The sequence below is a fragment of the Equus przewalskii genome, chromosome 8 (assembly GCF_037783145.1).
Source record: "Equus przewalskii isolate Varuska chromosome 8, EquPr2, whole genome shotgun sequence".
Taxonomy (NCBI): Eukaryota; Metazoa; Chordata; class Mammalia; order Perissodactyla; family Equidae; genus Equus; species Equus przewalskii.
In genome coordinates, this window is record NC_091838.1 from 45,285,812 (window position 1) to 45,407,769 (window position 121,958).

Here is a 121,958-nt window from a genome sequence, read left to right on the forward strand (position 1 = left end):
AAATTATATATGTAATGCTCATGTCGCAGCACCTGGCACGTGGTTTAAGGTCGATGAATAGTTATTAAATTACCTCGCGGTACCTAAGCCCTCGGTTTGTCCTGATGCCAACAGGTGCTCTGTCGATTCAGCTGAGGGAAGGAAGTGTCTGGGATTCTGTTAAAGATAACTGCTTAAACCTAGAGGTTTTCTTTTCTTTCTTTCGAGGCCTACTTTAACTTCTAGACTGCTGTCACCCAGCTTCCATGGCCTCACGCCCTCTGCACAGAAGGAGCTGCCCCAAAGCCTTGGAAGAATGCCTTTGATCCTCTCACGGCTTTTTTGTGTCTGGAAAGAGAAAAGATTACCTGAGTGGGGTAAGGACGGCCACTCTCCACCCCACCCAGGCATACATGCTCGATAGCTGTGCTCTAACTTTCCTTCTCTGCAGGCCTATGCATAAGCGTCAGGCAAATTAGACATAGGCTTAACCCTCAAAATATTTAGTGTGTTAAGGTGAAAGTTCTGCTGAATTCACAGAAAAAAAAAGATTACTCTAAAAGAAGTTTCCCTGACACAATAGTTTTCTGTGAAGGCAGAGAACAGTAGATACTGGAAAGTATGGATAATTTGGGACTTTGGGATACATAAAGGAAGCTGATAGGGACCCCAGGATTCAGGTACCAGGTGCAGCATTTGGCGGGGCACTCGGGGACTCGACACCTAGAGTGGGAGCCACGAAGCAGGAGAGGCGCCAGGCCCATTTCTTTACTCATTCTGCTCTTTCTGCCATCTGTGCACATCTCTCTTCCCTTCTGTCTCCTGTTTCCTACCCATGTAATAATTTGTGGGACCCAGCGCAAAATGAAAATGTGGAATCCTCTGTTCAAAAATTAAACATTTTCAAGATGGCAAAAGCAGAACCTTAAACCAAGCACAGAGCCCCTCTGCGTCCAGTGGGACCCTTTGCCACTGCACAGGTCATGCAGCCATGCAGCCAGTTTGTCCCTCCCTTCCTCTACTGGTGCCTCCTCCATCTGCCTCTATCTTTGAGATGACACTTACCCTAACCCTGCCCCATACAGACATTAGGACTATAGACTCCTATGTTGTTGAAGCCGCAAAGAACCCCAGAGCCCAGCCCCTTTGTTTTACACACCAGGAAACTAGGGAGCTGGTTAAGGGATGACCACAAGGATATACTGACTGAACCTTGTTTTTCTGACCACCAGCCCAGGGCTCTCCCCACTGAATTACCTGGCTGCCCACTTCCCACTTACAGCAAGTTTTCTAATTAAGCTCATTTGGGGGGTTCCTGTTGTCTCTTACTCCACCTGACTACAGGAGGAAGTAAGGGAAAAGAAAGACAGAAGAGGGAGAGCAGAGGTAAGAACAGGCTGAAATAATCAGCAAATTACAATATTGAAACTATTTCCCCTTAAGGTAGAGTCAAGAGTTGTATAGCCTAGGGGACACAACCTCATAAAAATGGAGAGGAAAAAGATGGAAAGAAAAGAGCAAATTTCAGTTCTTGCAAAATTTTGGTTGGTCGACCAGTATTTTCCAGGCACTGTTGTAGGTGTTAATAATACAACAGTCAATAGGGCAAAGTTCATGATCCTAGGGCCCCATGAGGAGATCAGATCAGTAAAATATAACCAAAAAGATGTCAGTTAAAAAAGCGGGCTACTAAACTGTGTACACCTATTACACTAATTTTGTTTGTAAAACTATTAAAATAAAATTTACCTAAAAAATGGTTTTGCTTCTAATGAAATTACAGTTCATTTTATTCTTCCTGTATTTAATGTAATTTTCCTTCTTTATTATGTTTATAATATGCATTACATCTATAATAAGACAAAAAATTTAATGCTTATACCTTTTGACAATGTATAGAATTTCTATGACTCTATCTCCTAAGGAAGTGATCTTAAATATGAACAAATTTGATCATTACAGTATTATTTGTAATAGTGAAAAATTGAGAACATTTTGCTCAAGATCCTTCCCAGGATTGTTCTGGAATTATCTCAAAATGTTGCCTCTACAGTTTAGAGACAGTGCCACTAGGTGGCAATAGGGAGTCTCTGATGTGGAAGTCCAACTTCAGCTTAGCTCGCCAGACTTCAGAGCTCAGCGCTGCTGGAATGTTCATTGAGAATCACAAATTGAATTCACAATGTCATCACAAAAAAATTAACTTAGAATTCCCACTTTTAGAAATGAATTATAAAAATGGAGTATAAATTATTAAAAAATGATAGAATAAATGAACAAAGATGCATGTATATGATAGCAAACACTGTGAGGGCCTGGCCCTGTGGCCAAGGGGTTAAAGTTCCGTGTGCTTCACTTCAGCGGCCCGGGTTCCTGGGTTTGGATCCAAGGCGCAGACCTGCTCCATTCACCAGCCATGCTGTGGAAGTGTTCCACATATAAAAAACAGAGGAAGATTGGCACAGATGTTGGCTGGGGGTAGATCTTCCTCAAGCGAAAAAAAGTGACACAACCTAAATGTCCATCAGTGGAGGATTGAGTACATGCGCTATGACATCTTATTAATGATGAAGGTGTATACTGACACGGAAGGATGTCCATTATTTGTTATATTTATATATATGTAAACATATATGTTATTTTTAAGTGAAAAGAAAGCAGATCACAGAACACTGCTATGGAAGATGATTTGTTATAATGGTAAAAATCACAAGATCTAAGGTCACATGGTCTGGGGTCAAGTCCCAACCGTTAGCTGTGTGACATTGAGCAAGTTTCTTAACCTCTCTGGGCCTCACTTTAAAATGGGAATGATATTCCTACCTCACTCAGTTGTTGTGAAGAATAAACGGAGTATGATAGGGAAAACCCTGAGGACAGTACCTGGCATACACTAAGCTCTCAGCAGGTGTTAGCTACCATTATTAAGTACAGTGTGATCCCACTGCTTTTTTAAATATCCAGTATAACTATATGTGGACACATGCATTTTCCAGAAGGATGCACATCAAAACGTTGCAACGGCTATAATATCTGGATAGTGAGATTGCAAGTGTTATTTTAATTAAAGCTCTTAATAGTTTTGGGGGAAAATTCTGATATGGCTCTATCTGCTCAAACACACAGAGATCTGTAACGATGACCTTCCATACCAATTTCTAAGAAAAACTAAAAGACTTTGTTTTTTCGATTTAATAACAAAAAATCATTGTCTTAAAATAAAGTCTACAATGTATCTCTCTGATAATTTTCCTTTTGTTTTTCTTTTCTTTAAAATTTGATTCCACCTCCCATCTCACCAGAGCTTGTCTGCAACGTTTCTGTACCCTCCCCTAATTCTGCTTGGCGGAATTACCCTCCCGCTCTGCCCAGGACCGCTCTGAAGGCCGCCCACGCTGCTCCCTGCTCTGGGCCTGCTGCCTGGGCTCCCTTCCAGCCCTCCGGGGGGCTGCAAGGGTTCCTCGGTCTCCTCCCACTTCCTCTCTTCCTACCGCAGGCCCCAACCGCTCCTTGTTTCAGAAAAAAGGGATTCCCCTGATCAGGTTCCCTCCAGTCACACCATTTCTCCCCTTTTTACCACCATTTCCCTTTTTGTTCCTTTTAAGTAAAAGGAACAGCTCCTTCTCTTCCCCTGCCCTCTGTACTTCTCTAACCCCCTTCCTTTTCTCTGTCAGTTGGCTGTGTCCACGTCCCTGTGTTGAAACACCCCTCAGCCGTTTCCCCTGAGGTTTCTCTTTACCACCTTGCCAGTTCCTTCAGAAACCTAGATCAGAATGTCAAAATCCTGATGTACACCAGAACATCTTGTTTAGAGAATTAACAGCAAAGTAAACTGCTTTCCTAACTGCAATTCATGGTATTAGCTTTAACTGCACCCATTCGATTGGTAACGTAAACTCGATCCTGCTTACTGAGTTATCTCAGTTAGCTGTTTCACCTCTGCCCTCCATCTCTATACGAAGGACGAGTCAATGGCTTCAGACAGGAGCCTCCACATCTGAACCTCTGCAAGGAGAAGTCAGCTAATTCTCACAGAGAGAAGTCAAAACTGCAGTTGGCTCCCTCTGCTGATTCAAAAGGGCCCAGGCTTCGCTGACACTGAGGACATGACGTGGCAGATGCCGATTCCAGCACACAGCAAGTTTTTGCATTGGTTTAGTGATTAAAGCGATTGGAAGCAACTACTACCACTTTTTTTTAAGTAAAGCCAGAAGCAGCTACTAAATTTAATTAATATAAATATATATTGCAGGTAAGATAATGGTACAATTTTGTAAGGATAAAACCCAGTAAATGAAAATTACTTCTGGTTTTATTCTAAATCAGCCTTAGAAATTTAAATTGGCTTAAAAAGTTTTAAAATTAGCTTTATAGTCTTTTATGTTTAAATCAAAGACCTCTCTTTAATTGAAAACAAAGCTTGCTTTGAGGAGGTGTTCAATTCATTAAACATTAGCTCAGAACCGATGACCGGCATAGTGTGGGGAGCAAGGTCGGGGAGGGGTGCACTACAAAAGCGGAGGACAGTTTCCTCTTTCAAGGAGTTCATAATCTACTTAGCAAAACATACACATAAAATAACTCATGGAAAATTTTGAAAGCAACATAATAAACAAGGATAACAATGTTTGGAGATTATTTGTTTTTCAAAACTTTTAAACTTGAGTTGCCAGATAAAACATAAGACCCCCCCCAGTTAACTATTAATTTCAAAAACAACAAATAATTTTTAGTATAAGCATGTCCCGTGCCGAAAAGAAGAGGAAAGAAGTATTCATTATTTATCTGAAATTCAAGTTAACTGGGCATCCTGTATTATTATTTTCTAAATCTAGCGACCCTAAATTTGAGGCATGTGGGGTATAGAAAGGATCCTAATAGAGTAGAGTTGGTCAGATAAGCTTCCTGGGGAATGTGAGTTTTAAGCCAACTCTTGACGAAAGCAGTGGGTAGAACCAGAAGACATTCCAAACGTGGGGAGCGTGTGTGCACGGCGCTGAAATCGAGATGAGCAAGTAATTCCTGGTTAGGACGGCAACCAGATCAGCTCAGCCAGAGGAAGAGTTTCAAGACAGACAAGAGATCTGAAAACTGCTGGTGTGAGTGGTCACTCTTAACTGGGTTTCTTTCTACGGAGTTTGTTTAAAGACCAATATTCCTACTTCCCAATAAATGAGACTATTTTTTTTTCACTATTTCCTCTATATAAGCCAAGACCACAGATTTCAATGGTTTGTATACATAAGATTTAAATTGTAGGGGTGCTTATCTCTATAGGTTATTTACATGGGCATTACAGTTTGAGTTTTGCTGTTATATATCTTAAAGATCAAAAATGTGTTTGACACCTGGATAAGGAGAACAGATTAGTAGTTACCAGAGGGGAAGGAGGTGGGGGAAGGGCGAAAGAGGTAAAGGGGCACATATGTATGGTGATGGATAAAAACTTGACTATTGGTGGTAAACATGATGCAGTCTTTACAGAAACTGATACATAATAATGTACACCTGAAATTTACATGTTATAAGCCAATATGACCTCAATAAGTAAAAATGAAAAAAAAAGAATACAAAAGAGAGAATGAATCATAACAAATTAGGTAGTAAAATCAGCAATAAAATATCTAGTCACTTCAGAAAAAAATGTGTTTGAAATATATATATTATAATCAGTTGAAATAGATATATATTCCACCCTCAGCCAGTGGCTTGAAATACTATTTCCAGAAAAGAAATAAGGGCTCCTTAGAAAGGACTGATTCAAGGGGCAGGAGAAATAAAAGATGAGCTTGCAACATCTTGTCCTACCAGACAACAGAGAAGCTGTTAAAGACTAGACTCATGTCAAAAGGGCTCAGGGGCCAACTTGAAGGGGCTCCCACTGTGCAAAGATGGAACCATTGAGCATCGATACAAATAAGAACAGGAAAGGATTTAATAATCAAACTTATTTACTTAATGTGTTTGTGAAGGTAGTAAAGCAAAATAAAGCTATTGGTCACTGTTGGAGGATGCCAGTGAGCCAGCTTATTATTTTGAAAACTGATAAAGGGAGACAATCAAGCATTTATCCTTCCTTTCCCATATAAACTATACCACTATGTAACCAAATAGTATTCCAGCTAAGAAATGAAGAATGGATGACAAAATTAGAGTATCACCATTCTGCAGCCCCAGCAAATTAACGGATCTAGGCATTAACCATCAATAGCTGCTGGCATCACGCAAAGAGACAACTAGACATCAGGTACCTCCAGAGGGAGGGACTATGTGACCTCTGAAGTGGTCCTGCTGAAAACTCCAACCTGAATCTGACACAGCCTTGAGATCTAACTACCAGTTCACAAGAACCAGAGGAGACAAAGGAGCACACTACACACAGGTGAGCAGTTAGCAAAAACCCAGACAACCAGTGTCTTCAACAATTAAATTGCAAGAGGGAAAAACAAAGAAAGGGTGAGGAAAATTATGGATTAAAATAGTCTTAATAGACATATCAACAATCACACTGTGTGGACCTTAACTGGATCCAGATTCAAACAAGTAAACTGATTTTTTTAAATTGTGATCTTTATGAGAAAATTAGAAATTTGAACAGTGGCTTGATAGTTGATGAGATTAAAGAATTTTTATTAATTTTAACATGTGATAATGGAATTGGGGTTATTTTAAAACATGAGGATTTTTTTTTTTGTCTTTTAAAAACATATGCTAAAATATTTATGGGTAAAAAGATATGAAATCTGAGATCTGCTTCAAATGAATACTACTGAGGAAAGAAGTGGGAAATAAGTTGAAATCAGATTGGCCACAAAGTCATAATCATTGAAATTGGGAAATGAGAACATGTGTTACCAAACCAGGTTCATTTTTGCCCGCCGTCCTGAAAGCCAGACAACAAGACGACGAGATTGCTGTAGAGAGAGAGTTTACTCAAAAGGCAGCCACGAGAGGAAGCAAGAGCATGAACCTCAAATTCGCTTCCCTGAAAATAGGGACTCAGGGATATTTATGGGATGTGGGGGCAAGGTGGTCTGAAGTGTGGAGAGAGGTGATTGGAGGTGAGGAGAGGTGAGGGAATTGATGATCTGCCCAAGGGTAGTCAGACTCCATGGCTCTTCATAGGATGGGTCCTATGTTCAACATCCTACGTTGTGAACATAGGATGTTCACAAAATGGTGGCAATTAACATGATCTGAGGGTGGAGTTTTTAGCCTCTTGACATCAAAAGGTCACCTATCGGACATCTCCACAGGCCCAGTTGATGAGTTGGTGGTCTTAACTGGCCTGAAGTGGACAAGGAGTTCTAATTCCTGAAAAACATCTCACACACCCATTACCATGGTGACCCAGGCTCCCGGGAGATGTTATCTATAGGAGCCTAGTGGGAGTCAGATAGCATATTGCCTAAGCAGTCACAGTTAACAATGGGTGGGTAAACAGCTAAAAGCTAGAATCAGTAAGTGCAAAAAGGAAAAGAACTTTAATTCCTAGCTACTTAATCATCAATGGCTAACTCTCTGCCCATTTCACATGGAGGTTCGTTGTACTTTTCTCTCTCCTTTTATACATTTGAAATTTTCCTTAATAACAGGTTTTCTAAAAATCAGTCTTGCCCACAAATAAACAGCCACAATTTATAGAACACTTAACATGAATTATTTCATTTGATCCTGGCAACAACTTTGTGAGGCAAGTACTATTACCATCATCTCCATTTTAGAAATAAGGAAACTGAGGCTTAGAGAGGTTAATTAACATATCGAAGCTCCCACAGCCAGAACAAAGACTCAAATTCACCACACTAACCACCATCCTATACATGGGTTTTCTGGAGACTGCATAATGGTGCTGAGTCCTGTGTCTAGGTTTGTATGAAATGAGAACAGAAGCTGTCCTTGGGGACAATTGGCATCTGGATTTCAGTCATTCAAAAAATCTTAAATCTCCAAAATACATAACAAAAGTAATTGGGAAAACAATAGTGTGTCCAAGTCATGCCAAGGAAAATGTATCTCTACTTATACTCCTAACAAAAAGACAATTTAAGCCAACACATTATCCCCAAAAAAGTATGACTGAATCTTTCAAGGAATGAAAAAGCAAGTGTAATACTTGTAGACAGGCAAAAAGACATACAGTCCTTAAGGGAATATGAATTTGAATAGAAAAATTTGAACAATGGAGAACAGTCTGCTTCTTAGATCCCCTGATGTATGAAGTTTGGTCCATTTCCAATAGCAATCAGAAGATGCTGGCAGTGGCCCAGCTGGCCCGCCTGTAAGACCATCTGGAAGAAAGGGAAGTGTCAACCACACACTGGTCAGGCTGACAGCAGCAGTGGATGGTTCGTTCATTTTTACAGTACCTGTGGAATTACTAGGTAAGGTTAAAGAGGAGTGACATCAACTCCATATCACCCTTGACTTCAAAGGAATTTAAGTGTCTCATCGAAATATTAAAGGGGACTTTTCAGCAACAGAATGAATCATGCTTAGAATGACTTACTACCAAGTTTTTTAAAAATTGGTCTGGAGTGCATCTCTGGTCTAATTTAAGGCCAATATTATCTTTCCCCCTGAACGTAGTTCAGGAAAGCTGTCTTTATCATTCTGCTTGTATCTAACAACCCAGACATTAAGTCTCTGACTTGAATATATAGCTTTGAGGTTGAAAACTGTTGTCTCCCCTAAACATTCTGTTTTGGGAGGAAATTGTTTTTTATACAGCAAGGGACAAGCCTAATTCTTTACCCTTTTCTAAGAAACAAAGATACAATATTCACAAAGATTCTTCAAACACCAGAGATAAAATACTCGATCATAAAAAAGGTGGTTTTTAAATCTTACTAGATTCATGAAAATGTGGGTACAGAATAGATTTTCAGTAGTGCTTTCCCCATTTTGAAAGAAATACAACGAGAGTTGTTTTATCACAAGTTTACTGAATTTCAAGCCTGTCACAAAGCAACAAGAGGTAAAAAGTTAAAAGAGTAGAGAAAATTCAGAATTAATCACTGTTTAATGCAAATACTCTTTGCAAAATAAAAATTTTACCACAAATCTATCAACGTGATACACCAGATTAACAAAATGAAGAATAAAAATCACATGATCATCTCAATAGATGCAGAGAAAGCATTTGACAAGATACAGCATCCATTTATGATAAAAATCTAAATAAATTGGGTATAGAAGGAAAATACCTCAACATAATAAAGGTTATATATGACAAACCCACAGCAAATATCATTCTCAATGGAGAAAAACTGAAAGCTATCCCTCTAAGAACAGGAACCAGACAAGGATGCCCACTGTCACCACTCTTATTTAACATAGTATTGGAAGTCCTAGCCAGAGCAATCAGGCAAGAAAAAGAAATCAAAGGGATCCACATTGGAAAAGAAGAAGTGAAACTGTCACAATTGGCAGATGACATGATTTTATATCTAGAAAACCCTAAAGAGTCCACTAAAAAACTTTTAGAAATAATAAAGGGATACAGTCAAGTTACGGGATACAAAATCAATGTACAAAAATCCATTGCGTTTCTATATGCTAACAACAAAGTAGCAGAAGGAGAAATTAAGAATACAGTCCCATTTATAACTGCAACAGAAAGAATAAAATACCTAGGAATAAACTTAACGAAAGAGGTGAAAGATCTTTACACCGAAAACTATAAAACATTGTTGAAAGAAATCGAAGACGACACAAAGAAATGGAAAGATATTCCGTGCTCTTGGATTGGAAGAATTAACATTATTAAAATGTCCATACTTCCTAAAGCAATCTATAGATTCAACGCAATCCCTATCAAAGTTCCAACAACATTTTTTACAGAAATAGAACAAAGAATCCTAAAATTTATATGGAACAACAAAAGACCCCGAATAGCCAAAGGATTCCTGAGAAAAAAGAACAAAGCTGGAGGTATCACACTCCCCGATTTCAAATTATACCACAAAGCCATAGTAACCAAGACAGCATGGTACTGGCACAAAAACAGACACACAGATCAATGGAACAAAATTGAGAGCCCAGAAGTAAACTCACACGTTTATGGACAGCTAATATTTGACAAGGGAGCCAAGAGCATACGATGGAGAAAGGAGAGTCTCTTCAATAAATGGTGTTGGGAAAACTGGACAGTCACATGCAAAAGAATGAAAGTAGACCATTCCCTTACACCATGCATAAAAATCAACTCAAAATGGATTAAAGACTTGAATATAAGACCCGAAACCATGAGACTTCTAGAAGAAAACATAGCCAGTACGGTCTATGACATTGGTCTGAGCAGCATATTTTCAAGTCCCATGTCTGACCGGGCAAGGGAAACAAAAGAAAAAATGAACAAATGGGACTACATCAAACTAAAAAGTTCCTGCACAGCAAAGGAAACCATCAACAAAATGAAAAGACAACCTAACAATTGGGAGAAGATGTTTGCAAACCATATATCAGATAAGGGGTTAATATCCAAAATATACAAAGAACTCATACAGCTCAACAACAAAAGAACCAACAATCCAATTAGAAAATGGGCAAAAGATCTGAACAGAGATTTCTCCAAAGAAGAAATACAGATGGCCAACAGGCATATGAAAAGATGCTCAACATCATTAGCTATCAGGGAAATGCAAATCAAAACTACAATGAGGTATCACCTCACTCTGGTCAGAATGGCTGTAATTAAGAAGACAGGAAACAAAAAATGTTGCAGAGGATGTGGAGAGAAGGGAACACTTGTACACTGCTGGTGGGAGTGCAAACTGGTGCAGCCACTATGGAAAGCAGTTTGGAGTATCCTCAGAAAATTAAGGATAGATCTACCATATGATCCAGCTATTTCACTGCTGGGTATTTATCCAAAGAACTTGAAAACACAAAGGCATAAAGATACTTGCACCCCTGTGTTCATTGCAGCGTTATACACAATAGCCAAGACTTGGAATCAACCTAGGTGCCCATCAAGGGACGAATGGATAAAGAAGATGTGGTATTTATACACGATGGACTACTACTCAGCCATAAGAAATGACGAAATCCAGCCATTTGTGACAACATGGATGGACCTTGAGGGTATTATGCTGAGTGAAATAAGTCAGAGGGAGAAAGTCAAATACCATATGATCTCACTCATAAGTAGAAGATAAAAACGACAAAAAAACCACATAGCATTGGAGAGTGGACTGGTGGTTACCATTGGGGAAGGGGGAAGGGGGGAGCGGGGAGGGCAAAAGGGGTGATTAGGGTCACATATGAGGGGATGCACTATAATTAGTGTTCGGGTGGTGAACATGACGTAATGTATCCAGAATTTGAAATATGATGTACATCCGAAAAAAAAAATTTAAATTAAAAAAATAAATAAAAAAAATAAAAATCTTAGGGGGAAAAAACTCCTAAATGTTCCCTAATAATACCCAAATGGATTAAAAAAGAGAGAACAATGAAAATTGAGAAGATATGTAGTAATATAAATGTAGATAAATTAGGAAATCTAAAATTCTTGTAGTAGATTTTCTATTTTATCAGTTTTTCCCTTGGAAGAGAATGTGTCAATATTTTGTATGCAGTCAGAGGAGTAATCGATAATGAATTTCTAAAAGAAAATAACTATAATTGCAAACCAAGTCCACCAGTCACTCCATCGGGTTACTGATAATGTAGGTGCTGTCATCTCATTTTCATTCTTTAAAACACTTATCACTCACTTACACAAGTCTCTTCCCTACTGTAGGTCAACGTAATGTAGATTATATATTTATTCATTCATTTAACAAATATAGCAGTAAACTTAACAAACTACCATGTTATATGCCAAGCACTATGCTAGGTGTTAAGAAGACAACTATGAATAGCACAGATGGTCCCCGCCTACATGAAGCTTTGGGAGAGACAAATAACTAAACAGACAACTGGAGCATAATAAGATATTAGGAACTAATGTAATTACAATTATGATAACTCTTAGAAGGGAAAGTGTAGGGTGCTATGAAAGAATATAAAAGTGGGACCTAAATTTGAATATTTATTTTACCAAAAAACTCACTGAGATATTTAGTGTTGATAGAATATCTATGCTGTCTCCCAAATTTTCCAACCTACCCTGTCATTAGGCAGGGTCATGTCATTGGTTCTAGGCAATGGGCTGGGAGGAGAAATGTGTCACTTGGAAGAGGAAGCATTTAAGATGCTACGTTGCAGGTCTTTCCTCCCCTGCCACGAAGGTCATGGAGGCCATGTGTTGAGACGAAGGTTCACAAGATGGCAGCATCCTGGATTGGTAGGTCACAACAAGGAGGACAGGTAATTGGAAAAATTACCAACTTTCCCAAACTTCCTGTGAGCAAGAGATTAAGTTTGTGGTGCTAAGGCACTGAGGTTTAGAGGTTCATTTGTTACCACAACATGGCCTAATCTTCCTCAACCATATGCTCGCAGAAATCATGCTCATTCTCATGACATCTCTCCATTTACCAAAGGAGAAATGAAGATACGGAACAGAGAGTAAGTTGCCTGAAATTAGTCAACAATGAAACAGGATATCTTGCCTTCTGGGTGAGAGCTGTATTGAAAAGACAAGCATTTTTCAAAAACAGGTTGAGACACAGTAATCCAAAATCAATTTATTGGGGCACAACCAGGAATTTTTAAAAAATAAAATGGAACAGACTAGCCCCAGGTAGAAAATATCAGAGTGCATTCCATTATTAAGTATTGTTTTAGGAAACTTTTCTTTCAAATACACATACACACATGTACATTGCATTATGCAGACCCACACATGTGTACACATGCATTAGGGAGTCGCCACGTAAATGCATTTCTTACTGTGTGTTATAGACAAAAAGTTTGAAAAATGCTGCATTATACCACACAATGAGTTGTTCAATGAGAGTCATTTAGATAAAGCAATATAAGAATATTAATGAAGTGGATGCATTGTTTTAATATCATTCATCAGAAGCTTTGTTATTAGAGAAAAATAAAAAGAAGCATTATGGATTCATTCTAAGATGCCAAAAAAAGAAATTGTAAAAACTGCCATTCTACGTTAATTAAAATAATATGAAATGTAAGAGAAAATGTAAGGGAACCCTAGGCAGCAGGAAGATGAAGGCTAGGATTTAGATTCACTCATGCACCCATCCATTCATTCAGAAAATATTTATTGAGCACCCACCACCTGCCAGGCACTGGGCTAGACCCTGAGAAAACAGAGATGAGCTAGATATGGATAAGTTAGAAGTGTTCTCTGCCTTCATGGAATTAATACTCTAAGCAGGGAAGACAGACAGTTGGTTTTAAAAATACACATTTTGTTCTTGAGCCATGATTGCAGTGGGTGCTAAGGAAGGCAAGGCCCTGAATGCAGCAATGTGCTGCTAAATGCTTAACAACCCATACTCTGAGACAGAACTTTTTGTGTATATATAGGTACATACGTTTGCTATAAATTTTACTGACATAAAGGATACGTAGCACACACCTTACAAATAATAATAAAATATACAATATTCTTTATTTTAAATACCGTGTAGGCAATTGATTCTCACGGAATGCTTTTGCTGATATTTTGGTGAACTCTTGTATCTGTAGCCAAGGTATGGTTGCAATGGAGGAAAGCCTGTAGTTCCAATATGGGTGTTGGTGGGTATTTTCATTTAAAAGAGATGAGAGTGAAACAATGAAGTTGTATGTCAGAATTTGACTCACTTATCAATGATGTGAATGCATTCTTTGCTGAATAATAGTTCTTGAATACTAGAAAAATATTTCCTTAATTTTTTGTGCTATTCACAATGTAACCATTATGGACATGACATATTTTTAAGTTTAACCTGCATTATTGTCACTTTCTTAAGTCTAACTAATCAACAAAACAATAAATAAGGCCCTGACTTGTAGCCTGATTTACACCATTTCACAGTGTAAATTTCCATGGGAGCACCATGGCCAATTTCAAGCTACCAACATGACATCATAGGACAGGGAGAACACCGAGGTAGAAAGAGATGTGCAGTGGTAGCACACCATTATACTATAATTTTCCAACATATGGACATAATAGACATAAATAACCTCAAGAGCACAAGTAACAATATAATGTAATAAAATAATTAGGGAGTGAGGAGCTTTGAATATATATTATCTTTGTTTTAATATAATTTATTTAGTTTTAAGTGAATATAATTTAGGTTTTTTTTTTAGGAAGATTAGCCCTGAGCTAACATCTGCCAATCCTCCTCTTTTTGCTGAGGAAGACTGGCCCTGAGCTAACATCCGTGCCCATCTTCCTCTACTTTATATGTGGGACGCCTACCACAGCATGGCTTTTGCTAAGCGGCGCCATGTCCCCACCCAGGATCCAAACCGGCGAACCCCAGGCCACCAAGAAGCGGAACATGCTAATTTAACCACTGCGCCACCGGGCTGGCCACAGCATAATTTAGTTTTTAATAATGGCTGAATTTAACAATCATCTCACAAAATTCTTGAAATTTTCACAATTGGCTCTTGTGAACATACCATTGCCTGAACTCCACAAGGATTGCAGAAAGCGCAAACTGAAGGTGGAGGAGGCTCTCGAGGGAGAAATCCTGCTCTTCTCTGTCCTTGGACAAGGAGGGCCTGGTATTGTGGAAGAACTTGGTGACAGTGGGACACAAGCCCAATGACTCTGAGTGTAGCTCCCAGGAATTAGTCTCCATCACTGCCAATAACTGGATGAGCCTCTCCCTTGCTTTTCCTCCAGAATAGAGAAAAGGATGTCTGTGTAGATGAATAGCAAAGTATTTCCAAAATCCTTCCCTCCCAGCCTCTTCTCATCGTCTTTTTATTTTCTCTAAAATACTTAAGTTGTTTTTTAATATGGCATAGATTGCAAAGACTACCCTTTTCTTACCTCCAAAATCTCTCTACCAGTTTGCTGAAATCCCTTTAGCAACAGAAAAATCCTTTTATTCTAAAGTTGAAGCTAAACAACTAAAAATGCGCCAAAGTAACACAGTGATGGAAACAGTACACAGTAGAGACAGGCACATAGTGGGTCAATAAACATTAAGTGACATATCAGATCCTTTCCTAGTTGACAATCTGAAGACACATGATGGCTACTGAAAGGGGGAAGAAAGTCAACTGCAGAGAGCCAAAGTTGGGCGTCTTTACCAACTTACTGGACAAATAGATGTTAACGGGGGTACTATTGGTCTCTACGGCTGTGCACATTTACATTGTGGCTTGAGACAACACAAGAGCAGTGTCTGCATATGCATAACCTAAGCTTTTAATTTTTAACAGAGTCCATCATAATAAAGGAGACTCCTCCTCAGAAGATCCAGGAAGCACTAAAAGGGTTACTCACAGTAGCTGTGACAGATAAATTCCAACCTCACTAAAAATTTATGTGCATAGCTTTTTATTACTTTTTCCCACATTAGATTATTATTATTTGTGTATATGTTTGTTTAACCAAGAGAAGGGATTCTATTCTATTTATGTTTCTATATGTGACACATAGAAGTACCGGCATAGAGAAGGGACTCGAAAAGAGGATCTTAGAATGACTGGGAAAATGTACATTACATCCTTTTTGTTTGAGATCCTCAGACCTTCACTCCAGCTTCACTGCCTTTTCTCTGTAGCCCCAAGGATCATTCTTCTAGGCCCCTGTTTATAGGAGTCAATCTTGCCTGGCTAATGACTCAGGATAAATGTTCAAGCTGTCTCCATGCCCTGACTTACTCAGTACTTTAGTATCTGCTATCCACCAGGTTCACTGTTTCCAGATCCATCGCTTTTCTAAAACAGCCAGCTTTTAGGTCAGAGAAGTGGGGGAGAGATCTGATTTGTACCATTGGCCAGTTTCTGTAGTGCTGATTTCAAGCTACCACTGTGACTTCACTGAACACAGATTTGAGAAGAGATATATGTAAGAGGCTCTCACAATCAACTTCAGCTCATCACTGATTTACATCTCATCAAAAGGCTATGGTCACCAGTATGACCTTGGTGTTAGAGCTGGATACTAGTCCCAACTCTACCACTGAGTGACTTTGGATAACTTACCTAACCTCTCTAAGCTTCCGTTTCTTTGTCTGCAAACTGGAGATAATAACAGTAGCTACTTGATAGCTCTTGAGTGTTAAAAATGAGATAATGAATATAAAGTGCTCACCACAGTGACTAGTACATAGTAAGTGCTTAAGAAATATTAGCTACTACAATCATCATCATCATCTTATTAATCCCCTATCCTCCAAAGGTCAGCATCAGTGCTTCCATAGAGCATCAGGACACTACCTTTCCCATCTGCACAGCCTTCCAGTTGTCACAGGCAACCCCACCTTGTCTGGCTTATTGTATAAATATTTCCCTAAGCATTAGCAAATCCTGCTGCATTTTTGTTATTCAACTTCAAACTAGTAGGAGATAGGTCTGCAATATTTTGAATGGAACTGCTTAACTTCTGTAACAGAGAAATGGAATGTGCATTTGTTGAGTACCTCCTTTGACACCTAAGGCACTGTGCTGGGATTTTGTTACCTCATTTAATCCTCACAACAACCAGGAGATATTAAATCTTAGTTTCATTTCCATGGATGAGAAGATTTAGGCTCAAAGAGATTAAGTAACTTGCCTGAGGTCACACAGCTAGTGACACAGAGCCAGGATTCTTCCAGCTAATTCTGAAGCCGCTCTTTGCACTGTACCATGGTATTAACCTCTTCAAAAATACTCCAGCGGTGAGATGACAGTCTAAAGTACCACGAGAAGGCACTAACTGCCACAACTAGCTAGTAGCAAATGTGTTAGACAATTAAGAATAAATTTAATCTGCATGTAACAGAAACTCAATTACAGTGTCTTAAAGAAGGATTCTTTTTCTCGTGCAACAAGAAGTCCAAAAGGAGGTAGACTAAGCCTCACGCATTTACTGGAGGGAATCATCAAGGCCTCAGCCTCCTTTAGCTTCCTGTCCATCAGTCTTTAGCATGTGGCTTTCTTCTTCATGGTCATAAGAGGGCTACCTTTCTCCAGGTATTACATGTACATTCCAGACAGAAAGAAGTAAAAAGACACATTTCTTGTAAGTGTGCTCCTTTTTTATAAGGGAAAAAATCACTTTCCCAGAACCCCCACCCTGTGGACTTTTGCTTACATCTCATTGGTCAGAACTAGCTCACAAGGTCACCCCTAGTTGCAAAGGATCCAGGGAATTATGTCTTTTTACCTGAACATGGTAACATTCTAACTTTCTAACAACCCTGACTGAATATCAGAAGGGCAAGCAGACGGCCTGATCTCCAGTAGTACTCAGAGCAGCCTGCCATTTTTCAGGGTTGAAAGGAGAAAGGAGAAGCAGCACAGAAACTTGGAATGGAAAGACACCTTTGAGATCATTGGTCTAGTCCAATTTCCTGCCTAACGAAGGAGGCACTTCTACAACTTCTCTAACAAATGGTTATCCAGCTTCTACTGAATACAGACAATGTAGCAGTGTCTGGATGCTTGACTATTACATGCAAGAGAGAAGGACTTAAGGCCCTAGCAATAAACTCACTGCAGAATCACAGTTAAGAGCCATAAAAGAAAAATGTAAAAACAATATACAGTCTAAATAAACAGCAAAGGGGAATATTACAATCTAGATGAGAGAGTGCAGAGTTCAGTGAGTTCTAAGCATGCAGTAAAAACATTTCCATCTTCCTAAACCATAAGATAAAAAGTTGAAAAAAATTAACTAAGTATGAAACCTAACATATGCCTAGGGGACACATGACAAAAGGTGGAGACTTGCCCCCACTGCCACAGCAGACAAATCAACTATGAAAGGCGGCTCAGCACTGTCACTTGTAGAGTGACCCCGGGTAGAGTTACCCTGGTAAGTAGCACCCAGGTCATGGCCTGATTATTTAACTCATTATTATCCAACTCAGTGGTTCTCAAAATGTGATCTGGGGGTGACTGAACCGTTCCTTTCAGAGGGATTTATGAGGTCAAAACTATTTTTATAATAATACTATTGAATTTTTGGCCTTTTTCTCTCTCATTCCCTCACTAGTGTACAGAGGAGTTTTCCAGAGGTTACACGACCTGTGATATCACCACTGTGTGAATGCAGAAGCAGATATGAGAGTCCAACTCTCTTTAATTAAGGCAGACATTTAAAAGATTTACAAAAATGTAAAACAATGCCACTTTTCTCACTAATTTTTTTAAGAATTTTTTATGCCTTAGAAAAAATAGGTTTCTTGTCCCATAAAAATGTATTGTTTATGTTAACATGTAATGGGTTTAGTATTGTTATTTTTAAATGAATCAAAAAATTTTCTTTAATTTCTCAGATTTAATTTCTGTTAATAGTGAATATCAATAGTTATAACGTATAAATAAAAGCCCTTTGGGGTTCTCAATAATTTTTAAGGATATAAAAGGGTGATGACACAAAAAAGTTTGAGAAACGCTGATCTAATTTATGATCCAATGGGGGTGTTTTGAGAACCAGTAACTTTAGCCCAATGGAGATGGTATATCTGCTCATTGGATAAGTGACTCTATAATACCAAGAAGGCATTGAAATAAGAATAATGATTGTGAAGTAACCAAACTCATTACTAATTCTTTTGTGTTAAGTTTAGGAATAAGTTTTATAAACATCAAGAAAATCTCTGGGCCGGCTCTGTGGCCGAGTGGTTAAGTTCGCGTGCTCCGCTGCGGCGGCCCAGGGTTTGGATCCTGGGCGCGGACATGGCACCACTCGTCAAGCCACATTGAGGCGGCGTCCCACATCCCACAACTAGAAGGACCTGCAACTAAGATATACAACTGTGTACGGGGGGGGTTGTGGAGATAAAGCAGAAAAAAAAAAAAAAAGATTGGCAACAGTTGTTAGCCCAGGTGCCAATCAAAAAAAAAAAAAAAACCTCAGTATGTTTGTAATTTAAGGTGTTTGAAATGTTTAAGAGAATCTGCCATATTATAGAAACTGATATATTAGCCCTATGATTTATTGAAATTTTCCGTGTGTCTTTTTCTACCTATTTTAGAATGCATAACAGAGTTTGATTACATTTATAAAGAGTATTTAAACACTTCAGATATACTACATTGAGAAATCTGTATTGTCTTAGTCTGTTCAGGCTGCTATAACAAAAACACCACAGACTGGGTAGCTTACAAACAGAAATCTAGTTCTTACAGTCCTGGAGGCTGGGAAGTCCAAGACCAAGGTGCCAGCAGACTTGGTGTGTGGTGAGAGTCTACTTCTTGGTTCACAGATGGCCACCTTTTTGCTGTGTCCTCACATAGGGGGAGGGGCAAGGAGACTCCTGGGCCTCTTTTATAATGGCATTAATCCTATTCGTGAGGGCTCTGCCTTCATGACCTAATCACCTCCAAAAAGCCCTACATCCTAATACCATCACCTTGGGGGTTAGGATGTCAACGGATGAATTGTAGGGGGATACAAATATTCAGTCCAATGATATTAATTTAAATGTATTCAGGAGCTGGCCCCGGGGCTTAATGGTTAAGTTCGTGGGCTCCGCTGCAGGCAGCCCAGTGTTTCATTGGTTCGAATCCTGGGCACAGACATGGCACTGCTCATCAAACCACGCTGAGGCAGCATCCCACATGCCACAACTAGAAGGACCCACAACAAAGAATATACAACTATGTACCGGGGGACTTTGGGGAGAAAAAGGAAAAAAATAAAATCTTTAAAAAATTAAATAAATAAATAAATAAAATGTATTTAGATTTACAAGAATTGCTTAAATGCTTAGAAAGATTTTGCTTTTTTCAAACCTAACAAGCAAAATGCGCTGCATTTGTATTATTTGAGATCTTCAGATATACAGTAGTTTATCAATTCCAAGATGCACATTTTTTTTTTCTCATTATAACAAATCTGCAACCTGAGTATGTCTTACAATCGATGTGATAAGATAGCATTGGTAGTGTTTTCCTTTCTTGGTATTACATAAAATAATGGTGCATCTTACAACTGATGGCATCTTAGATTTGATGCTATGGTATTAAACTTGTAAATAGTAGTTTAAAATGTTTAAGAAAACTCAATAAACTAGTTTTATTTGGGGGAATTTAATCTGTTGAATTTGTAAATTAATGGAACATTGATTTAAAAGGAAAGTGAAAGCAATTTTTCTTAATTTTAACAAAAATTCACAAGATTTATTAATATTAATAATAAGTTGGACTTAGAGATTTAAGAAAAACAAATTTTTCCAATTTATAATTATTATCAATTGGTAATTAATTAAATACAAGTAAATGTGACCAGACCTTTCACACATGATGCCACCCTCAGATATAAACTGAAAGGACATCACAGAATAGCATGCAGAATGGGGGAAATAGTCTCCACTGAGAGTTCTTCTCTATATCTAATGGGTTAAAAATATATCATTGTCTAAATATGCCTGAAGTATTTTAGTAGCAAGCAATTTACCTTTCTCAGTGCTGAACTTTGAAGTTAATCAAAGGTTAATTGTGATAGGCTTTACACAAATTCATGAACTTTTTTCCCATAACAAAAATGCTATGTACAAGAAGTCCATCTACACTGGATAATTTGTCGAGGTGGTTTCAGAGAGATTATCTAAGAGAAGTGTCCTTGTGAGCACTGTTAAGACAGAGGAAATTCATCTCACTAGAGGAAATGCTCTGACTGTAACGGTATTACCTATAAAAGCAAAAAGTGTGTGAGTGAGAACACCTTGTGTGTAAACCCCTCACCTGCCCATGGTTAATGATATCACTTGCCATTCAAGTGGTCAAGCTTGATTCCTTCTCTGTTCCCATGTCCAACCAGGAACCAGACTTTGGTTCTTCCTTTGACATGGTATGAACCTTCCTCATGGTATGAGCCTTTGGTCCTTCCTTTCACACGGAATGACATATGACGGTGGTGGTGAGAATGGATGGGCTCATACCTACTCCCCCATTCTCACTGCCACCATCATACAGTCCAGCCTTTATTCTTTCCCATGAATGCTTTCTAAATATGGAAATGTTTAGAAGATCAACTTTAAGGGTGAGAGGATCTCACTCTTGATTACTGCAGGATTTAATTTAAATAAAAGGCTAGTTTTGCTTTTCTAAGGTAATGCCTTTTGTCTTCAGCAGTTGCTGAAGAACCAATACAGTATGTGTGTGTGGAAATACTAATGAGAATTCTGCAGTTCTTTTTCGGTGCCTAATCTCTCGTCTCCTGCTGAGCACTAGTTCCTCCAGTGTCTATCAGATGTCCCTCCTAAGGCCATCAGATGAGACCCTGGGGCTGCCCTTGCAGTTTTTCTTAGAATGACCAGCTCAGCCTCTAAAGCAAGGGTCAGAACCTCCCAAGAGGGCCTTCACAGCCAATCAGCTGTTTCTTCTGGCTCTAGTTCAGTCCCAATCTGTACTCTATTTAAAGGACTGAAAGTTAGAGCTGAGCCAAAGAAATAGCTAGGAGGTGACAGCAGCTAAGCCCTCAAGGCTTTAAATAGAGTAAAGACACAGCATAAGGAGTAGCTTCCCTGGAGTGTTCCTACTCAGTAAAGGGATCTTTCATAAAAGTCACTCTCTGTGTATTACTCATGATTGCACTGGAATCAAAGGCCTGGTTGCAGTCAAGTTAAGAAAAAGGTGGGGCAGCAGTGCCTACATTGGCCAGGAGACAGATTTCTGTCATCCTAATGTACAGGAAAATACCATTTGTTATGCCAGAAAAAAATATGTCTTACAGGGGGTCAGCCCAGTGTCACAGCAGTTAAGTTCACACGTTCCGCTTCATCGGCCCAGGGTTCGCTGGTTCGGACCCCAGGTGCGGACCTACACACTGCTTATCAAGCCATGCTGTGGCAGGTATCCCACATATAAAGGAGAGGAAGATGGGCACGGATGTTAGCTCAGGGCAAGTTTTCCTCAGCAAAAAGAGGATTGGCAGCAGATGTTAGCTCTGGGCTAATGTTCCCCCCCCACCCAAAAAAAAGTCTTACAAAACAAATGAGAGGACTGTGTCTATTGATCAATTATTATTTCATCTTACTCTATGAATTCTTGAACTTCAGATAAATGATTCTTCACCAGAGGAGACTTCAGTTCCTAAAGAGTTGTCCAAAGGTGGGGCCACACAGGCCCCTAAATGTGTGAAATTAGAAGGTGGAAAATAGGGGTTAACTGACAAGTTCACCCGCATCTAAAGACACTCAGATGTAAACATATTTAAAAACTCTGAACTGGTCTTACAAAACCAAAACACAGCTGCAGCCGAATCTGGCATACATGTGCTGGCTTGCCTTGCTGGCTCTCTGGTTAAGCAAAAAGATTATAAAAATCATCAAAGGCTTGGAAATGCTACTTTTTTTTTTTTAACTATGTGGCTTAATTTTAGATAGCATGAATTGACTCTCTGCTATGAAAGATGATACACTCTTGTTATTTCTCCTACATGTACTTTTCCCCCATTCCATTTTTCATTGCTTATATTACATTTACTTTGCCAGGCTATAAAACATCACATTGTGTTCTGTAATTGTGATACTTCTAGTAACTTAGTCCTTGTTCTTTTTTAAAATGGATCCAGTGCTCATTTCCGGTTCTTTTACCACTCCTAAATTCTTGATCTTCATTCATTTCTTTGGCTGGATTTCAATGTCAAATGGATATTTTTCAAGAAGAGCTCTCAGGTTTTATATCTCTTACACACTAGATTCTAAATACTACTTCCCTGTATTTTTTCATGTTTCAGAAAGCCTGCTTGCTGACTTTATAAACAAGCAATTATTTGGTTGGGTCACAATATCTTCTTCTCAGAAGTTTGTAAATATTGCTCCATTGCATTCTGGTTTTGAATACCGCTGAGAAGTCTAAGGCAAGCCTAATTTTCCTCCTTACAGATGACTTACTTTTTCTTCCTGAACAGCTAAACATTTCTTTTCTTATCCTTGAAAGTCAATAACTTAACCAAAGTATGTCTCAATGCTTACTGTGCTGTATCAACTTTTTCTAGCATGCAATGAGCCCTTATAGCAAAGGATTCAGTTTTGTTAATTTTAGGGAAAGCTTTTTTAATCATCTATCTACTTTGCCTATTCCATTTGTTATCTATATTGGATGGTCTCTGTCTTCCATATTGATTGCCTTTTACATATTTTAATCTTTGTCCCTTTTCTCTGCATTCACCGATTATTGCAAGCATTTCCTCCACATCACTAATTTTATTTCCAACCATTGTCTATCATGTTCCTTGCTCTTCCTAAATTATTTATTAGATCTATAATGGTGCTTGTTGGGGTCTTAATTAGTTTCCTTAGCTCTGAAATTTCCCTGTTCATTTCATTCTGTTGTTTTATTATCACATTTTTGGGCCTTAGTTTTATAGAATAATAGTATCACAAAGTTATTCTATACCTTAAAGGACTCTGAGGAAATCTTGTTTGAAGAAGGTATATTTAGTTATTTTAAAACCCATTTTCCCTCTTAAAATATGTTTTTTTGTACTTTCTTCTTTCTTTTCCTTCTCCTTCTCCTTCTTGTTCTAATGCATTTGCTTACTTGTCATGCCATTTCTTTTCATTTTTCATTAGATAGCTCTGCCCTGACTTCCTATTTGCTGTAATATAACGTTTCTATTTTATTTAGGACCAGTCTGCCTGACCCATTTGGAGCTAATTTACAGCGTTGGAGTTGCTTTCAATCCACTTATCTTTAGCCTGAGGGCATGGTGGGAGGGACGTGAGGGGAGACCCACACTAGGTCGGGAGGAGCCTCTGATTTCTCCTTTAAAGTTGAGTTAAACAACATGCAAGGAGTGCTGACCCCACCCAGTTGTGGCTGTATTCCTCTCATTCACCCTACTCCCCATAGGGACCTGGAAGATGGGAAGACATGGAGGCCTTCCTGCCTCTGTCAAGGCCCCATAGGGGTAAGAAGGGTCAGCTACACTTGAGGCATTTTCCTTTACTTTTCCCAGGGTTACCTACCTACTCCCTCAGACTGCTTCTGTCCAAACTGGAAGACTGTTAAAAATCACCAGATTTCTCGATACTGTTCCTGTGGAGTGGGTGTGAAGAAAAGAGTTACACCAAAACTTCTGTCACTTTTTGAAGTTTATGATGTAAAATCGTTCTCCTTTATTCAGATGCTGTTCATGAATTGTTGTCTTTTTTTCCCTGCTACTTCTGTTCATTTCATTAGATTTGGAGGAAGATTACTTAATCTGGCTTTATTTTGCAATTTGTATTCAGAGGTCTCTTTATCCTTCCTATTTTCAAATCTTATAAACTTATAATAATGTATGAATAGGGAGCTGGCCCTGTAGCTGAGTAGTTAACTTCGTGTGCTCTGCTTGGGTGGCTGAGGGTTTCACTGGTTCGGATCCTGGGCGTGGACATGGCATCACTCATCAGGCCATGCTGAGGTGGCATCCCACATGCCACAACTAGAAGGACCCATAACTAAAAATACACAACTATGTACCGGGGGGCTTTGGGGAGAAAAAGGAAAAATAAAATCTTTAAAAAATAAAATAACGTATGAAGAGAAAACATCTAGAGAAATATTGCAGTTACATAATTTGTTAAAAAGTAAAAATTATTGATCAGACTGTTTATTGCTCTTGGTTAAACACTCCTCAAAACTGCTGCTGTGTGACAGTGAAGAGGCACAGACTTCAACCCCAAAACTCTGCAGACCTGTGTTCAAAATCTCAATTCCACCACTCACTAGTGGTAGGGTACTGAACACGTTATCTAATGCCTGGAAGGTCTCAGTTCCTTCATCTGTAAAAAGGGGATGATAATAATATCTACCTCATCAATTGTGGGGATTAAATAAAATAATGTACATTAAGTGCTTATCAGAGTGCCTGGCACTGAACCCACTCACTTTCTAAGTTCTATGTGTGGCTTCCCCTTTCCATGATGCAGACCACGCAATAGGAATTTTTAGAATTACAAGGAACCAACCAGTTAATCAGATAAACAGGCCAGTTAGAAATGGTTATGAGCTAAGGAAGACTAGAGTTACAACATCCCACTCACTGGCCCTCCCAGAAAATGTAAGAGACTGTGGCTTTCAGAAACAAGGTCTTCATCTTTGTCGGTGTCGCAATCTAATGTACACGACAGGATAGATGCGGAGAGGGCTGATGGCCACTCTGAGTTTATTATAACCAGCGTTTCAATATATACATAGCTTACATCTGTTAAACATACTCAGGTGTTCTGGATGAAGTAATTATCGAATGCCAAGAATTCTTAGTGATTTCTCAAGGAGCCCTCCCTCGGCCTCTGTTTTGATATTATCATGTTATTGCTGTGCTGGTATATTTTTATCTCGGAGCAGGCAAGGTCTCCTAGGTAATGGCCCCTCCTGCTCCCGATATCAATATCGTGTCTCCATCTGTGCCCCTAGGCGACCGCACCTGTCTTAGGTTGCCCCGCCCTGGAGGTCTTACCCGTCATTGGCTGACCGGCCTTCTCACCTCTGGGTCACAGTTTGTTGGCAAGCCTTTTCCAGTGATTATTAACCCTTCCTGCATCAGGGGCCGCTACAACCTTTATTGCTTAACCTAAAGGAATGCCTTCAGTGGTAGAAAACTCATGTCATTGGAGCCAGAAGGAAGCTATGGCATCTCATATTTGTTAGAGGTCCCTCAGGGCTATAGCAGACTACTAAACGAAATATAACATGGCTGGGTGAGACTCAGAGGACTCCTCAAAGAAGCCCAAGCACATGGCTACTTAGTCCTGGTATTAAACATCTCAAGCCATAGTGGCTCTGGTGTTGAAGGAGATGGCCACCCTGGTCAGTCTCTCACCCCTTGTTGAGGTTCTAATGTTCTAAAATGGCTCAGAGCAGAGAAGTATCAGGTGACTCTTCTCCATACTGAACTGGGACCCCTGAACTCTCCAATCATCTTTTTCTCCAGTCCCACTTAGACCCAGGCTGGGGCAGTGACATTCCACGCTTCCTGGCACATCACTTGCTCTCAAGCTGCATTTTTTTCCCCTTCCCAGGAAGACTGATAGAGCTGCAGCAGAGCACTGGCCAGGAGACTGGAGAATGTTGCTTCCCTCCAGAGCAGCTCTGGTTAAGGTGCACTTACCTGATGATGCCTGAGAACAGACTCTTCCCTGTGCACAAAATCAAAGCACTTTCTAAGGTTCAACAGAGAAGCTCCATCTACTGAAATGCACTACACTATACTCTTAACTGAAAGCTAGGCCACTCAAAGCATCTAGCTTTCTCAGTAACACTGATTCTATCAATTTTCATAACAAAGGACAAGCCAGAAATTTCCATACAGATAGGTTGTTCGTTGTTTTCATACAAAGTGTGTTACTCTAAATAAATTCAAAGGCCAAATCTTTGAAACTCAAACAATCAAGTTATAAGGAGAGCTTCCCTTGCTGAGACCTATAACATATATAAAATAGTTAATTATACTTCATCTTTTAGACTCGGTTTTTGACAACGTATTTTCAACATTTTGCTAATGATGCATTATTTTGCTTTTTTTTTCCTTCACAGTGAATCCACAGTCAACCAGCTTAGACCGATGAGTATCCATTTCAGACTGAAGAGTCACAACTTTTGGCATGCCATATCCATGTTCTCATATTCCCTCAAGTAATAAAACCCTGAGTTTTAGCTGGGTGTATTTCCAGGGGAAGTGTGGCCATATAACTAAGTTCTGGCCAATAGAATGTGAGCAGAAGTGGCATATGCAATTTCTGGGTTGTGCCCCTTAAAGTGGAAAGTGTGCCTTTTATTCTACTCCTTCTTCACCCATCTTGGTGCCTGGAACTTGGACTTGGTGACAAGCCATGTAGAACCAAGCAGATGAGGTTAATATTCTAGGGACACCGGTGGAACTATAGGATGGAAGGAGCCAACATATCAAAATTATGTGAGAAATGAATCAGACTGCTAAATGAGAAATAAAATTCTATGTTGTTTAAAGCCCTGTACGTCTTTGTTAAAGCAGCTTAATCTGTATCCTAATTGAAACACCTCACAATTTTAATTTCAATTGTATTGCATTTAGAATTTATGCTTTTCTTACTAATTGCTATTTCATTTTCATTAGTTGTTACAGAGTATGTAAGTCAAGGAGCAATCAAACATTCCAAGAAATATACACATTTCTGTATAAAGAGGAATGATAAATTTGCTAAAATTGATGGCCATTAACATCACGCAATAGTTCAAAATGATCATTTTATTGGCTAATTATAAAAATCCAAATCCAGTGAACAAACCCTGTTCTCAAGGTTATGTACAATGCCGTCTACTCATAAAGAACATTAATGTAATCTGTTAGGGGAAGTGCACCTGAACATTGAACTTGGTTCTTTTTGGAGCAGCTAGGGCAAAAGCTAGAAGCATTCCAATAATTCATGATAAGCAAACAATTTCCAGTTGCTAAATCCTCTTAGCAGATGTAAATGAATTATTCTAAATCTATATTTAACAACATTTGACCCTCAGTTTTAAAGTTGGCTAAGAATAGTTTGTTCAGAAGAGATAATGGACACATTTAAAACTTTCTGATATGTACTTGGATTGTTCTAACTATGAACAATTTTAGAAAGTAGATTGCTATTAGATGCAAATTTCCACACATAAATAAGTCAGCTAGAGAACTAAGTGAGAAAGCAAGTTTTGAGTCATTTCTCTTAGAATTCTAAAGACAAGGAAGCAGTCAGGAAAGGAGAAATAATTTTAAATAAAGAGCCCTAGTGCCTAGAAGTTTTACTTCACTGTCATGTTCAATATGACCATAATTTCTTTTCTACTGTGGCTACCACATATAAAAGACAGTGAAGATAGAAGTAGCATTAGAAGAGGAGAAGAAATGTGTGTTTCTAGTCTGTCTAACTTTCTTTGGGCTACCAAGATTGAGCGAGAGTGGTAAGTCAGAAAACAGAAGCCCTAAATGTTGCTGAAAGAAAAAGAAATCACACGGCCTTCAGAGAACCTTTAGGGAGCATCTGGGAGAGGCTATGAGGACTTTCAGTTTCACAAACCATGAATAAGTCCTAAGAGTCATCTCATTTCAAAATGAAGATTTGTAGCAATAAATTAACTTCTCTCAACTTAGCTATTTTCACTAATGGAATAGTGATGCCCATGTCACATGAACCAATCACAGAACGTCAGTCATCTATCCCAGATCTTATCCTGTGTTAATGGACTGAATTTTTTCCCCTCCAAAATTTGCATGTTGAAGCCCTAACCCGCAATGTGACTGCATTTGGAGATACAGCCTTTAAGGAGGTAATTTAGGTTAAATGAGGTCATAAGGCTGGGCCCTAATCCAATAGGACTGGTATCCTTACAAGAAGAGGAAGAGCCACCACAGATCTCCCTCTCTCCATGTACACACAGACAAAAGGCCATGTGAAGACACAGTGAGAAAGTAGCCATCTACAAGCCAAGGAGAGGGGCCTCAGGAGAAATCAACCCTGTCAGTACCTTGATCTTAGACTTCCAGTCACCAAAGCTGTGAGAAAATAAACTTTTGTTGTTTAAACCACCAGTCTGTGGTATTCTGTAATGGCAGCCCAAGCTAACTAAGACATCCTGTTACTCTTGTCCCCGCCCGACAGGCACAATGCTCTAGCAGCAGCCCTTAGCTGCAGTCAAGTAAACGTCTCCAAAGACACATCGCTTCTTTTCTATTCCAAACTTTTGCTCATGTTACTCCTCATTATCACTATATCTGACTGTTTTGATAAAGAGCACCATTATTTCTTAAAGTATAACAGTAGGCAAAGTTAGTTAATCTCTCTCTCTCAGATCTTCCTGCCTATGATTGAAGCCTATTTGGAAGAGGAGGCTACAACTAAAGCACTAATGGGGGTTTTCTTACTCTGATTGCAGACAGAGCACACACATGGAACTAAACAATCTCTTCCAACAGGAATCATAAAGTAATTGCTTGCTAAATTTGCATTTGTCCAGCACTTTCACATACATAGATTTCATTTGATGCTCACAGGAGAAGACTAGGAAGCTGATAATTTTCTTGACCAAAACTAGATATAACTATGAAATATTATTTTAAAGTAATTAGTATTCAATATTATAATTTATTGGTTTTATTTTTCCAAGAAAATAAAGTCTTAACATATTTATCTGAAAAAGATTCTATCTACCAAAAATGTCCTTTTTTGGTAAAGGGGATAGATTTGTACTGAAGCAATCAAAGCTCTCACATATATTCACAAAATGGCTCATCAAGATTAAGGATCCCAGCATAGACAAAAGAGATTTCTCCAAATAGAAACCATACTTGATACTTGCAATTCACTTGCATCATATTCTAAGCAAAAAAAAAAACCAAAAAAAAAAGCCCATTGAGTTCAAGTAATTCATCAAATTTAGGATATAAGAGATGTAGCAAGGCCAAATTGGAGTAATAAATTTACTAACTACTAAAGTTGATTTTTTTTAGAATACACTATCAGTTCTTTTGTCAACTTTTGAGTATTTCAGGTTACTCATTTACATGAGCACTTTGGTCTTTCCCAGCAAGGACACCTGTTTCTTTCCTTTCTGCTCAGCTACCAAAACAGCTACTCGTTTTTACAGACACTAGGTCTCAAATGAGGTTTGAGGTCTTATTTTTTTTCTCTCTTCCAGTAGATGCCACTTGTCACCTTCTAAAGAAGTTTTCTTTTTAGTAATAAAGGTTTCACAAGTTTAGAAATACATCTTAAAATTTAACTGGAACCTTAGAAGCCATTGGTCATATTAATAAATCACATGGATTGGCATATCTTAAAATTTAGTGGTGGCATTATTCAGCAAAATGGGCCTCAATGAAACACAACACTTAAATAAATATTATAACTCCTAGGAAGCATTTCCCAGGGAGGCATTTTAAATTTAAGTTATACTGATTAATTATCAAAAAAAGATTATCCTCTTGGGAGAAATTTTTCTATGGGTCAATAATAAGCTTCTTTTCTATTTTTCAAAGATGAATAAAAACTTACTTTAGAGAGAAGGAAGAAAATATTTCAGAAGACAGAAGTTGGCCTCTGAACAAATTCCTTCTGTGACCGTGCTCACGTGTGAAACCCACGCAAAATAGTTGCCACTGCTTCAGCTTTACCTGGTACAGACAATGGGTGATTTTGTATGATTCAGAGTTTAAATCTCACTTGCATCATTACTCACCGTTCAGACTTAAAATGTCACCAAGACTCAATGGCTTCTCTGGGCATATAGGCACAGTCGTACTATTCCTTTTCTGTGGTATTTGAAGTTGTTTATATGATGTGCTGCATAATCACCCCATGGGTAAAATTTCAATGAAGGAAAAAAAACCAACCTTATTTTATTCTGATTAAAAGGATAATATAGGGGCCGGCCTGGTGGTGCAGCGATTAAGTGCGCACGTTCCGTTTCGGCGGCCCGGGGTTTGCTGGTTCGGATCCCATGCTGTGGTCGGCATCCCACATATAAAGTAGAGGAAGGTGGGCACAGATGTTAGCTCAGGGCCAATCTTCCTCAGCAAAAAGAGGAGGATTGGTAGCAGATGTTAGCTGAGGGCTAATCTTCCTCAAAAAAAAAGGATAATATATTTTCATATAAAATATTCAAACAACTCATAAAAATGTATAGAAAAAAGTAAAAAACACCCCAAAGTCCTAGTTTTTATATGTGGCTACTATAAACTATTGTTATGATTTTGGAGAATATCTTCTCAGATGTCTCTCTAACAATATATATATTCTAAAATTTTAATGAACCAATATTAAGTATGTTATTTTTGTAACCTGATTTTTTTCACTTATCAGTGTGGCTTTCCATGTCAGTATATAATTGGTATACATAGATATATATCACATTCTTTAATGGCTGCATAATATTCCTATCCTCGTGTATGTCACAACGTATTGAAACAATCACCTCTTTAGGTTGCTTCCAACTTTTTGAGATTGTAAACTACAATGTAAAGACTATGTGATTTCAATTTTGTGTATTTGTCCAATTATTTCTTTGGGGCAATTTCTTAGCAATGGACTTTGCTGGATAAAAAAATATCCAGATTTTGAACTTTTGATTTCTTTTAAATCTATATTCCCAAATTGCCTTCAGAAAGTTCTGTACCAATTTACTCTCACCAGCACTGTATGAGAATGTCTGTTCCCCCATGGCCTTGCAAACACTGAGTTTTGCCCATCCTTTCCAACTCTGGCAATATAATAGGTGTATTATTCCCATTGCTGTGTCACAAGTTACCACAAACTTAGCAAATTAAAATGTATATAGCTCACAGTTTCTGTGAATCAGGAGTCCAGGTACAGTTTAATTATCTAAGATTTCTCACAAAGCTGAAATCAAGGCATGAGCCAGTGCTGGGGTCTCATGTGAAGGCTCAACTGAGGAATGATTCACTTCCAATCTCACTTACTTGGTTGTTGGCAGGATTCAGTTCCTTTCGGGTTTTTGGACTGAACAGTTCTCAGCTGGCTGTTGGCCAGAGGCTGCCCTCAGTTCTTGCCACATGTGCCTCTCCAACATGGCAACTTGCTCCATCAAAGCCATCAATGAAGAAAGTCTGTTAGCCAGATCAGAATCTTTTTTCTGATCACAGAAATGACCTTCCCTCACTGCTGAGGTAGTCCGTTCGTTCTTAGAAGCAAGTTACTTAAGGGGACAGAATTACACAAAGCTGTAAATATCAGAAGGCAGGGATCACTAAGGGCCATCTTGGAAAATGCCTACCACAGACCATCCTCTGGTCCCCAGTGATTCACATCACTTTCATATGCCAAATACATTCATCTTCTCCTAAGGTCTTCAAGAGTTTCATCCCATTATAGCATCTGCTCAAAGTTTAGAATCTCATCATCTAAATTAGGTCCATGTGAAGATGAGGCTCCTTAGGTGTAGTTTTGTTAAGTATGTCTCCTGGAGCACAATTTAGGGGAAGTGTGAAAGTGAAGAGACAAGTTTTCTTCCTCCTGGATACCCAACATACAACGCTGTGACAAGCAAAAGAAAACAACAATAGACATTCCCAAAGGGGGGAAATGGAAGTACGAAGGCATCAGTGTACCACAGCAATTCTGAAATACAATTCAGCAAATATTGGAAGTTCTTTGATTAGGTTTAAAAGTCTAGGAATAATTCTCCGTGGGTCTTGGCTCCACCCTATGGACTCTTGGTTTCACGTTCTGAGTCTCCATTTCTTTTTCACAAAAGGTAGTACCAGTTTGCAGCTTAGTTTTCTCAGCCTGCCTTCTGCCAGTAGAAGTTTGGAAGTCCAATACCTTCTTTTCATTTTGTACTCTCTGTCCCTTTCAGTCCAAAGTGGCAGTGTTTTTGGTGATACAATTTTCTCAAAAGTTTTGTCGGCTGTCTATGAATTTCACTGAGATTCATTGCATTGGACAAAAACCCCATCCAAAAATCTCTTCTAGGTAAAACCTTCTCTACTTTGGGCCCTGTTGATTTTGCTGAGGAACAATGCCCTTAAACTTCCTAGAAGGTCTCTGGCTTAATTAAGAGGTTCCTTGAGGCACACCCTTCATTTCTTTCAAGGTCCTTTTGTTTGACCGAATATTCCGTTCCTTTGATCTTTCTGAGGTTTTAACAAAAGGCTGTATAGTCACATCTTCAGTTTTTTCTCTATGCCACTTTTCCAGTCAGTGCTTGGAAGCCATTCTTAGTTTTAGGATCTTTTCCCATCTGAAAAGGCTGAAAATTTTCAAAATCATCAGGTCCTGGCTCCTTTTGCTTTACAGTTCTTTCTCTGAATTTATTTCTCTCCTCTAACATTTTACTATAAATATTGAGAAGAAACCTCGTAGCACCTTCAACACTTTTGCTTGGAAATTTCCATAACTATATATCTAAATTCATCATCTACACGTTCTGCTTTCCATATAATTGCAGGAGACATTTGGCTAAATTTTCTACCATTACATAACAAAGATGTCCCTTCCTCCAAAGATGCCCCTTCTAAAAACATGCTCCTCATTTCCTTTTAAGCCGCACTGGCATTGTCTTTAACATCTATATGTCTACTGACAGTCTGTTCAAAGCAATTTAGGCTTTCTCTATCAACCTCCTCAAAATTCTTACAGCCTGTGACTACTGCTTGGTTTCAAAGCCACTCCCCCATTTTTAGGTATTTATTATAGCAGCATTCCACTACCAGGTACTAAAACCTCAAAATTGTCTATTGGTACATAACAATATTACCACAAATTTATCAGACTAAAACAATACATATTTATTATCTCACAGTTTCTGTGGGTCAGGAACATGGACACAGCTTAACTGGCTGCTTTGCATTAGGGTCTCTCAGAAGGTGTCAGCCAGCACTGGGGTCTCATCTGATGCTCAACCAGAGAAAGATGTTTCCAAACTCACATGGTGGTTGGCAGGATTCAGTTCTTTCTGGGTTGTCAGACTGAGGGTGTTGCTTTCTTGCTGGCTGCTGGTAGGAGGCCACCCTTATTTTCTTAGCATATGGGCCTCTCCTCAGGGAAGCTTACTGCATCAAAACCAGCAAGGGAAAGTGAAAATAGTGTCTATTAGCAAGGTGGAAGCTACAATTTTATGTAACATAATCACAGAAGTGACATCCCATCGACCTTTTCCATATTCTATTGGTTAGAAGCAATATCTCCCATGCTCAAGGGAAGAGGATTACACAAGGATGTAAATACCAGGAGGCAGGATAACTGGGGGGCATGTTAGACTCTTTCCTCCACAATATACTGATGTCTTCAATTTGGAATATTTCTTTGCACCATTTGTAAATACCTATTGTGATTTTTTATTCACATTAACATCAACTATTCTTTTAAATATGTTCTGAGCATCTACCATGTACTAGGTATATAGTACAATGATGAGCAAAACCAGACACAGTTCCTGTTCCCATATTCAGAAGGAGAGAGAACATCATATGAATAAATATGAAATTAAAATTTTCACAATTATACAAAAATTCATGGTACTATGAAAATAGGTAACACGAGGAAGTGACCTGATTTACTGGTTGGCACAGCCTCTGGTAGAAAATGATGTTTCATTTGAGACATGAAGAATGAGCAGGAATTAACTAGTAAAAGCAAGCAAATCAATTCCATGCCCAGGGAAGAGTAAGTTCAAGGGACTTGTATGAATAGAAAACATCAAAGGATTGAGGAATGAACAGTATGATTGGAACAAAGAAACCAAGAGGTACCTCCAACTCTCATTTCTCCTCTGGAGTCCACACCCATGTATCCACCTGCCTATTTGATATCTTCATCTGGGTATTTTTCACTCCTCAAAATCATTGCGTATAAAACCAAGTTACTAATCTTGCCAAACTTAGTTCTTTCCCAATACTCCTCACTTTATTGAATGGCACCACCATCTGTCCAGTTGGAAGTAAGAAACCTAGGAGTCATTGTTGACAATTCCCTCTTCAATCTCTCACCAAAATCTTAAGGATTTTATCACTGGTTACAAAACAGTGTTCATCATAACCCAGACATACTATGTTCTCTCATGCCACAGGCCTTCACTTTTGCTGGTCCCCATGCTTGGAAATTCCTCCCCACCCTTTCCCTTCTCTTCTTAGCAACATTCTACTCATCCTTCAAGACTTAATCTAAACATATTGCATTTAAAGTGTTCTACTACCCCTGTGCAGAAATAATCCCTCCCTCTTTGGTGATACCAAAACTTTGTAAATACCTCCTCATCTTTGTTACAGGTTGGGTCCTCTGGTAAGCAGACTTTGAGATAGATTAACATATAAGGAAGTGCTCTTGGAACAAATGCCAGTGGAAGGAGGAGAAGGAAGTAGGACTGGGCAGAGGGAGAACTGAGCTGAGATACAGTACAGACAGTCCTCAGCCAAGCCCAGGGAGTGCTCTGGGGCTAGGATGGTCCTTTAAATTCGTCCCAAGTTGGGGCAAGAAAGCCAGAGTTCATACCCCTAGGCTGATGAATCACTGGATGCGGGCTATCCCTGGAAGAAGACATGACCTTGGCTGAAAAAGTTTTCCTCAGGAATCTCCCCAAAAATCTGATACCTAAGAGACGACTTCTGGTAATACTCTGAAAGATGGGGAATAAGTCCTTCATTACTGATGGGGGATCTCAGAGGTGCATTGGCACAGCATGCAGTATGATCCCTTACTATAGCAATAATCTCTTGTATTAAGACTATTTAAGAAAGGGCCCATCATCCTCACTAGGTTCTGAGATTTCTAAGGATAGACAGCATGTATTTAAAGCAAAGAGCTGGGATTTAATAAAAGTCCAGTGAAAAAATGATTGAATAAATGACCCAAGGAGACTGATTAACCAAAAACACAGGAGCTTAACTGATGAAACCAAGTGACAATTTCTTCCTTTACACGAGTATTTCTCAACCATTTTTTCAATATCACCCCTCTTAGGGCCTTTTTAGAAATTTTTTCCCAATCGCAACCCATGAAATTTAATGCCACAGATATACTGTGTATCTGTGCATCTAGTGTATTTTGTCTATACATTATACATTAAAAAGGCGTGGTTTTTTTGCCCCAAGAACTAATAATTTTCACCCCATGGGAGCAGTATTGCTCCACTGAGAATGCATGATTTATACTAATATAACTGCTGAGAGGATCAGATTACTTAAGTCAGCTCTTCAACCCATTCTCTCTTATGTAGTAAAGTCTACATGAAGCCTCACATGGGTGTGGTGTGCTGAACATGAAATCAGAGCAAAGGGGGTTAAATGACCTTAGGGGATACCTATTGAGCTAAGATGGCCTAATATACTTTTCTCCACTGTAAGATTATAGCAACCCAGCAATTGTATAGTCAAGGGAACCTCTTATTTTGTCAGGCTTCTGTGCAAACTATTACTTTTGTCACTTAAATTTAATTACAAAGTATTTCGGGCATACAAAAAGTAGAGATCATCCAAGGAGCAGTCTTGTACCCATAACCTAGTTTAAGAGAGAAAACATTATAGATACATTTGCAGCCCCCTGTATACTGCACTCCCCATTTCTCTTGCTTTCCCTAGAAATAACCACTATCCTCAATTTGGTGTACATTATTCCCATGCATGGTTTTACGTTTTTATCTGTAAACTTATTTTTTGAACTTTGTATACATAGTATTAGAATGTAAATATCCTTTGATATGTTTATTGCTGCAAGGCATTCCACTGAATGACTACATCACAACTTTCACTTTTGTTGTTACATTCAGTTTTCTCTGCTTCCTCTGGCCTCTAGCCTCATGCTCTAATTTCAGTTCCATACAGGTTCTCAGCATTTTCTGATCTTTCAAAGAGACTTGGAAATGTCTTTGCACTTTCAGCAACACATTTATAAACCATCTTTCACCTTAGGATACTTCTGCAGATAATTTCCTTATTTACTAATTCTTACTAGATTTATTCTGAGGATAACCCTATCCTGACCATATCTCCAAATTCTTGGCAAACTGTAGTTGCCTGACTTACTGTAAAATCTTCCTCCTAGGTGTATAATTCTGTGACCCAGGAGTTTATAATGGAAATAGTCTACATTTTAAAAACCCAAGCCTACACTTTTCTTTCATCGGTCCTCAAAGATAAGCTACTCGACAGAAGCTTCCTGCACTGTTAAGGACTGAATGTTTGGGTCTCCCCTCCAAATTCCAAAGCTGAAGCCCTAAGCCCAATGTGACTGTATTTGGAGATAGGGCCTTTAAGCAAGTAATTAAGGTTAAATGAAGTCATAAGAATAGAGCCCTTATAAGACACCAGAGAGCTTGCTGGCTGGCTCTCCACCATATGAGGACACAGAGAGAAGGTGGCCATCTGCAAGCCAGGAAGAAATCCCTCACCAGAACCTGACCATGGTGGCACAGTGATTTCAGACTTCCAGCCTCCAGAACCGCAAGAAAATAAATTTCTGTTGTTTTAGCTACCTAGTCTATGGCATTTTGTTATGGCAGCCCGAGCAGACAAATACACATGCTAACCCCAGGAATTGATCACACAGTATACTGAAAAAGGACCAACCAAGGGGTCAAGAGCAGTGGGAAGACTGCGTTCTGCCCTGAGCTCAGCCACTCTGACTCTAGGGTTTGACAACCCTTTGAAGTTTCCTTTTTCTCTTCTATGAAATGGGAGACTTTAAGTAGAACTTCTGCAGCTCCCTTAAAACTTCCAAATTAAAAAGGTTAAATCACATATTGTGGGCTATGGCTCAGGCAATTACAGTGCCAGCATTTTATCCTCAAGAAGTAATTATGGATATTCACAAAGATCTAGTTAACAAGCATGTCCATGACAGAATTGCATTCAAGGGCAAAAAACAAAAACAAAAAATTCGTAAATAATCTAACTATCCAAGAATAAAGTATGTTAAATAAACTACAGTAGAGCCAGAAAATAAGTGAATATTTATTGTGCACATCTGTAAAAACTGCTTTTGTTAACTAACATCAAGGATATAGCTTGATGGATACAGTTGGGAAACCTTGTTTTTTAAAATCATAGATTGTTAGGAATCCCATCAGTGAGAATGGAACATCCCATTCTTGTAAGGATGTGAGCCTTGAGAGTCACTTTGAATTCCTTCATTGAGGTACATTTGACATAAATTAAACTACAATATTTAAAGTATACAATTTTGTAAATCTTGACATATATACCCATAAAACCATCACAACAATGAAGATAATGAACATGTCCATCACTCCCCAAAGTTTCCTGGTAATCCCCTTTGTAACCCCTCCCTCTCACCTCTCTTTGCTTCTACCCTCCCTCCCCAAGTAGCCAGTGATTTGCTGTCAGTACAGATTAGTTTGCATTTTCTAGCTTCATATAAATGGAAACATATAGTACGTACTCTTTTTGGCCTGGCTTCTTTCACTGAGCAGAATTATGTTGAGATACATCTATGCTGCTGCTTGTATTCACAGCTCATTCCTTTGTATTTCTGAATGGTATTCCATTGTACGGGTCAGGCCTGATATTAACTCTTTTAGACACAGCCTGCTTTACTTTGAGTTTTTCAAAGCATTGCTTAAGTTTTACCTAAACTTCATTCCGCTGCAAGTTAATAAACCTAACTTTGTGGGACTACAGGTGTGTTCCTGGTGAGCTTTATCAGAGAGTTTTATCAACTGACATGAACGTTCATGACCACATGAAGTGCAAAACAGTAAATATTGCATAACGCCATTTTTGTTTTTAAAATTACTTGGAAAGACGACTAGAAAGTTATATATGAAAAATGATTATATCTGTATTACCAAATACAGTAAACATACCTTTTTTAAGGTTAAAAGACAGTCATGGAAAAAAAGAAGAAAGGTCATATGATTTCACATAATCAATACTTGCTAGGACACCAAAAGAACAGGCAAACCCCACTACTATTATTGTATATTAGTTTAATTCATAAATCCACAGATGTTAACCTAGAATGGGCAGTGCAACTTATTAGGAAAGTCATCACCCTTCACATCTCTAGAACCGAAACATAAATGTAGGATTATAAACCTAATTTCAGAAATATAAATGGAATTTGGAACCTTTTAGAGTTAAAGCAGATCCCGATGACACTAAGTTTTTGGCCTTGTAATTTAAGTCTGTATAACGCTTAGCAGGAGCAGTAGTTTATTTTTATTATTATTTACAGAACTCCCTTCCACCCATTGATCACAAGATGCATTACAACACTATTGCAAAATAGGTCAAAATACTTAATACATTTTTGGCTTTCGGTGCTTATTAATATTAGCCCCTTTCTAGTTTTTGAGAAAGCCTGCAGGATTTAGTTCACTTAAGAATAAACAGAGTTTAGGGGTTGGCCCCGTGGCCGAGTGGTTAAGTTCGCGCGCTCCGCTGCAGGCGGCCCAGTGTTTCGTTAGTTCGAATCCTGGGTGCGGACATGGCACTGCTCATCAGACCACGCTGAGGCGGCATCCCACATGCCACAACTAGAAGAACCCACAACGAAGAATACACAACTATGTACCCGGGGGCTTGGGGAGAAAAAGGAAAAATAAAATCTTAAAAAAAAAAAAGAATAAAGAGTTTCCTTACAGTAAAATGGAATTTTAAAACCCTAGGGGAGCCTCCAAACATCGTGTAATTAAAAGCTGAAAAGGCAAATTCATTTCCTCCTAATGTTACCCAGAGATAGTCAACACAGCCTATAAAATTTCTCGAAACTCCTTTTGTAGTCTTGGATAAAAGCTTAAAATGCAACGAGGAAGCTCTCTACATGTCAACACAATCTAGTGTGCTTCTCTTATTACTTCTTATTAAAGCTACAAATTAGTAGGAAAATAGCGCCGCCCACGGGCTTCCCAAATTTTGAATTCTGGGGACTAACAACAGCCAGAGCAAGAGTGAATGAGCGACACGATGCGAACGCGCCCTAGCCAGGCTGGCAAATGGTTGGCACGCAATAAGCGTTAGCAGTGGGCCCTGAAGAGAAATACCCAATTCGCGAATTACGCCTAGGCCCTGGAAGAAGAGTGCCCGGCTTCAGATTCAACCGAGCCCACTCTGGAGGGATCTAGCCGACCGGTGACCCAGGGAGAGAAAGCCCCTTCGACCCCAACACCACTTCCAGAAAAGAGATGAAGAAAACCTGCACCTACTAGGGAGACTTTGACTCGTGACCCGGTTCCCCGCTCTTCACGCTTCCCCGCCCGCCCCCTATCTCCCGGGCTTCCTCGAGAGCCCCTCCCCTGGCTCACTCAAAGCGCCACGTCTCCTAGCTGCGGGCCACCAGTCACCCGGCGGAGACTTCCTCCAGTTAACCCCTGCTAGGCTCGCGTCCAGAGTCACCGGCCCAAAGGACCGGCACCTCCACCCGACCCCAACGGGTCACCCCCAACGGCAACCGCCACGCCCGCGCCCGCACGGCTCCCGCCCCGCCCCACTGGCCCGCACGTGACACCCATGCGCCGCCCGCCAAAGCCCACGTGACCCGCGGCCCTCCCCGGCGTCCGCGCGCGCGGCGTGGATCGCGGCCGGGGCCGCCATTGTTCCGCCAAGGGAGGACAGCGGGGCCTGGCGCCGAGACGCCGCTTAGCGGCCGCCACTGGAGACACTCCCTCCCGCCGCCCCCTCCTCCTGCCGGCGGCGGAGTGAGGCTGACGAGGGGGAACAGGGAGTCCCCTCTCCTTCTGGCGGCGGCAGCGGCCGATCCCCGGCTCGGGCGCGAGGGGCGGCCGCGATGCGCTCGTCCTGAGGCAGTCGGCTCGGCCCTTCCTCGCTTCCCTTGACTGTTCCACGGCGTCTCTGCGGCCCGGCGTCATCCCGCGAGTCCCTGTGACAGGACAGGGAAGATGGCTGCATTGAGCTCACCGAGCTGGCTGGACGAGCTGGCCCGGCAGGCCGAGGAGGGCTCGGCCCGGCTGCGGGAAATGCTCTCGGTCGGCCTAGGCTTTCTCCGCACCGAGCTGGGCCTCGACCTGGGGCTGGAGCCGAAGCGGTACCCGGGCTGGGTGATCCTGGTGGGCACGGGCGCGCTCGGGCTGCTGCTGCTCCTCCTGCTCGGCTACGGCTGGGCCGCGGCTTGCGCCGGCGCCCGCAAGAAGCGGAGGAGCCCGCCCCGCAAGCGGGAGGAGGCGGCGGCCGCGCCGGCCCCGGCCCCTGACGATCTGGCGCAGCTGAAGAATCTCCGGAGCGAGGAGCAGAAGAAGAAGAACCGGAAGAAACTGCCCGAGAAGCCCAAAGTGAGTAGGGGGACGCGGGGGTGAGTCGGGGCGAGGGGCGGGCGCCCAGACCCTGGGCGTGCGGGGGGCCGAGAGCCGGGTGCCGATCCCCTGGGAGCAGGAGGTGACCGGTGGACGCGTTACTTGGGGAAGGGTGGGAACTCAGGAAGTATAGGACGGGTGGGAAGCCCTGTTTCGAGGAAGGAAGTTAGACGGTCTGGGGTATGTTTAAATAAAAGCTCCCAGAGGTCAGGCTATTTTCGGGAACCTTGACCGTCAGAATAACGTAGAACCTTGCTTGAGGCCTACGGGTGGCTAGGCTGCGTGTGTAGAGGGTAATGAGACCTTAAGGTGGTGCTGGGAAGTTGTGGAAAGCCTGCGCCTGGAAGACAGATGTCTAGCAAGTCACGTTGAGACGGTAGCCAATGGGGGAAGTACGGTGACCTAAAAACTCTGGGGCTTACAGAGGATTAAAGGTAGCCGGGTCTAGATGCGCTTCCATTTTAGTTGAGACTGTTAGAGGGAAATGGTTGCCTACTCTTATTCCCGTAAATGTGGCCGATGGAGGCCTTAACACGAGCAAGGCGAGAGGGAGTCGGTTGACTAATATGCTTTGGGGTCCCTGGCCCTAAGAGCGAGCTAAGGCAGGTTCAGCGAAGTGGTGTGGGAGGTTTCGAAATAGAGGGGAAGGAGATGACAGAGCAGAATGGTGCGGACTGAGGGATTCAGGCACCGATTTACCGGACCACGTGTGGAAATGCAGAGAGCATTACATCCGTTTCATCATGCCTTCATGTTTTCTACATTCTTTATTGCCATTTCCCCACGGTTCTCCCATTGTATCTTTCGTGGTTGTATTTTTTTTAAAATACCTTATAACTGAGCAAGCAGTTTGGAGGGTGTGCAGAATTAGAAACAGCTCCTAACCTGTTTTTACATCCACTGAATTAAGCTCTTTACCTTTTCAGTGCATAAAGCAGATGAATCAGGGCGCTAAAGTGAAGTGCACTCTGGTGTTTGGTGCGCAGTGGGAGGTATACACATAGGAGTTAGGGTCAATTGTGGAGACCCGTGGTAGCAGACAGATTCATAAATAATTCTAATACTGCATAGACTGATAGGTGCTCTAGAGGTGTGAGCAGTGTTAATGAGGTTAGTATGATACACTAATGGAGAGATTTAGGAGAGTTATTGGAGAAACTGGGGTTTGAGTTCAAATTAAAGTAATGAGAGTATTGTTGGTAACACTACAATGAATAAGGCTGTATTAGAGACGTGACAGATCACAATTACCACATTATTAGGTTTAGATAAGTATTCACATTTTCCCTGCTGATTAAGAGGGTGCAAGACACAAACAAAACCTAGAAAAGGGTACAACTTGGTCAATATGAATACTCTCTTAAGTTAGGATAGGAGAAAAATAGAACTGATTTGGAACATATATAGTTATATTTAAATTTGTAAAGAGCATCAAGGATTACCAGAAAGTAATGTTATGGTGGAAATAAAGAATCTGGCTCAAGATAAGGAAAAAGGTGATCTTGAAAAAGCCACATACATTAATAAGGCTAAGCCCTGTATGGATGAAGCAGGTTGTGAAAATTTTGAAGCCCTGTTTGGGACATCTCGAATTTCACATAGACTCAAGTAGAGAGACAGGTGCTCCAAGAGCCCATCCGAAGTGCATCATAACACTCAGATGACTCATCTGAAGAGGGAACATGGACTACTGTGAAACTTGCACTGTGAAAAATGCTCATCAGATTTAGGGCTTATCTCTTCTACTCTTCATTTAAGTTAAGGAAGCAGGGGATGAATAAATATCTAGTATTAGCTTTGGAGAGTGGAGAATGGGAAGACTAACTGAATGGTTGAACGGTATTTGGTTGCGAAGATAGCTTTGCATACCTAATGGTAAAGATGTGTTGGAGAAGTTTAACAAACATTTACAAAATTGTGACTTTTAAATTATTTTGACTACAACCTACCGTAAGAAATACATTTTACGTTACAACCCCCCCACACACATATCGTACTGTTCTGTTTGTTTTTCTTTAATGATCTTTGTGACCCACTAAATTAGCTTCACAGTTGATTGTGTGGCATGACCCACAGTTAGAAAAACAGTGTTTTATAGAACTAAGAAGTATAAGCTGCCGTTTATTTAGTATTCTGTGCTTTGCGCTGTGCTAAGTGTTTACTTGGAGGAAAGCAGGATACTGCTTGCAAATTGAAGGCAGTACAAAGGAATACAATATTCATATGTCTCTCTCTGAAGGGGATACAAAAGTAAAAGCTCAGTTTCTCCCCAGGGAGCTTTTTATTGCAGTTGTGGAAAAAGATATATTCAGAAAATTAACAATGCAACCCCAATGTGAGCCCAGGTGGCCACGAAAGACCTTATCACAGACTTTGGCTTTGAAAATGGGTAGGAGCGGGATAGTGGGAGAGGCTGAAGAAACTGCAAAGGCCCAGGGGAGGAAAACTTCACTCTTGTCAGCCTGGCAGGAATGAGGAACTCTAAACTTGAGTAAGACATTTAACTTTACTCTGTGTAGCTTGTTTATAAATTGAAGATCTTATTTGAGTTCAAGCACTGCAGGATTCTTCAAAGTGTTTTCCCTGACTACTTGCAATAGAGTTACTTTGAATGCTTGTTAAAATTTGTAAATTCCTGAGCCCCACCACAGATGTTAGAAATTCAAAATCTCTGGAACTGAGTTCCAGGAATTTGCATTTTTAATAAGCTACCTTGGTAAATCCTTGCCTGTTAGTTTGAAAATCACTCACTGGAATTGGGCCATAAGATCCATAGTGTAAGAGGGATTTCTCAGTGGAATATGTTTAATCTTATAAATCATCTCTTCATTACTACATCATTCTGATATACATTTTAGGATATACTTAATCTGATTCAAGTGGATTCAGTTAAGTAAACTATGGTTTCTTTGAAAAGACATTGCATATTTCCTTAAATATTTTGTTTTCATCCTTTATTCCATTATTTTTAGTTTTCTCTTAAATTATTCCAAATTTTGCAACTCACGTTTTCAAGATTTGTTTCTATTAGCTTGTTTTTATTTGTAAAGTAGGTGATGTTTAGTTTTTCAAAAACTATTCATAAGCATTTTTTGAAATTTTTCTATCACTTTGGTTTTTATCCCCTAGTAATATCTTGCCATAGGTCTTTTAGAGCGTGAATTGCAGTTTGTTCCCCTATTAAAAGTGAAGAGAGTGGCACTTTTCGCTAGGCTTAGATCTTGGCATTTTTGGAAGTCATTGCCATCTTTATTGTATTTTCCATGACACATAGTTCAATCTGAGTATTGGTACTCAGTAAATATTTTTCACTTGACTTAATCTAAGCAATGATTTAGATGGGTGTGAGATCTCAGATAACTGATCTTTAACAATTGTTGCTTTGAATTTCAACTGAAAGCACATAACCAGGATCAACTTCAAAGAAAGTTTATCTTAGTGTACTAGTTATTTTTATGTTAGTATAGGAATTTTTATAAAGATTTGCTATAATGCAATTGTCAGTATCTATAAAGTGAGTGAATAAAAGAGTAGTGTTTTGTCTTGTTCGCTACTGTATAATCTTGCACAGTACTTGGCACTCAATAAATAATTATTGAATGCATAATATAGTATTTATATGGCTATTCCTATTTTTCATGCCTAATAAACAGCCATACGAGCCACCTTTTTATTTTTGCAGTGAAAATGGCTGTGTTTGCCTCATCTAGCTAAAATTTTGTAAGATCCATCCTTCTAGAACCAATAAATCATTCTAATAGTACACATTGTCTTTTGTAGTCATTACTTCTGTTCCAGTTTCACTGCCACTGCCCTAGTTTGGGACTTTATTACATTTTACTTAGACTATTCTTAAGCATCCTAACTGGTTTTCCTGCTTCCAGTCTCTGTTGCCAATCCTTCCTCACACTCATTCACACTCATGCCAGTTAAATCTTTAAAGCCCAACTCTGATCATGTGACTTTCGTGTTCACATCTTTTCAGTAGTTTCCCCGTCACCTATTGAATAAAATTCAGTCTGTGACATGGTACTTGAGCGTCTTCATGCTCTCACCCCTTCTTAGCTTTCTCTCTTAACATCAACCCTAAGACATTACCATTAGCTAGACTTCTGTGTCTCATTATTCGTATTATTTTCTTCTGTTAAAAGGCCCTTCTTTCTGTATCTTTACCAGTTTCTACCTATCCTTCAAGCCCCAGCTGTGGTGCTACTTCTACTGTAAAGCCTTTCTGAGCTCCCAAGCTAGTGTTAGTCTCTCTTTTTTATATGTGTATTTTATATTTTTTATGAGAGCTGAAACAAGAAGGCAGAGCGTTGCCTGGGAGCTTGCCTGTAGGACAACTCAGATTTTTTGCAGCTCTGTGCATGTCCATGAATAATCAGGAAACTACCTCAAGTATTGATTTTGGGGCTGGAAATAAACTTTAGTGAGTAGGTGAATTTGCCAATATGGAATCTCCAAATATTGAGGATCAACTGTATATTAGTCTGTATCTATTACTGGACCATTCCTCTTATCTCCAGAACCTCATGTCTAAGTATATACTTGATTGCTCCAATTGGAAATCTGACATATGTGTCAAACTTTAACATCTCCAAAACTGAAGTCATAATTCCCTACCCTCTCCCAGTCTTTCCCATTTCTGTAAGTGGTAATGACTTCGGCCATCCAGTTACTTATTCAGGCCAGCAATCTAAGAATCATTCTTGGTTCTTCCCTTTTCCTCACCTCCTCGTATCTTCTTCACCTCATATCTAATCCATCAACAGGTACCATCAATTTTATCTCCAAAATATATATTCAGTCTAATTACTCTCATTCTGCTGTCATCTTGGCTCATTTGTTCAGCAGTAGTTTCTGTTGACTGCCTCCAATCCTTTGTCAACACCCTAGTAAGGAGTCTTTTTAAAAAACATATCACCATCTTGTCTAAAACCAACACATTAGTAGCTTTTGCATTTAAAACCTAAACTGTCCTGTGTAGCCCAAAACCTGCTTTTCTTTCTAAGCTGATTTTAGTTTCCTTTCATTTGCTTTCTCCAACTATAGTGATCTTTTTCAGTTCTTCAAACTCTTTCACAACCCAATGCCTTTACACGAGCTATTATTAACATTTCCGGAATAATCTTGTCCCCACTATTCTAATAGCCTTTAGACCTCACCTTCCCAGGAAATCCTTTCCGCATCATGCTATTTGAAATAGGCATCTCCTTCTATTTTCTGTCTCAACCTCATGTATGTTTCCTTTATGGTAGTTATCACAGTTTATAAATTAATTATTTACTTTTTTGGAGTCTTTTCCCCTCCACTAGATTGTAAGCCTTGATACATAATGGCAAACAGTGCCTGACATGTAAGAGCCTTTGGTAATATTTGTTGAACTAAATGCTAAATGAATTAGCTAAAATGACTTCTCACAGTTGTAATTGGATAATCTGTTACTGGGCTAAACAAATTTGTCTTTTAAGATATTCCCAGTAGAATTATGTCTTTAATCTTAGGTAGTAGTTTTGCTGTACTATCCCAGATATTAGTACGGTGAATTATATTACTTAACACCTGCGGAGTTTTTCTTTCTACCTTTAAATCACTTTCGACTTTTAAAATTTAATTTTAAATTAAAAAAATAATCATTTGATTAAAAAAACCTGAGTGAGGGGCCAGCCCGGTAGTGCAGCGGTTAAGTTCGCACATTCCGCTTCGGCAGCCCAGGGTTCGCCAGTTTGGATACCAGATGTGGACCTACGCACTGCTTGTCAATCCATGCTGTGGCAGGTGTCCCACGTATAAAGGAAAGGAAGATGGGCACGGATGTTAGCTCAGGGCCAGTCTTCCTCGGCAAAAAAGGAGGAGGATTGGCAGCAGATGTTAGCTCAAGGCTAATCTTCCTTAAAAAAATATTTAAAAATTTTAAAAAGGGGGCCAGCCCCGTGGTCGAGTTGTTAAGTTCGCGCGCTCCGCTGCAGGCAGCCCAGTGTTTCGTCAATTCGAGTCCTGGGCACAGACATGGCACTGCTCATCCAGCCACGCTGAGGCGGCGTCCCACATGCCACAACTAGAAGGACCCACAACTGATATACAGCTATGTACTGGGGGGCCTTGGGGAGAAAAAGGAAAAAGAAATAAAATCTTTTAAAAAAAAATTTTTTTAAATCCAGAGTGATAGGTAAAACAACTATTCCTAATTTACAGGAAAGGAATCTTGAAACTGAGAGATTAAGTGACTTACTCAAGGTCATAGAGCAAAGGCGTTTCAAAGGCAAAACAATATCCTAATTTCTAGTCTAAGAACTCACTTATTTCCTTTATATTGCTCTGGTTTTGATAGCGTGTTCCGGAATATTACATTGCATTCAGAGAACAAATCCAATTTTGTTATGACTTACTTTATTGCTTTCGAAATTTATTTTTAGAATCAGAAGTTTCTGCTGAAAATTATAATGACCTTTGTAAGCTCCTGAATTTTGGTTCCATTTGTTTAATTATATGACAGGACTTTTTCATCTCATCATTTTATTCTGCCAGAGGTCTACACAGAGAAGAAGATCTTTAATAGTTCTGACAGAAAAGACCTTTAGTAGTCATGCTCACCTTTTATGCCAAGAGCAGCAATAAACCCTCTGAACAGTTGTTTGTTGCGCTTTGGCATTGTTGATTAATATGCTACTTCTCAAGGTTGTGAAAGCCTTGAAAGTATTTTTGAATTATTATTATTCAAACAGAATCAAGAAGTCTAAGTGAGGAATTGGTGTTATTTGACCAGTTTTAAAATTTACTCAGTTTTCTTTCCAACCATGCTAGTAGTTTTCAAATTCTTCCACAGAATGCTGGTATCCCAGAAGGCATCCATCAGGATCCAAGAAAAGAAGTGCATGGATATGTGTCTTCTCTGTCACCTGTAGTCTCAATACCCATCAAATGGAAAATCTTGAAAATCAGCGCTGTATTTAGTTTTCCAAAAATCATCCTTAGCATAATTTGGCCGTGTGACAGGTATTGAGTGTCATCCTTCTATCATATGAAAGTAGCCCTGAGCATCCCTGATGCAGTCAACAAGGAGATGGTTTAGAATTCCTGAAGAGTTGAGTTTTTGGCTAGCTGTTTACAAGGTACAAGGATCTTTACCACTAAAGGGAATATCTCAGGATATATAGCAAGATTTTGCAAATGTAGAAGTTGAGCCTTAATCTCAGGTTTGTCCAACTCCAAAGCCCGTGGTCTTGTCATATTCCAGTTTTTGATAGTTGGTAGTCTGCCCTTCTAGTTTCCAAACTTAAAAGGTTTCCAATAACTTTTAGTTACGGTTTTTACATTTTGTGGCTAGAAATAAAATTTACATAAATAAATGGAAACAGGCTTCTAAATGATTTCATTTTAGAAGTCAAATGTAAAACCTTATATATGCTTACTTTAGCTATAGATTCCTTTGCAATTTAGAATCAGCTTAGCAAATATGTAAAGGCTGCTAAAATGGAGTAGAAGTCTATTAAGCATATCTTTGTATTCTGAACTTTAAAATTCCTGGAGGGCAAATTCCTTTCGTATGTCCTTGTTCCTGAGATCCCTAGCCCATTGCCTGGTACTTAATACTTAATAAATATTTACGGAATTAATAAATTGAAGATTGACTAACATGAAGAATTTTATTTCCTTGAAATCAGGAGTTCCTAAATAAGACCTTACTCTCCTGCTATGTGGCCCCTCCTCCATTTTATTTTCCTGATTGTCAGCTAGGTGTCTTCTTTCTGGTTTATCGCCACCCCTTCCAATACACATGCATACACACACACACACAACATGTTCTTTTGTGAATGCATTTTTAAAAAGGATCTGGGATGGGAGTTCAGGGAATGTATAATAATAAAGCAGACATGGCCTTCCCTACAAGGAATTTATCCATCTAAAAGTGATTATATCATTTCTGTTACTGGTTGATTTTCACCAAATATGAAGGACATTCTTGGGTGGTCTGATTTGAAATATAGCTTGTATGCTATACATGAAATTAACTTTGGTTGGCCCTACAGGGGAACACCTCACAGTTCTCCAGAGAATTTTACACTGGGGTACAATGAGAGACCTGTGTAATTGCTAATCTGTAGAAACATACCATGTATGTTAAGGCTCCATGATCTGAGAAAATAATACTTTCATATAAAACCCAGATTGGCAGTCACATTGGATTTGAAGTGTTGGTTTGCTATTAGTTACTTTTCATGTGAACAGATCTACATAATAGGCTCCCATTTAGGGATTTGCTAATTTAAATATAGTTAATGATTTTCCAGGACAAAGCCTTCTTGACTAGCAGAATAAAGGGACAGATTAGTGCAGCTGATGGCTAGGAGAGGCACAACCACCATAGTGTATCCTTTTTCCCTGCTACCCAAGAATTCTGTTGACTTCACTCTTAGGATAGGAGGCTTATTGTTTCATGGTATCAGGCATTTATGGGGAGTTGTTGGTGACTTATGGAATACCAGTAGTTATGAGAGCTATATAAAGTCCAAGAGTTACTGGAAAATTGGGAAATCTGCATAGACCAGAGAGAACAGCTGCAGTTATAGTTGTTATGTGAGTTGATCTTGCAAAGAAGAATGTAAAATTGGCACAGATTGGAGCATAGGACCACCTTTGGCTTGCTGATGTTTCAGAGCCTATGAAATGGAAACTGAGTGTTACAGCTTTCAATCACTGATTGAGGACTTGAGACTTTGTATTTGTTTGAAAGGAAGGATTGTTTCACCTTTCATTTGGAAAGCTGTATCAATAGTGTTTCCAGTTGATCTCAAAGGAATTGCCTTGAACTTTTTCGTAGTTTTTTAACCACTTAATTCCTCACCTTTTAGCAGTTAGATAAATTTAAACGACTCAATGTAGTCATTTACTTGAGTAAAATGGAGGTGCTATGTACATGACTATGATGGAGAGTTTCCTCAAGGGATTGGTTAAATGCAGTTTCGCAGATGTAAGCCTTGTGAGCTGCCAGTTGACGAGATAGCAGACTGTGGGATCGGAGCTGCAAGATGATTCACTTGGTGCAAGGCTTACATAGAAAGGTGAGGCTGAACTCAGGAAATTAGAAAAAGTAATATGAACCAAGAAATAGCATATAAGAATTGACAAGTGAAATTAGGTGATACTGGAAAGTAGAATTAAACAAAGTTTTACTTTCCTGATGTGGTTGTGGCTCTAAGTCCAAATTCCTTTCTGGAGTTTCTTACCTTTTCTTTATGCACTGCCTCCTCTCTCCCACCACATATGTATTCACACGGAGAGGGATTGGGGGCAACATTAAAGTGGCAGAACAGCGCAGAAGAAAGAAAACCAAGTCAAGAGTGAGGAGTCTTGGCTTTGGCGTTAGCTGTCTGACTTTAACAAGTTGCTTAAGACATGGCAGATTAAATTTGGATTAATTAGGAATTTAATCAGCTGAAAGACAGCTTTCGTTTTTAATTTTTCTGCCATTAATCTTTGGGGAGCCTACAAATTCGGTTTTAGAATATTAATGGTCTCTTTCCAACTGCATATCCCTGATCGTTTTTAATAAATGCAGGTAAAGTCATATTATAGAAACTTTGAACATTCATATTGTTTTCTTGACTATAGCTCTGCTACAACTAGTAAACAATTTGGTGGAAGCACATTCTGGCAGAACTGGAAATAAAGCAATTGACACTAGTACATTGATTTACTAACTTACTGTGTTGAATATGAGGAGAATAAGCAAGTGAAAAGAAGTAGTAGGATCCAGAAAGTTTATGTTTTTTTGAAAACCCCCGAAATGTGATTCTGATTAAAAGCCAGATTTGAGATTCCCAGACTTAATTCTACTCATGAACACCTCTAGGTACTGTCATTTTATTGTAGGAAGGTTAGGAAAGCTAAGGTAGCCTTTTTAAGCTGTGACAGTAGGTTGGTAAAGCTTTTTAATCCCAGAATGGTAGAGCCCTTAGATTATAGAATTATAGGAGACATTAGATATTATTTAATACAGAGACCGAGAAACTATGGTCCATGGACCAAATCTGGTGCTCCACCTGTATTTGTAAATAAAGTTTTATTAGAATGCAGCCACACTCATTCATTTATGTATTACCTGTGGCTGCTTTTATGATGCAATAGCGGAATTTTGTAGTTGCAACAGAGACTCTGTGGCCTACAAAGCCCAAAATATTTTCTATCTTGTCCTTTAATGGAAAAGTTTGCTGACTTTTAAAATAGGTCAGACCTATCATTTTATAGATATAGAAATAAGACTCAGATGATGAGTGAAATATTTGAGATTACATGGCTAATTGGTGGTCAGAGTGCAGAGACTTTACTTCTCCTTTTTCCTGCTTCCATTCCATTGTTTTTTGTTGGAGGGACTGATACCTGGGTGAGATAGGAAAATACATTTATGCTACAGAATTTTGTTTATGAGTTTATTATATTATTATATTACAAATCACAGTTATTAGGGGCAGTACTCCATCAAGTCTTAAATAACATGGCTCTCCAAAAACCTTTTTAATTCAGGTCAGGGGGTAGCATTTGATTGTAGTATATTCTGTTTCCTGAGTACAAATCTTTGGTTTGATCTGCCAGGCAGTTTGATAACAAGATTCTTTTTTGTTGCTTGTACAGCCAAATGGACGGACTGTTGAAGTGGCTGAGGAGGAAGTTGTCCGACCTCCTCGAAGTGTAACAGCAAAGCAGCCATTAGAGACAGACAAGAAAAATGAAAAGGTAAGTTTGGAACATATGAAATTATATGCAAGGTTCTTAATGAAGAGAGTGGCATATAAAAAATGATGCTTTTCCGTTTCACGAAATTGTACATATAACCCCCATTTAAGGAATACTGATCATCTGAATTTATTGTAGCAGATGTGTGGGTGATAAAGGTTTAAGTAGGTGGGTTTTTTTGTTATTTTAGAAGGAAAGATATATCACCAAGTATTTTAAATATTGCTGTGGCATTGTTAAATCTTCATTATGCCAGAAACAATTTATACGTGATTTGAAAATCTTTTACGTGAGTAAGTTTCCAGATATGTAACATACTTATTTAAAAATAGAATTGTGTTCCTTTGTTAATAGTGCACTTCTGGCATTAAAAAAATAGATTTCTCTTGTGATGGAGACATAATTGTCTACTTATTAGACACTGTTGGACTTGATTTAACAAAAGAATATGTTTTATACTATTATTAAAAGGTTTGGATATGAATTCTTAAGTTTTCAAATAAGACAATCTGTCATCCTCCATAAATGGTACATTCCTGGGATTTTATTCATTTTTCTAGTTGCCAGTGTTAGAACTGACCCATTTTTTACTTGACTTAATTTAGTTTGGAAGTAGGCAAAATGAACAAGAAACTGTTAACAGTAGTTTCTCCTGTTGTGAGTGAAAGACTTTTCATTTCATTCCTTTTGGTACATTATTCTCCCCCACCTCCACCCTTTTTTAACCCTATGCGTGTATAACTCCTTTTCAGGAAAAACAAATAAAAAATAACCACAGGTAGGTAAGTGTTTTCTAGGAACCAGGGTGCAGCAGTTCCAGCCCCATAGAATAGTGGTGTGAAATGGTTGCTACGGTTTCTTAATACTTGCAATTTCAAAATATCTTTGAGGAATTGGTGAGTTCATTATCCCCCTATAACCCAGTAAAATTGGTCTAGACCAAGACAGCTGCAGGTAGGATGGCTTCAAATGAAGGATAGTTATGGGAAAGAATCAAATTTCTGTCTGACTTGCCTTTGGCAGAAAAATAAATAGTAAATGACTTGTATTAACAGATAAGCATATAATTTAGGGATTGTGAATTTATATCATGAATAGTTTATATGCATAATACAGATTTGTACGTCTCCTATATGGTGTTTCCTTGTTTCTGAGCTTCCTCTCTACTACTGAGCATTTTATAGGCACTCCTGTTTCCACTCCCTGAATTATCCTGAAAAATTTGTGGTTGGAGTAATTAACAAACTACCTCTGATTGACGAATCATATATAGATTGGCGGTATCAGGATGTAAAACCACAGTTTAAAATTTGTAATCATTCTGAATTTTTTTATGATAGGAAATAATTATAATAGTTGACATTTAAATATGGCAGGCATTGCAAGGTGAGGTACATGTTTAAGTATGAATACCTTTACATATATCTAGTAGGGACTATTTATTGGGCACTTACTAAGTGTACTTTTAAGTCTTTATATGTATATATGTTACTTTATCCTCAAAAGAGCACTGAGGAGGTGGTGTTATACATACTATCTTACAAATGATAAACCTGTGGCTTAAGTTACCTAAGCTATTAAAAGTACAGTCACTTCTAATTCAGACCCATCTGATTGCAAAGTCTGTGCTTTTTACTGCTCTATATTATTTCTGATTCTTTTAAGAACTCTGCCAGGCAGAGACTAATAGCCCCATTTTACAGCTAAGGGCTCTGAAGCATAGAGGGATTTTGTAATTTCACTAATCCCCTACAGTTTCTGAACTAGGATTTGAACTCAGCTCATTCTGATGCCGAAGCCCGTGTACTTTTTAATCGCTTGGCAGTACCGGCTCCTTTCAGTTGCTGTGGCTTTTTCAGTATGAAGCTTGTACCTCTGGTCTGTTGTCTATTTGATTTGACTTTTTGCATAAAAATAATGCTATAACTCATGGCTAGTGTTTCTTTTTGCCATCTTGTGTCTTGAATTTATGCTTTTTTAGCTTGGTTCAGTTTAAGTGACTTATTTCAGTTCATTTTCTGTGCTATTGCACTGTGTGTGTGTGTGTGCGTGCCGCGTGTGTGTGTGTGTGTGTGTGTGTGTGTTTTTAAAGATTGGCACCTGAGCTAATATCAGTTGCCAATCTTCTTCTTTTTTTTCCCCCCTTCCCTTCTTCTTCTTCTCCTCCCCAAAGCCCCCCCAGTACATAGTTGTATATTCTAGTTGTAGGTCCTTCTGGTTGTGCTCTGTGAGATGCCGCCTCAGCGTGGCCTGATGAGCAGTGCCATGTCCACGCCCAGGATCCGAACTGGAGAAACCCTGGGCCACCGAAGTGGAGCGCACGAACTTAACCACTCGGTCACAGGGCCGGCCCCTTGTGTGTGTTTTTGTGTGGGTTAAATATGTGATGTTTTCTTAGACTTACTATCTTTCTTTGTGAGCAAACATATCTTAGATCTACTTATGCACCTTAATATACATTGTTGTATATTCGTTTTCCTCTCACAGCCACTTGGGCACTTTGAGAAATCCAATTTGCCTGTAGAGTAATTGCACTATAAGCTGTGATACTGAATACCTTCCCTTGTCATTGAGTAAGCCTTATAGATAAACCTTTGTCTAAAAACTGTGTATGACAGGAGTTATAGATCTTGGGTCTATAAAGCAGGTTAAACTACCATAATTTTTTAGGTCTTTTTTTGGATATGAAGGTCAATGTTTCATTGATGATAGTCTCTAGTAGAGGACACATAGGACCATTAGTCAGGCTGAATGCATTGTGCTACTAGATGCTGAAGGGAATAAAGAGAAATGTAAGATATACTTGTCCTCAGAGAGATTACAGTCCAGTTAAGGAAAGGCAAGCACAAAAGAAGGCATCAGGTAACGTAAGGCATTGAGTGCCAGGTATTCAGAGGAGAAAGGTTATCCTATTTTGGTAGCCAGAAAAGATTGACTTAATTGGACTGTTAAGGATAGGGATAGTATTTCAGTAAGTAGAAGTAGGAAGGCCAGTTTTGGCAAGGGAGAGAAAAAAATGAACACAGTCGGACATTATTCAGCTGAAACAAAAGAAAATATTCAGACATAGTCAAGGGAAAACTCTAGACAAGTTTGACTGGTCATGGTGAAGTGAGAATGTGATAAAAACTTAGATATGTTCAGCTGGCAGCAACATTTATGATTAACAGGTCAGTCTTGCGTCTGTGATTGTAAGGGTCTGAATTAAGATAGAAGTGTGAAGATTGTTAGAAAAACAACAGAAGCAAAAATGTATAGAATTTGCTCATGATCAGCTCATTCAGGATGAAATCAGAGGTATCTTACAGAAATACTGATGTCATTCAGTATAAGTATTAATAAGCTCTTGGGTTTTTGTGATGCTACACAGTATATTTTCACATCTCTTAATCCTGATAAGCAATTCCAAGGGGGGGTATTAATCCTTTTTTTTTTTTATAAGAATTATGAAAAAATTTAGTGAATTGCCCAACATCACATAGCTAGTAAATAATGCTCCCTCAATTTCTCTGAGGCAGCAGTTCTCAAAGTGTGGTCCATGGACCCCAGGGACTATTTTGTTGGGTCCCAGAAGACAAAACTACTTTCATAATAATTAAGACATTATTTGCCTTTTTCACTGTGTTGTTACTTGCACTAATGGTGCGAAAGCAATAGTGAATAAAACTGCTGACTCCTTAGCACAACTCAAGGCAGTGAGATCAAACTACTCGTAGTCGTATTCTTCACTGTAATCCACTCACAGTAAAAAAAAAAAAATGCTACTTTCATTTGAGTGTCTTTGATGAAGCAGTAAAAATGATAATTATTAATTTTATTAAATCTTAACCTTTGAATACAAGCTTTTTAATTATTCTGTACGATGAAATGGAAAGTATGCTGTGTACTGAAGAACAGTGGTTGTCATGAGGAAAAACACTTGTACAATTGAATTGCAAGCTGGACTAGCCACTTATTTTATGTTACTCCATTTTTAGTTGAAAGAAAACTGTTAGACAAGCCATGGCTATTTAGACTTGGGTATTTCTAGACGTTTTCTCAAAAATAATCAAGATGATCCTGTCACTTCAAGGAAAACAACTGATATTTGTTGCAAATGATAAAGTGATGTGTTGCCAAGTGAAAATTAGAAATTTGGAAAATCTGCATCCACCACCATGAGCTAAACAACATGCCAGGATTTAGAGAACTTCTGGTGAGATCAGACGTGATATTAACAAATGTGATTTTTCTTTTTTCTTTTTTGCTGAGGAAGATTAGCCCTGAGTGAACATCTGTGCCAGTCTTCCTCCGCTTTATATGTGGGTCGCTGCCACAGCATGGCTGATGAGTGGTGTAGGTCTGTGCCTGGGATCAGAATCCGTGAACCTGGGCTGCCAAAGCACAGTATACCAAACTTAACCATGAAGCCATGGGGCTGGCCCTGTTATTTTTTTATGTTGTTTCATATTGATTTTTAATATTGTATATAATGGAATGTTTTAACATTTTGGAAGATCTATATAACTCAGTGAACCAGTGTTTTCCAAATGACCAATGGTTACATGTTACAAAATCAGGCAAGTGTAAAAGATTCATTCAAAGTGCAAGATAGACCAATGAATCTTAATGCAATAGAGTATAGAAGGTTCATTGATGCAGTCTCAGATTCCATGTTGCAACAATTTTAAGAAACTGCCACTTGACAAGTTTTGGTGTCGTATTTTTTCCTTCCTCCACCTAGAATCTTTCGTGACTTCCCATTGCTCTTACTCCATAATCTTGAACATGTTCTGAAGGCTGTGCCTGTGGCTCAAGTCTCTTCTTCTACCTCTTACCCTCTCTAACCTCCAGCCACGTTGGTTTTCTTTGTTTATTTTGAGATATACCATAAAATTCACTTCTTTTAAGTGTATGATTTTGGTATACTTACAGAAATGTACAGCTGTCACCACAATCTAATTTTAGAACATTTTCCTCTTCCCCAAAAGGACATCTTGTGCCCATTAGCCATTGTTCCCTATCCTCCTCTCCTCTCCTGTCCTTAGCCCCAGCCCCTGGCAACTACTCATCAAGATGGTGTAATATCAAAGAGTATCACAATTATCTGAAAAGACTTTTAAAATACTCCTCCCTTTTCTAATTACTTGTCTATGTGTATGTGGCTAGATTTTCTTCATATACTTCAATCAAATCATATCACAGAGAATTGAATACCAAAGCAGATATGCGAATCCACCTGTCTTTTGTGAAGCCAGACATTAAAGATATTTCCAAAATGTAAAACATGCCACTTTTTTCACTAAAATGTATTTTTTTGAAAATATAGTTTTTTATATAGGTATAATTATACAATATGTAATTAGTTTTATTTTGAAATAAATTAATACACATCTAAACAATTTCTTAGTTTAAATTTATAATATGGTAGATATTAATAGATATAACCCACATAAACAAAGGCTCTTTGACATCCTCAATATGTTTTAAGAGTATAGAAGAGTATCCTGTGACCAAGAAGTTTGAGAACCACTGCTCTAGGAGTGATCAGTGTTTAGAAGACTAAAGATAAAATTATTCCGAGGCAGCATAGGTTTTAAACAAACCTAAGCTATTGGAGCTCTTAGCAAAATAGAGAATACTGGCATGGTCATAGAGGTTATGTACATTTGTGTTTTACTTTCATAATACATCTTAGAAACTGTGGTTTAAAACCTGGGATTGGCAAACCAAGACCTACTGGCCATATCTGGCTCTCTGCCTATTTTTTAAAGTTTTATTGGAACACAGCCACACTTACTCATTTATTTATTGTCTATGGCTGCTTTTGCACTACAGCAGCAAAACTGAGTGGTTGAGACAGAGGCCTTATTGTCTGCAAAGCCTAAACTATTTACTATCTGCATCCTTTTTTGCTGAACTCCTATTTTAAACTCCTAATATAGTCTTTTGGATTCATTAAAATGTTTCATTATCTGGAGTGCTTTGATTTAGTTTGATTCTCTAGGTCTCGAACTCGAGTTTTCAGCCTCCCTTGTGTCGGAGTCTATAGCTTCATGCTTTCTTGGCTTCCCACCCAAGGAATTAGTTTTCAAGGTTCTCTTTAAGTTTGCCTTAAAGTAGTTTTTTGTAAAAGAGGAAATACCTTACCAGAGAACCCTCATGTCTGCTCCTTGACTTTTTTTGTCTAAACACCTAACAAATAGTGGAACTAAGACTCCTGCCCTAGCCCATCATTTTTCCACAATACAGTGATTGTATTAGGCAGGAAGTGGCTAGAGGAGATTGAAATACAGTGAAATGGTGAATTTGGTTTTAAACATGCTAAGATTGAGCTGAGAATGGGATCTTAAAGTGGAATTAATTCATTAGTCTATTAGAAATGTGAGAACTATACCTGGGAAGGAGTTCAGAACTAGATAAAAAGAGTTCTTAGAAAAAGTTTCTCGTAAATTTTTTAAGATTGCGATTTCATAGCCATGCTGCTTTTGTGGTGTACCATAACTTAAGAGCTCACACCAAACATATTTAAATAATTTAATGGCTTGGATGATGGATCAGGTGTACAAATATGATAGCTCAGAGGTTTGATCTGGGGGGACAGTGAGAGTTGGACAGACAGGGCTATATGTAATACAGTCTTGCCTTAGGCTCTTTCATTTGTTAACCAAATATTAAATATCGTTTATATGCAAGGTACTATTCTAGGTACTAGGAATACAACAGTTGGTAAAATGATTGATACAAGAGTCACTATTCTCGTGACGTTTAGTGGGGAAAGCAACTAAAAACAAACAAATATATTCTCTAATGTCAAGTGATAATTCTGTGGAAGAAAATAACTAAGTAAAGAGAAAGAGGTGAAGTTAAGTTGTGTTCACTTCCCTACACCTGCAACTCTACTCATCACTTCCATTCAGGAGAATGTATCAGAAGAGTAGTGAGTGAAATAATCTTGACTCATTTAAATTACACCCCTCCCCCCAAAGCAGGGGAAATCAATTGCAAGCCTTTCTACTTTTAAAAAGGTTTGTGAGACTTTTCTTCATTAATCTCATCCTGAAATTATGTCCCCAAGTTACTAAGATTAGGAACTGCTAGAATGGATAAAGTTAGAGAATTGTAATTAGTATGCCCTTTGAACCATCCATCCTTTGCCATTTAACCATGCCCAACTCATCTGTATGTTTGAGATAAATGAGAAAAATAAGTAAGGCCAGAGTGTGGAGCAATATAAAATAGGGACTTTCCATATTTGTTTAGGCAGAACCTGGATGAACCTGATATTGAAACAGTGGTTTCAGGCTTTTCAAGTGGCAGTTGCTAAAAGTTTCAAAATAAATTTCACTGACTAACAATTTTAATTTTAAGTACATTTTTAAACCACCGTTACCATTACAAAAAAAGAAAGGAATTTTGATACAACGGAAGTAGAAAGAACAACAATCTCAGAAAATAGATCAGTTTTGCCATGAGTTAGTGAAAAACCTTATATACCAGCCATTAGTCTGCAGACTGCAAAGCATCATAGTATCCATTTCTAACCTTTAGAAATACTCAGCATTCCTTTTTTTCATGCTCCATTTCCTTTATCACTCCTGACATTACCAGCAGAGACGTTAGATGATTATAGGGATAGACATATTAGAGATGTCATTTCACCAGAATTTTAAGGACCAGTACATTCCAGAATAGAGAATAAATTGAATAAGGATTACATTCAGAACCTGGCTACTTTCCTTGTTTGTAAATAGCTAATTTTAAAATGAAAATATCACTTAAAATTTGTACAGTATCCTTCTTATGACAGTTTTGATGCTATACGAATATTAGTTTATATTCCCTAAGTTGATCTTCTCAGCATGAATTGGGCACAGCTCTACCTACTTTGCAGTTCTTTAAAATAGCAAAATCTGCCAAGAGAGCAGTTAGCCCTTTGAGTAGATCTACTTTTGCTGCCAACATGTACATTTTGCCACTCTAAGTGATATCGCTTATTTTGGGGGTATTGTCTAATATTAGGACTATTCATTCATGTTAAGAAGTTAAAGGTAAAGGATGAGTTTAATTATGGAAATCATTGTTGTGTTTTCTTTGATAACTAGCTCATAATTTTTTCGTATTTTAGGTTCTGTGAATTTGAGAGCAAATTATGCGTAGTCCTAGAACTACTTCAGCATGTGCTTTTACGACCACAGGCTCCAAGTGGTGCACACAAGAAGATCCGTTGGGATGAAGGAATAAAATATTAGGCTTTCTTTTATACTGAGTTTTTTACCAAAAAGAAAAAACCCAACCAATTAACCTTTCTCATATTTTACATAGGGCTAGTCATTGGCACCCTCATTTGAAATGTTAGAGGGTAGTGAGACAGTATGTAGGAAGGATCCTGAGAAGAATGGGAAGCTACATTTGAAGAAGTAACCTAATTGATTCTTTGCTTATAGCATATTCTTACAGATTGCTATTTATGTTTGTTCAATTCCGTGGGTTGATTGTATTACCCAGTGTAAGCTAAACTAATCTCTAGTAAACAGACTGCAAAGAAGCTGCAGATTGCAGATGATAATAATGCAAGTAAACAGGTAGAAGAAGAGAGTGGACACTACTTTTCCTACTAAGAACTCTATCTTCCACATCATCATGAGGTTAAGATGATTTTTAACCAGATCTGATAAGAAATTGGTCCCCACAAAATTAAAATCATCAAGGAAGATTTTTAAAATAAGAATGCATTTCTACTTTTGGTAAGAAACTTTGGCCATTTATAATGTGCCTTGAGATTTTAGCTAATGATATTCTGAAATTATCCCAATTAGCACACTGTCTAAGCATTCAGAATATGAAGACCAACCTCTACAGTTTTTTTAGAGATGTTTATTTATGCAATAGTCAATATGACAGAATCTCACTAAATATAAATGCTTAGTAGCCTCTCTTGAGGTTTCTTGTTTAAAGGGAAAGACATACCATGGGGAAACACTTGTTCTTTCTGCCATGGTAAAATTAGCAAAACCAATATGATAGTCAACCAAAACATATTCCTTCGTCAGTATGTATTGTTGGACACAGTGTAAAAATGTTGCTGATAATTTAAGTAAATCAGTAGCAGAGTAAATTGCACAGTCTGGGAGGGAGAAAGTACAGATATTTCTATCATTACAGCTTAGGGAACTTGCTAGATTCTTTTTCAATAATGAAATGTATAAAGAACTATTTTTGTGAGCAACTAAAGATGATACCCACAAAGATATATTCTCAACAGTAGATCACTTATTTGATTTAAAAATTTTTTGTGGAAAAACTGAATAAAAACCACTAACGGAGGGGCACTTTGACTGGAATTAAACCCAAAACATAAAATTTGGGGGGTAGAGAGATAAAGTTATAGAGATAGCACCACACATGAAATTCATTCACTACTTTATTTCTAGAAAACTATGATGTCATAAGAGGTTTAAAGCCAGACTGCAAATTGAAAAACCAAACCTTTAGATTATATAGTAAGGGTGAAGTGGTAGTCATCATCTTTTATTCTGCAAAGAAGAGCCATTGATTATATTGTGGCAAAATACTTGTATAAAGCCAACCAGCTTAAAAAGTGAGCCACAGATTTCTTTTTTTTAAATAAAAATCAAGTGTTTAAATATATTGATCTCGTTTATAACGACAAATGGTTGTCTACTTAGCAGGTACTTTTGGAAAAAATTTATACTTAATTTGTCCCTTGGGTGTTAAGGAAAGTTTAACAAGGTATCAGAAAGTAGTAGGTGGTTTTTTAAAGAAACTTATGCAATGAGGAGTGTATTCTGAAAAGTTTACATCATTAGGTGCTTTTATTGTTAAAAAGGATGTGTCTGTTGTGAAAATTCTCATATCTGCACAACTTAACAGCTTGAGAGCAGTTTTCTAACAGAAAAGTAACATAGCCCAGATTCTGGAGCATGGTGATATGGTATGGGATCAAATCCCAGCTCTGACACTTACTAATTATGTCATCTTGGGGTTGGTTAATCACTGTGTACCTCCCTTTTCTCACCTGTAAGGTGGAGTTAGTAGCATATGCCCCATAGAGTTATTTTGAGACTGAAATGATTTAATTAGAAAGAGCTGTGTAAGTGATAGCAATAAACCAGTTTTTAAAAACTTTCTAGGGACTGGCCTGGTGGTGTAGTAGTTAAGTTCACACACTCCATTTCAGCAGCCAGGATTCGCGGGTTCAGATCATGGGTGAGAACCTGTGCACTGCTCATCAAGCCGTGCTGTGGTGGCATCCCACATACAAAATAGAGGAAGATAGGCACAGATGTTAGCTCAGGGCCAATCTTCCTCACCAAAAGAAAAAAGAAAACTTTCTAAGTGTTTTTGGTGAATCCACTTGCTAAAAATACCCAAAAGAAAGTAGAACCTTTAGATTCAATTGCAGGAACAACTGAGTGATGTTGAGGAAGATTTAATTTTTTTTTCTTTTTTTTTTTTGAGGAAGATTAGCCCTGAGCTAACGTCTGCTGCCAATCCTCCTCTTTTCGCTGAGGAAGACTGGCCCTGAGCTAACATCCGTGCTCATCTTCCTCTACTTTATATGTGGGACGCCTGCCACAGTATGGCTTTCTGAGAGGTGCCATGTCTGCACCCAGGATCTGAACTGGTGAACCCCGGGCGGCCAAAGTGGAACGTGCAAACCCTAACCACTGCACCACTGGGCCGGCCCCCAGAAGATGAAATTTTAATAGAGTTAAATTTCACAAAAAATATTTAGAGGATGAGATTGAAAAATTAATGTCATAATTTGGCAAGCATGGCTAATGGTGTATGTCCTCCATTCGGATCACTTTACCTTTGTCTGATACGATAGTTTTAATACCAAATATTAAAATGAATGAATTTAGAAGATTATCAAAAACAGTGAAGCATATTCAGTCATATTGCTCTCACTAAAAATATTTATGTTCTACAAATGTATACACTATCAATAGTAGGGTATGTATAGATTTCATAAATAAGCATTTTGGAGTATATGCTCAATTTCTTCTCATAGAAGTGTAAGAACAAGCTTACTTAGCCCACTGCTTTGAGAGTGAGTAGCAAACCTCTCTACCTGGCGTACTTACTCAGGTGTTTAAGTGAGTTACCATGTCTTCCGTCCATGGATTGCCAGTGGAGTATTGGTGCTGCTTATTTGCATATTTGGTTAACTCCTTCTAGCGATATTTTAGAAATCTCTAAACTCTATTTCTTAGGCATCACAATTTCCTAAGGAACTATCAATCCATTGTATTTTGTATATATTCTTTAGCAGTTTTCAAAAGTAGTGATAGTAGATCTAATGATTATTTATCAAAGCTTTTTCATTGTCTAGATTTAGAACAGTAGAGCCATTTGCTATTCAAGATGCAAATATTATTTTGAGTCCCAAGCCACTAAGTATCTACTGTGTGTGTTTTCATTGTTCATTCTCTCTTAGGAGTGTTGTTTATTTTTATATGTGTGTGTGTGTGTATAAAGATTTTGTCTATGCACACACACGTGCATACATACATATATACATATATATTTAACATATAAGACTGACACAGATTTCTTCTAATGAGACTATTATAGTTTCAATTTTTTGTAGTATCTGTATTCTGTGCATTTGAAATAGAAGACAAAATGTGAAACTATAATGGAAGCCAATAGGAAAGGATTTACTTTATGAACAAATTTTTAGGATCACTTCTAATGCTTTAAGTGATGTCTGTTTCAAATAATGTTTGGAGGTTTTTGATTAAGGGTACTTTGCTTCATGCTACATCTGAGCCCCTGCTAATATGTAATGATAGACAGACCTCCTCAAGAGCAGATTTCTTTTCTTTTTTTTTTTTTGAGGAAGATTAGCCCTGAGGTAACATCCGCCACCAGTCCTCCTCTTTCGCTGAGGAAGACTGGCCCTGAGCTAACATCCATGCCCATCTTCCTCTACTTTATATGTGAGATGCCTGACACAGCATGGCTTGATGAGCAGTGTGTAGATATGTGCCTGGGATCCAAACCAGCGAACCTGGGCCTCTGAAGCGGAGCACGTGAACTTAACCGTTAGGCCACCTGGCCGGCCTCAAGAGCAGATTCTTTTTTTCCCCTTCCTCTTTGTATATCAGTGCCTATCATGAGTCATTCATATTAAGTGAAATAGAGATTCTATTGGGAATATAATGAAATATCTCTTATTCTCTTGCTTTCAAGAAGTTCATGTTATCATTAAAAAAAACTGTGAACACTTGCACAGTAAAACAGCATTGGAAATGTTACCAGGAAGTTTGTAAGAAATGGCCAAATTCATGGCAGTTTTAAATGTTTAATGAGTACAAGTCATTTCAGGCATTGAACGTCAGTAGGGGAGCAGATGGTTCAGGGTGCAAAGAAAATCACCCTCAGCACCCTGGCTGAAGCACTTTATTTTGAGAGAAAAATTCACAGCGCAGCTTGGACAAAGATGGGGAGTGTTTAGAGGTGACAGTCTTGTTGGAACCAATGGTTATCTATAAATAAAAGGATATAACATTGAGATTAATTTGTGGAAGACCTTACATGTCATATAAGGAAGTTATTAGACTTTATAGGTGGTAGGAAGTGTCTGGGAATTTTTTTAATGGGAAGGTATATTAATTGGACTTGTATAGATTTGTTGGAAGGTGAGCATTGGAGGAAAGCCACTGAAGATAAGAATTTCTCCTGATGTCTCATTTACATGTCTGTTTCTCCTATTAGATTATAGCACAGCTTCCATAAGTAGAAACTTTTATTCAGTTCTATATTCTGAGCTCCTAAAACAATGTTTGACATATGTAGATATTTGCTAAATCTTGATTGCATGAAGACCATTCAAGAGAGGCTAGTTTAATAATTCATCCAGCTCCGTAGTGGAGCTTGACCACAAATGGGTGGGGAAAGAACTATAGTAACAAGGGAACCAGAGATTTGTGTTCACAGTTTTCCTTCAAAAGTGTTAACTGTAGTGGAGCAGCTCAGAATAGCAGTATGTATGCATATTTATTTTAAAGCTTTTTGTAGTGTATTATGTTATGAAGTCTCATCTGAGTGAACATTATTTTTTGGTTAGTTTCTTTTAAAGGTAATAGTAAAATTAAACCAAGACAGAAGCCTAGATAACATTCCTTGTTTTTCCACAGATTTTAGTGATAAATCACAGTATATTTCAGTGTGAATGTAATTTCTATCCTTTTTCATAGTCTCCTTCCTTTAAAAACTCTTACGTACACTGCTTTGTAGTTAGCAGTCTGCTCTCACATCTTATTTAATCCTTAAAAGAACCTTATGTGAGGTTAGTAGGAATTTTTGTCTCATATGACATTTGGGGTAAGGGTTTAGTATGACTTAGCCCAAAATCACATAGCTAATACAAGATTAAATTTGTATTTGGACTTAAATGTAGAGAGACAGAATATCAGAGTATTTGCAAGGGCAGGCTCTGGAGTCAGAACTGGATTTTAATCCTGATTTTACCACTTAATAACCCTATGATGTAGGCAATTTATATAATAATCTCTTTATGGCCTCAGTTTCCTTATCTGTAAAATGGGGGTACCTGCTTCAGTTAATTTCTGTAGGTCTGCACTGTACTATATGGTGTCCACTCGTCCCATGTGGCTCTTTACTAGTCTTTTTCATACTATCTTATTAATAGTTTTTAATATTGATTAATTGATTACGTTTTGAAGTGGTAGTATTTTGGATGTATTGGGGTAAATAGATTATTAATGTTACCTATTCCTTTTAACTTTTTAACATGTGTCTGCTAGGAAATTTTAAATTACATATATGAGTTACATTGTGTTTCTATCGGCCAGTGCTTCTCTAGACCAGGGGTTGGCAAACTCTGGCTCCCAAATCCAGCCAGATGCCTATTTTTGTAAATAAAATTTTATTGGAAAACAGTCACGCTCATCCAATTATATACTGTGTATGCCTACTTTCATGCTACAGCGGCAGAGTTGTGTGGTTGCTACACATAGAACCTTATGGCCTGTAAAGCCTAAAATATTTACTATTTGGTCCTTCATAGGAAAAATTTGCTGACCCCTACTTTAGACTGTAATTCGCAGATGTTTATCTTTACTTAAAAGTGGATACAAGCAAGGGAGAGACAGACAAAAAGTAGATTAGTGGTGGGTGCCAGTGGGAAAAGGTAGTGGGAGGTGACTGCTAATGAGTACTGGGTTTCTTTTTGGGGATGCTGGAAATGTTCTGGATTTAGATAATGGTGATAGTTGTGTAATTTTGAATATACTCAAAACCACTGAATTATACTCGTAGGGTAAATATTATGGTATATGGGTGATATCCTGATTTTTTAAAGTGAATATGAGCGTGGTTTAGTAGATGTAATAGAGCAGTACATTAAACATGATACATGTTAATGATAATGAGAACATGCAAAGAAACAAATGCAAATCAACCATGGGAAACGTAAAAAAAAATCTTTGGTAGTTTTTTAATATGTTTCCATTGTCAAAGATAATTTTAATTGCCTTTAAGAGGTCATTCCATTTGATAATATTTGCAAGTAGTTTATTGATAGGAAAAGCAATTAGCTGTAATTTTTTACTTATTCAAACTGTCATTTACTACTTACCCATAAGAAAGACTTACTGTAAGGATCAATCTCTTTTTAATTGTTCACCTTAAGATAGTGCACAATAATACTTGCATAGCCAATCTCAATAAATAGTTAAATGAATGAATACAAAGTATAAATAAAATTGCTATTTTATGAACATTCTCTTCTGGAAGCACTTATCTAAATATAGAAATGGCTTTATGAAGTTTTTAGCGAGCTTTTGAAAGGAGAAAATAATGTTAGCAGAAGGAAGTTGGAAGGCCATTCCAAAATGTCCATATCTTATATGTGTGTGGGTATTTTTCTTTAATAAATTATTAAACATCTACCATATACAAGTCCTAGGTATTTTCACAGTGCTTTGAAACTCACAAAATATTACCTACTTTCTACAATTGACTCATTAATTTGTTATGCATAGGGTATGTCAGCAATCTGCTTTATGAAGTCCAAAACCAATAATCAGTACATCATTTTCCTCATGAACACTAGTTATGGGTTTTTGTTTTCTTGCTCTGGAAACACCGTATTATAGTACCTTAGTTATGATGTGAGTTAGAATAGCGTATCTAAGGGCACAGACTTTGGAGCCAGATAGACCTAGTTCCTAATTTGACTAGAATTTACTAACTTAATGTGACCCAGAATAGCCATGTAATATTTAACATCTGTAAGTCTCCATTTCCTCGTCTCTAAAATGGGAATAATACCTTCTCCAGTGAGTTTTTTAAAGGAATAAATAAGAAAATGAGTATAAAGTACTTTAGCACATAGAAACCACTCAATAAATGGTAACCTCATATTATTGCCATTTAATATGTTGTTTTTTAACCAAACATTATTTTTTTTAATTGTCAGCATCATACATTTCATTATGTATTTTACTGACTCCTACCTTTTCAAAAACATAATGAAATATTAAGTAACATTCTATTTTACTTTCAGTCAAAGAAAAATAAGAAGAAATCAAAGTCAGATGCTAAAGCAGTGCAAAACAGTTCACGCCATGATGGAAAGGAAGTTGATGAAGGTACTTGAGCAAGTGAAAGGACTATAGAAAAATTTAATCCTTTTTTATCAAGGTGCATTATATAAAGGCTGCATTTGTTTCGCTTAATCGTATATCTTGCTCTTCTTTTTAATAACTATAGATTTTAATGTACATATCTGTGACATTGTTAGGAAACACTTTTTTATCTAAATTATTTAAAGATCTAATAGTGCTTTTCCTGAAAGGAACCACCTTGAACTTTAGGGCCCAAGAGCTCAATGTCTTGAGCCATTGAAAAGCCATTTGTTTTTGTTTCCTAGAAGTATGGTTTGGGTTTCTTCCCCATTGTTCTTACATATACCATCTCTAGAAGGCTGTGTACAAAATTCCTGAATAAGCCATTTGTTGTTGTCACCTAATAAACCCATTTTTTAGTAATTATATATAACACTCTCCTATCAGTTCTATCAAGCAAGGTAAAAAGATATCTATCATTTTTTCTAAACCATAGATGGCAGATTTGATAAAAATTACCAGCATAAATAATGGCAATTAGCTGCCTAAAACACCGTAATGAAATTAGAGTACGTTCTTAGGGTGAATTACTATAATCAGCACCCTTGGTTTTTAGTTTAATATCTAAATTTATCATGTTATTTTGTGTGCCCCGCCCCATTTTCCCCCTCAAAACTACAACTTTTTTGTCTTCCCCTTACTGAATAACATTTTTTTTTCTGGGGCTATGTCAGGAGCCTGGGAAACTAAAATTAGTCACAGAGAGAAACGACAGCAGCGTAAACGTGATAAGGTGCAGACTGATTCTGGTTCATTGGATTCAACTATCCCTGGGATAGAAAATACCATCACAGTTTCCACCGAGCAACTTACAACTGCATCATTTCCTGTTGGTTCCAAGAAGAATAAAGGTATATTAGTGGAACATAATAAGAGTGATACATCAAATCCAACTCCTTTTAATCAGATATACAAAATATCATTATGTCGAAATCTGACTATTTTGAACTGCCTACATCATTGTGCTGATATACCCTTCTTCATGAGAGCATTGTGGACCACATATTGTTTTAGCTGATCCCAGCGCTGTTGTTACATACTGCCTAATGAATGGCTTATTAAATTAAAATTGCCTTTCTGCCTTGGGTCACATGAGAAAATGATGTTGCCTGTTTTTTCTCATGTGTATTGCTTTGCTCCAGCTCTCTTATATCTGTTTCTTATGGTGGACAATACACATAATTAAATAAGATTGTTTGTCACCATTCTGCATGTTGAGTGCTTTCATGCCAAGATGAAACAGTCATATTCTGAGTAGTGCAGGTTCTATCTGGATTTCTTACCACCCCAGCTTTTTGAGAATGCCGTAGATGTTTGATAAAGCTAGACCAGAACTTCACAGGTTATTGAGCTAATATTCTTCCCAACTGTTCGAAATGTTCAAACTAGGCCAATACTGATGGCTTCTAGGTAGCTGTTTACATTGCCATCATTTTTACCCTGGAGACATCCATCTGCAGAGTGATACTGTTCAACTTGCTTCAAGGCATTGACTTATCTTCCTTTACCCTTTTGTTAATTGCTTCCCAGCCCCCATTTCTTTCCAGATCACTTTCTTAGCCTTGTTACTTTTTACTTTGTTGCTTGATGACTTGGTAGAATTTATTGCTTTGGTACAGCAATGACTTCTACTTACCCATTTTCTCTGTCACATATTAGCCATGCTTTATGAGTTTCTGTTGGTGACCCTTTTTCACTGTCTTGTGCATGCCTTCCTTGCTAGCACAATCCTCTGTCATTCTGGTTTTTTGATATGTTGTTACCGTTATTTTTTTAGTGTCATAGAAATAGTATCTTTGTTATAACATATATTCTCACCTCTTGCCGTATTTCCTAAGTCCTGGTCCCAAATACTAGCAAAGTTCTTCTTAAGTTGATGTGTTTGCTTCCAGGATTATTGAAAAGGCAGCTGGTATTGTTGAGAGGTGGCAAAGTTGAATCCAATTACAGAGCCCAGTTTTCCAGTTCCTACTTAAAAGAATCTTGGTAACCATTGCAGAACAGCAGGCTACATATACTTGGGCGATTTTCCAGGTCCTTTATTGGCATTTTAGTTGACTAAGAATATGGTAACTAGAGAACTCAATTCCTAAGGACATGTTAAATATGTTGTAAGACTGACTGTTTTCTAGTGTAAGAATTTAGTACTTGAAGGAGCAATTTATTATTAGAAATAGTAGGTAAAAATTAATTTGTATATTACTCCTAATTTAATGTGCATAGTGGCCTATTTAGTATTAAATAAATTTTATTTCTATTTCAACCAGGTGATTCTCATCTAAATGTTCAAGTTAGCAACTTTAAGTCTGGAAAAGGAGATTCTACACTTCAGGGTGAGAGAAATTACGTGTAACTTAAATTGAAGGCCCATCAAAATAGAAACTTATGTACATGTCTCTTTCCTCACATGAATGACACAGAAGGGAAAAAAGACTTAAAAGTGATTTTTAACTACTAAAGTAACATAAACACAGTCCAGAGATTTTGGAAAATAGATAAAAGAAAAATCACTCCCACTTCTAACAGTTGTTGGTGTGTTCTAGTTGCTTGCCCATGTCCCCTATATGTAAAAATATTCTTTTAGTAATAGTTTATGTGCAATTTTGCTTCTTGCTTTCATCATTTAAGCCAACAGAGAAAAGAAGGGTTTTTTTTAGACTTGGGTTTAATATAGGCATATATGGGGTAAAAGACTTTACCACTGTTTATTAAGAAAAAAGCATGAATACTTATAATATTTTTAACTGCTTTCTTAACAAATATTTCACAGTAAATGGACATATCGTTATGCAGTGCTTCACAAATAGAAAATATATTTTATTTACTTGTTTATGATAAAGATTGAATTAAGTAGAGTGGTATACCTTACCTAAAAACTAAAGTGTTGTGGTAAAACATAAATTTAGGAATGAAAAAGCAGCTGCTTGTTTCAGGCTTATTCTTAACACTGTCGGCTTCCTTCATTCACATGGTTCTCAATCCTGGCTACGCATTACAATCATCTAGGAAGCTTAGAAAAACACACGTGTATGAAAAAAGATATATGTACTTATACACACACACACACCCCCATGTGTATTTGTGTGTGTGTATATATACACACATACACATACATATACATATGTACATATACCTGCGTACACATATATACACACATAGATGCTGATGCCTGGGCTCCACCCCTAGAGATTCAGATTATAATTGGCCTGGGCTGAGGCTCCAGTATCTATTTTTATTAAATTTTCCAGTTGATTTTAGTGTGCAGCTGGGTTTTAGAATCACTGTCTTATACATAGTATATATATAAATATTTGAGGAAAGAATGTGTAAGGAGAAGTCTTCTTATTCCTAGAGGGTGAGTATTCTGAGTATACCAGAACATGTGGAGTTTTCCTGTTTGCTCTGTAGTACTTCCTTTGAGCAAGTCATTCTGCTGTTGAAAACATCTTTAATATATATATATAGTTATTAAGTTCAAACCTACTCTTAGTTTTTAAATTAATTAAAAGTCATCCATGATGTTCATTCGCTTTTTAAATTCTTCTTTTTATCTTTAAAGCTCAAGCTATTTAGAGGACAGTAGGGGAAAAAACTGAGTGATAAATATGAACCAAGCAATCAGAAGTTTGAAAATATCCCAGTTTGTACAAGGAGTCATGTATTAGTTTTTAATCTTTCCTTCCTTTTCTTTAAGTTTCTTCAGGATTGAATGAAAACCTCACTGTAAATGGAGGAGGCTGGAATGAAAAGCCTATAAAACTCTCCTCACAGATGAGTCCAGGTGAGGAGAAGTGGAACTCTGTTTCACCCACTTCTTCAGGCAAGAGGAAAACCGAGCCGTCTGCTTGGGGTCAAGACACTGGAGATGCTAATGCAAATGGAAAAGACTGGGGAAGAAGCTGGAGTGACCGTTCAATATTTTCTGGCATTGGTAAGAGCTGTTAGAAAATTTTAAGTTCATTAAAGTTCCTTGTCTGGTACATTTTGAATTTTCCAGGAACGAAAAACGATCCATGAGTAGAAAAATTAGTAAGGCCATACAGAAATAATAATATAGTTAACTCTCTCAGATCCTTTATAGGGAGCAGAGTGGGAACTAAATAAGTGAATAATAGCATTTATTGTTTACTCTTTACTTAGTGCTTTCACATACTTAATTGTGTATTTTTAGTGATGTAATAAGTGTAATGTGTGAGTAGACTTTTTGATTAATTTAAATAGTCTATTGAGTTTAGATAAAAAGAGTAAATGGTAGGGAGCTGGCCCAGTGGCACAGCGGTTAAATTCGCACATTCTGCTTCTCGGCGGCCCGGGGTTCGCTGGTTCGGGTCCCGGGTGGGGACATGGCACCGCTTGGCAAAAACCGTGCTGTGGTAGGCGTCCCATGTATAAAGTAGAGGAAGATGGGCATGGATGTTAGCTCAGGGCCAGTCTTCCTCAGCGAAAAGAAGAGGATTGGCAGTAGTTAGCTCAGGGCTAATCTTCCTCAAAAAAAAAAAAAATAGTAAATGGAAGTATAGCTTATTGCATCCATTTTTATACTATTTGACAGTCTACAAAATGCCTGTTTCTAGTTAACTTTTCCCCTGGATTTTGATGATAAAGACCAGTAGTTGAAAAGCTTTTTTCTGTTGAGAACCATCAAGTTAAAAGCAACTTAATTTCGAGTATGTGTGTATTATAGAAAAGAAAGACATGTTTAATGTGGAAAACTGCAAAAGGAGAAGGAAAACCTCACTGTTATCACACCAACCAGTGACAACCACTGTTTTTCGTATTTCTTTATGGTCTTTTTTTCCCATAGTCCAAATCAGACAAGCATTTTTATGTTCCCACCTCCAACTTAATGTTGTAACATAAACATTTTCTTTACTTTTTGTAGTATTTTTACTTAATGGCCCTATTATATATTATGTAAGCATACCGTAAATAACTATTCCCATATTATCAGAGAAATAATTTTTCCCTTTTTTATCTGCTGTAAATAACATTACATTAACTATATTTGGTTTTGAACATTACGTTGAATATATTTGGTTCTGGGTTATTGCTTTTAGGATAGATTCTCAGGAGTGGTATTATTGGGTTAAAGGGAATATGGATTTACAATGCTCTATGACATATTGTCAGAGTGTTTTCTAAGAGAGTTATTCTAATTTATACTGTCAGCATCAGTATGAGTGCTATTTATCATGTACTTACCAAGGCTAGATATCCTTATTTTTTAAAGTCTTTTCTAATTTAATAAGCAAAAAATACATAAGTTGTTTGGTTAACTTTTTAAAATCACTAATGAGGTTGAATATTTTTCACAACTTTCTTGATCATTTCTGTTTCTTTTATCGATTGTCTATTCATGTTCTTTGCCCATTTGTCTAATGGCCTCTTACTGTTTGGGGTTTTTTTTATTAAGTTGTAATTCTTTGTGCATTAAACATGTAATTTTTTCTATTGTACTTGTTGCAGATATCTTTTGTTTATTTTTTTTAGTTTAGAGATGCAATATGCTACAGAGTTTTTAGTATATAAGTAGGAAAAACTGTTTCTTCCTATGTCATTTGCTTTCCACATCACTTTTAAGGTTAGAAAGACTCATGTTGACTAATGTCCCCAGGAAGAAAACTCTAGATCATTCTAATATTGTTCTTAAGCTTGTTCTCCCTCCTCCCCCTGCAGTGTCCAAAAATTGTGTGGAAATGTCAAACTTTATTTGGAGGAAGGAACAACCCCTAAATTCCCAGCCTCCTTTTCAGCAGTGAAGAAAGCATAAATTTCTATGCTATAAAGCATCCTTTCACATTTAATAAAAGATTGTCAAGTTTTATTGAGTAATGTTAAGAACTATGACCTTTTGAGATATTTGGAGTTTACTTGTAAAAGCTATGTAACATTTTCATAATTAGGACATAAATTAGGTGGTACTTGCTTAATATTGCTACAGATAAAGTTAAGCAGCAGATTAGAGTTCCTGCCTACCTGGATTTGGACCTTTGTTGAGATTGAAAGGAAACTATATTAAATTAGGTTTGCAGTGAGTCACTGAGGAAAGATAGGTGTGATTGGTCTCATAGATGTATGTGTTCCTTAAAATACTCATATATAAGTAAGAAATCTCTTAAAAATGTTAAGAAGATGGCACGATGTAGTGGAATGAGCATGGATTAGTTCAGAAAGACCTATTTGGTATGAATCCCTATTCTTACACATACTAGCTTTTATGGAAAATAGGCTATTTAACCTGTATGAACCTCATATTTAAGTAGTTGTGAAGATTGGCTAAAATGAATGTCAAGTACCAAGTTCAGTGCCTGGCCCAAAGTAGTATCTTGATTAAGGTAGATAATAAGGTAGCTGCTACAGTGGGAAGAGCTTAGGCTTTGGAAAATCAGCTGAAGTCCCAGTCATGGCTCAGCTGCTTTCTAGCTGTCAGCAAGTCACTTTACTCTGAAACGTAGCCTCGTAGGGTTGCCCTAAGGATCAGAAGTGGTTGGTTGTAAAGAGCCCAGCGCATGTTAGACAGTCAATAAATAGTAGCTATTGCTGTGTTAAGTGGTTCTAATTTCTAAAATTATCTTTAAGTATTGTTATCGTAGTTTTAAATCTGTACATATCTTTCAAGTTTCATTGCAAATTGAAGGTTCCAAGTGACGTTCTTTATTTTAACAGCTGCTTGGTCTAGTGTGGATAGGGGAATGAATACCTCTGAACAGAATTCTGCTTCTTTTGCATCTCTCACACTTAACTCTGCTGTTTCTGGTATGTGAAAACAGTCTTTCATTTAGTTAAAAAAATTTGTTTAATTTTAGCACTTGCCATTTAAAAAAATAATCAGTGTCAAGTACTGCTATCAACATAAATAATAGCTATATAACATAAAGTGTCAGAGGCCTTAAAAAAGGTGGTGAAAGAAAGACCTAAATTCTTATCTGCAAGTGGCTTAGTTCCTTTCTGTAGTGGAGATAGGAAGATTCTGTGGCCTAACGTAACTGAAAGTTTGTTGGCACACAGGCAAGTGCCATTTGAAGGCCTTCCTTTCAGGGTCATGACACTCTTCCATTACTAGTGTACTCCTACCGTACTTCTACTTGCAGTTTGACATTTTCTCTCTATTTGCTCTTACTTATCATGAGTTTACAGCTAAGCCTTTCGGGTTATGTGGACCTTCGCATGTTAACTCTACTTTGAGTATCTGTTGATTTAGAAAATACATGATTGCTTTAAAAACTACTATCAATTCAGCTTCACTTAAATGGATATGCCTTTTATTAATCATATAGAAGCTATATGTGCTTAACAAATATTACATAAACGTGGGAGATGTTTAGTTTGTAATGCTTGGTTCACATGGAATTCATGGATTTAGTGTTCTGATTATGTAGTGCCACAGTGTCTGAAGTCACTAGTCTAAAACAGAGGTCAGCAGACTTTTTCTGTAAAGTGCCCAATAGTAAATATTTTAGTCTTTGTGGGCCATACTGTCTCTGTTGCAAATACTTAATTCTGCCATTGTAGCAGGAAAGCAGCCATACCTGGACAGATGAGTGTATCTGGTTCCGAAATATTATTATTCAGATTTTTTTTTTGCAACCATTTAAAAATGTAAAAACTATTCTTGGCTAATGGGCCATACAAAATAGGGGTGGCTAGATCTGGCTTATAGGTTGTAGCTTGCCAACCCCTGGTCCCATTGACTACATTTCAGTTCCAGAGGTAGAAGTTAATTGCTTCCTTCATATGGTGACTTTGTACAACACAAATGCTATCCTCTTCATACATTTGGAGAAAGCAGCGTGGGCTGCTAAAGAAATAGCAACTGTGTTACTGTACTGCTTCTAAGCAGCTAATGTGCTAATAATATATGAATTTTGTAGGGGTCACTCTGTTTGTTAAAGTTTATATAAAAACGTAACTATTTTCAGTATATATCAAGCAGTTATGTTAGTGGAACGCTAGTAAGATCATTGTAACCAAGTGAAAATTTGTAAGTTAGTAAGGACTTTGATGAGAGGAAGTGATTGTATGTAAGTCTTTTAACCATTTCTTTATATCAGTGGCTCTGAATCCAAAGTGAGTATCAGAGTTACTTAAGGACTCTGATACATATGGAAATTCTGGTTCAGAAGGTCTGGAGTATATATATATCCCTGATGAAGAACTACTGTGGTAGATTTACAGTGTAAAATTTATGGCCATAGAGCAAGGGTTTTTAACCTGGCATCCATGAACTTTATATGCCTTCAAAACTATGTACAAAATTTGTGTAAGTTCTGGCCAGTAGTCCACCACAGCTTTCATCAGATTCCTAAAGGACTGTGTGACCCCTACTCTCACCCTACCTGTTCTCCACCACCCCCCAAGAAAACAAAAACAGAAAAAACTTAGAAGATAATATTCTCTTCTCTTTAAATGTACCTGAACTTAACTTGCTCTCTTAACCACCAATACAACTCTCTTATCTCTTAGGTTTCTCTCTGCCTTACCTCTCTAGATAATCATCTGTCTATTTCTTTAACTTTTCCTTAGGCAGAAGGTTCTAGCAAACTCAGACATGTTTTTGTTCTCTCCTTCAGGGTTCTGAGGGTATAAACATACCCTGAAACATCCAAGATTTCTTCTGTGCTTTATTATTTTCCATTAAGAAGAAAAATAAAACAACTTTTTTGACTTCTTGAAATTGTTCAATAACCTGTTTGAAGTATATATTATAAAAGACAAAATCTAATGGATTGGTATAGGGAAAAAGTAGATTTCTCATCAGTGAATTAGATCAAGTGATTATCATGCTTAATCTAAAATTACCCTCAGTTCTACCTTTCCTTCATCTTAACTCTTTTTCTAATGTCTGAATTTTTCCTTTTAGGAGAAATAAAAAATAATTAAGTCTCCGTGTGCAAAATATAGAACTATTGTTATGAAACATCATTAGAAAATTCCATTTTTAATTTTATTGCATTCGTTTTCATTTAAGGGTCTACTGCTGAGCCAGTTTCTCAGTCTACCACTTCTGATTATCAGTGGGATGTTAGCCGTAATCAACCCTATATCGATGATGAATGGTCTGGGTTAAGTATGTCCTTTTAAAAATTATGGTTTTTTTGTTGTTTTTTGATTTTATTTTTCTTCAGAGTTTTCTTTCTAGCACCCTGAATTCATGCTTTATGTTTAATTCTAATTCTAATTTCTCACCTTTTAGGTCATAGTAATATAATTTAATACCAAATGTACTACTTGAAAATTGATTGTTGAATACCTGTAGAATTAAAACTAAATTCACTTTTCATGTTGAGGCAATATTTAAATATGAAGTTTTCTTATAATTGCTCCATAGTTTTTCTAGTTTATAAAATTTTTGTTTTAAGTGAATGTTCTGTTTCTCTTCCTAGTTTAGTGTAATAGAGCAAATAGAATATATAGGAATGACTTTGAATGTGTGAGGTGTGCAAGTTTTGGTATTGGTAGAAAACCATTTTCTTAGCCTAATTTCCAGTAGAACCATAGGAAGATTAAAGGCAGGAGTCAGAAAAAGAGGAAGGGAAAAAGAATATAGTTTTTATGTTCAGAAAGCTCATACCATCTTCATTTAAAAAAAAAATCCGAGATTTTTTTTCCCCCACAACCTCAAACCTTAGAATTTACTCCTTTCTCAGAATTTTCACAGCACATCCTTTCTACTATTTATTTAGCACTTATATGTTACCTTGTACAAAAATGTTACCTTGTGCAATGTTCCACCATTTTGGTCTTTGTAAAAAAAAAAAATATTTTCAAGAATTTACTTTGTTTCTTCAAGTAGAGTTGAAAACCTCTGAAGATAGGAACTCTCGCTTACTCTTTTATATCCTCAGTATCTAATGCAGTACTTTACACACAGGCATTCAGAAGTAATAGTGATAAAAGCAAACAACTGACTATGTGCCAGGCACTGGTCTAAGTCTTATGCATAATTATTAAGTTAGTTAATGCTTTTGACAATTCTGCAAGATAGGTATTATTTTTTTCCACACTTTCCAGATGAAGAAACTGAGGCAAAGAAAAGCTATCTAACTTTCCCCAAGCCACACAGCTAGTTAAGTGGAAAGAGATGGTATCAAACTTTGCTAGTCTGGCTCCAGAGTTCATGCTTTTAACTGCCACATGATACAGCCTTGGTGATGATTGTAATCACAAAGGTAAGCTTGCAACACAATATAAAGATTAGTCTATAGACTAATTAGTCTCTATATAGATTATTTAAAGCACAATTCTTACAGATTAAGGGAGATGAGATTAGAACAGTAGACGAGGAAGTGCCCTGTTGTGAAAAGCCTTGACTTGCTGGCTAAAGATTAGGGAGGTGAGGGTTGGAGTGCTAGTTTAGAAGGTAGATCCTAGTTCTAGTCTTGACTTTAAAACGTAGTACATCGTATGGCTTGGACATTGTCACTTATCTTAGAATCTAGGTTAATTGAGCTGTGAAATGGAACAAATAATCTGCCGTATCTACTTCCATAGATTATTGTGAGGTTTTAATGAGGCAATGACTGATCATGAAAGCTCCTTGTAAATTATAAAGTATCTTGTAAATCCAAGATATTACAAGGGTGTGAAAGCACTGTTCTTGGAAAGAAATAGTCTATCTGTACTTTGGGAAGAATGATCAGCTACGTGCAGAATAGAATTGAGGATTACAGGAATAGTAGGAGTGATTGTAAGAAAATAGCAGTAAGGTGTCTTGGGCAGCTGTGGGTTGAGGGCTGAGGAAAACTGAGCAAACAGGGCGCTAGGCTTCCCTGCTTGGGTAGAATAGCTCCACTTTTATCTATCTTAGAATTCTTGTAATGTGAAAAACATGACTGGCTGCTAAAATAAAAGACTGAAAAAACATGTATCCGCAAGACTCTGTACTTAAAGTAATAAGTATCAGGAACACCATCTTTCTCAAGTTTGTTTGCTCTATTGGCAGTCTTTTAAGTCCAAAGTTTCTCTTTAACTTCATTTTCTCTATGAATTTCATTTTTTGTGTTATCTTTAATGTGGCTAATTTTGGTACTGAGTGAATTTAATTATTCCTTCTAAATTTATAGACTGCATGATTTAGTATTTGAGATTACTAATCCACATACACACACACACACACACACACACACACACACTAGCCTTACAGTTTTAAACAGTGTGATATGATTAATATATTGACCCTCTGGTTTGAGGCCTAGACATCATTATCTGACAAAGAGGCATTGAATCTACCCAAGCACTTGTATATAAGGTTAAGATGCCAAAGTACAGAAGATAACATTTTTAAAGGCAGATGTTAAATCTATCGATTATTTTGACCATAAAGGAACATCATCATCATCTTAACCCCTGTGAAAATTCAGATTTGGAACATAACTTTGTTTTTGTTGGCACACCAGAGTGAATGAATTGGCTGCAGCATAAGTGAAGGGGTTAAGAGCATGAGCTTTGAGGATGGACTACCTGGGTTTGAATCTTAGCTTCCTTGCCTTTGCCCTTAGGCAGGTACGTGATCATCCTATGCCTCAGTTTCATCGTCTGCAAAAATAATAGTTCTTCCCCTACAGAGTTGTTGAGAGAATTAGATGATATTATACATGTTGAGCACTTAGAACACTGCCTGATACATAGTAACTATTCAGTAAGTGCTGCAGTGCTGTTGTTGATATTCTCCCAAGGGCAAAATTAGCCTACTCAGTGGGATTAATTAGTATTGTCTGTTTAAACCCTGGAGAATGTCTTTCTAACATAATTGTTTTGTTTTATTAAAGTTAATGCTGAAGTAAGTTCTGACAAGAAACGCCAACAGCTATTTTCTTACTGAGATAAAATAGAGACTGGCTATGAGATGCTCAAACCTAAAACATTATTCCACAATCAAATTGAATGGAGAGACCAATTCCTTATCATTCTGAGAAGATAGCTAATATGACTCTTTGAAAAGACACTGGCAAACTAATGGAAGAATTTTGAGAAATGAGAAATTACTCTACTTAAAAATAGAACTATACTATGAGTGAAACTATACTACATGATTTCTGTAAGAAGTTTTTTAACATATTAGCCCCATGAATCTTAAGAATTATGCATTGAGAAATCTCCTGATGACAGTTTTTAGGTTTAGGAGATTGAACCGTTGTTTTAAAGCAGTTTTATTTGATCCCAGTTAATTAAAAACAAGCAAACAAAAAACCAGTCTGAAATCAATAAAGATGGAAAAATCACCGTAAAGCTTTATAAATCCAACAGAGATTTACGCTTCTGTTAATGTTCTTATAGAAGTTAAACCATAAGCTACAGTTATTGCCCAAACTCTGTGGCCATTTAAGCCTTTTAAAAAATAATTTTACTAAGTGCTTTACCAGATTTTTATCTCTTACACCCCTTCCCACCATATTTACTAAGAAAATAGTTTATATATTAGTATATATTGCCCATTCACTTGCCTAAACTTTTTTTCTTAATAAAAGAAAATAAAGTTTCTTTTCTGGCAAGAGGCTTTAGAGACCTGGCTTATGGACACAGTTTTCCAAATCTGAGTTTCTTAGATTTGTGAGGTTTAAGCAAAATCAATGACAGCTTTGGCATTCTAATCTCCTAACACTATGGTTGATGTGAATGCTTGGTGTAAGATTGGTTCCAGACATCTACTAGATCCCTTTATACTTGTAAAAATGATTTCTGCATTAAGACATACCAAGTATATCTTATTGAGAGATTTATCAAGATTATGAGAAATAAATTCTTATTGCCTGATAGCTTAGAAACTGGCTTTCTGTTGTTGATGTCATCAGTGGTACATGAAAACAATAGCGACCATTTATTGAGCACTTACTGCATTGCTATGAACTGTTTTACATGTATCTCACATAATCCTCCCAGAAACCCTATGAAGTTGGTATATAGCCTATTGAGATTAAGAAATTTGACCAAAATCACATAGTTATTAAGTGGCAGAGCAGTATTCAGATGTAGATCTGTTTGACTCTGAAGACCATGCTCGTAACCTCTTTGTTAATACTCTGTAATACTGGCTCGTGTAATACCTGCTCATGGTAGTAAATTTAAAAATATAGGACGAGGCTTCCTTTTGTGTAACACATTTCACACTTGTAATCACTTGTTCTGTGTTTTATAAATTCTTGCATATGTTTTCAGTCTCTCCCCATCTACTGGTTTAGCCCCTCTTCTCCCTTTCTCCACCCCCAGTGACTGTAGCTATCACTGTACTTAATTGTCTGTTGTGCTTACCTGTCTCCATCCCTGAATTGACAGACTGTGAGCTCCACATGGGGAGAGATTATATCATCCTCATTTTTTTATCTCTCGTACCTGCCTAGCTCAAGTTCTAGTACATCGTAAGTGCTTAATAAGATGAAATTCCTATAATTCCACTGTTAAGATATATCTATTAATGTATTATTTTCTTGTATCTCTTCCTCATATAAATTTGGGATCATACTCTATAGCCAGTTTTATCTATGATTTTTTTAACCATTTTCCTGGATCATTATATATTCTTCTAAAACATACATTTCAAAGCCTTCATAAGGATGTATCATAATAGCTCCCCTTTAAACAAAAGTAAAAGAGTTTGCATGGAAAAAGAAGAATAGCAAAGCAAATAAGAGTAATGCAGGGAGATTTGTCATTCTAGGTACTAAAACGTATTAGTTACATTATGTATAGCACTATCTCAGGAATAGATCAGTGTAATAGAATAGAAATTCCACAAACAGACTGAAATGTATATGAAAGAATTTAGTATTTGGTAAAAGTAGTATTTGGCATTAGTGGGAAAGGTAGGATTTTTTGATAAAGCAGTGTTAGAATGACTTGTTAACCTTTTGGAAATAAAGCCTAACCTCTGCCGTCTTAAATCAGTGTGAATGAAACCTGGCTGTGAGTGTAGTCATGCACTGCATAATGACATTTCCATCAGTAACGGACTGCTTATACAGTGGTGGTCCTCTAAGATTAGTACCATATAGCCTAGGTGTGTAGTAGGTTGTACCATCTAGGTTTGTTTTTGTAAGTACACTCTATGATGTTTGCACAATGATGAAATTACCTAATGACACATTTTTCAGAAGGTATGCCCGTCGTTAAGCAAAGCGTGACAGTAGTCATTACAGGAGTATATATGGAAGAGTGTATGATGTCCAGGGAGACGAAGGAAGGGTTAACTTAGGGCTACTTATTTAACTAGGGTAAAGCCAAAGAATATTTTTCCCTTTTAGAATAAGCCAGTGATAGCTTCCCAAGGGAGGTAAAATTCACTTCCTCCTAGAGTGAAAGAAAGGAATTTGGAAGTCTAGAATAAAAATTTATTCTTGGGGCTGGCGTAGTGGTTGTGTTTGCCCACTCCACTTCAGCAGCCCGGGATTTGCAGGTTCGGATCCCGGGCATGGACCTGCGCACCTCTCATCAGGCCATGCTGTGGCAGCATCCCACATACAGAATGGAGGAAGATTGGCACAGATGTTAACTCAGGGCCAATCTTCCTCACCAAAAAAAAAAATATATATATATATATATATATGTTCTTGAAAATAGGACGGTAGAAGCCCTAAAAGTGACTCATATATTTTGGCCTGATGAAAGTAGCATTGTTGGGGCCAGCCCTGTGGCCTAGTGGTTAAGTTCATTTGGCGTGCTCTGCTTCAGTGGCCCAGGTTCAGTTCCTGTCACAGACCTACACCATTCGTCGGTGGCCATGTTTTGGTAGTGACCCACATACAAAATAGAGGAAGATTGGCAAAGATGTTAGCTCCAGGTGAATCTTCCTCAGCAAAAATGTAGCATTGAATAATCTGAAAAATGTAAGAATGTACAGGTTAAGTATTGAAAGAGCAAGAGAAAAAGAAAAGATTAAATATTCTGTCATGACTTGGTGAATTTGAAGAAGAACCTGATCTTGAAAAGCTTATAAGAAGAGGAGGAGGTATAGATAAAATGACAGGTGGGAAGCATAATTTTGGCACTACTGTTACAAGATGGACTAATGTGTACCCTAGGAAATAAATCAATTACAAAAATGTTGTAATAATCGGGGCAAAAAAATGACCATATCCTAGACCAAGTTAGACATAAACAGGGAAAAGAGCAAATTCAGGAGACTGCTGATAAAGTAAGTAGGGAGAGTGGATTATATGGTTAATTCATATGTTTTCTGGAGTTTTTTAGAAATTCCACTTAATTAGCGATATGATGTGCCCTGCAGAAGTTGGGTAAAGGTTTTTACCATCATGTTATGGGGTTTTTTTCCAGTTTAAAATGTGCTTGGGAGAAAGAAGAACAATAGTTAAAAATTACAGCTTAGTTCAAGATAAGGAATTGTAGTTTTTGCATTTTAGTTTTTTGGCAGAAATGGATACCTAATTCACACTGTTAAATTTTAGATGGTCTGTCTTCTGCTGATCCCAGCTCTGATTGGAACGCGCCAGCAGAAGAGTGGGGGAATTGGGTAGATGAAGAAAGAGCTTCACTTCTGAAGTCCCAGGAACCAATTCCTGATGATCAAAAAGTGAGTCAAGGGATTGGCGGGGATGTTTATGTTTCTGTGCACTGAACTATGTTAGAATTATTAAGGGTTACATTCTGTGTTACAAATTTTTCCAATGGTGGAATTGCTTCAGAGAGGCATTCTGATCATATTCCCTTCAATCATCGTATACCTTCTCTATATCTCTGTTTATTCTTTTCACAAATTATTGAGGATTCTGCTATGTAGAAAGCACTGTTTATACACTGACAAGAAAACAACACAGTTTCTGTCCTCTTATCAGAATTATTACAATAGCCTACTAGCTCTTAGTGTGTTTAGAGAAGAGTAGATTAATTCCCAAAGAAAGCTTAAGGAAGGGTTCAGAGCAACAGAAAGGGCACCAAGGCAGAAAATAGGTAACACTTTTGGTGGAGAGCTAAATACTACACATGTGTGGAATCAGTTGGTGATAGGATCAATTGTTTAAATATCTGTCTTCCCCATCTAGGCTGTATTCCTTAAAGAAAGGGGCCACGAAGTTTTTATCTTTACAGCTCTAGCAACATGCTTGGCATTTAGTAAATGAAAGAAATAATATATACTTTGCTACATTTTTATGGATTTCTATAAGTAATGAGAACTGGTTGACAGCTTTTAAACTAGGAATAACTTAATCATCAATAGGATTAGGCTGGATTATAGCAGAAAGACAAGAAAACCAGTTTGGGAGGCTGTTTTACTGTTTGGAGTAAACATTGAAGAGGCCAGTACATGAACAGAGTAGAAGGTAATGAACTAAGTTGATAGCTTTGAAAAAGAAATGGAAGTGGTATTTATAAGAGACATAAAGCTACTGATCAAACTTTGCTACCAGTTGCTTATAGGAATAAGGGTGAAAAGTCCAAGAGGCTCTGAAAATAATAGGACCATCAATATTCAATAACCATTAATTGAGCATCTACCATGGGTCAGGTATTGTGCTAGTGGAGAAACAAAGGTAAATAAGATACAGTTATTGCCTTCAAGGAGCTTGCAGTCTAGTTAAGGAGGAGAGGAAGGAGACAGGCATATCAACAAGTAAGAGTAATGTTGCAGTATGTGTTGGGTATTGTGGAAGCACTTGGGAGTTTTAGCAAAGGCATCCTGGAAGTAAAAGCAGAGTGAATCAGAGTGGTCAGAAATGAGACTGGAGTGGGAGGCAGGGACCAGATTCTAGAAGTCCTTGAATGTCATGCTTAAAACCTTGGATTTTATCCTATAAATAAGGGAAGAATTTTAAGTTAAAGTGGTTTTTCGGCTACTGTGGCAGCCCATATAGAAAAAGGAGTGGAGGCCTATGTGAATGAAGGCAGGAAGACCAACTTAATGGTGGTTTAGTAGTCCATGACGTTAGTGGTAAGGATAGTTAATGCGGAGTAGGGGACAGAGTTGAAAAATTAATTGAAGTAAAATCAACAGAACATGTGATTAGAATTAAATGGAGAGTTATCAAAATGACTTCCAGGATTGTAGCTTGGATAACTGGGAGAGTGGAAGTGGTGCTCCCAACTGGAGAATATAGTAGCAAAAACTAGTTAGTTGGGTGAAAGATGTTTGGTTCAGTTTGGGATGTGTTAAATGTGGGGTGTTTTGTAGATATACCTAAGAGAAGTTGGTTGTAACAGGTTTAAGCTTAAGGAAAAGATTTGTGTTTGGAGGTTATTAGTATATGCTTGTTAAAGCTTTGAGGGTGGGTGAAATACCTAGGAAAAATTTAAAGTTGAAAAGATCAGTGGAGCAAACATAGAAGTCTGGGGAACTCTCAACTTTTAAGGAGAATCAGAAGCCCATGAAAGAGACTACAGGAGGAGAGTTCTGGGTCACAGAGGCGAGATGTTTGCTCTCTGGTAATTGAGAGCAGTTTCATTAGAAATCTTGGAATAGTAGCCATACTGCAATAAGTGGAGTAAACGAAGGCTAAAAACTAGTAATAACAAGTATAAGATTTTAAAAAAAAATAACTTTGGATAGGAATGGAGGAGAGGTAGCGTGATAACAGCGAAGTTGTGATATCAGGAAGGGTTTTGTTGGAGGTTGTTTGTATTTTAATGATAGGAGAGATTTTAGTGTGTGGGTTGGTGGGCTTTCTACTAAAGGGCCGTACAGAGGTGCAAAAGTGGCCATAGCCAAGGTGGAAATGAACTTTATTTACAAAAACTGTCATTTGACCAGATTTGTAGTTTGCCAACCCCTGCTTTAAAGTATCTGTAGACAAAAAGGAAAAGCATCTAGAATAAAGTAAAAGTTATACATAAATGGAAGAGATGTGCCTAATAGAGTATGATCTTGGGAGTTGGGATAGGGGAACTTTAGGCACAAGTGGACCGTGTGTTGGCCTTTAATAGCATGTAGTGCCTCTCATCTTTAGAGACCAGAGAAAAGGAGGGGTACTAATGGGATTCATTACTAAGGGTGTAAATAAATGTAGAGAGGGACAATTAACAGGTAATAAGAAAGCTGAGGGGGAAAAGTGGGTTTTAGATTGGACCTACAAAAGCTTCCTAGAGTTTCCAGGATTTGTGGGGAGAGAGGGATGATTGGGCAGAGCATGGAGGGTGTTTAGAACAGTGAAAGTACTCTGTATGATGCTGTAAGGGTGGATACATATCATTATATGTTTGTTCAAACCCACAAAATATACAACACCAAGAGTGAACCCTAAGGTAAACTATGGACTTTGACTGACAGTGACGTGTCATCACTTGTAACAAATGCACACTCTGGTGGTAATGTTGATAATGGCGGAGGCTGTGCATGTGTGGGGGCAAGCAGGATATGGAGATCTCTATACCTTCTGCTCAATTTTGCTATGAACCTAAATCTGCTGAACCTAAAATATAAAGTCTACTTAAAAAAAAAAAGCTTCCTGGTATAATACCTTAACAAGTAATCATTCTGATATTTGTTGAATGTTTAGTGAATCTACAACCAAAGTCTATTTCTTCACCTAGAACTTCCCTGTGCCTGATCATCAGAATTAAACAGTAAAACCACTGAATGGAGTAAAGACTATTACATATCATAGCAGTTCTTTTTCTGAGTATATTCAGAGATCATCTTTTACATTTCTAAGCAAAAATGAGATGCTATCTAAATGCCCATCAGTTGGGAAATGGAGAAATAAAATGTGATGTGTTTGTACAGTGGCATATTAGGAAGATGTTAAAAATCAATGAAATAAAGCTACATTAATATCAATATGATTAGAATCTAAAAATATACTGAATGATGAAGAGCAAGTTACAGAAAGATACACTGTGATACCATTTATGTAAATTTTGTATGTGTAGATACTCATAAATTTATAGAAAACTTGATTAGATGGACACAAAAGAAGTTCATGATAACGGTTACCCCTAGGGAGGTAGTGTGGGAATGAGATTGGGAAGGAATATAAAGGAATTTTAAATTTTTAGTAATATCTTACTTTAAAAAATCTAAAATAAATTTGTCAAAATGTCAGTTCTTTTATGTGAGTTAAAAGATGGTATGGAGCTGATTACAGTCTTTTCCCTATGAACAAAAACAGTATTTTGCCACAAGGAACTACATTTATCTTATGGTTGGATTATAATTGGCTGAGAAGCAGACCAAAGTCCTTGTGACCTGAATATCCTTCGTAGGATACATCTTTTCACGTGGTACTTTAATCATTATGAGCTTATGGTGAAAACTTCTACGGAAGTTTCTTCACAACTGGGAGCCAACTTGGACTGAAAATCTCTTAGCTAAGTTTGTGCAAGATTTTTTTTTATTTTGTTTTTCTCTCTGCTAGTAATTTCTGTAAACTGTTTGGTGGTTCATGAAACTTCCAAAATCATCCTAATGACTATGGTGCTGAGCAGAGAAAGAGCAGTTCTCCAAAATCAGCTCTTCCTATAAGGATAGCCTAGGATTCTCGGCTGTCACCTGTGCAGAATGAACAAAAAGCACTTTTCCATAGAAAATTCAACCATATGGTATATGTGATAAGATAGCATCGTGTATACTAATTTAACAGTGTTAGTTTGCTATTTTTGTCATACGGAATGTTACTTTCAGTGACATTCCTGCTGAAATTCAATTTTTTTAATTAAGGCTTTTATTTTGAGATAGTTCTACAGTCACACACACTTGTAAGAAATAATACTGAGATTCCCCTGTCTGTACCCTTTACCCAGTGTCCCCCAATGGTAACTTTTTTTTTTTAAAAGATTTGCACCTGAGTTGACATCTGTTGTCAATCTTTCTTCTTCTTCTTCTTCTCCTCCTCCTTCTCCTCCTCCTTCTCCTCCTCTTTCTCCTCCTCCTCCTCCTCCTTCTCCTCCTCCTTCTCCTCCTTCTCCTCCTCCTTCTCCTCCTCCTCCTCCTTCTCCTCCTCCTCCTCCTTCTCCTCCTCCTCCTCCTCCTCCCTCCTCCTCCTCCCTCCTCCTCCTCCCCCCCCCCAAAGCCCCCCAGTACATAGTTGTAAATTCTGATTGTAAGTGCCTCTGGTTGTGCTATGTGGGACGCTGCCTGGGCATGGCCTGATGAGTGGTGCCATGTCCATTCCCAGGATCCGACCTGGCAAAACTCTGGGCTGCCAAAGCAGAGTGCACGAACTTAACCACTCAGCCATGGGGCCAGCCCCTCCTCATGGTAACATTTTGAAGAACTATAATACAATATCACAACTAGGATATTGACATTGATGCAGTAGGTACAAAACATTTTCTTCACTGCAAGGATCCCTCATGTTGCCCTTATTTATTTATTTATTTAATTTTTGCTGAAGAAGATTCACCCTGAGCTAACATCTTTGCCAGTCTTCCTCTATTTTTCTTTTTTAGTGTGTGGGCCACCAGCACAGCATGGCCACTAGCAGAGTGGTGTAGGTCCACACCCAGGAAGCAAACCTGGGCCACCAAAGCAGAGCACACTGAACTTAACCACTAGGCCACAAGGACTGGCCTATGTTCTCCTTTTTTATTGCCACACTTTCTTCCCTCCCATCCCCACCTCCTTTATAGTTCCTGGCAACCTGTAATCTGTTCTTCATCTCTCTAATTTTGTCATTTCAAGAATGGTATATGAATAGAATTATATAGTATGTAGTCTTTTAGTACTGTTTTTTTTTCACTCAGCATAGTTCTCTAGAAATTCATCCAGTTTGTTGTTGTGTATCATTAATTGGTTCTTTTTTACTCTTCTGAGTTAGTCTATGGTCTGGATATACCTCAGTTTATTTAACCATTCTCTGGTTGAAGTACATCTTGGTTGTTTCCTGTTTGGGGCTGTTATGAATATTTGTGTACAGCTTTTTGTGTGAACATAAGTTTTCATTTCTCTGGCATAAATGCCCAGGAGTACAATCCCTGGGTTGTATGGTAGTTGCATATTTAATATTTTAAGAAACTCCAAACTATTTTCCAGAGTGGCCGTATCACTGTACGTTCCTGCTGGCAGTGTGTGAGTGATCTGATTTCTCTGCATCCTTGTCAGCATTTGCTGTTGTCACTATTTTTTATTTTAGCCATTCTGATAGATTCGTTGTGGTTTTAATTTGCTTTTCCTCATGGCTAATGATGGTGAACATATTTCCATGTGATTCTTTACCGTCAGTCTATCCTCTGTCATGACATGTCTGTTCGTATCTTTGCACATTTTCTAATTGGATTGTTTTTTTTTTTTTTACTGTTGGATTTTGAGTGATCTTTATATAGTCTAGACACAAGTCCTTTGTTGGATATATGACTTACAAATATTTTCTCCCACTCTGTAGCTTGTCAAATTCAATTTTAATGCAAATACTTGTACATTTAAACTCTGAAATAAAACAGAATTACCTTTCCAATGAGTTTTTAAAAGCAAGGTTTGCACAGCTCTCTACTTGAGTGATGAAAGTTGTAAGAAGTGTTCTATCTTTAGACAACAGGAGAATGAAATTCCCTGTACTTTATTTTTTAATTATGTAATTTTAGATCAGTTTTCTTACTTATTGCTGTCTTATTTAGAATTTGAGAGATAAAGACTGAACCTAATGTATGAAATTATTCCATAATAATTTTCTGAATAATGAAAACCAGCTGGTTCACTTTAATACTTTTGCTTTTAACATCAGGTTTCAGATGATGATAAAGAAAAGGGAGAGGGAGCTCTTCCAACCGGGAAATCTAAAAAGAAAAAAAAGAAAAAGAAGAAGCAAGGTGACGATAACTCTCCTGCACAGGTAGAAAATCAAAACAGCAAACATTGTTCACTGAGCACTACTGCTGAATGTGAAAAGAGTGATATGCAGACACTGAGAATATGTAGAGATAAAAGACAAAATGAGATATCAAATTTACCTGAAAAGCATTTGGAAACTTACAGAATGTTTTAAAAGACTTTATACATTATACTGTAATAAAATGTTTATTGCTCTATAAAAATCATATCAAAGGTATGAATCCAAAAGTAAGTAAATAAAATTCTAAATTAGTCTGGTGGATTTTGGTTTATATTATAGTGAAATGGAAACGGAGGTACAGTATGTCACACTTAGAGAAATTTCTTTGGAATAACCGGAATTTAGAATTTTAGCACAATTAGAGAAAAGCCATGTGTATAATAAATGGGGTCTTTCACTTGACTGTGTTGGCTGGCTGTTCCACTTAGTATCTTTTCCTGTTTTTTTCTTCTAACAGAAACTTTCTATCATACCTACATTTTCCTTTTCTTTAGTATTTCTTACCTGGGGAGAAATTTTTAGATTACAGTGTAGATGAGAAAAAAGATATTTTAATTTCATACATACTAGATTACTAGAAATAATCATGGATTTATTTTTGAAAGCACTATATCACCATTATTTTACAACTTATGAAAATCTTATTCCTTACTTACAACCATGTGGCTCATTGTTTTCATTCTTTTAGATATAGGAGATTGCCAGTATTTCTAGAGGATAGCCTACATAGTAATTTTCCTATTTATTGTTCTATTTGTAGAAGTTTCTGCATGACTTTTTAAGACAATGTGTTCTTTTTTGTTGTGGGAAGCAAAACCCTTCATAAATGATACCAATCCATTTATCAATATAAGTTTTTTTCTCAGTAGTAGTAATTGGTGAGCATTAAGGTTAATGTGACTAAGATCAGTGGGTGAAAAGACTAAGACTAAAACTACGTAATAGATGTGCTTTTCTTGTTAGCTGAGCTAGCTGATGGGAAATGTTATTGACAGCTATCCTCTGTTAATAATACTATCTGAAATCCATTTAGCCAAACTTTTCCTAGACTTCTGTGACTTAAATTATGGCCTACAAGTTACTTAACTGCATAGGTTGCTTTGAGAATTAAATGAGATGTCCATGAAGTTCTGTGTAAAGTACATAGCACATAGTATCCTATCCATAAAAGAGGATATTTTGGAATTTATTCTTTTTTTCAATAGAGTTCTTTTTACTTGTTGGTATGTGGTTAGCAGGATTCTTTACTGTTAGAGTTCACCTTAGGATGAAACTAACTGAGGTCTTCTCATTAACTTTCTACAGATTGCAAATCCTACATACATACTTCCAAAATACTTGCTCAACTTAAATTCATAACGAATTTTTAAATACTCTCTAACCCCACTACCATCCTGAACAAGTTTTATCAAATATCAATGTTGGAAGGAAACTTTCAGGATCATCTTAGCCAGTTGTTAAAAAGAACAGTCATATATATGTATGTGTTTGGTAAAGAACAATACAATTCACAACGATGGTCCTATTTAATGTATTCTCGTTCATACTTATTTCATATACCTAAGCATATAATGTGCTTTAGAATTATTTTGCTGGAACTTTTTAAAAATCTGAAGGCCTAAGAATGGACATGTTAACATTTGAACAGAACGTTAGAAATTATCTAGGCAAATTTTATTTTACCATTGAGGAAACTAAGGTTTAGGGAAACTAAATGATTTGTCTTTGAGATTATACAGCTAGACTGTGGGATGGCCACAATTGAAATTCCTGTCTCTGTCCTGTCTACTGTATAAGCTTAATTTGTCTAGAAAATGTACTTATGTATAAGTATTTCATTCCTTGAGGAAGTCATTAAGAGAAATGCTATTTCTAAAGTCTTAGTTTGAGTATCAACTAATTCACTCTACTTTTTTTTAAAGGAAAAAATATGAGTTTAGTTTGTTCTGTTTGAGTTGGTTTGGTAAATCAGAATGGTTCCCATTTGGGGATGTGAGTGCATCGTTCTTTAATTCCCAGCTGATTTAAACCCCCGCGCAAAGAGGGGTGATGAGTATATGTTTCAGAGGCACCTACGTTTCATGAATCTTTGAGGATGAGTTTCATATGCTCTTTCATGCTATTTAGATAGTTTCTGAAGTAAAACTGTTCTCTTGGAATATCTTCTAGACATTAGTACAGCAAACCAAATAGATTTTACATAGTAAAAGTGAGTGATTTATATCATCTAATAGACTACTTTTCTCTCTAGGACACAGGAGAATTGGAAAAAGAGATTAGAGAAGAGCTTCCAGTGAATACCTCTAAAGTCCGTCCAAAACAAGAAAAACCTTTTTCTTTGAAGACCATAAGCACTAGTGATCCAGCTGAAGCACTCATCAAAAATAGCCAGGTAATTTTTTGTTATTTAAGGAATAAAATTTTGATGACTTGAGAATTGTATCGTAATTAATTTTTTATTGAAGCACTGTGCTAAGCATTTAAAATACTCTAAATAATTTAGTCCTTACACCACCATGAGAAAGGGAGAACCTGTTATATAAATGAGGTTAGAGAAGTTGAATAACTTGTCCAAAGTCGCATAACTATCAGTAGCAAAACCAGAGCCGATAGACTGTATTTTCTCCCATTAAATTTCTAGGCATACAAGGGATAGATGGCTTAGAGGAAATGTGACTGCTTGCATTTTCCTGAAAGCATTCACATAATATGACTCTGGTCCAACCTCTTGAAATGTAACATATGTTTAAAATTTGGTGACAGGTTCTTAAATATATGCCTTCTGTGGAAATTTTTGGTGTGTCAGAAGGCAGCATTTTACAAAAGGTCTAGGCCAGTGACCCAAAGACTATGCCTCTTTAAACTGTGATTTCTAATTAGATGAATTATATCATGCTGAAATATATGAAATTCTAGAGTTGCATGGTTCATTTATTTACTTATTCAAAAAAAATTTTTGAGAATCTACTACATGCCACACACTATTTGAGATTCTGGGGATACATCAGAGAACAAAGCAGATGAAAAACCTCTCCCTTTGTGGAGCTTACAAATATACTTTGTGTATTTAATGAAATATATTTGTTATATTTAAGGTAAATATACTTTGTGTATTTACTGAAACAGCTTTAGACAAGAACCTTAGTTACCACTAAGAGAAAGAATGTGTAACAGTCTTGTACTAAAACAAAATCTTAACCATACTTCTTATTTGGATTTGATGTTTTCATTCCCTAAGTGTATTTTGTGGTAAAAGGAGGCACTCTCAATACCTGTTTCGGTTTAATAGTAGGGCTGCAAAGGGTCATTTGACATTTGGATGTTTTACTTTAGTCATTCTTAGAAGCCATCTTGTAAGGAATATTTGAGTCCTTCTGTGATATAATGTAGATAAATGAGAGAATAGAAGGGAAAAGGAGATTTAAAATATGTAATAAAACTTTGGGGTATGAAATAAATACAGGGAACATTAAGAAAGCTAAACTGAGCAACATAAATGCAGCTTCAGATACCTGAAGTAGGAAGAAGGAATCCCAGTAATTTCCCGAGTGTACAAAGCTTCTCCTCTTGTTTCCTGTCCTATTGTACTTTGTTGAACGACGGAGCCTGGAAGAACAAGGGGCAAGAGAAACATTATTTACCCTTGTTTCTGTATTCAAAATACTGGTCACAAGTAAAGCTAAAGGGTGAGATGATCTACTCATCTCTTAAAGCCTCAAGGTACTTCAGGTGTTGGAGTCTCTGTCATTACCTGGTCCTGACCATTCCTTAACAGGCCTCAGAGAGGCGAATTGGATCATTTACCCACTTTCTGCTCTCAGGTTGGAGAGGAGAAAAGCAAGGCTCAAGAGTCTGGGCCCTTGGGGCCAGCCCCGTGGCCGACTGGTTAAGTTCCTGCGCTCCGCTGCGGCGGCCCAGGGTTTCGTTCGTTCAGATCCTGGGCGTAGACATGGCACCACTCATCAGGCCTTGCTGAGGTGGCATGCCACAACTAGAAGGACCCACAACTAAGAATATACAACTATGTACTGGGGGGCTTTGGGGAGAAAAAGGAAAAAAATAAAATCTTAAAAAAAAGAGTCTGGGCCCCAAGCATTAGGGTCTCACTACCAGACTGGATAAAACTCTGAAGATTTGGACCTGAGTTTTACTAGCTGCTTTCATCGGCAGGACTAGTAGCCCTAGTCTGCTTTTGTATGAGGCCATGTTTTTCCTTGGGTAGGAAACTGAAGCTATTCTTGCTGCTGCTTAAGATATCCCTACCTCTTGAGAAGGAGAAAAGGGGATATCACCTAGTGGTAGTTCTGAAATTGGCTATTTTCTTTTTGTCTTTCACATGAAAAAATTTTCAGAAATTCAGAGTTGGTAGGAAGTGGACAGAACCACTGAATTGCTAACAAGTGTACAATCATGCGATTTGTAATGGAAAAGAAAAATATGGAAGTTAATAAAAATGGAATTATTCACTCCTATTTGAGATTCAGTAAACATCTTGTAAATTCATCCATTTTTATCTCAACCTGTATTTGTGGTTATTGTAGGTAAAGATCTATCAGGTTATGTCACTAGAGGGCAGGCATGAGTCGGAGCACTTCTGGAAACCATCTTAGTATTTATTTGCTTAGTATTTACTTACAACCTCTTGGTATTACTATGATATTTAATTTTCTTTGAAACTTTTTACAAAAATCTAAGATCATTTTATTCCAAAATAGCCTATCAAGACTCTTCCACCTGCTATTTCTACCGAGCCATCTGTTACTTTGTCAAAAAACGATTCTGACAAGAGCTCTTCCCAAGTGCCACCGATGCTACAAGAGACAGATAAATCCAAGTCGAATACTAAGCAAAATAGTGTGCCTCCTTCACAGAGTAAGTAATCCTCCTTTTTGGTTCTTTTGTGTGTTCTCTGTACTGTTTATAAGTGTTAATATCTTAGAAATCTAAGATACTTAGACTTCTGATCTTAGACGTCTAATGGATTAATAGATCAGCCTTTTCTTTCCCTCGCCAAGGCTCGACTCCTTGGAACCTTGTGGACCTCCATTGTAAGGTCCAAGGAGCTAAAATCACTCCAGTCAAGAGTGGCTGGCCAAGAACCTACACAGAGGACTTGGTACCTGCCCTTGTCCACCTGGTCCCTCCCTTTCTCTGTGCACATGTTCTCAAGTCTGCAGATGGATCTGTGTCCTTTTTCCCCCCTCCTTTTCTCCCTCTACTACCTTTATTGTCCATTTTACCTATTTTCACTTTTGTTACTTAAATTAAGCCATATTAAATGATGGTTTTTCTAGGTCAAAACTGGTGAAATATCATCCATGTGGTTAAACCAAATAATACACTGGAATTGAAAGGAGGAAGGCAGACAGAATAACCTAAAAACGTGGAACTAGAACTTAAAAACTTAAAATTTAAGGCTAATGCATTATTAGTGGATTTCAAACATGTTTTCATTGATACTGCTTTTACATTGTGGAGACAACAGTATTCACTATCTTCCTAACTTTTTTCTCTTCCCTTCCCTTTTTTCTTTTTTTTCGCCCCATTAGCCAAGTCTGAAACTAGCTGGGAATCTCCCAAACAAATAAAAAAGAAGAAAAAAGCCAGACGGGAAACGTGAATATTTTTTTTCCTGAATTGGACATGTGTTTGCAAACACTGTCTTGAAGATTATGCTGTTTATGCAATAATTTGTGAACATGTACAGAGTTTTATATAAATTTAAACCAATTTTTAAAACAAAACTGTGAACACAACCACCATAAAAATGGAATCAAAGGAAAGTTAATTTATGAAATTAAGAGGTCAGCAGAATATACTACAGTGCTGGAAGACATTTGGGGAAAGTCTTTTCAATTTAACAAGAACGATCCTAACTTAAGAATATTATCCTGGTTTTACAACAGTGCCCTGTTTACAACAGATTGTGCCCTATCTCATCTGCAGCCGAGGAATAAAGGATTCTGATTAGAGAGATGGTTGCCTGCAAATTGCTAGGCAGCTTCTTGGATCTTATGCACAGAACTTATACCATTTGTTTTATGCTTAAATCAAAGTGCTTTGATCAAATGCATAATCTGCCATATCTTTACATATTTGTTGGTAGCAATTTGTATTAAAGGAATCACAAGTGCAAATAAAAAGTCATTTAATGTTTGTTTAACTAAACTGTCATGGTTTAGTTTACAGTTTTTAAAAAGTTCTTAATTAAAACATTGAAAATGCAGTAGACACTTGTATGGCTTATGAACTTATTTTTGATAGTCTTACGTTACTTGAATTGTTCAAAGTACAGTATATTTTAAATTAAGAAAGGTAAACTATATGTATTTGTTTTATACTTTTAAGATTCAGACTCACAAACAATGCTCTTGTTTATGATTTAAGAACTTTCAGGCAAAATCCAACTTACATTTTTCCTTTCCCTAGCAATTACTTTTTTCCAGTGTCAACTCTTCTTCGTTACTGATACTTTTTGACTTCAAAAATAAAATCTTTCACAAGCTAGTTGTACAAACAGAATTGTGAGTATATGATGGAGAATGAAAAACTAGAGTCAGACAGCTTTAATTGACATTGTCAAGACCTCCAGTTATCAGGAATACATTTTTTTACTGCCTTAACCTGTAGTGAGTAGAATATGCATCAATTTCTTGAAGGGGATTCATGTTTTTATAAGAGTTTTCATGTAATTATTGCAATTGTGATCAAATAAGGAACGTTTCCTGCTTGAAACTGTATTGATTTAAATGATGTGTGAGATGTTTCACCATTTTCAGGCACTGTGTAATTTTATTGTAATAAACTGGCAGGTATCTTTGTAATTATAAATAGTGCATGCTCAGCCATGTACACTGTAAATAGCCTTTACCAAATGTGTTTGACAAGGACCATAATTAACATCACTTAGTGAATTGTGATAAAGAAAAAAAGCCATGATTTATTGGATGTGATTGGCTTAATTGTTTTTATGTGGCACCAAGAATGAAACCGTTTAACAGCTGTAACCAATGGTACTGATCTATCCATCCAATGTTGTCTTTATTATATTTGTGGTTTGATAGTATTGCATTGTCAGACTAGGAAAGCTAAAGAAACAAAATGGTTTTAGTTTTGCTGAAGACTGGCCTTATTAATGGACAGCTTTCCTAACAAATGATTATTAACTTTTATCAGATTTAACATCTGTTTCAGGAACATGGCAGTATGTTTACATGTCTGAAGTTTTGTTTATGATATTTCTAAATTGATTTGTTTAAATAAATTCAGCAAATGGATAGCATTGTTATTATTTGCTTCAATCTCTGGGTAAATAAGCTAAAGTGCCAGGAATGGATTTCTTCAAATGACTTTATTAGCTTTACATAGATGTTTCCTAAATAGATGCAAGAATTCCTAAGTTTCCAGCACTTTGTAAAGGTATCACAAGGGAGAATTCAATAGGGAGTCTGTAATTTTAGAATGTGCCGAAAGATCTATGCCCAAAAAATTTAATTGAACTCTCTCAACTCTACCTCACCATTTCTTTATCTTGGAATTTTGTTGGTTGTGTCAAATGTTGGACTTTATTTCTCCAGATTAGTATGTCCCGTTCAACCATCTACACCAGGTATTAGAGACACTGTCTTTTCAGGAGAGATGTAGGGTGGAGATGGAGAAGTGCATTGCTAAATTGGGGTGAATCAAGTGTGGAGATATCTCTGTCCCTTCCCCTTGGCTCAAGAGCTAGGACATGGATTTTATGTTTTAAGAGATGGCAGCTATGAGTGATAAAATTAGTAAGTTCAGGGGCCAGCCTGGTTGCGCAGTGGTTAAGTTTACACATTCCACTTCTCCGCGGCCCGGGGTTCACCGGTTCAGATCCCGGGTGCAGACATGGCACCGCTTGGCACGCCATGCTGTGGTAGGCGTCCCACGTATACAGTAGAGGATGATGGGCATGGATGTTAGTTCAGGGCCAGTCTTTCTCAGCGAAAAGAGGAGGATTGGCAGCAGTTAGCTCAGGGCTAATCTTCCTCAAAAAAATAAAATTAGTAAGTTCATTCTCTTTCACATGCATGAGGTGCAAACCCTTGCACGATTAAAGTATCATTCATTGCTGTCTACCTGTTGCGGAAGATCTTTATGTTCTATTAAAGCAATTTCTGGAATCTGAACCCAGGAACTATTCTCCATCATTAACTCGGAAGGCACTAAAATCATGGTAGGGATTCAGGGAGGAGGGAAGAGAGAGGAGCCTGTTGTCCTTTGGAGGCTTTGATTAGATGGTCCCCAAAAGGTTAGTTGGTTAGTTGGGAGTTAACTGCTCCCTTTCGGCTTTGTCAAGCCTGGAGGGGAACCTTGTTCTGATTAGCAAACAAGGCATCCTAGAGAAACTACTTAAAAATCTCTCTAATCCTGACCTGTCTGCACGTACGTACAGAAATCCTTCCTTATTCGGGAGCAAGGGGTAGTGGTTTAGGAAGTCCCCAGACTGGATCCTACCTATCTGTACCCTGGATTGAGTAGAACAATAGTTGAGAGAGTCCAAAAAGAGTACTGAAGGAAAATGTCAGTACTGTAATTTACCATGTTTACTCTGCGCATGCGTCTGATTGGGGTTGGGGGGCAGTGGAAATAATTCATCCAAATCTAATGATATTATTTCATAAGCTACTCTGGTTTGTATTTGGGTTAAAGATGTTGAAAGGCAATACTTAACTACAGAGTTTAGCTTTTCTTAATTAAAAACAGTCCTCTATTAATATAGTGTGAAACATCTTTCAAAATCTGGAGTTTAAGATGTCTAATAGATGTCTTAAGGCTTTCCTGTAAACTCTTTGCACAAACTGGAATTACTTTCCAAAAGACTTAGGGAATGCAAATATGTTATTTGTCAAATGTGTTGAGTATTGTAAATACAACAAACCATTTTTGATTTGTTTAAATTGCTCATTATAGTTCTTATGAGAAGGGACTTCTCAGTCGTTTTGCATGCTAAGCTAGTCTAAGGCAATTTACTCTTTGGTGTTCTTGATGTTTCTTTCTAAAACCATCGGTGTACTTGTAGGCTAGTTGGAAGTCAAATATTTGGAGTTAAGCCCCTCTCAAAATATCTCTGTGACACACAGTGTTCTCTGTGGGAAACAGCTTCCATCTTACATCATCTTAGCAATAGATGGAACTGCCATCAGGTGCAATATATCACTTGTATCAACCTTTAGGTTAAGGAAATTAGGCCTAAACTTGGTGTTACGTATTAGTTTGGCTGTGTCCCCAAACAATAGTGATTTAAATGAGGTGGAAGTTTCTTTTTCTTGCATGTAAAAGTCTGGGGAGGCAGTCCAGCGCTGCTGTGACACTGCAGGGTCAGGGATCCAGGTTCCTTCTGTATTGCTCTTCACTGTTCTTAACATGTGGCTTTCAGGTCATGGTTGTACACAGCTGCACCAGCTAGAAATTTATCAACATTTCTGCCCCTTCTTTTAAGAACTCTTCTTACAAGTTATTCACACCACATAGTCTTAATCAACACAACCTTGACCCGACCCTACTAGTTACAAAGAGGGATGGAAAATAATAGTCTTTACTCTGGGCTGTCAGGGGCCAAATTAGCATTTCAGGATTCGTTACTGAGGAAGCGGCAGAGAATTGGATGTCGAGCACAGCTGGGAGTCTCTATCACAGGGTTGACATAACACTGTGTATATCCTGCACCCAAACATCATTTTAAGATCAGGTTTTAGCTTTTCTAACTGAACAGAAATTTTGAAATCTGGATGCTGCTCAGAGTAGCAGCTAATAATGTTCCAACTTATATGTAATAGATTGTGGAAATTTCTGCCACTCAGTGACTGCTCAAATCCTAGGGACAGGCTGAAAGAAACTTAGTAGCCTGCTATCACACCAATACTGCGAATATAGATTATAACAAGTTACAGTAGAATTACCTGGTGTATAAAGTAATCTTTTTTTAAAAAAAAAGGCATTACTATTCTTTCTAAATACTTTAACAGAAGATTGATTTCTAACCCTAGCATCGACAGGTATATGAGGTGCATTGCAAGATGCTTGCTAGTAATACTAAGAGTACTGAGGTTTATTTGAAGAAAAATGTAAACAAATTCAAGGTCATCTCCATGATAATGGCATTCTTACTTGTATATATGTGCTTTTTTATTTGTCTCAAAGCCTTCAAAATGAATATATGTAACCTGTACGTAAATTACGAAACATAATAAAATGAACACCTCTGAAACCACCATTCTGCTTAAGAAATAAAACATTACCAGTAGGGGCTGTTGTGGGGAGAGCTTGACTTTTGTTGTTGTTTGGTAATGGGATCAAGGGGCGAAAGGCATGGATGAAAATAGCTGCTCTCAGATGCCCCACTTGGCACAGGTGTTTCTTGGTGCCAGAACTGACTAAGGGTCCCAGGTAACATCTAGCCTTGTTCCAGAACGGTGTCATGGCAGCCTCACTGGTACTCCTTCCTCAAGTCATTCTACTGACATCTGTTGGGAAATTAATAGCTATAAATGGGTACATGGGGCTGGCCCGGTGGCGCAGCAGTTAGGTTCGCACATTCTGCTTTGGCAGCCCAGGGTTCACCAGTTTGGATCCCGGGTGCAGACCTATGCACCACTTGTCAAGCCATGCTGTGGCAGGCGTCCCACATATAAAGTAGAGGAAGATGGGCACGGATGTTAGCTCAGGGCCAATCTTCCTCAGCAAAAGGAGGAAAATTGGTGGCAGATGTCAGCTCAGGGCTAGCCTTCCTCAAAAAAAAAAAAAATAGGCACAATGACTGGTGCCCCGGAGTTCTGCAGTGCACACTGCATGGCACCCTTTCCATGAGGAAGAGGAGTAGCGAAGCTCTCTTCTAAACGGGAGCCGCCCCCAGAGTCAGAAGGCAGCAGGTGCCTTGTCTAGGGTGTGAGTTCCTTGTGAGGTTGTCAAGGGGCTGCAGACTTTCTGACAAGCACCGCAAGGGGGTTTATAGCACAACAGCAAGAGCTGTTAGTAATTTAAGATAGTGGAATTATGAAGGATTTCTTTCCCTACTAAACTGTCTTTAATAATTAAAAACTTTATAGGATTACCTGGAAAAGTTGCAGCTATTCCCGTTTCTCATCAAAATTGAAATGACCACAATAATGAAAGATGGAAGAAAACCTGTCTCAGCACTGGAACTAGGAAATGTGGCATTTCTGTTTATTAGCGAATAAAAACCAATGGTTTATCAAAAGAATAAAACACCTACCAAAGATGCAAGTGTGGGCCAGTGTCAAGAAATCTAACATATTTCATCACAAAATTAAGGCAGAAGAAGTATATGATCATGACACTGCTGAAATATTTTACAAAATCCAATAGTCGTTCCAAATTTAGATTTTAAAAAAAATGAAATACTAAAGTCATCTCGATTAAAATCAGTGCAAGGTAGGTCAACATTGTCTTGGAGAACTTAACAGATAAAATTTTAAAATTGTATAATGTCAGTCGTGGAAGCAACCTAAATGCCCATCAACTGATGATTGGATAAAGAAGATATGGTGTGTGTATATATATATATATATATATATATATATATATAATGGAATACTACTCAGCCATAAAAAAGGATAAAATCATCCCATTCACAACAACATGGATGGACCTTAAAGGTATTATGTTAAGTGAAATAAGCCAGACAGAGAAAGACGAACCCTGTATGACTCCACTCATAGGTGGAAGTTAAACATAGAGACAGAGAATTGATTGGTGGTTACCAGAGGAAAGGGGGGTGGGGCACAAAGGGTGAAGTGGTGCACCTACAACATGACTGACCATAATGTACAACTGAAATTTCACAAGGTTGTAAACTATCATAATCTTAATAAAAAGTTTTAAAAAATTGTATAGTGTCAGAGAAGAAGAAATTATCTCTTTTTTTTCTTGATTGTATACCTGAAAACCCAAGTGAATCTAATAAAAAGCTATGAGCACTAGGAAGAGAATACACTAAAGTGGCAGATATACAAAAGCCAAAAGAAGTTTCTGTACTAAAATAAGCACCTAGAAAAGGAAATGGAGGAAAAAAATTCCAAGTACATCACAACTAAAGCTATTATATCTAGAAATAAGATTTTCAAGAAAGACACAAGACCAGATGAAAGCTATGAAGTCTTATTGAAGGACAGAAGCAATCTAACACATGAAAACCTGTATTATTCTTTATTTGGAAAACAAAAATACCAATATTTCCAAAATTAATATATGAATTGAGTTCAGTTCCAATAAGAATGCAGATTTTTAAAAGTACCTCAAAGATTATGAGAACGATTTGAAAAAGAGAAGAGAAAGTAGTATGCAGCATCGGGAGAGGGGCAGGGAACCTGCCTTACGACTATGAGATAACAGAATAAAATGTGAAACAGCTTGTATCTGTCAGGGTTCATAGTTGTAAAACCCAGGATCCCCTCTGGCTAGTGTAAGCTGAAAAGGGGTCTGGAAGCCCCAGAGATCCAGGCGCTTACCTTCCAGGAGTAACACCTAGCCGTGTTCAGAGGCTGCTCCAGCAAAAATAATCCATCTGCCAGCTCCTGTGAGTACGCTCAGCACTGAAGGTGTGAGCTCCACCACGGCTGCCTCTGCCGCTGGAGGCCACTGTCCCATGTGCCCACAACTGGTTTCTGCTCAGGCTTCTTACCTCACTGCTTTCCTAGTTTCTTTGGGAGAGGCAAGGTCATATCTATGTCTATCAAGCAGTGAGGAATACTGGAGAATGAATTTTGACTATGTGGGATAGTCAAACATAAAGGACATTCAAAGTTAATTTATTGAGCAGCCAAAACCTGATTAATGTCTACTGTATCGATGTAATCTAATAAATTATTAACAAAAGCATAGTCAAACAGGTCAGGAGAGCAACGTAGGGAATCCAGAAATAATACAGTCCAATATACATGGGAATTTTGTATATAATTTAGGTGGTGTTTTACTTCAGTGGTAAAAGGATGATTTTCTTAATAAATGTTATTAGCATAACTTATCTAACTGGAAGAAAATAAAGTTGGGCCCCATCATACTTTAGATGAAAATAAATTACAGATGGATTAGGCTGAAACATTTTTAAAAATCTTAAAAGACAATCCAGGAAACTACATTTACAACCAAGAGGTTGGGGAGATATTCTTAACCAATACTGGAAACCTAGAAGCCATAAAAGAGAAGTTGGCCACATCTAACTTAGTACCTTTCTTTTAGACTTTTAAAATGTTTCATTTCAAAATAATTATAGACTCAGAGGAAGTTGCAAAAATAGTCCAGAGAGGTCCTCTGTACCCTTCACCCAATTTCCCCGATTGTAGTCTTACATAACTATAGTACAATATCCAAACCAGGTAATAGGTCTCATTCGCACAATTGACCGATCCTATTCAGATTTCACCAGGTTTCACTAATATATGTGTGTATGTGCAGCCTAAGTAATGTCGCATGTGGATTCACATGATCACCACCATGATCAAGATACAAATGCCTATGGTCACAACGGAACTCCTTTGTGCTACCTATTTATGGTTACACACGCACACTTCACCCGCACTCTGCCCTCATCTCTATCCCCTGACCATCACTAATCTGTTGTTTGTCTCTACAGTTTTGTCATTTTAAGAATGTTATATAAATGGAGTCATACAGTATACACCTCTGAGGACTGGCTTTTTTCACTCAGCATATTGTCCTTGGGATCCATCCAAGTTGTTGCAAGTGTCAATAGTTTATTCTTTTTTTTTAAAGCTTTTATGTTTCCTTTTCCTCCCAAAGCCCCCCGGTACATAGTTTCGTATTTTTAGTTGTGCATCCTTCTAGTTGTGGCATGTGGGATGCCTCCTCAGCATGGCTTGGCGCCCAGGATCTGAACCAGCGAAACCCCTGGCCAGGCCACCGAAGTGGAGCACACGAACTTAACCACTCGGCCAAGGGGCTGGCCCCTTTTGCTGGGCTTTAATGCAAACCCAGAGCAATGAGAAGTCTCTTTGAGACCCTAAGTGGTAAGTGGGACAATACAGTCAAAGTAACAGCTGGAGAAGACAAGGGTACTGAGGTGGTACTGAGGGCATCTTTGACTCCAAGCAAATGATTTTGCTGGTAAGTGAGTGCCCACTACTGACCCCCCGCCTCTGTGCCTACCATTGCAAAGCCAGAGGGTGGGTTTAAAAACCTTAAGGAGGAATCTGAAACCACCACAAGATGGCGATTTAAACACAGGACATTCTCTCCCCTCTACTCCAGCCCCTAACTGCCATTTTTCAAACAAGGAAGCGCTAGAGAATTGGGTTCTGAGTTCAAGAGGACTTTGCTTAAAATATGAAATATCTCATACATTAGGCATTGCTTGTAATAGTGAAAGACTGGAAGCAGACCAGGTGTCCATCAAGAGGGACTGGCTGAATAAATTACATTACCTTCAATGATGGAGTTCTATGCAGCTACAGAAAGGAATATGGAAACTCTCTACTAATACCTCCCGATCCCCAGGATATATTGTTAAATGAAAAAAAAGAAAGATGCTGCTCTTCATACCCCTGAACTTCCATCCGGGTCCTTCACAATCTGATTCCAATTTGCTGTTCACATTCATCTCCTGCTGCCCCGTGCACACCCCTCCCTGCCTGTTCTTGCTGCCTGCTCCACCTAGAGTGCCCTTCCCCATCTCGGCATAGTCAAATTCTAGGCACATATGGCCCCACAGAACTTTCTCAGTGATAGAAATGTCCTGTATCTGTGCTGCCAAATGTGGAAGCCGCTAGCCATATTTGTTTAGCCAAATATATTTATAATTTAATTGTGTTGTATTTAAATTTAAAGAGTGACATAGGCAATCACTTCAAGATCAGTCTAAATACCATCTCTGGGAATCATTCTCTGATCTCCTCAGTCCTCATCCCTAACTCTACACACACACACACAGAGACTGGTCCCCCTCTGCACAGCCCTGGCCTTCATCTGTCTCCACCCAAAGGTGTCCATCACACTCCTATTCCTGCTGCCCTGTGTTCCTCAGTGGGCTTCTGTACATTCTTTGAGGCCCTCGATGCCTGTCATCCCTTTGCACCCCCACAGTGCCTTCCACACAGTAAGAACAAAGAGCCATTTGTTGGATAGATGTTTTTTAAGTGTGACAAAATAATTGTTAATGTCCAAACATAGAAACTGGCCTGTGGGAAAATTTTCAGCCTGGATGTGCGGAAGTAGAGAGCCCATTCTGAGCTTACAGAATAAGAAACATAATTGAAAGTTCATTTTTAGAATTTATTTTTTCCCTTTTTCTTCCCAAAGGCCCCCAGTACATAGTTGTATATTCTTAGTTGTGGGTCCTTCTAGTTGTGCCATGTGGGATACCGCCTCAGCATGGCCTGATGAGCGTTGCTATGTCCGCGCCCAGGATTTGAACCAATGAAACCCTGGGCTGCCGCAGTGGAGCGCGTGAACTTAACCACTCGGCCACGGGGCCGGCCCCTTATTTTTAGAATTTATTGAGAATTTACCTAGGTTTCTTTCACTTTATGCTGCTCTTATCCTTGCATTGACTTCTAGAGGATACTGATACCAAATTGCTTTCTCGATAACAGAAGTGATTTATAACTTTCCTGAGGCCTACAGGTCTGTTTTGCAATGTATACCATTCCCTAGTAGGAACCAACAAAAATTTTTCTTTTCTCTGTAATAGTCTATCAGATTTAAAGAATTGCTTACCCTGCAATATATTCAGCTACAAGCAAAACCTTTTTTTAATTAAACGTTTTTTATTTTGAGATAATTGCAGATTCATATGCAGATGTAAGAAATAATACAGGTGAAGAAATAACCTTCACCCAGTCTCCCTCAAAGGTAATATCTTGCAAAACTGTAGTACAATATTGCAAGCAGGGAACTGTCATTGATACAACCCACCATCTTATTCAGATTTTCTCAGTTTTACATACCTTTCTGTGTGTATTTAATACTGTGCCATTTTATCACAAGTAGATTCATGGAATCAGCACGTCAGGATACAGAAAAGCTCTATCACCACCAGGTTCCCCTGTGCTGCCCTTTTACATACACTTTACACACACACACACACACACGCACACTTTCCCCAACCCCGTCCCTGTCCCTAACCCATGGCAACACTTAGTCTGTTCATCTCTATAATTTTGTCAATTCAAGAATGTTCTATAACTGGAATCATGTGGTGCATATCTTTGTGGATGGACTTTTTTTCACTCAGCCTAATTCCTTTAAGACCAATCCAAATTATTGTATCAATAGTTCATTCCTCTTGTTGTTGAGTAGCATTCCGTGGTATATATGTGCCACAGTTTGTTTAACCATTTGCCCATTAAAGGACATTTGGATTGTTCCCATGTTTGAGCTATTCTGAACAAAGCTGCAATGAACATTCGTACACATATTTTTATGTTAACATAAGTTTTCATGAACCTGTGATAAATGCTCAGGAGTGCAGTTGCTGCATTGTAAGGTAATGGCTTTTTTTGTTTTATAAGAAACTGCTAAACTTTTCCAGAGTGGCTGTACCATTTTGCATTCTGCAAAAGCAAGGCTTTATAATAATGGCAAATTTGAAAATAAGCTCAAATCCTTTTGAAAATCTGGTATTTTATTGAAATGTTTACCTCCACATCAGATTCGGCTACTGCATAACGGACCATAAAATACACTTGGGGACGGTTATTTGGTTTGTTATCATAGGGAGCCTGATTGTGTCAGAAATCGTTGAAGCAAACGGAAAGTTCTAAATAGTCATCCCCTCATGTGCCCCACGGCTAGCTGATAAAAATGTGGTGAGGCCAGTGAGTTCTGGGCTGATCGTGGTCATTAGGGATATATTAGAAAAAGGAACAAAGATATTTTTCATTGTGAAATGTTAAGCACTGTTGAATTTTAAAAAATTATAAACCCGTCGCAGAAGGACACATACTGCATGATTCCCCTCCTATGAGATCTCTAAACTAGTCACATTCCTGGTAACAGAGAGCAGAGTGCTGGTTGCCAGGGGCTGGGGGAGGGGCAAATGGGGAGTTGCTATTCAGTGGGTAGGAAGTGTCGGTTACGCAAGATGAAGAAGTTCTAGAGAGCTGCTGTGCAACACGGTCCCTGTAGACAGCACTGTATTGTGCACCTGAAAATTTGAGAAGGGAGGTCTGATGCTGTGCTCTTACCACAATAACAAATAAATAAGTAACCCCAAATTCTTTCAAACAGCCTTACTTAAAATCAAGAACACAAGATTCTAACAGCAACATCCTTGAGAGATTGAGAATCCTTGAGCTCTGACATGAGACTATGGGAAGAGAAGGCACTGACTCAGCCATTGCCTTCTATTACTCAGGGGAAGATAAAGGCTGGAGGGCATTCCAGATGGGATACCTTGAAGACATCCACAATATAAACAGGAGTCAGTCTGGGGTAAAAGTCCTTCTGAAAAACTGTATATGTACTCTGTATACTATCGTCATAAATTTAAATACTTTATTTTCAAGAATCTCTCTTTCTAAGAACTTTAGTGATTAAGTGTTCTATAGCTTTAAACTTCAACACTGTGTAATACAGTAAACATCTGGCCATAATGTCTGTCTGGATCCAAAATATTTAGTACCATAAATCACACAAAATATGAGGTGATGTTCTGAAAAATGGTGAATAAAACTATTTTTCAGCCTGACTCTACTGTCTCATAAAGCACAAAAGTAGAGATAATGGTACTTTCCCATGTCTGATCAAACCCTGGTCCAAGAAGGTTTTGAACAATCATCACAAGGCAGTCCCTTCTCAATCTCCCCCATAAGAAGAAAAAGACTCCCCTTCACTGTTCCCTTTTGCCACCCAAGGATGGGGGCCGGGCAGAGGATGGAAGCTATCTAATTATGTTCCAATCCCTCCTGTCTCAAGGCACGTCATGTCTGGGCTTGATGTGTTTGTTTGTTGTAGAAAATTATGTTTACTCGCATGTTTGTAATAGGATATTGAGTTTTCTAGTATTTAACATACTCTCTGTGACTTCACCAATCTCTTTAAAGTTAGCTTGGCCAGTATAAAAACTGTTTCGATCTTCTTGGAGTTAGGAAAAATGCATCAGATTTCTTCCATGTACCAATTCTGAAAGATGGAAAAATAAAGAGTGATCATAGCAGGAATGTTTTTAAAGCACAATTCAGAATTTAGACTTCTTAATTGCACCTCACACATTTGATTGTTCTTACTACAAAAGCACCATTGATGAAATATACATACTGGTGGTAGGATGGGTTATGATTGATGTATTTGTGGGGATAGCTATCACGGATGGAGCATCTATTCTATAGCAGGTGCATATGTGAGTTATCTCAGATGCTCACCAAAGCTCAGGAAGTTAAGTAATCATCTCAAATCTCAAAGAGGTTGTGCAGCTAGGAAGGAGCAAGCAATAGAACCAGCATCTCAGTCATCTTACTAAGTCAAAATGTCCCAACCCAGTGTTCTGTGAAACACTTTTGGGAGTTATTACTAGTTGAGTCTCAAAACTGTTCCAGACTCAAAGTTCAGGAATTCCAGTATACTGCTTCCTCTCTCAGGACTCTGCCATTCACATCAGCATATTAGAGTTTCAGAGAAACCTTGCATTAAAGAAAAGTGTTTAGAGTGATGTCAGCATCATGGCAGAGTGAGCTGTTCCCTTAGTCTCTCCCCACTAAGTTACAACCAAATGGACATTCTTTAACCAATGAAGGATTCCCTACGAAGCACAATAGGACATCTGAGAGATCCACACAGCCATAGATCTGAAGGATGGGCGTACTGGATCCACAGGGAGCAGTGGAAAGAGGTAAGCAGATCTCTTGACCCCCAGCAGCGTGATCTAGGTCACAGGTCCTCACGCAGCAGCTGGCATGAGACTGTAAGAGGTGGTGGGGGAGCAAGCAGACCTGTGCACAAACATTTTCACTTTCAGACTTGCAGGCCAGCCCACAGGAACACTCCACACTGAGTGGTGAGCACAGAGCGGGCCTGCACTCATGCAAAAGAAAGCACCACCACCACCTCCACCACCCCATCCCACCCCCTGGCCTAGGGCACCAGCTCAGCTGGTCTCTGGCCTAGGCAGCAGACTTGCACCCCAGTGCCTGTGTATGTATGAGTGATCTGCCAAGCAGCTGTGGCCAGCAGGCAAATGCAGAATAGCCCTACATGCACAACTTCCCAGGGTTCAGAAAACACAGCTCCTTGCCCTCCCAGTGGTGGCAGGTGGAATCTGCTACCTGATACTACCACTGTGCACCAGCAAAGGATCACTTCATCGAACACCATGAAAAACTACATTAACATTCCAGAGTAGAAGGAAAATGACAAGTCTCCAGAAGCCAATCCTGAAGTCAAAGAAATTTACAACCTAAATAACAGAGAATTCAAAAAGAGTTATAAAGAAATTCAGTGAGTTCTAAGAAAACACAAAGAGAGTTCAATGAACTCAGGAATAAAATTAATAAGCAGAACACAATGAATGAGACAAAAAAAATCGAGAAACCATAAAAAACAGAGCTGACATTGTGTAGGACAGAATTAGCAATTTAGAGGACAGAATATAGAAATGCTTCAGGTAGAGGAGAAGAGAGAATCAAGGCTTAAAAAAAATGAAGAAATTCTTTGAGAAATATTTGACTCAATTAGGAAATGCAACATAAGGGTTATAAGCATTCAATAGGGAAGAGTGGGAGAAAGAAGTAGAGAGCTTGTTCAAAGAAATATTAACTGAGAACATCCCAAACCTGGGGAAAGAAGTGGACTTACAAGTATATGAAAACAATAGAACTCTTAATTACATCAATGCAAAAAGACTCTCTCTAAGGCATATAATAGTAAAACTGGTAAAAGTCATTGACAAAGGAAAAATGTTAAAGGTAGCAAGGCAGAAGAGAATAATCTGCAAAGGAACCTCTATCAGGCTTTCAGCAGGTTTCTCAGCAGAAACCTTATAGGCTAGGAGAGAGTGGAATGATATATTCAAAATACTGAAAGGAAAAAACTTCCACCCAAGAATATTCTATCTAGTGAAACTATCTTTCAGATATGATGGAGAAATAAAAACTTTCCCAGATAAACAAAAACTGAGGTAGTTCATCACCACTAGATCTCCCTTAAAAGAAATGATCAAGGATGCCCTCATACCTGAAACAAAAAGTCAAAGATTTAGAAAGCCTTGAGCAAGGAGATTAATAGACAGACAAAGTCAGAAAATTGCAGCTCTCTATCAGGACAGGTTAGCAAATACTCAATTATAACATAAAAGATAACAGAAAGGAAAGCATTTAAAATAACTATAAACACTTCTTTTTCTACTATAATCACAAACTCACAACATCAAACAGGATAATTTGTTATAATAACTTAGATGGGAAAGTGGAGAGGGAATCTGTTTAGGCTAATGGAGATAAGAAACTGTCAGACAATGGACTATCTCATCTACAAGATCTTTTATACAAACCTCATAATAACCACTAAACAAAAAATCAGAGCAGAGACACAAATCATAAATAAAGAGAAAACTGAGAAAACCATCACCAAACTAAAATGGCAGTCAGAAATACAAGGGAAGAAAAACAAGGGAAATATAGAACAACCAGAAAACAAGAGATAAAATGACAGTATTAAGCCCTCATATATCAATAATCGCTCTAAATGTAAATGGATTGAACTTCCAATCAAAAGACACAAAGTGGCTGTGTTGGTTAAAAAACAAGCCCAACAATGTGCTGCCTCCAGAAAACACATCTCACTCTAAAGACAAACACAGGCTTAGAGTGAAGGGATGGAAGATGATACTCAGAGCAAATGGCAAGCAAAAGAAAGCAGGTGTTGCCTTACTTACATCAGACGAAGTAAACATCAACATAAAAAAGACAATGGGGCAGTATATAATGATAAAAGGAACATTCTACCAAGAGGACATAACAGTTATGAATATATATGCACCTAACACAGGAGCACCAAAGTATATAAAGCAACTATTAGCAGATCTAAAGTGAGAAATTAACAGCAACACAATAATAGTAGGGGACCTCAACACCCCACATACATCAATGGATAGATCAAGACAGAAAGTCAACAAGGAAATAGTGGACTTAAATGAAAACCTATACCAGATGGACTTAATAGATATATAGAGAACATTCCACCCAAAAACAGCAGAATACACATTCTTCTCAAGTGCACATGGAACATTCTCAAGGATAGATCATATGTTGGGAAACAAAGCAAGCCTCAATAAATTTAAGAAGATTGAAATCATATCTAGCATCTTTTCTGACCACAATGCTATGAAACTAGAAATCAGCTACAAGAAAGAAGCTGGGAAAGTCATAAATATATGGAGACTAAACAACATGCTACTGAAAAACCATTGTATCAATGAAGAAATCAAAGGAGAAATAAAAAAAATATCCAGAGACAAATGAAAATGAAAATAAATCATACCAACTCTTCTGGGATGCTGCAAAAGCGATTCTAAGAGGGCAATTCATAGCAATACAGGTCCACCTCAACCAACAAGAAAAATCTCAAATAAGTAATCTTAAACTACACCTAACAGAACTAGAAAAAGAAGAACAAACAAAGCCCAAAGTCAGCATAAGGAGGGAAATAATAAAAATTAGAGCAGATGGGGCTGGCCCCATGGCTGAGTGGTTAAGTTCGCGTGTTCGCTGTGGTGGCCCAGGTTTTTGCTGGTTTGAATCCTGGGTGCGGACATGGCACTGCTCTTCAGGCCATGCTGAGGCAGCATCCCACATGCCACAACTAGGATGACCCACTATAAAAAAAAAATTACACAACTATATACCAGGGGGATTTGGGAGAAAAAGGAAAAATAAAATCTTTAAAAAAAAAATTAGAGCAGAAATAAATGAAATAGAGACCAAAAAAAACAGTAGAAAGGATCAATGAAACTAAGAGCTGGCTTTTGAGAAGATAAAAAAAATTGACAAACCTTTAACCAGACTCACTAAGGAAAAAAAGAGAGAGGGCTCAAATAAGCAAAATTAGAAATGAAAGAGGAGAAATTACAATGGATACCACAGAAATATAAAGGATTATTAGAGAATACTATGAAAAACTATATGCCAACAAATTTCTACTAGGATAACCTAGTAGAAATGAATAAATTCTTAGACTCATACAACCTCCCAAAACTGAATCAAGAAATAGAGAATCTGAATAGGCCAATCACAAGTAAAGAGATTGAAACAGCAATCAAAAACCTCCCAAAAAATGAAATTCCAGGACCAGATGGCTTCTTTGGCTTCTCTCTCTGGAGAATTCCACCAAAGATTCAAAGAAGATTTAATACATATCTTTCTCAAACCATTCCAAAAAATTGAAGGTGATGGAATGCCTCCTAACTCATTCTGTGAGGCCAACATCCCCCTGATACCAAAACCAGACAAGGACAGCACAAAGAAGGAAAATTATAGGCCAACGCTGCTGATGAAATAGATGCAAAATTCCTCAACAAAATATTGGCAAACCACATACAGCAATACAGTAAAAGGATCATACACCATGATCAAGTGGGGTTTATACCAGTGACACAGGGATGGTTCGATATCCACAATCAATCAATGTGATACACCACATTAACAAAATGAGGAGTAAAAATGACATGATCATCTCAACAGAAGCAGAGAAAGCATCTGACAAGATCCAACAGCCGTTTATGAAAAAAGTTCTCAGTAAAATCAGTATGGAAGGAAAGTACCTCAACACAATAAAAGCCATATCTGGTAAACCCACAGCCAATATCCTACTCTATGGTGAAAACTGAAAACTATCCCTCTGAGAACAGGAATGAGACAAGGGTGCCCACTCTCACTACTCCTATTCAACATACTGCTGGAGGTTTTGACCAGAGCAATTAGGGAAGAAAAAGAAATAAAAGGTATCCAAATTGGAAAGGAAGAAGTGAAACTCTCGCTGTTTGCAAAAATCATGATTCTTTATATAGAAAATCCTAGAGAATCCACCAAAAAGCTATTAGAAATAATCAACAACTACGGCAAAGTTGCAGGGTACAAAATCAACTTAGAAAAATCAGTTGCATTTCTATACACTAATAATGAGCTAGCAGAAAGAAACTTAAGAATACAATCCCATTTACAATCACAACAAAAAGAATAAAATATCTAGGAACAAATTTAACCAAAGAAGTGAAAGACCAATACACTGAAAACTATAAGACATTTTTGAAAGAAATAGAAGATGATGTAAAGAAATGGAAAGATATTCCATGCGTACATACAACAAAAGCATACAGAACAACAAAAGACCCCAAATAGCTAAAGCAATCCCAAGAAAAAAGAACAAACCTGGAGGCATCACAATCCCTGACTTCAAAATATACTTCAAAGCTATAGTGATCAAAACAGCATGGTACTGGTGCAAAAATAGACACACAGATCCATGGAACAGAACTGAAAGCCCAGAAATAAAACTGCACATCTATGGACAGCTAATCTTCAACAAAGGAGCCAAGAACATACAATGGAGAAAGGAAAGTCTCTTCAATAAATGGTGCTGGGAAAACTGGACAGCCACTTGCAAAAGAATGAAAGTAGACCATTATCTTACACCATACACAAAACTTAAACTAAAAATGGATTAAAGACTTGAAGGTGAGACCTGAAATCATAAAACTGATAGCAGAGGGGTCGGCCCAGTGACGCAGAAGTTAAGTTTGCAAGTTCCACTTTGGTGGCCTGGGGTTTGCTGGTTTGGATCCCAGGTGCAGACCTCCACACCACTTGTCAAGCCAGGCTGTGGCTGGCGTTCCACATATAAAGTAGAGGAAGATGGGCACAGATGTTAGCTCAGGGCCAGTCTTCCTCAGCAAAAAGAGGAGGATGGGCAGCAGATGTTAGCTCAGGGCTAACCTTCCTCAAAACAAAAAACAAAACTCATAGCAGAAGATATAGCTTGTACACTCTTTGACATCAGTCTTAGCAGTATCTTTTTGAATACCATGTCTACTCAAGCATGGGAAACAAAGAAAAAATCAACAAGTGAAACTACATCAGACTATAGAGCTTCTGCAAGGCAAAGGAAACCATAAACAAAACAAAAATACAACCCACCAACTGGGAGAAAATATTTGCAAATCATTTATCCAACAAGGAGGTAATTTCCAAAATACACAAAGAACTCATACAACTCAACAACAAAAAACCAAACAACTCAATCAGAAAATGGGCAGAGAGGGGCCAGCCCCATGGCCAAGTGGTTAAGTTCACGTGCTCTGCTTTGGGGACCGAGGGTTTCACCGGTTCGAATCCTGGCGCAGACACGGCACCACTCATCAAGCCATGCTGAGGCGGCGTCCCACATGCCACAACTAGAAGGACCCACAACTAAAAATATACAACTATGTACCGGGGGGCTTTGGGGAGAAAAAGGAAAAACAAAATCTTTAAAAAAAAAAAAATGGAAGAAACAAATGATATTGAAACAAAAAAGACAATAGAAAGGATCAATGAAACAAAGAGTTGGTTCTTCGAAAGAATTAACAAAATTGACAAACCCCTAGCCAGACTCACCAAGAAAAGAAGAGAGAAATCGCAAATTAATAAAATTAGGAATGACAGAGGAGAAATCACAACAGATACCAATGAAATACAAGAGATCATAAGAGAATACTATGAAAAACTATATGCCAACAAATTGAACAACCTGGAAGAAATGGACAAATTCCTAGACTCCTACAATCGCCCCAAGCTGAATCAGGAAGAAATGGAGAATCTGAATAGCCAATCACAAGTAAGGAAATAGAAACAGTAATCAAAAACCTCCCCAAAAATAAGAGTCCAGGACCAGACGGCTTCTCTGGAGAATTCTACCAAACATTCAAAGAAGACTTAATACCTATTCTCCTCAAACTGCTCCAGAAAATTGAGAAAGATGGAGAACTCCCTAACACATTCTATGAAGCCAACATCACTCTGATCCCCAAACCTGACAAGGACAACACAAAGAAGGAGAACTCCAGGCCGATATCACTGATGAACATAGATGCAAAAATCCTCAACAAAATTTTGGCAAACTGATTACAGCAATACATCAAAAAGATTATACACCATGATCAAGTGGGATTTATACCAGGGACACAGGGATGGTTCAACATCCGCAAGTCAATCAACGTGATACACTACATCAACAAAATGAAAAAAAAAAACCACATGATCATCTCAATAGATGCAGAGAAAGCATTCGACAAGATCCAACACCCATTTATGATAAAAACCCTCAGTAAAATGGGTATAGAAGGAAAGTACCTCAACATAATAAAGGCCATATATGATAGACCCACAGCCAACATCATACTTAATGGACAAAAACTGAAAGCCATCCCTCTGAGGACAGGAACAAGACAAGGGTGCCCACTTTCACCACTCCTATTCAACATAGTACTGGAGGTGCTGGCCAGAGCAATTTGGCAGGAAAAAGAAATAAAAGGAATCCAAATAGGTAACGAAGAAGTAAAACTCTCGTTGTTTGCAGACGACATGATCTTATATATAGAAAACCCCAAAGAATCCACAGAAAAACTATTAGAAATAATCAACAACTACAGCAAAGTAGCAGGGTATAAAATTAACGTGCATAAATCAGTAGCATTTCTATACACTAACAATGAACTAACAGAAAAAGAACTCAAGAACTCAATCCCATTCACAATCGCAACGAAAAGAATAAAATACCTTGGGATAAACTTAACCAAGGAAGTGAAGGATCTATACAATGAAAACTACAAGACTTTCTTGAAAGAAATTGGCGATGACATAAAGAGATGGAAAGACATTCCTTGCACATGGATTGGAAGAATAAACATAGTTAAAATGTCCATACTACCTAAAGCAATATACAGATTCAATGCTATCCCAATCAGAATCCCAAGAACATTCTTCACAGAAATTGAACAAACAATCCTAAAATTCATATGGGGCAACAAAAGACCGCGAATTGCTAAAGCAATCCTGAGCAAGAAAAACAAAGCCGGCGGAATCACAATCCCCGATTTCAAAACATACTACAAAGCTACAGTGATCAAAACAGCATGGTACTGGTACAAAAACAGGTCCACAGATCAATGGAACAGAATTGAAAGCCCAGAGATAAAACCACATATCTATGGACAGCTAATCTTCGACAAAGGAGTAGAGGGCCTACAATGGAGAAAAGAAAGTCTCTTCAACAAATGGTGCTGGGAAAACTGGACAGCCACATGCAAAAGATTGAAAATTGACCATTCTTTTTCACCACACACCAAAATAAACTCAAAATGGATCAAAGACCTAAAGATTAGGCCTGAGACAATAAGTCTTTTGGAAGAGAATATAGGCAGTACACTCTTTGACATCAGTTTCAAAAGAATCTTTTCGGACACTGTAACTCCTCAGTTGAGGGAAACAATAGAAAGAATAAACAAATGGGACTTCATCAGACTAAAGAGCTTCTTCAAGGCAAGGGAAAACAGGATTGAAACAAAAAAACAGCTCACTAATTGGGAAAAAATATTTACAAGCCACTTATCCGACAAAGGGTTAATCTCCATAATACACAAAGAACTCACACTGCTTAACAACAAAAAAACAAACAACCCGATCAAAAAATGGGCAGAGGACATGAACAGACATTTCTCAAAAGAAGATATGAATATGGCCAATAGACACATGAAAAGATGTTCATCATCGCTAATCATCAGGGAAATGCAAATCAAAACTACACTAAGATATCACCTTACACCCCTTAGATTGGCAAAAACATCCAAAACCAAGAGTGACAAATGTTGGAGAGGTTGTGGAGAAAAAGGAACCCTCATACACTGTTCGTGGGAATGCAAACTGGTACAGCCACTATGGAAAACAGTATGGAGATTTCTCAAAAAGTTAAAAATAGAAATACCCTATGACCCAGCCATCCCATTACTGGGTATCTATCCTAAGAACCTGATATCAGAAATCTCAAGAGTCCGTTGCACCCCTATGTTCATCGCAGCATTATTTACAATAGCCAAGACGTGGAACCAGCCTACATGCCCAGAAACTGATGATTGGATAAAGAAGATGTGGTATATATACACAATGGAATACTACTCAGCCATAAAAAAAGACAAAATTGGCCCATTCACAACAACATGGATGGACCTCGAGGGTATTATGTTAAGCGAAATAAGCCAGTCAGAGAAAGACGAACTCTATATGACTCCACTCATAGGTGGAAATTAGTATACTGATAAGGAGATCTGATCGGTGGTTACCAGGGAAAAGGGGGGGTGGGGGGAGGGCACAGAGGGGGAAGTGGTGTACCCACAACATGACTAACAAAAATGTACAACTGAAATCTCACAAGGTTGTAATCTATCATAACATTAATAATAATAAAAAAAAAATGGACAGAGGATGTGAACAGACATTTTTCCAAAGAAGATATTCAGATGACCAACGGGCACAGGAAAAGATGCTCAATATCACTAATTATTAGGGAAATGCAAATGCAAACTACAATAAGATATAATATTACACCTGTTAGAATGGCTATAATTAACAAGACAGAAAAACAACAAATGTTAGAGAGGATGTGAGAAAAGGGAACCCTCGTACACTGTTAGTGAGAATGCAAACTGGTGCAGCCACTGTGGAAAACTGTAAGGAGATTTCTCAAAAAATTAAAAATAGAAATACCATATGATCCAGCTATTCCACTGCTGGGTATTTATCCAGAGAACTTGAAATCACCAGTTCAAAGAAACTTATTCACTCCTGCATTCACTGCAGCATTATTCACAATAACCAAGCCACAGAAGCAACCCAAGTGCCCTTTGACTGATGATTGGATAAAGAAGATTTGGTATATATACAATAGAATACTACTCAGCCATAAAAAAGACAAAATAGTCCCATTTACAACAACATGGATGGACCTTGAGGGTTTATGTTAAGTGAAATGAGTCAGAGAAAAACAACTACTGCATGATTTCACTCATGTGTGGAAGATAAATACATGGATAAAGAGAACAGGTTAGTGGTTACCAGAGGGAGGGTATCTGGGGTGGGCAAAAGGAGTAAAAGGGGCACACACGTTTGGCGATGGATAAAAATTAGACTATTGGTGGTGAGCACAATGCAGTGTACACAGAAACTGATAAATAATAATGTACACCTGAAATTACACAATGTTATAAACTATTATGACCTCAACAAAATAATTGGGGGAAAAAAAGAAAAATGTTTAACTCTGTTTCGCTTAGTTGTCCCCAGATATGTTTGGACCTGGAACTTTTTTTTCCCCAAGGAATGCCCAGTAGCATCCTGGAAATTTACTATAACTGACGCTGAGTTGAAGTTTTCCCATTGCCCTGGAATTGACTTCTGAGAACTACAGCTGAGGACCAAGGGGCATTAAGTACCCCACGTTCTAAAAAGAACTGCCGTCACTTGGCACCGTCATGATCCATGCCCTCCCATCTCATCAATCCCCAACCTCCACCCAAAAGACTGGGAGCGGAGATGGGAAGAGTCACAAGAGTAGAACGTTGTTGGCTTTGATGGGGCTGAGGGCGGCCGCCCCAAGGTGTGCCACTCTGGTATGCGGACTATTTCGAGCTGAAGACAATGAAGCCTCAAAAGACTCAGGAAAAGCATCTGACCTTCCCCCAAACTGCCTAAAGAAATTTAAAATAAAGGCTGTCTCCAGGACAGGCCATCACCAAAGATAACTATCTAGTACACTTGGGGGGATCCTTGCTAAGTCCACTTTTATCAAAGTCCTGTTTATCAAACTTTTGCATTCCATCTCTATGTAGACTGTCTTTCTCCCCTTTGAAGTCCCAGATCATTATGTCCTCCTTGTCTGTAGCTGAGGGTACTTAAATCGGTGGACTCAGCCAGGTGGCCGAGTTACTCAGTTTACCCTGGGTTTCTCCCATGTATACATGCTGTTAAATTTTGTTTGATTTTCTCTTGCTAACCTGCCTCTTTGATTATTTGACCAGCCATAAGAACCTTAAGGAAAAGCGGTGGGGGGAATCCTCCCACTTCCCTGACGGCTTAGAGCGGTGCACTGTGGCTTTCCCTCCTCTCTTTGTGAGGTGGAGAGAGGAGTTGTCCTTCACCACCACCCCAGCCAAATGAAGAGGTGCTCCAAGAGAAACTCTTCTGAAGATTTGGGTTTCTGCCCTGCACATGGACGCCATTGACACAGACCAGTCAGTGATGGCAGAGAAGGAGACAAAACCTCTTACCAGCATTCTCCAGAGAAACAGAACCAATAGACTGTGTATACACACACACACTATGTGGGTGGGCCTCATTCAATCAGTTGAAGGCCTTAAAGTGGAAATCTATATATATACACGAGACCAAAAAAATTTTTTTTATTGTGGCCACACTGGTTTATAACATTACACAAATTTCAAGTGCACAGCATTATATTTCAATTCCTGTGCAGATGACATCATATTCACCACCCAAAGATATACGATATTTTTAAATGATTGTTTTAAGTAAGATTTTACTTTTTAGAGTACAGCAAAATTGAGCAGAAGGTACAGAGATTTCCCATGTACTCCTTGCCCCCACACATGTACAGACTCCACCATTATGAACATCTCCCACCAGAGTGATGCATTTGCTGGTGGAGGACAGGGGACACATCCTTATCACCCAAAGTCCATAGTTTACAGTAAGGTTCACTCTTGGTGTTGTACATTCTATGGGTTTGGACAAATGTATAATGACATGTATCTACCATTATGGTATCATTCAGAGCATTTTCACAGCCCTAAAAATCCTCTGTGTTCTGCCTATTCACTTCCCACTCCCACACCCTGGCAACCACTGATCTTTTTACTGTCTCCATAGTTTTGTCTTTTCCAAATGCCATATGTTGGAATAATACAGTATGTAGCCTTTTCTGATTGGCTTCTTGCACTTGATAATATGCATTTAAGTTCCTCCATGTTGTTTCATGGCTTGATAGCTCATTTCTGAGATTTATTTATTTTATTAATTTATTTTTTGTGTGAGGAAGATTAGCCCTGAGTTAACATCTGTTGCCAATCTTCCTCTTTTTGCTTGAGGAAGAATGGTCCTGAGCTAACATCTGTGCCCATCTTCCTCTATTTTGTACATGGGTCGCTGCCATAGCATGGCTTGATGAATAATGTAGGTCCGCTCCCGGGGTCTGAACCTGCAAACCTGGGCTGCCGAAGTGGAGCATGCCAAACATAACCACTACGCCACTGGGCTGGCCCCAAGAGAGATTTATTTATTTATTTATTTTTATTATTACTGTTGTTTTAAAGATTGGCACCTGAGCTAACGTTTGTTGCCAATCTTTGTTTTCTTCTCCCCAAGGCCCCTCCCCCCAGTACATAGTTGTATACTCTAGTTGTGGGTCCTTCTGATTGTGGCACGCAGGACGCCACCTCAGCATGGCCTGGTGACCAGTGCTAGGTCCTCGCCCAGGATCCAAACCGGTGAAACCCTGGGCCACTGAAGCAGAGTGTGCAAAATTAACCACTCGGCCACGGAGCCAGCCCCAAGAGAGATTTATTTTAAGGAATTGGCTCATGCAATTGTGGGAGGTGGCAAGTCTGAAATCTGCAGGACAGGCTGGCAGTCTGGAATCCTGGTGGGAGCCAATGTTGCAGTCGTGAGTCCAAAGGCAGTCTGGAAGCAGAGTTTCCTCCTCTCATGGGGACTTCGGTCTTTTCTCTTATGGCCTTCCACTGACTGGATGAGGCCCATCCACATCATGGAGGGTGATCTGCTTTACTCAAAGTCTACTGATTTAAATGTCAATCTCACCTAAAAAACTACCTTCACAGCAACATCTAGACTTGTGTTTGACCAAACAACTGGGCATCACAGCCTAGCCAAGGCGACATATAAAACTAACCTTCACAACCCCGAAGAGAGCATCAGCAGTCAGGAAAAAACGCAGATCCAGTTTATCTCCGAGCTGGTTACTTAACACAGCGGAGAAACTGGAGTATGGAGGAGGCAGGAGTCCCTAAAGGAGATCTCGAGCCCCCTTCTCCATCCAGGTGGAAGAGAGAGAGAAATGAAAGCGCAGAGCAAGCTCCGTCTACCTCCAAATCCCTAGGCTGTAAGCCTGGCAAGTGCTGGGCAGGGGAGGCAAGTGTGATGTTTAACCCGGAGTTATAAACGCTTCTAGACTTTAATTACTGAAAACGACTGGGAAACGATGGGGATCTTCCAGGAACATCGCTAAGGGAGAGGAAAGGAGGATTCAACAGAAAATGGATGAAGGAAGGCACGGATGGAGCCAAAGAAACCATTCTGTGTTTAGACTCCACTGCACTGACATTAATTAATAAAAATGGCAGAATCTTGTTTGGGAGACTCCATTTATTGCGTTGACACTAATAAATTGGTAATATGTTGTTTGACAGATCCCTAAGTTAGAACATACTGCTTTATTTCCATCACCATTACCATAAGAAAGGCAGGTGAGCAGAGAAAAGGTTTAAATACATATTTATGATTAAAAATAGAAAAATATTATTTTTATTCCAATAATTAATTGGAAGTGAGCTCATGTTCTCAGATGTAAGCTTAGGGAAACTGTCTTTGAAGAATCTATATGGAGATGTGACAGGAGATGGGGGCTTTCCTGCCACACCAGACCTTAAAGCTAAAACCTGGGACCAGGAAAGATAACACTGTGCAGCACTGTGTGGCTCAGTTCACTCTAAAAACCTATTCTGCATAAATTTCTACAATCTCCAAAGTTCAAAGGAAAACCGTACAAAATGTTACAGAGATACATCCCAGGAAAGGGAATTAGAATTCATATCCAGTCCTTACTATCCAATTGTTCATTTCTTTGGGGCTATAAAACTTAAAAGGGAAGAATGACCAAGTAACATTTTTAAAGAGGAAATTGGGATGATAATGAGGACATTTAAAATCCCCCACTTTGTCTTTCTTGTTTCAACCAGTGGCTCAGTTGAGATTTATTGAATACTTACTGTGAAAAGCACAGAATTAAACTTGTCTAAAAGAAAAAGGAAGGTGAGCCCAGCAAGGCTTAGATCTGCTACCAGGAGTTTCTTTTAAACATAGTACTGAATAAAGGACCTGGTCTGCTTGGCTCACCGCGGTATCTCTGGCACTTAGAACCAGTAACTAGCCTGATTTAGGTGCTCAAAAAAATATTTGTTTAATGACTACATAAATAGATGGACAACATGACAAATGTGTTGCTCATCTTATAATGAAGGTGTGGTTAACCTAACAATGCAGACAAGTGTCACCCTGTCCCTAGGTTAATAGTCATGAAGCTGTGCTTTCCTTCTGCAGTACTGAGTACCTACAATGTTCAGGACGGTGTCAGGTGCAGGGATACAACAGCCGATGAGGAAACATGACAAATCAACCCCTCATCTTACCAACTTGCCCTTAGAGAGATGGCAAACAAGTCAGCAGATGGTTGTGAGACAGGAGGATAAATGCTAGCACAGGAGAGGCACAGAGTGCCAGGAGGTCACACAGAGAGCTTACCCTGATAGAACTCTTGTTTATTCGGCATGATGCTGCTCCCTCCTAGCCCCCTCTGGAGGTGGTTCTGGGGAGGAGACTAGTTATGGGCATACTCTGCAGTGTCAGTGGGCCAGGGAAGGCTGCTTGAAGGGACCTGACTCACTTTGTGATTTGTGCCTGGGTCTTAATTTATAAAGGAGACTGAGTGATGACATGGAGAAGCTAATGCCGTGGAAAGCAGAATTTATTACTTATAGTTCCCAAGAGGAGAGGGCACGCCACACCACGCAGGGCCACATGGGGAAGCACCAGGTTTGGTCAGGATGCAAAAGCAGGTGCAAGGGGAACACATGGGCCACAGTCTTTATTGTGTTTTCCAAGGGAAGGCAAGCTTAGCACTGGCTAGTTTGAATAATTCCAGCAGGCTTTGGGGCAGAGGGGCTGTCCTTAGTTGTCTGGTCCCTGGTCCTGGGTTGATGTAGGGTAGGAGAAATATTGGCTTGATGTGTGAGCATTAGATAAAGGAAGTGGTTCAGAGTATGGGCTCTGTACCACAGGGGAGATGCAAA

At 38.2% G+C, this 121,958-nt stretch overlaps 1 protein-coding gene and 2 long non-coding RNA genes across 8 annotated transcripts; 1 reads left to right on the forward strand and 2 right to left on the reverse strand.

Annotated features, from left to right (window-relative positions):
- Positions 1-27,201: 27,201 nt before the first annotated feature.
- LOC103561181 (uncharacterized) lies at positions 27,202-39,896 on the reverse strand. Its single transcript, XR_547374.2, has 3 exons — positions 39,724-39,896; positions 33,394-33,517; positions 27,202-32,715 (listed from the first exon to the last, which is right to left on the reverse strand). It is a non-coding gene; the product is annotated as an uncharacterized lncRNA (long non-coding RNA).
- MTDH (metadherin) lies at positions 39,893-96,111 on the forward strand. Of its 6 annotated transcripts, XM_008535623.2 has the most exons (13): positions 39,893-40,707; positions 51,361-51,462; positions 67,004-67,088; positions 67,799-67,975; positions 69,392-69,457; positions 70,819-71,055; positions 73,791-73,880; positions 76,093-76,191; positions 82,523-82,647; positions 88,727-88,834; positions 91,086-91,226; positions 93,550-93,706; positions 94,384-96,111. In XM_008535623.2, the coding sequence occupies exons 1-13, from the start codon at positions 40,318-40,320 to the stop codon at positions 94,452-94,454; spliced, it is 1,848 nt and encodes a 615-aa protein (XP_008533845.2). In that variant the 5' UTR covers positions 39,893-40,317; the 3' UTR covers positions 94,455-96,111. The 6 variants fall into 6 exon arrangements, with proteins under 6 accessions (XP_008533845.2, XP_008533847.2, XP_008533846.2 ...); XM_008535625.2 differs by lacking the exon at positions 73,791-73,880; XM_008535624.2 differs by lacking the exon at positions 69,392-69,457.
- LOC139085251 (uncharacterized) lies at positions 91,609-101,470 on the reverse strand. The gene is made up of 2 exons (XR_011543450.1): positions 101,332-101,470; positions 91,609-92,440 (listed from the first exon to the last, which is right to left on the reverse strand). It is a non-coding gene; the product is annotated as an uncharacterized lncRNA (long non-coding RNA).
- Positions 101,471-121,958: the final 20,488 nt, after the last annotated feature.

Bases quoted from the DNA above. Each gene is read 5' to 3' on its own strand.
- MTDH (XM_008535623.2), top strand. From the start codon at position 40,318: ATGGCTGCATTGAGCTCACCGAGCTGGCTGGACGAGCTGGCCCGGCAG. The intron at 40,708-51,360 runs GTGAGTAGGGGG...TTGCTTGTACAG, and splicing joins AACTGCCCGAGAAGCCCAAA to CCAAATGGACGGACTGTTGA. The intron at 91,227-93,549 runs GTAATTTTTTGT...ATTCCAAAATAG, and splicing joins CACTCATCAAAAATAGCCAG to CCTATCAAGACTCTTCCACC.